At 37.0% G+C, this 131,444-nt stretch overlaps 8 protein-coding genes across 11 annotated transcripts; 5 read left to right on the top strand and 3 right to left on the bottom strand.

Moving 5' to 3' along the window:
* Positions 1–11,588: 11,588 nt before the first annotated feature.
* Positions 11,589–13,683, top strand: ccl25a (chemokine (C-C motif) ligand 25a). Its single transcript, XM_044133363.1, has 5 exons — positions 11,589–11,644; positions 12,165–12,248; positions 12,614–12,731; positions 12,820–12,916; positions 13,008–13,683. Exons 2-5 carry the CDS (start codon positions 12,185–12,187, stop codon positions 13,032–13,034), a joined length of 306 nt encoding a protein of 101 aa, XP_043989298.1. The 5' UTR covers positions 11,589–11,644; positions 12,165–12,184; the 3' UTR covers positions 13,035–13,683.
* Positions 13,684–20,376: 6,693 nt separating this feature from the next.
* Positions 20,377–26,499, bottom strand: LOC122841390 (serine/threonine-protein kinase NIM1-like). Its single transcript, XM_044134664.1, has 4 exons — positions 26,010–26,499; positions 24,257–24,532; positions 22,705–22,973; positions 20,377–21,132 (listed from the first exon to the last, which is right to left on the bottom strand). Exons 1-4 carry the CDS (start codon positions 26,497–26,499, stop codon positions 20,377–20,379), a joined length of 1,791 nt encoding a protein of 596 aa, XP_043990599.1.
* A 2,041-nt stretch (positions 26,500–28,540) lies between these two features.
* Positions 28,541–38,018, top strand: pnhd (pinhead). The gene is made up of 7 exons (XM_044134663.1): positions 28,541–28,691; positions 31,567–31,650; positions 31,743–31,882; positions 32,661–32,937; positions 35,220–35,401; positions 36,831–36,889; positions 37,756–38,018. Exons 1-7 carry the CDS (start codon positions 28,541–28,543, stop codon positions 37,904–37,906), a joined length of 1,044 nt encoding a protein of 347 aa, XP_043990598.1. The 3' UTR covers positions 37,907–38,018.
* Positions 38,019–41,385: 3,367 nt separating this feature from the next.
* LOC122841088 (anti-dorsalizing morphogenic protein) lies at positions 41,386–46,216 on the top strand. Its single transcript, XM_044134088.1, has 5 exons — positions 41,386–42,210; positions 42,299–42,435; positions 43,460–43,582; positions 43,670–43,859; positions 45,547–46,216. The coding sequence occupies exons 1-5, from the start codon at positions 41,916–41,918 to the stop codon at positions 45,969–45,971; spliced, it is 1,170 nt and encodes a 389-aa protein (XP_043990023.1). The 5' UTR covers positions 41,386–41,915; the 3' UTR covers positions 45,972–46,216.
* Positions 46,217–48,599: 2,383 nt separating this feature from the next.
* Positions 48,600–54,078, top strand: cib3 (calcium and integrin binding family member 3). The gene is made up of 6 exons (XM_044133140.1): positions 48,600–48,650; positions 50,027–50,061; positions 51,271–51,382; positions 52,638–52,785; positions 53,394–53,589; positions 53,804–54,078. Exons 1-6 carry the CDS (start codon positions 48,600–48,602, stop codon positions 53,823–53,825), a joined length of 564 nt encoding a protein of 187 aa, XP_043989075.1. The 3' UTR covers positions 53,826–54,078.
* Positions 54,079–56,719: 2,641 nt separating this feature from the next.
* Positions 56,720–63,706, bottom strand: LOC122840615 (ras-related protein Rab-8A). The gene is made up of 8 exons (XM_044133139.1): positions 63,501–63,706; positions 62,937–62,997; positions 60,790–60,850; positions 60,608–60,685; positions 60,437–60,526; positions 60,260–60,325; positions 59,329–59,379; positions 56,720–58,035 (listed from the first exon to the last, which is right to left on the bottom strand). Exons 1-8 carry the CDS (start codon positions 63,622–63,624, stop codon positions 57,946–57,948), a joined length of 621 nt encoding a protein of 206 aa, XP_043989074.1. The 5' UTR covers positions 63,625–63,706; the 3' UTR covers positions 56,720–57,945.
* A 2,557-nt stretch (positions 63,707–66,263) lies between these two features.
* tpm4b (tropomyosin 4b) lies at positions 66,264–82,524 on the bottom strand. 4 transcript variants are annotated; one of them, XM_044133135.1, is made up of 9 exons: positions 82,334–82,523; positions 78,885–79,010; positions 70,841–70,974; positions 68,395–68,512; positions 68,223–68,293; positions 68,052–68,127; positions 67,470–67,532; positions 67,312–67,381; positions 66,264–66,840 (listed from the first exon to the last, which is right to left on the bottom strand). In XM_044133135.1, the coding sequence occupies exons 1-9, from the start codon at positions 82,445–82,447 to the stop codon at positions 66,758–66,760; spliced, it is 855 nt and encodes a 284-aa protein (XP_043989070.1). In that variant the 5' UTR covers positions 82,448–82,523; the 3' UTR covers positions 66,264–66,757. The 4 variants fall into 4 exon arrangements, with proteins under 4 accessions (XP_043989070.1, XP_043989072.1, XP_043989071.1 ...); XM_044133136.1 differs by lacking the exon at positions 66,264–66,840 and adding an exon at positions 66,941–67,137 and having other exon boundaries at positions 82,334–82,524; XM_044133137.1 differs by lacking the exons at positions 78,885–79,010; positions 82,334–82,523 and adding an exon at positions 75,259–75,723.
* A 3,643-nt stretch (positions 82,525–86,167) lies between these two features.
* On the top strand, positions 86,168–102,349 carry ap1m1 (adaptor related protein complex 1 subunit mu 1). The gene is made up of 12 exons (XM_044134229.1): positions 86,168–86,382; positions 87,524–87,680; positions 87,816–87,883; positions 87,974–88,104; positions 90,508–90,655; positions 90,839–90,965; positions 91,319–91,461; positions 93,337–93,408; positions 93,686–93,844; positions 94,101–94,226; positions 101,110–101,185; positions 101,588–102,349. Exons 1-12 carry the CDS (start codon positions 86,341–86,343, stop codon positions 101,608–101,610), a joined length of 1,272 nt encoding a protein of 423 aa, XP_043990164.1. The 5' UTR covers positions 86,168–86,340; the 3' UTR covers positions 101,611–102,349.
* The last annotated feature ends 29,095 nt before the right edge of the window (positions 102,350–131,444 follow it).

Below are 131,444 nucleotides of genomic sequence, written 5' to 3'. Positions count from 1 at the left end.
AGTCACAATTCTGAACAAGGCAATAAAGAAACACCACAATACACCCCCCCTCCCCCTCCCACACACACACACACACACGCATGCACACCCCCGCACACATATACACTCATAACTAGGGGCAACATTTGGGGAGGAAAGAAATCATTAATATAGAAATAAATAAGATAATACTTTTTGCAAGCCATGTAAATCATATGCTTAATGTAAAATAATAGAGGGCTGTGTGATTATGATTACCTCTCATCTGGAGGTCATAACCTTTTCTATCCGCAGTTATCATAGTTCTTGTTTCTATAAAGCAAAAATATTTCAATTACCAAAAACTATTAGACCTCTAGAAGAAAAGGAGAAAGTCTTTTGAATATGTCCTGTTTTATTCAATAAAAATTTCATTATTATTATTTTAAAAAATATATAGATTTTCTTTTACAAGATAAAATATAATCTATTTTGCATTTTTACGAATTAAAACAAAGAAAAAATATCAAGCTTTTACAGGGAGAAGGATTATTTTTAGTAGTAAGTCCTTTGGAATATTGAATTTAAAAAAATGTTTAAAAAAAAGTACGCAATTTGCTGCTAAATGACATAAAAGAGCTAAAAATAATTCTTCTATCTTTAGAATCATTCTTCTGTAGAAAGTCTTGGATAACGTATTGGTTTTTGTCTGCCTTAATGAATATATCCCTTATGTGGCATACGTTTGTTGATGTGTTTTATTTAAATTGAAATGACAAACTTCATTTACTTTTCCAGCATTTCCAGTTTTACACAGCAGTTGGCTTAGCAGTGACAGTTTTAAAGCATTTTCTGAAGCACAGCAGGTTTATAAAATACATTAATCATTTTAACCCAAAGAGCTATTGAAAAAGCAAACGAATTATAATTTTCTGTTTGTTTTTTGTCAGTCTTCTGTTTGTTTGTTTTTTTTTTGTAGTTTTTTTTTTTTTTTCTTTTTGTAGCGATGCAATTCAAATTTTCTGCCAGTAGAGGGGGAACTGTCCTCACCTTCTGTGGAACCTTAAACAGACTTCACTGTGAAACTTTGATCGAGAAACATAATTAAAGTGATGCATCAAACTAAATATTTCATTAATACATTTTACGTAACATAATATGTAAGCTTCAGAAATTTCTTTGATGTAATTTATCATCTTTGTAGAATTGGATTAAAATGGTAATCAAGGGGTTTTTTGTGTCTGAATCCTGGACATTTTCCCAACTTGCATTTCAAACAAAATGAACCAAAGCAAACACTTTAACTCAGCATGTATTAAATATTAATTTTAAAAAGTTTATATCATGCTAACTCAATCAAGATGCAGAAAGTTAGATTATCTGGATTAGTGAAAAAGAAAATTAAAACCTCCAGGGGAAAAGAAAACATTGACATGTTTTGTGCGGGCCCATTGGGCTATGGTTGAGAAATGTTGAATGCTGCACGTTTCATGAGAATTTGCACCGAACAATGTCAAGCAAGAGTTTGGAGAATCAAGCTCCAGATATCCTCAGGTTAAACTCAAACAGGCCACTGCATGCATTGGAACTGTCTGTTACTGATGGGCTTCACTTGTCAAAAAAGCTTGGCTTCAGCTTTGGGACTAAAACAGTTTCGGTTCTTCTTTTATGCTTCAGTGTAGCTAATATGTCCTGCTGGTTATAGTGAACACACTGAACTTGATTAGGCATTATACAGCCCTTGTGAAGCAGCGAATGAAAAATGGTTCTTGCAAACTTGCATGTTTAATTCAAGAGTAGTTCTTCAACATTTTACAAAAATCACAACAAGCAATAATTAGCGCAAAACAGTTTTATGAAAAGAAATTCATCTGACAGGCCAATTTGATTCACTTCATTTCAAAAATATTTTAAAGTCTGAGGATTGGAAAGATCTCCAATAGCAGTCAGTCTTGCAACGAATGTGAAGAAGCCTCTGACTGAAGAGTATTGGAGTATGACAGTATTATGACTGTCATGACTGTCACGACTGTCATGACATGCTAACAGGTCAATTTCTGGATTAGCAAAGATCATATTCCATAGAAATCTCCTGGAGGACACCATTAGCTGTTGGCAAGCACTGATAATCCACCTCATTTGATTATGCCACTCCTCTTTGAATATCTGACTGGCCTTATGAGCAGAAAAAAGGGCAGAGAGACATTTAGAAAGTTTAGTCCAAAAACTATTGTTCCCACCCATAAGAACTTTAAAAAAATGTATATTAATGCATGTATCCTCATTATTATTTTATCATGTTCACAACGATAGGCCAGGTTCCCTCTTATGATCTCATTGCAAACACCCTAAACATTATTATCATGTGTATATATATTTTTTTATATTATATTTCTAAAGTATTTTTTGGCTCTAGTGGCAAATAAATCCTGTTAAGAGTTAGCCTAACACATTAGTTAGAAAATCCAAACATGAATCAGACCAGTTAAGTTGAGTTTGGTGTAATTTGCAGACCAGAGTCCAGATTACAAATGTAACAAAACCCAGTAAGCACCAGTAATATCATGTATGAGAGTTTCGGATGAAGCAAAAATCAATATGTGTCAATAAATCATCTTCTTCTTGCTGTCAGTTGTTATTAGTGCTAGATCGCCCTTCAAAACTGAACCAAAACTGCTTTTGATATTACATTCACTGCAGCCTAAGTACTACTGGTGCTTGAACCACAAAGTGAAAACATTGGTAGAAAAAAAGAAGAAAAAAAAGATATTTATATATAAACACTGCCCTCTTGTTTGGTCTACTACTGGTGAAAGCTTTGTGCTGCTTTTATGACAATCTTACATAAGAAGCTTGTTGTTTTTCACATTCTTGTAATTAATATCCCAAAAACTTGAGAATGGGGATTTCACAAAGTATGTATGATTATGAAATCAAAAACTTCAAACATAGATTTGTTTCATTATGAAACAAGACAAGTTCTGTCTTATCTCTTGAAGCCAGAAGCTGAATAACTATATAAAGGAAAGATGCTGTATTAAGTGGTGCATTCATGGTACTTCAACAGAAAGGCTTTAAGCAATGTCAGTCTTTGATACAAAATGTGTAAAATGTGGTTACTAACACACTAATTTATGTTGTGATTTATATCCTTTGTGTCCTGCAGGTTGAATCCCATACAAACTGGAACATTTCACAGAGCTCATAAATTATGGTCTAAATGGCTAAATAAAATTGACTATGCATATCAGTCGTTTTTACAAGTCTGTGCAGAATTTGTAAAATAATTTTAGGACTGTTTTCAGCTCTGGAAGAATTTGGAAATGCTTTTATGCGGGGTATTACCTTGATACAGTTATCAGACGTCACACCGACATGAGGAGTGATATATAACCTTATTAATTTAATAGGAGCTTAATATGTTTTTAATTGTGTCTGGTAGTAGAACCTGCAGCTTGAAGCCCCAATAAATCATCTATATGGTTATTCATAAGATTGTAATTTTCCAACTCTAGCATAATATTTCTGATTTGTATTCTTTTAATCTTACCCTTTCGCATGAAATAAAGAAATTAAATATGTAAAATTTTAAATTTATAAGCATATTTTCAGGGTTGTAGCAACACTCATGGTTGAGTTAGTCCAGAACATCAAAGGTCAAACATTGAAGGTAAGGTAATGTTATTTATATAGCACATTTTAAGTAGAACAGCAGTTCAAAGAGCTATACATGAATTAGAAGGAGTCACAAACAAGACAACAAAACCAAAAGAAAGAGAAAAATGCACAACAAAAGAAAATGACTTAAAAATGTTCAATTTGATCTGGGTTGATAAGTAGCTAAATGTTGGTTCTCCATGTTTGATTCTTGTTCTGGGTTGATAAGTACTCCACAATTTATAAACTAACAAGAGTTTCTCTAAGTCTTGCTCCGATATCAAAAGTATAACGTATAAAGCTACATGTTGCTCTAAAGTAATAAGTACTCCATAATTCATTAAGTTTCTCTTGAAAGTAGGAAATGTAAATAAATCAAGGTTGGTCTTTCGAATGATTTACAAAGTATACAAGTACTATAGCACACTCCCATCCCCACAAAAAAGGGCTTTCTCAAACAGAAAAGCATTATCAGTTCATGCTACAGTAGAGAAAGTCAAAGAGCTTCTCCGATGTTAGCAGCTAGACCAATGAGGTATTGTGTGTGAGCATAAAGTTTTCCAGGTGAGAAAATGTGGTCTTTTACCATGGTTTTTGTGTTTTAGGTGTTCTATATTGTGTTACCTTCAGTAGAAACCACCCATCTATACGTTATTTGATCACACTAACTCTTCATGATGGGGGCTGGTGCCTTTGACCAATAATCATCAGCTGAGAGGCGGGGCACGCCCTGGACATGTCGCCAGTTTATCGCAGGCTGGAGTGACCAATTTTGTTTATTGTGTCTGAGCCAAATGGACAAGAGAAAGTATTTGAATATCATAAAATTGGTTTAAGTGTAAAATAACTTATTGTGAGAAAACTAGCTCTGCATGGTTTTCTAATTTAAGTGGCAAGACAGAAAGTGTCTTTGAAACATCTTAGACATTACTGTTAAATAATTGAACCATCTCATGAGTGAAACAGAAGCAAACTATGTGTGGTGAAGAGGGATTTTCAGCTCCTGCTATGTTTTATGCATAAGCTGCACCCTAATTCTGGAAGAATTGGAGTGCATCAGACTAACAATACTGGTCAGAACTGGAGCATTTACCTGATCAACACATAATTTTTTTTATTACAATTCTGACCAAAAGAGGTCATTCATCCTTGTGACAAATGACAGGCAGACTAGACTTGTCTGTCACTGAGCCCTTCAAAATCCCTTGGTAGAGTGCCAGTTTGTTTGGTCTCCAAGCTATTGGTCTGGACAAAATATCTCCTTATTCTTTTTTCCTTACTGTTCATGTTCACATATAAATCTTTAAATCTTAGTTTATTTGCTCAACCCGAGCTGGAGATGTTGTTGTCTTTACTAACATCTTTGGTGGTCACTGTGTTATGCGTTGAAGTCAAGGTGACCATACGTAACACTGCCACTCTTTGGCAACTTTCAACTGTTTTCAAAAGGGCTTTTTCCTGGCTTTCTTTCTGTCATGCTGTTTTCTGACTGCTTCTGAACTTCTTGGGTGTTTGTAGATCAGGTTTTCTTTCCACACTAAGTTCCACACATCTTGTGGCACCTTTTTTTCTAGGACAAGCAGTTGCTTGAATCCACTTTCTTCCATTCTTCCAATGTTTGAATTTGGATGTTTGCAACTAAGTGAGAGATTAGCTTCTTCAAATACACAAGTCATACTGAACAGTATGTTAAGAGCAATGTTTTTGTTATTATTATTACCAAACATTAGTTTTTTCTGTTTGTCAGTAGGAATCTGTTTCATTGTGACAATTTTAAGAAGTAGAAGTTCCAACCATAAAAAATAAAAACCAGCAGAAAATTAATGTGAGAAAACTTAATCCCCTGATGTTTGTGTTTAGGCAACAGATAAATCAAACAACAAACCATTTTACTTTCTGTTTCTCAAATTATTCTTTTTAAGGCACACTCCAGTTTAAAAATGGATGGTTGCAACAGAAGTAAGTGTTCAATGTGTGTTATTATTCAGTCCGCAGCATTTGAAATGGTTCTGCTCTTGTCCATGTTGTAGCTTTTCTTATACTGTGTGCCAAGATAAAGAGTTTCACATCCTGATGAATGGCTTCTTGGAGACATCTTCCTTTCAAATGTATGTAAATGACAGCAGAGATGAAGGGATAAAGCAGCGTATCATGCTGTCTGAAAGGAACGCTGAAGACAACACGGTGAATCATAACCCGGACCGAGTCCAAGTCTCCTTGGCATCAGACCATCAGATCCTGACAAATAGGCCCATTAATCCTTCAGGATTTCTCAAACATGCAAGCCAAGATCAGAGATCAACAGTGCCATTTTTCTTTTCTCAATAACTTACAAGCTATTTTTCCAGTAAACAAAATATGAACGTGATCAAATGTACACAGACAGCAGGAAACATGTCAAGCCAAAATTGCACAACAAAGCCACGTAAATTGCCAGTAAATCATAGAAAATGTTATATAAAATGCTGTAAGAGTCTGGGTGGCATCTGGGTAGAAATATAAATTTTCTGACTCCATGAGCGTGTTTTTATTTTTATGACTAGGCAGCGGTACCCAGCAGGCAAGAGCAGTGAAAGGAACATAAAGATGCATCGCTTTGCAGGGTTTCAGCAGATAATGGCCGGATCAGGTGTCCACTCAGGCACTGAGGGCCTCATTAACTTCTGTCACTCGCAGTAATGCAGAAATTCCTTTGAAAGTGACATAAAGAGCTATTTTCAGGAGTGAAGTGGAAAAGTTTTGAGTGGAAATGTGATATAGGAGTGCTGACAAGGGATTTAATGAAATGTTTCTCCACAGCCGTTGGCTAAAAACAACAGAACATAACAGACTCGGCACCAGTGATGGTTCATAATGACCGATTCTTTTAAGAATAATAAGAAGAGCAAACATTAAATCACTATGGAAAAAATAAATTCTAATAGATGTAAGTAAATTCCCATAATTCAAAATGTGGAAGAAATACACAAAAGTTGCTCCTAAAATGAGTTGATGTGCACTATAAATTTGGTTGATTGGTAGAAAATAATCAGATTACACAAGAACACTTTACATAGTTAGATTAAATCTAATATCGAAGGGTTTTTGTCCATATTGAACCCTTATTTTGCTTGAAAATTATTCAACCTTCCTGAAGAAGATTCTTTATAAAAACACACCTTTGAAAATCAGGTGTGGTCTGAGGCACAGCTCAGGCATGCTAATACCTTAATGGCTGTATTATGCTTCCTTGAACACGTTCAACTTTTTGTATCGTGTATGGGCGTTACAAAACATATTCATTACATTTCTTTGCACAAAATCATTTTTAGGTGAAGAGATTTTAGTTTGCTCAATTCTCAGTTTTGGGTTCCTTTCAGAATGAGCTCTTTTAGGGCCTCTTATCATTTTAAATTATAAGCTGCTGCTGACACCCTTTCCCCAAACCCAGCGTCTTCAGTCACCCGTGAAACTGGCTGCAAACAGAAGCACAACTATACAACTGTGTGACTTTGAAAAGCAGAAGTGGAGCCTCCTGCACAACCAACAAGAATGCAACATGGGGTTTCTGGATGGTAAGTCAAAAACACAACACTTTTATTTTCCAGCAGCCATTATACAGCACACAACGGTAAAACCAGCTGACCAAATGTGCTGGAATGCAGCTTTAGTTTGCTAGGTAATGGGGTGGGCTTCGCTGGGGTTGCTAGGTAAAGGTGAAGTGCCTGTTGAATGTGACTTAACAATTGGTAGCTCATTTTCCAGACACCAAAAAACATTTGTTTGGGCTGATTTTAGAGGCAGAACTTCAATTTGCTCAATCTGACCAAACTGAAGTACAAAACCATGCAAAATGTGAATTTTGCATAATATTTTCCTTTTGACTGTGAAGTTTTGCTGCATGTTAGAAATAAGGTAAAATAGGGAAAATTTCCCATAAAGTTTAGAGATCATCAAAGTAGGGAAGGGAAGCTAAAAAATGACAAAGACAGCAAATGAGGAGAAACACCTGGAAGCTTAGTTCACAAATTTAAAGGTAAGTTGGGGGTGGCAGAAGCAGGAAACTATCAAGAGCTGCCACCAGGTTCCCTGAAGTTCCCTGAGGTGAAAAACCCTCAACTGACAGCAAAAGACCTGCAGCAAGACTTGTTGGCAGCAAATGCTGAGGTTTCAACTTTCAGTTCCTGAACAATGAAAGGCTTGATGCATCATCTCCAAATGACAAACCACTAACTCTACTGACCCAAAGGTGTGAGAAAATCAGCTCATGAATAAACAAGCCAAAAGTAAAAAGGCTTTAGGTTTCTAATCTATGACTCAAAATTGGAAGATTTCCTTCTTTGGACTGGCAATGTCTGAAAGAGGAAAGAAAGTATTTGCTAAAAAAGAAACCCAAGCCCACAAGAAAGCATGGTGGTGGCTCTGTGATGCTCTAGGGCTTCTTTGCCTCCTCTTGCTTTGGAAACCCGCAAGATGATCTCCATTAGATATCAGGAAATCCTGGGAGAAATCCCATTCTGTCTGTCATGAAGCTGAAATTTGGTTGTCATTGGACCTTCAAGGAAACTTTAGAAAATCTTGAGACGTTGATATTATTAAATGTTGCCATGACAACATCAGGTTCAAAACATGCTTATTTTTTTCCTTTTTCTCTTTCTGATCTGTGATTCCAACTCCATGTGACCTTTAGCATTTTTGGCACTGTCATTTGTGGCTGGTGTGAGCTTTTGCTGTCCTACTGGCTAAATATTTTATCAGCATAAAAAAATACAACCTTCAAAACTATGTTAGGCAACAATTGGTAAACTCAAAGCAATCTTTTGTGATCTAAATATTGTGCACACTGATATCGTGATGATATTTGATAACTCTCTTTTAAAGGACTCCAATGATCCCAGGCATAACTCAGGGTCCTGGAAGATACTAAAGTGTCCATCAGAGTCTTGTGATTCTTATAAAAGTTTCCAGTAGGATTTGAAAGAAAGGCAGCTGGAGCACGCAAATCCAAGAATATTAGTGAACCGGCTGCCAGAGTCTGTGTCTGGCTCTGAATCCCAGTTTCAGCAACTTATTACAACACAAGGGTGCTCTAACATGCTCGTCATGAAAGGCTTGAATAAGTTTGAGACTATAGAAGTCACTGAAAGTGATATTCTGCGTGGAATTTGGAAAACTCTTCTGAAAGTAGCTATTTCAATTGTTTAAATCTAGTTTATTTTATCCAAACGGCTGCTAGTTTATATATTTTGCCACTAAACCTGCTTTGCAGTGGTTGCTTGAATCATTTCAGATCCACACCAATAGCTTCTAACTAACAAAGGCAGGGCAAATGTGATGATAATCCAGTAAAATCTAGGTGTGAGGAAAGGTGGAAAACTAGGCCAGAAGAAACAAAACGAGCTTTTCAACACTAGAAATGGGACAGAGAAACACATTGCACCCAGTAACTTGTCAAAATGAAGCCGAGCTGTCAGAAAGGGTTTGTAAGGCTTAACAATATGAACAAAATGTCAAGTAGGAATGCTATGATCAAACAATAAAACAACACGCAAAATGAGTTTAAGATTAGCTGTCCTAGTTTTTTTTATTAGAACAGATAGAGGCTAGTAAATCTAAATCTGAACTGTTACTCATAATATTATGGTTCAAATTAAATTTTTGGTATCAGGAAGGAACTTCTTGTGTGCTAGTGATGAATAATTGATGGCTCTTATTATTAGGCCAATTGAACAATCAAATGATGAGATAGCCTGCAGCCTTTATGAACCCATAAAACATTTGCGCAACAACGTTTGGGAATTTCAAACCAATAAAAGTAAATAAGTAACAAACCAACTTTCACAAACCCTGTGCACTATTCTCTGTGCCTCGCTGTATGTTTGAAACTCTGGCCGATGGAACATGATGAGTCTCACTTCTGGGAATAAAATTTATAAAAATGAAAAGAAAACTAAAAACAAACAGCTGCAGGATCTCGTTAAAATAAAAGTAAAAACCCGGTGCTCATATTACCAGGGTAAAGTTAGAAATGATTGTGCTGCAAACTAAAAAAATGAAAGTGCGATTCATTCAGCTTTACATTCACTTTGATTTCTCTGGAAATCTTGAATTAGATCTTATGTGGGCATATGCATAATGCTGTGCTACATGTATATGGTATTTAAAATAATACCTTCAACAATAAATCATAAATTCTAGTGAAAAGTAGTTCAAATTTATCATTCCTGGTCAGTCATGAGAACTGGAGGATATTACCAAAATATGTCATTGGAAATGTAACACATACAGCTCTAAGAATACTTTAAAAGGAAGTTGTATCTGAAAATCTCAAGACAATAAACAATATGCCAATCAGCCAGAGGTGGGTAGATTACAACAGAAACTATTCTCGAGTAAGAGTAACACTACTTCAACAAATCTTTACTCAAGTAAAACCTTCATTCATAAATTTAACATTAACAGTGTTTTTATCTCTGGATAAAACTGCAAATGTTGCTATTTAGGGCCCCCAAAACACCAGGGGCCTCCCATAAATGTTTACATTTTTACACAGACCATAGATCTAAGATTTTTAGATTTGCCCGTGAGAATTTGATGATGTTAAATTTGCTTTGACTTTACCATAGACAATACAGTAAAAATATTTTAGATTCCCTAAAATGGAAACAAATCTTATTCTTCTTAAGGTCACATACAACCTTGAGCCAGTGCTGGGAATAAATAAAATACATTTTTAATAATCCAAAACAACCTTAAGTAATTTTATGCATACTGAGTTTAATGTTTAAAGACACAATTATTAATGGAAATGAATAGATCTACAGGTAATTATTAAATGTTCATGTTGTAGGTTAAATAATGTTAGGTGTGAGGTTAAGTAGTTGAAGTTTTGATTCCTAACCTAGAGCGAAGTTGTGACAGGTCAGGAATTATCTCAACGTTTACTGTAATTTATGAGATGTTTATCATCCAGATGTTGTTTTTAACTGGAGTAAAAAACATAGTTACCTCTGAGACAACCAAATAGAAAAAAAATTCTTTAAAGTTCTAATAAAATGAGTAGTTTAATTTTGGACCAAATTATTTCTTTATTTTTTATGTTGTACAAAATTAGTTTATGAAAAGTCAGACTGGTTTAAAAATGTTGTATGGAGAGTCCAAATGAGAATCAGTGGGAATTAAATAATAACTCTGATTCTGTCTGAATTTAAATGGGAAAACTTTGTGTTATAGCAATATGCATACACAAGGAAATTCAAATATTTAAAAAAGACAAAAACTACTTTAAAGACAAAAAAATGCTCAAATAAAAAAATTTAAATGTAAGCATTGCTGTAAATTGTTTAGAACTGGTAAAACAAATTAGTGAACATTGCTATTTATTTTACGTTTTCAAATTGCACAGTACCTTATTTATGACAAAACTTTGCCCTTGTTGTGCAGAATGTTACTTTTTATCCTGTTTTTATTTGTTTTATGTTCTTATCTTTGTGTAAATCTTCATGCTTTGATTGCCTGTCACTTTGATGCTTTTGCCCTGGAATTTCCCCTCTGTGGGACAATAAAAGATATTTTTCTGTCCGAATGAAAAAGGCTTTTGCCTTTATATAAATTTTATTTATTTTCCACTTTCTGTACTTTCTGTACAAATGTTTCGCTTTCTTTTCTTACCGCCCTAAAACTTTGTGAAAGTTTTCTTTCTCTTTATGCTGCCCTAAGATGACTTTTGGTTAATTTACTAATTAACTAAATTGAGCTGAATGCATTTATGAGTTTATGACTCTTTTAAGTCAATATTGCACATAATTGCAAAAAATCAAGCAATCTTTTTTATATTTCTCAGAGGTAACGTCTGAGAAAATGCATAAAAACACTAGGGACACTTTAAAACTCATAAGCCATCCTTTAGAAAGAAAAAAAAACCAGGTAAGTACAAAGGTGACTCTCTGCTGGCATTTTGCCAGCACAGATGTCTTATAAAGAGAAGTGCCTGCACAGGTTTGGTAGACACAAGAAGAGGGAGCTGCAACTGACACTGACAGCATCACAGGTGAGATATTTTAGTGTTAGAGTTAGTTCGTCTTTATTTTTCTAATCATATTCAATGTTTTTGCTTTGATTAGTTGATTGTTCATTTCACTATACTAAGAAGAAACAAGAATTGCCATCATTTGCAGGATGTAAATGTTTAGTAAAATCATTAGGTTAATTATCCAAATCCACGGGAGAGAATAGGAATTCTGGGTGAATGTTTGTGCATCCTAATTTGTTATGAAAAGTAACTGTAAAAAGTTATTTTTGACATAAATAGAATATCAAGAATGCATAATTATAAAAGAATAAAAAACAAATATACTTTCCTTTAGAGATATTTATATAACCGAATTTTTTTTTCCCATAATCCAAAATAAATTAGTTTGTTGATCCAAGGTGTGACTGGACAGGTGTTAGACAAAGACTGACATTACTGCATTTGTAAAAGTTCAAGGTTTATTTGGGAATGTGTGCGTGGAACGAAGCTGCAGTAATAAGACTGATAAGGCCGATTGCGTTGATTTTTTTCTTTTCAGATTTGCCTCCACTGATAACCATGCGGTTCAACACGCTGTTCTTCCTGCTGATTCTTTCTTGTTTCTGCTTCACTTTGGCTCAAGGTAAAGAGTTTATCAAACAAACAGCTGGTTTCTGGAAATAGTGTTGCATTTCTAGCATGCAATAAAGATGTAATCAGGGTTAATAAGTTTGCCATCACTACTGTGATGTGTAGATATGACTTCCTGTATCTTTACTGCTTACTTTACAACCTTATTAAAACCTTATTTTATAGATAGCATTGACTGTCTATCAAATGTAGATTTTATACATAACCAAGTTAAACTTGGTTAACTAAGATTAACTAAATTAATCTTAGTTGATTAACTAAGATTAATCAACTATAATGTTTCTACAAATTTGCTATAAAAGTTGTGATGTTTTTGTAATTTGTAATCTGAATTGAAGCTGATTTATGATATTTTAGTGTCCTACGAGGACTGCTGCCTGAAGTATGTGAAGAATCTCACCAACAACGTTCAAAAGCACGCAGTGAGCTACAGACGCCAGAAGACAGATGGCGGCTGCAACATCCCTGCCGTAATGTCAGTTTTCCAAACACAAAACTGTTATTTTGAGTCAGATTTAATCACTTGAACCTGAACCTCACCTGAACGCTTCACCTTCCTTTAGCTTCATCATGAGGAGGGGACGCAAGTTTTGCACAGACCCCAATGAGAAATGGGTCAAGGAGCTTGTGCTGAAGATTGATGAGAAGAATGAGAAAAAGGTAAATATAGGAACTATTCTTCTACTTAATCTGCAAAGAGGTAACTCATAAAAAAACATTTCTAAAAGTTCTGATTTTTTTGTCTTTGCAGCACTTGAGGCATCCGAGAAGAGGCTGAAGAGGGCTGCTCCCCACAGCAACACCACCTTTAATCTTCCTGCTGTTTGCAGTTTTATTACCGAGCAAAGAGCGGCTTTTACGGCAATTTTATGGAGTCTGACAGGAGGACAAAGTCAGGAGGCTGGCCAAGAAAATGTTGCAGCTCTGCTTTTGCTTTCGCTCAGCATTAACAAAACAGGTCAAAAGCTACTCTAGAGTTGCAGCTGCACTTTGCTGTTAACAAATGGACTTGTTAAGCTGAAAGGTGACCGCAGAATATATTCACAAACCACATATTTCAATGCATGGCTGCTTCAGCAACCGTTTTCATTTCATCAAACATGAAATAAGCTGTTTGATTATAGAAATAGTGATGGAGAGTAAATTATAAGTGTTCATACAATATTTAATACATCTGCAGTGTCTACATATTTGATTTAAGTAATTATATGACTGGAACTGTAATTGCTTTTTTAAAGTTTGAGCCATAGAAAATGAGAAGCTTTGTCATAACCTTAATTTAGATTTTTCTTTTTTAAGTGTCTTTCATTTCATACCTTTGTGTACAAGTTTTATAGCAAATTATGTGTTCTAATAAAAAAATGTAATTATAGTGTTTCACGTGGTGGTGTTTATGTGTCAAAAATGATTAAAGATACTCACACATAGACTGGTGTGTTTTGGTGCAAATTTTGCAAATAAACTACAGTTTAGAGTAAACATACGTTTTTTCCTTCAAAAAGGAAAAAACTATACTGGAGAATACCATCCCATTGTGAAGTACAGAGGTGGCAGTATTATGTAGTGTGGGTTTTTCCTGCAGGAAAGGCTGGTAACTTAAACTTAAACATTATGCAGAAATATCAAAGCAATATCTCAAGACTTGAACCAGGAAGTTAAAGCTTGGACCAAATAGACAACAAGTAACCCGGCAAATTGGTTACTAAGTGCTGGCTATAAATTTGACCCAGTTACACCAGTTCTGTCAGGAGGAGTGGGGCAAAACTCCTGAAAACTTCTGTGAGTTATTTTGGTAGGCTGTTTGACCCAATTCATAAAGTGATTTCTACCAAATACTAAAGAAACATAAATTTATTTTGAAGAAAGTTTATAAAATAATCTTGTTCATTATTTTGGCATTTAACAAATTTTTAAAAATGTCAGACAATCTGAAAGTGTGTGCAAATATTTCAGAGTGACATTTGAGTTGAATACGAAACATTTCTTAAACTGTTTGATTCATTGTCTTGAAACTTTTCATTTCTTGATATGAATGTTTGATTTAAATCAACTTTACAGAACACAAGATGCTTCAGGTCATTATCCATTAATATGTAACTAGTCGAGTCATAAAAGTGTTTTGAAACACAATAATGTAGGGAATTACAGTGATAAAATAATACAATAAAGCTCTTAAGTTTGAGTTTAGGTAACATATTTACTCTATTACTGCAACAGGCAGAGATTTTGTTCATTGTGTATTCAGCATTTCCAGTACGTTGCATAAGGATTCATAGAACCTTGAACCTCTATAACTGCAAACCTCATTGTACTTTATTTGAATTTTATATGATAGAACAACACAAATTATAATTTAAATATTTACAAATACAGTTCTGGAAAAAATAAGAAATAAGAGACTATTGCACAGAACCCCATTGAAAACCTCCTGGTTTTTCCACCAAATGTAGATTTCTGAACTATTCCTGAGTTAAAACATTAGTATTGTTGTTTATAAATTAACATGAACTTGTTTTCTTTATGTTATTTGATGTCTGAAATCACTGCATCTTTTTTGTAATTTTCTGATAATAAATACTCATTTTTTGCTTGTCATTTCAGAGACATGTTGTCAGTAGTTCAAAGAATAAAAGAACAATGTTCATTTTACTCAAACATATAGCTATAAAACTAAAATAAGTTTTATTTAGAGGCTGTCACAAGCCAGATGTCACAGCTAACATCTGGAAAAAGCAGCTCTGGCCATTTGGGATCAAGCTTTCTTTTATTAGTTAACACATAAAACAGGTGACCGACCCATCGCTACTGTGAAACATGGCGGTGGTAGGATCATGCTGTGGGGATGTTTTTCTTCGGCAGGGTCAAAGGAAGATGGATGGAGCCAAATAAAGGTCAGTTAGAGGTGACACAAAACGTGAACTACATACAACCAGAGCTACAGTGGGATGGTTTAATTCAATGGTGTTCAAACTTTTTGCAATTAAAAGCAGTTGTGGTCTACAAAAATGTAATTTTTTTTCATCCATTCATTTTCTGTTCATCCTTGTCCCTAATGGGGTCAGGAGGGTTGCTGGTATCTATCTCCAGCTACGTTCCGGGCAAGAGGCGGGGTTCACCCTGGACAGGTCGCCAGTCTGTCGCAAGGCAACACAGAGACACAAGACACACAACCATTCACACACAAACTCACACCTAGGGAGAATTTAGAGAGACCAATTAACCTGACAGTCATGTTTTTGGACTGTGGGAGGAACCCAGAGAGAACCCACCATGCACAGGGAGAACATGCAAACTCCACGCAGAAAGACCCTGGGCCGGGAATCGAACCCAGGACCTTCTTGCTGCAAGGTAACAGTGCTACCAACTGCCCCACTGTGCAGCCTAATTTATTTTATTATGAAAAATACAAAACATATTTTTTTGGAGAAATGTTTATAGAAAAATACAAATCTGTAAATCATTTTAGATGTATTCTGCCACAAGAAAATTATATGATTCTCACTTTTTATTGTTTCCTTTCATTAAAAAAAAAATGTTTTAGCATAATTTAATAAATTATAAAAAATTACTGGATGTTAATGGTGACAAATACTCTAAAATTCAAATTAAATGTAAAAATGTGGCTATTGGGATGTGCTGTGGTGGCGCAGGGGTTAAGCACAACCCACATAAGGAGGCCTTACTCCTCAACGCGGCCGTCGCAGGTTCGATTCCCAGCCTGGCGACCTTTGCCGCATGTCTTCCCCCTTCTCTCATTACCCAATTAACTATCAAATAAAGGCCACTAGAGCCAATAAAACCTTTAAAAAAATGTGGCTGTTAAAAATTAATGGTTTATGTTTTAGGATTATTTTAATTTGTCTGTAATCTAATTTGTTCTTTCAATTCAATTTGTTCGAATTGAATTTAAAAATCCACATTTTTAGAGTCACTTTTGAACCATATTAAATTATACATTGACCAACATTTTGATGTTATTATACTTGACAAATAATAATGTTTACTCAGTTGTTTACTCTAGTGTATTTTCTGTATTTTTGTGTTTTTATGATGTAAAGCACTTTGAACTGCCTAGTTGCTGAAATTTGCTGTATAAATAAAGTGTGAAAATTTCACTTTAGCTTGTTTTAATTGTGTCACAGTCTGGTGAAATAAATCTGTGCTATTCTTGACTTGTGGACAAGTGATGCAAATGCCTCCTCTGTGTTTGGACACAGCTGGTTTAGATCAGAGCATGTTCAAGTTTGTCATTTGGAAAAGAAGTTGAAAATCATTTTTACATCAATTACAAATGAAAACATTTAAGTTGGTGGTTTTAATGTGATAAAGCATGAAATTGATCCTCTTATCTTAGATCACTTCTTTCATTTTGTCGAGTTATCAGGGCTTTGACTATATTTATGCAGGTTTAGTTGGAATTTGGATCAAAATTTCCCATTCCAAGTGCAGCTCAAGCAAGAAAGCTTGCACAGGACTTGTGTATCAGCGCATTATTAGAAGTACTATCTGATTAGCCGTGGAGCTTGAATTACTAACTTTTTATTTGTATCTTGCTCCTTCATCTCCATGGGCACTGCTGGGGCTTGCTGCAGATAAGATCTTACCATGCCTGACGCAGTGTGTGTTTGACTTTGCTGCCATCAGAGATTGATAACTTCCACACAGGTGCCTTGCAGAGGCTTCATCTTGCAGAGAGCAAGATGAAGCGCAGATAGTGAGTGTCTCAATAGAAAAATTATTAGCCCACACAGGCCCACTTTAAAAATGTGATGTATGTTGATTAAAGAAAGAGTAGGTACACCTTTCAGCTTGTCATTGTCTCTGCTTAAAACACCGGTGAGAGAAAAGTTACTGTTTAGGCAGTTTTAATGTAGTGCGACTGAGATTTAAAAGCCAGGAGGCCTCACAGACTTCAAGTATCTGTTTGAAAGTGGTGCCAACTTAGCTCACAGGCAGAAGGAGTGATGAATAGCTTGACAAATGCAAGATAATTACCAAAACAGTTATTGCATATCGAATATTGGTGGACATCCAATAGTTCTTTGAGAATGACTAATAGGAGTACCACCCTCATAGGTCAAAAACACTGTGTTGCAACTTGAAAGGGATTTTGGGGCTTTCGTTTCTTCTTGTCTATATCTCAACAATGCTCAGAGCAGAGCTAAATTTTTTTAAAAACGCAAGCTGGGGCAAAGCCTGCAGCCTCTTTTGTGAAGAATGAAAAAACATGAAAGAAAAGTCAGAAAATGAACACAGGAAAGAAACGTTTACACTAAAACAAACGTCATAAAATCTGAGTTGTTATGGCATATGCTAGAAAGGTGTGAAAATTATAGTTATAAATTATTAAAGCAGGCTTGGTAAACAGAAATAATGACCTCATCTGACACACTGTGACTTATTTATTAATGAAATGGCTGTGCAAGTTGGATGTCAGACACTAATAACAGTGCCGTGGCTGTAAATTATGGTTCCCATAAAAGTTAAAACGAATAAAATGAAAGATGAAAGCCGCTGTAAAACGTTTCAGAAAGCAACATTGTTTAGAAATGACACCTTTTTCCTTCGAATTACATATTCCACTAGCATCAACATGTCGCAACAGATATTTTATGTCACATAAGACCGAACAGAAGACAGCAAATCAAATTTACTGTGTCATTATAAGAGAAAATTATGTTTCTTCTTCAGTAATAGTAGGGTGAGTTGATCTGTACAAAGCAAAAGTAGAAAAAATGTATTGCTTTTAAAAGGCTCTTTAGTCTACTTAATATTCTCATAAGTAATATTTACTGGTAGTTATACATACAAATAAAGCAAGGTTGTATATTTAAGAATAACTTAGTAAAATATTTGACCTTTTGGTAAGAGGAGTGTGATGAAGAGTTGCCTCCTTTCTGTCGGATCAGCTGAGCTACAACTGGATAAAAAATTATTTAATTAAAAAACAACAAATTAATGATATTTGCACTTTTATTGACACAATTTGTAATTGGTGTTATACATTTTTACAATATTTTCTGTCTATTGACTTTATGGCCAATTTTTTGGTCAAAGTGTGAATGTTGAACAAGTTAGCACTAGCTTGTGAAAGCTACTTGATAGCTAGAAGGCTAATGTTCTCTAAAGTGACTAAACTTGTTATGTATTGATAACTAAAGTTATTAACACAATCCATAGACGTTAGCATTATTTTACAGCATAAACGTACATTTTTTAATTTTAAAATAGTGGCCTGAAAGAATTATGGAGCTTCTTCTTTTGTCTCTTACCAAATAAACACAGTCACTAATTCTCTAAAGCAGAATTTAAGAAAACAAAACAAAAAAAAAAAAAACAGGATAAAAAATTTTTTTACATGAAGCCATACAGAGTAAAAATATGTATGCTCTCCCTGAAAATATTTGCTGTAAACTACAAACAATTGGACAACGGTCCAGATCATTTCCCTCAATCATTGTTAAATCATTGATTATTTGTGATCATGTTTCAGTTTCTCTAACAACATTATGTCCATCAAGAATCACTTAAAGCAGAAGTATGAACCTTTTGTAAAAATATATGTTTCTTACCTATTTTGTTAAAACCATTACTTTGTTGTGACAGCTCTGTGGTGGTTCCTCACATCACATCCAGCTATGAAAGCTAAGACTAGTTAGCATAGCTTTTTTTCTGGGATTAAAAGTTGTTTCCTTGCCATTAGCACATTTTGCAGCGCGTTCACTAGGTGGATTGGCAGCGCTAAGACCTTCCTCCTGGCTCTGATTGGTTGTTTTTTTGGTCAGGAGAGGAGTATTTCTTCAGAAGGCAATAGTAGTTCAGAGAGAAGGTGGAATCTTTTCATAAATGGTGGCAGTAACAAAATGGTGACAGTTTTAACAAATATGTATAAAAAAACAAACAAACAAACAAACAAACATATTTTTATAAAAGTTGCAGGCTGTTGCTTTAATTGGAATCTAACAATCTGCAATCGGCTAAAAGATGCCCAGAATTAAAAGAAAATTAAGAACAGATAAGAAACAGTCAATAATTTTCACCAGTAAGAAAATGGCCTCAGAGCAGTTTTTTAGACCTTGGGACATACAGAGAGCCACACTGATCACCTTTGTCCATAAAGAAACAATATGGAAAATCCTATGACTCTTCCCAGTAGTGGCTGACCTCCAGGAGAGAATCAAGGATTCATACGGGAGAATACATGAGAACCCAAAAATCACATCTGAAACTCTACAGCCTGCCTCACTTAACGTCGGGTTAATTAAATCATTCATAGACATGATGTTCAGGAGACCAGAGCTGGAAAAAGAAAAACATCCATGGCATTCTTGGTAGAGCAAAACTCACTGGCCCAGTCAAAGCCTGGACTTAAATCCAACTGACATGCTGTAACATGATTTTAAACAGGCCACTTACATGTAAAAAAAATCATTCAACTTTTCTGCAAAGAAAAATTTTGATAATCTTTTGGATAATCAGGTTTTGATGTCAAATGCAAATGTTTGCTGTCAACATTTAAAGACATTTTCTTTACCATTTCAATGCTTTTGGAGGAGGGAGCATTTTCTTAAACTGAGTTCTGAGATTTGCAAAAGGACTCCAAATTTGACTCATGCAACCCGGAACAGTGTGATGCAGGCATGGAAAATGCACGGCTGGTTGCATTCACTAATCTACAAATAAAAAAACCCTTCTGATTTGTTTATATATTTCTAAATTCCTGTAACCTTACAGAAGGAGGGTCACTGACAACCTTCAACAAATTTCCTTCACGCTCAGCTGATTTAAGTGCAGCTCCAGTTGCAACAACTCTGGCTGTTATTTTAGTGGACAAGAAGGAAGCTAAGTATGTTCATGGAGCATGCTACTATGTACATTCTCAGAAACCTTCAAAATACATGAACTCATGCTCTGTCCCTTCAGAAACCTCATGCTATTGCCAAAATACTTGCACTTACATCAAAGTGTGTGGACATAAAAAAAAAAAAAAAAAAAAACAGGAGGATCAAGTTACAGTGAGTGTGACTGAGAAAGTTTTTCACAATTGCAAAAAATATGCAAGTTGGGGCCATACCCTAAAGCTCAGAGTGGAAGCACATCTTAAAAAGTTAAAGATGGAGCTACATGATGGCGCAGACCACAGAGTGGCGCTTGTAGAGATGGCCCTCTGACCCGGCTTTCCACCTCAGTCGGTCTAGAGACTCACTCATACGTGTCCGACTGTAACCCGCAGCCTCTGTCGATCTTCTCTTCTGGATCCGATGAAGCACGATCCGATAAGTCCCGGTGATAGGGCTTCTCAAGTCGAGACTGTTGTTGAGCAGATGAACCGCACTGATGCCAAGATCCTCCAGCGCCACTTTCACGCTCAGATCATCTGAGGTGAGGACGTGGTTCTGGTCGGCCAGGTGTGACGGAGCAGGTCTGGAGGCTGGGTAGGCCTGAGGGTACTCGATGCCTGTCATCCAGTCACTCATCATGATCTGTGCCAAGGTGAGGCGGTCTACGGGAACTGGCCTCAGGAGGCCCTTTATGATCTCCTGACAGGACCGGGAAACGTATGAGGGAATGGCATAAGAACCCTGCAGGATGCAAATCTTCAGCCGGGTTGTGGTGGCTGCCTTAAAGGGCATTGTGGCGGTCACCATGAAGTAAAGCAAAATACCCAGAGCCCAAGTATCCGCATAGCGTCCAATGTAGCCTTTCTCTTTAAAAATCTCAGGTGCTGCATAAGGTGGAGAGCCACAGAATGTGTGGAGTATATCACTGGAGCAGCAACACGTGCTAAAACCAAAATCCCCAACTTTAATGCAGTAGGTGTGGGTGTAGAACACATTCTCAGCCTTCAGGTCCCTGTGGACAATGTTATTATCATGCTGGAAAAGAAGAAGACAAACACATGTTATTGAAGCAAATAGAGCTGATAATAAAAGTTAAAAAATTGAATTTTTAAAGCTGCAGTACGTAACTTTCATTTAAAATATATATCTTTAAATTTGTCAGTATGGGACGGTATGATATGAGACAGATAATCTGTGAGAAAAATCAATCTCTTCCACCTCCTCACTATGCTGCTATTGTTGTCTGAAGAAATGGACCGCTCCCGGTCAGAAACAGCCAATCAGAGTCAGGAAGAGGGCCTTAGCGCTGTAAATCAATCATATGTACTCTGTTAAATGTGCTAATGGTGGAGAAACACCTTATTGTTACTGCCAACAATGATGGCCATGCTAACTAGCCTTACCATTCACAACAAGCTCTAGAACTGAACTAGAAGATGTTATATAGTAGCACGATTGACAGAGCTAAGACCCACCTCCTGGCTCTGATTGGTTGTTTCTGGTTAGAACTAGGAGCACTGGGAGAAAGCAGAGGAGCTTGATATTTTCACAGATTATCTATCTTATACTATACTGTCACAACATCGTGACAGTTTCAACAAATATGTCAAAAATACATTTATCTACTGCAGCTTTAACCCCTCTAGCAGCGAAGTTGCTGATTGTCTCTAAAGTCATCTTCCCCTGAGTGGTATGGTACAGGTTGGTGCAGTTCGTTATGCTATTCGTCTTTGCCCTTGTATGTTTTAGATATTTTCCTGCTTTAACACACAGGAACTCAATTGAAGATGCATTAAAGAAGGGAAACAGCTAAGAGATGCAGGGCAGTGTGCCTTGAGGATCAGAGTTGCGGAACACTGACTCATGCTGTACCAATCAGTGGAAACGTGGTGTAAGTGAAAAACTCTTCACCTCTCTCTCACGTTGGGTGTGCAAAACAACAAAAATCAAATCAGTCCATTATGAGCTACATTAATTTGACAAAACTCAAGGTGGGGGACATAAACAGATTTGGCCTTCACTGTATAGTGGGGTATAGTTGTATAGTATATGCAACTATACATCTTTGAAAAGCAGAAGTGGAGCTCCTGCACAACCAACAAGAATTCAGTAAGTGCTTTCTGATTGGTAACTCAATAAAACAGTTGACTTTTCCAGTAGTTATTGTGCAGCGGATATATCAATAAAACCAGCTTAACAAACGTTCTGGAGCTCCGCTTGAGTTGCTAGGTGATGGGCTGGGCTTTGCTGGGGTTGCTAGGTAATGACAAAGCGTGACTCAACAATTGGGAGGTTTTTGAAACGGCTCATTTTCCAAACACCAAAAAAACCCCATTATTGCTTATAAATTATTGCTTAAGCACTTGAATTGTTTATAGAAGCTGTTAATTTCCGAAATTGAAGGGCACAAATGTGAATTTTGCATAATGTTTTAGGCAAAAATTATTCAGCCTTTTTGCCTAAACATCCAACACATTCTCAGTTTCTGGAACTGTCAGTGTTTGACCCGGTTTGACGCTTTCCTCTGAAGCTTTTTGCTTTCGTTTTCCTGGTAAACCCAACGCCCACTCCGTTTGCCAGAGAGCTGCCTCCGTCTCACTAACTCACCATGTGCTTGACTGCCGAGAGAACCTGCGAAAACACCAGCTTGCTTTCAAGGTCCGACAGGCGCCCCCTGGTGGTGATTCTAGTGAACAGCTCCCCTCCGCTGGCATACTCCATCACCAGGTAAAGCCGCTTGAAGGTTTCCACCACCTCGTACAGGCGCACTATGTTGGGATGGGAAAGCCTCTCCATGCAGGTGATCTCAGAGGCAAAGAGAGCTTGGGTGTGTTTGCTCAGACGCTCCTTATCCAGGATTTTCACTGCTACTCTCTCTATATCACACGGTGACACACAGAGAAAGGTGATCAAAAACACAATTTTCTCTTAAGCTTCATAGTCTCCTCATTTAATTTTCTCTTAAAATGCCGCGTTAGACCTGTCTTGTCCCCTCTAGCCCTTCACAACATAGCTGCCATGTGACTCAACAGCAGACGAGGATGAAAACATTATGGATTAGTTAGGGTGATGAGATTAGTTATGTTTCTGACATGTGGAATGACCCAGACTGATGGAAGTATGTCTCCTTAAGCTCAGCTGGATGTGTGTGCATTCATCCGAAAGCTGAAAGACGTAACAGAAAACACGTGACTAAGACAGAGTGGAAAAATGTCTCAAAAAACAAGTCACAGTCAAGAGGAAATGGAAGATTAAAATTTGTCTCTGTACAAACCGCACAGGCACTGTGTTGTACTTAGATGTAAAACATCTTAAAGTCTGTTCATCATTAACAGTGGCGGCCCAAAAAAAGGGGTGAGGGGGGCCATGAGCCCCTCTTGAAAAATGCTGGCAACCCCAGAGAATCATGTTCTACACATACACAAATGTACTTTAACTAAATAAATAACAAAACATATAAAGAAACATATTTAATGCATTTGTGACTTCTTGCTTCCCAGTGCTGTAAGACAGTGTGGTGCATTTCTCTTAGCCTCTCTTTCAAAATGGGAAAGACAAGAGAGCATGGCACTTATGTAAGCAAGAGCATGAAAATAGACGCTTGACTACAGGAGGAATAATAATTTAAAAGTTTAGAATAACTGGAGCAGTGACAAATGAGGCTGGATGGTTGGACATTTCCATAACAACTCTTTTTATCTTTCACACAATGCAAAGACACAAAATCTTACCAAGGATTTTTGGTCTATTTTATAGTGCAAATACCTTAATACACTTGAAATAAAACAAAACTAAATTAACTTTTCAGCAATATATAGGAGCTTGTTTTAGGTCAATAATTCCTTAATATTTATGAAAAAGCGTTTACTCCACTGGCAGATTATTTCACTTATATGAAAAATGTCCTGTTATGAGTCAAAAAATCTGCAGGTTTAATGAGGATTTTTTAAATAAATCTTTAGAAATTATTTACTTAAACCGAGCTCCTATATCATGACGAAGAGTTACTTGTAAGTAAGTTGTGTCTTATTTAAAGTGTTAGGATATTTGCACTGAAAACTAAACAAAAAATACTGTATATTTGTAGTGCACATATTATTCTCCATAAATGTGAAAGATTTTGTATGTTGTATTAAATTCAAAGCATCCAAAATCTCACCTTTAGTCAAGTCATGTATTCCCAGTCTAACCTGCGAAAAGTTACCAGAACCGATTTCTCCCTTCAGCTCGTAAAATCCCACCCGCCGTCCAAACGTCAGGTCGTCCATCACTCTCTCCGAATGGGTCATGTTGTACTCGGCCTTCCCGAAAGCCGTCCTCTGCAGCAACTCTTCATCCTCTGTCACCTTTCTGTTTCTCTCCATTTTGTTGTTCTCCTTTGGTGATGTCAAAGTCAGGATTTCTTCTTGATGGGTGCCTGACCGTAGATAAGAACCTGACATTGAGAAAAACGAGGTGAGGTAATGTCATGAAAACTTTCTGCAGTTTATATCACACTTGCTGGAGTGGGAATTAAACTGCGTGTCTTTACTTACATGTTTTCCCTTTTATGTTCTTCTTGCTCCTCTCTGTGTTGATTGCATTATTTCTATTCTTCAAAGACATGATTTCAAGCCAGATGGGCGCACACTCCTTTCCTCAATTTCAATATATACAGAGATTTTGAAGTAAAATGAAATATATTTTTTAGTAACCAAACACTCAAATTGAAAGGTCGACTGGAAAAATGTGGAGCATGCATCAGCAGAAAAAAAATCTTTAAAAAGGCTTTCCTGAAAAGTTTTCCCGTCCAGACTACACAATAGTATGCACCGGCACCTTTGCTGGTCTGTATGCAGCAGTGTTGTCTCATGGTTTATAATCCAGAACTACTACATAATGTCCTATAATCCCCTCCAGTGTTGGCCTCCTCCCATGCAGACAGACAACATGTAGCCTCTGGAGGCCTTGGAGATGAGCAAACCACCTGACCAACACTCAGTCTTGGAAATACATGTGGATCTATATCTGTACAATCATTGTATGAATGCTATAAATTATTCGTCCTCTTGCCTCTACAATATTTTTGCTATTTCAAAAATGTGTTACTTTGGACATGATAGCCATTAAGAACTTTCATTTCTATAATACTTTTTTAAACAATTATTCCTTATTCCTTTATATACATTTAACACAGCATCATCACAAAAGTCACAGATTTTGTTGCCCGTCAGAAAAATTATGCAGCTCTCGTGAATATATTGCTACAGAATTTGCACAACTCCTGTTAAAATATCTCAGCAATGATCCAATAACAGTGCAATTATATCTCATGAAATATTATGCAAACACTCTGTCTGCACTGATGAAGATTCATTAACCTCGGAATGCTGGGATCCTTGAATCAGAGAGGAAAACTGATCAGATGGCCACATTTCTGATTAATTTGAGAATTTATTGTCTGTGGGCATTCATGAAATTTTATTTATAAAAGATCAGTCCTAAAATATTTTTAAAAAGTCATACAAAACCATATGAGACGGTAACATAAAGTATCTGGTTCTGATGAATTTGAAGAGACTTCTTCTAAAAATATTGGTCTTTATAAAAATAACTTCAAAAATAAATTCATATTATATCAGTGGAGAAAATGCTAATTTTTCTAGTTACGGATTTGGTTTGATTGAATTGATACTGAAAAAATTTGCCATGAAATTTAAATAAATAAATTGCTTGGTGAAGTCATCAATGTGCCAAATACAATATCCAAAAGTGAAAAATAGGAACTTTTTAAAGAACTTGTATGATTATAAAGAGGGACATAAATTAACATTTCTTTAACATCACAAGACATGACACCTTCTCTGGTGTCTCCTTCAGTACAGAGATCGATTCCTGTCTGATAACCAGTGAAACCTCTTCCATTTCAGTACTTTCAGCTGAAATCTTTAGATCAGCAGGAGCGTGTTTCTCCAACCAGATATGAAATGGGATCATTTTCTTCTTTTTGCCCCTTGTCGTTGGTGGCTGTTCCTTAGACTTTGAGGGCTGTTTCTTCTCTGAAATATCAATAGTCTCCTGCACTCCAGCGGTTGACTCTTCTTCCCTGACCAGTGAATCATTCTGCTTTGCAATAATTCCTGCAGAAATCTCTTGATCGACGGGGACGTGTTCCTCCGACCAGGTCTTAAATGGTACCTTGTTCATCTCTTTGGACTCACTCTCAGGTGTCGGTCTGTCCCCTTTTTGATCCACTGATTCCTGTGCTTCGGCGAGTGATTCATTTTCAGTCATTGATGAAGCGTCCTGCTGTTCGATATTTTCAGCAGACGTTTTTTGCTCCTCAGTTGTGCACAGCTCCCACCAGACTGCAAACGACACCTTCTTCTTCTTGCACTTGGGTGTCGGGGGCAGTGATGGCATAGTTACTTTGAAAAAGTAACTTTAATCGGACTACTGATTACTCCTTGAAAAAGTAACTTAGTTAGATTACTGATTACTTGTTTTGGAAAGTAACTAAGTTACATTAAAAGTAACTTTTTAGTTACTTTCAGCAGCTGCTAACAACAACGCTCCACCTCCTGTGAAAATATCATTGATCTTTGCCAATACTTAATTGTAAGTTATTTTATAATGGTAACATCAACAATGTGTCTCCACTGATAAGGTTGAACTGAAGAGGAGATTGTACAAAAAAAACAAAACGTCAATAATTTGTGTGGTCCATTGTTGTCTGGAAAACTCTGAGAATGATTTTAAAGCGCCCTCTGCCCCCTCCCTCCAGGTTCTGCGTTACGGCCCTGAGTTTGGTGTCACAGCGCACAGAGCTCCTCCTGCTGCTCCACAGCTCAGATGGCTGCACAGATTTGTGACACTTATCTTAATATTAATAATTATAGTGGCGTTAAGTTGCCATTGTAATTATTGGCAACTACGGACACGTTTATTCGTGGCTGTTCATATTAGTCTCTATGTTTGTAGTTTTCTGGAGCGCAACGCGAAGCTCGACGTCATTCAGAAGTAATACATTAACTTGACATTAACAAAGACACAGCGGGACGGATCATCCGGGAAATGATGGACAGGGAGAGACTGAGTAAAACTACCTTAATGACGGACAAATTCTGGGATTTATTGTGAGTCTCTGCTTATTTCCAAGCCCAAATGAGCAACTTCACGTTCAAAAACGAGCCCAAAAAGGCGCAACCCGCCACTCATTAAATTTGCAAGCAACTTAAAAAAAAAATGAAGCCCAAAGCCGTTTATAATAATCGGACTTGGCGACAGTTTTTCCACCATCAAAATGCGCATCTATGCACATTTCTGTCGAGACGTCGGTCACTCGACAAGACGCGAAGAGGAAATACGATTAAATTACAAAAGAAGATAGTAACGCACAGTAACGCAAAAATGATTTTGATAAGTAACTGTAGTCTGACTACTGGATTTGAAATAGCAACGCGTTAGATTACTCGTTACTGAAAAAAGTGGTCCGACGTCAGTAACGCGTTAATTTGTAACGCGTTACTGACGTCGGACCACGTCACTGGTCGCGGGCGCCTGTAATTCTCTTTCGACAATGTGTCGGATGCAACCTCTTCGATTCTTGGCTGGTTGGACTGCATTGTAAACAAAGTTGAAAATCTTACTTTGAACTGCTAAATCAATTCTCAAGAGCTGCTAAACAACTGTGATGAAAGTAGACCGATGTGACGAGCTTATATAATCACTGGTGATGTCAGAATTCTGCCTTTGGAGTTATATCGTGAAGTCACATTGTGATGTCACAGTTTCGTTTGATATTCAGAGCGGGCTTGTCTGGTGGATTTTTTAGTTAACACGACGGATGCGCGCGCAGCCTGACTACAGAAAGAGTCAGTGAGCCTTCAAACTGTTACTGGTTGCCATAGTTACCAGTGACGCGCGGTCAGGGGAGGCAAGTGAAGCAGAGCCTCACCTGTCATAATGAAACAATATAATGACAAAATAATTTAGATTGCTTTTTTTCACCTTGTGGTTTGTACTGTAAAGTATTTTTTTATTTTTTATTTAGCTTCACCAATTTTGATTCTTTTTTCTTCAAAATCGCTGAATTTTCGCCATTTCCCATTTAAATCCTCAGAAGTGCAGCTGGTGAGGCAACAGCGAGTTGAGCCTCACCTGGGATTGTGCAACTTCTAGCTAACTGCCATGCTATAGGAGCCTGCTTCTTTTGGATATAATATTTGCTACCTCATTACTTCATCAATTTATATTTATATTTTTATTGCCAATTTTAGCAGGACCAATTCTCCATACTTGGGAAGCATTGAGGTCCACTTAAAAGTATATAAAAATGTTGAAAATTTCAACCCAGCCCAGCTAAATCTTACTTGTTATTGAATTCAACATGTTCCAAATGACATGAAGAATTCATAAACTTTAAGCTAAGCTAACTTTAGCTTAGCGAAAACCTCTAGAGGAGATGAGCTCAGGCCTCTCTGTGACTGACCCGGTGACCCAGACAGACACTGACCGTGACAGCAGACAGATGTCTGCTCACCGTCATCCTCTGCAGCACCAAGACTGGACACCCGGGATTATCGTTGCATATAAACTGCTTGCTCATGCCACAGGTGACTCATTATAAGCCGTGCTCATTAAAGCTCTTTGGACATGCGATGCTGAAGGAAAGGTTCTTATGAGAGGATCGTCTGGATGGAAAATACATGGAGGTGGATTTGAATAGAAAATTACTCCACAACTTTTTATATTTGACACACATGCAGTAGGATAATCTCATGCTGAAAACCCACCTTTATATTAGCGCACATGTATCAAACTCGAGGCATGGGGGCCAAATCTGGCCATAGCTTTTCATGTGGCCCTCTGGACCCCAAATTACATCAATAATTCCCTCCAGTTTTTCACAAATCTGCAGAATTTATGCAAAATTCACATAAAATCAACAGATCATCATAATTTTTTCTGATTTTACTGAAATTGTTTTTCTCAAAATTCGCCAACAATATTGGGACAAAGTGACTGCTGCTTCAGCCTTACTTGATGTCAAATAATAGTCTGGGACAGATACAACGGTTAATAAAAAGTCACATTAGTGCAAATATGGAAATTAATATTTCTAAATTAACACCACAAAATCTCTAATTTTGATTTTAAAAAAAATACACAAAAACAATCGAAAAATCAGAAAATTCTGGATGAACTAATCTGTGTGAATAGATGTTCAATATTAATTTCAAAAAACACAGCTATTTATTGATATTTTAGCTATTTCATGGATTTTATCAATACATCAAGAAATGTTTAAGAACATTCAAGTTTTTTTATATGACCCGGATTGAGTAAAGATAACATGCCAGATTTAAAGTTAACAATTAATGTTGACATTTTTGTCAATGTTTATAACAGTTTTGCACATGCAGAAATAAATCTTTGTCCAAAGTGTTGACCGGGTGAAGCAGTGGACACTTTTCCATCTTTGTTATTTGAATATTGTCATGTTTGTTGAATAATAATATTACTCAATATTTCTTTATTCTTATTATTTTTCTGGTATCATTATGACCTGAGATGTGTCAATTACTGGCAGCAACACTCACTTTCATGCGTGTTCATTATTATGACTTAAGTTAATTATAACAAATTTACTACTAAATTTACTAATTGAGCCTAAAATATCATATTATGGAAATTTAAAATAATAGCTTCATCCATCCATCCATCCATCCATTTTCTGGTCACCTTTGTCCCTAATGGGGTCGGGAGGGTTGCTGGTACCCATCTCCAGCTGCGTTCCGGGTGAGAGGCGGGGTTCACCCTGGACAGGTCGCCAGTCTGTCGCAGGGCATAATAGCTTCAGTGTTTGTTTAATGTTTTTTTGTAACCATGTAAAAAACATAAAAATGTAATTACATAAAAGACATTAATCACACACATAGACACTTATAACACAATACCCAACTATGTCTACCGATCATTTCAGTCTCCTGCATGTTGTAAAACGAGGTAAATGATTACCGCCATCTGGTGGTCATATATAAGATTTAACAAAAAGAATAACTGCTCATCCAAAATAAATCTTAATATAAAAGAATAGATTTTTTTTTTTGTTAAATAAACGTGGGATCAAAAATGGTTGCCTCAATAATTTTTCAAAGAGTATTTTTTTTGTCATCTGGATTTGTTTTAGTGACGCTTAGCCACTGTTGGCTAATTTAAGAACCTAATATGTAATTTCTGAAATAATAATAATAATAATAATAATAATAATAATAATAATAATAATAATAATAATAATAATAATAATAATAATAATAATAATAATAATAATAAATAAATAAATAAATAAATAAATAAATAAATAAATAAATAATTAATAATAAATCAATAGTCCAGATTTGAAACATGCATATTTATTCAACAGCCAAAATAATTTTGAAATAAAAAGGACAAATAGCACAAAATGACCTTGGAATCTGTTTAGGGTTAAGCTCTGACCCATTTAATTTATAAGATTGGTGTTTGTTGTGCCCATTCTCTAAATGTGCTAGCTTAACTTTCCACATTGTCTTAAATATATGCACAACATGTACAGTTTTAGTCAGAATTCTAAATGATTTAGAGAAAAGTAAAGAGTTGAGATTTGTGAAAGGTTTAAAAGTGTCTGACCATTTGGTATCATGTTGAATAAACACAAAGGTGCTGGAGTTTTCTGAAGGTGAGGATCACGCTCCCCCCTGCTGCTCCCGTTTATGTGTTTAGACCCGGTTTTGTTTTAAGTCAGAGGTGCTAAACACCTTCCCCCGAGATAAAAGATGATTGATGCCTTTGAGGGTGACTCTTTGAATGGTTCAGGGCCATTTTAAGCCCCTTCATTAGTAGGAGCTGAGATCTGGTCAGTGTATTTGGGTCTCTGCAGCAAAAAAAAAACAACAACAACAAACAAACAAAAGAACAGAGATCCCCCTGTGAAGTGATCCCTGCATTGTAAGGCATTCATCATGGAAATTTGATTAGCTCTCTCTTCTTCGACCTCTGAAGATTCACTTTTGGGTATAAATATCTGAGGCAGAAGTGAGCAGGACAGCACTAAGGAGCACATTCAGATGAGTCATGGATGTTCGCCAACTTTTCCTTCTGTTCCTGTTTGTGCTTCACATGACATGTAAGTACTGCTGGCCAATCCTTTGTTCCAGAGCAACTGTCTGATTTATCTCACAGACTGTAAACAACAGGAAACAAACATGCTAACCTGTCAAAACGTTAAATAATCGTAAAATATTATAATCTCATAATCTGGAAAGGGGAATTGCAGTTTTTGTGCTAACTACATTTTCTTTCAAAATACAAATAACGAGTGCTTGAAGAAGAGTATGATCTTTATTTTCCTGCTGCTTTAGACTAGTATCTCATGTTGCAACAACTTCAATAAATGCTATCCATCAGCAAATGACAGGACAGATACATGCCTGTCTTGTGTTTTTGTAGTGAGCAAACACATCGTTCACAGAAACCTGTTTACAGAACGAGTGTGCTGCAAGAGGCAGAGTCACTTTGTGTACATTGGGCAAGGTAACGAAGCCAACATACAATAAATAGATTATTTATATTTATTTATTGATATTTGCTGTCTATTTTCATTGCAACTCTCTCTGGGTATTTAGACATTTCAGGGAGTCCTGTCAGCGTAGATGTGGGAATATGCAGGTCACGTTGTGGGGTGGCCATAAGATCATCGCATGAAGCAAGACAGCAAGAATACTCAAAATATTCCTCCATGTTGGAATTTCTAAGGAGCAAGAAGGTATGCTGCAGTTCCACCTCCTGCCACAATACGGCAGTGTGCATTTGTTGTAATTTATAAGTTTGTTTTCTTTATGCCAAAATACGACGGAGTGATAGGGCCACGTTGAGGGGACGGGGAAGACGAGAGTAAAGTCAAAAATAATAAGAGAATAAAGTCGTAACATTACAATTTTATGATGGAAATATTACGAATTTATTTTCAGATTATTTTGATTTTATCCTCGCAATATTAGGATTTTATCCTCATAATATTATGACTATTTTAGTAATATTATGGCTGTATTTTTGTATTATTTTGACTTTATTTTTGCAATATTATGACTTTATTATTTTAATATTGTGATTTCTTCTCAAATTATTTTGATTCTTTTCTCGAAATATTACTTTATTCTCGTATTCTTTCTACCCTATTCTCATAGAGAATAGAGAAATAGAGATTCTCATAGAGAAAATTACGAACATAAAAATTACGGCTTTATGCTCGTAATTTTCTGACTTTATTCTCGTATTTTTTTATTTATTAGTATGGCCGTAATACTCCGTCGTATAGGCTATGTATAAAACGTTATGATGAAAAAGTAAAAATACATTTTTGTAGACAAAATTTGATAATTACACCGCATGTCACCAATCTTTTTTGTTTTGTTTTGTTTGTTTGTTTGCTTTCTCCCGTTTGTATAACATTGGCTATTAATCGCCTAAAATCAACTTATACCTTGACGCTGGCAAGGACAGAAACATGTTCTGACATGTTCACCCCAATGATCTCCTTAAAGATGCGGACGCACGGCCCGGCTGCCCCAGGGATCTCAGAGCCGCTGACTCGGCTGCCCTCCTGCGGGGCGAACCAGATGTGCGAGCCGACGGGGATGCGAGTGGAGCGGCTGCTGCTGTTTGAGGGGCCCCGGGAGGTGGAGGTCATCGAGGAGTGCCACTGTGAGGTCAAGCTGACCCAGTGCATCCGAGTTCCAGCTCTGAGGACTTACTACTTAGAAACACCGTACGAAACGGTAATAGATGTGGGAGGATGTTCCCGCTCTAAAGGAACCCCAGGTATTCAGTCATTTGGTCTTTTCACATTTTGTTTCGTTAAAACAACAAAGTTCAGTGTGGGTTTGTTTGTTTGTTTATTTATTTGTTTGTTTGTTTGTTTTATGTAATAAACTTACACTACAGATATCGTGTAAATAGCATGGCCATTCAGTTCGATTCTCATCTCTTCAGTTCTCCCTCTGGGCTTCCTCCCATTGAAGTGGATTTCTTTGGTAAAATTCCAACCTGGCCAACCAGCAAACAGCAGGAGAGATTGTGGAAGGGGCTTGATTTTTTGGGCTGTTTTAAAATTATAGTGTGTTCGTAGTTTTAGCAATGACCGTGGAGGAAGGGAAGAAGCTATTCAATCAGTGTTGGCCACACTTCCAAATATTGAATTAATATTAACAACCATCCTGTTCAGCTCAACTCTTCTCAATTTAATTCAATTTCTGTTTCACAGCCTGGCACTGGTGGATTCATGGCCAAAAATTAGCAACTGTGTAAAATTTTAAACTTCAACAGAGTTCACGCTGCCAGCTAGAAAGCAAGGTGTAGAACAAGAGGTTGGTTTTTATCAGGGTAGGGCTTAATAATAAAATGGAATAACAATTATACCTATTTTTTCAATTAAATTTACTTTTGAACTTTTTCTACATCTTTCGTGTCTACCCACAAAGTTTGCTCTTCCATAAAGGTCGTAGTTGCGAACTGCACCATTAAAGATAAGGGATCTTCTGTGTCCTTTGGTCTGTTTGGTGATTATTCACTAACAAACCTTTGAATTCTTCACACAAGAGTTGGATTTATACTGGGAATAAATTACAAACAGCCAAATGCAAATTGAGATGGTTGTAATTATTAGACCAAAGTGTTCAGATTTTTATTTCTAAAAAAATTGTGTTAAGTTGCGTCAATCTACGACATTAAGCCCTTGTAAAAACCACTAAAGTTTGTGGTTAAAACACAACAAAATTTAAGGTCAAAGGGGATAAAAACCATTTAAAAGGCACAGGAACTGTCTACAACTACAGCAATACAAATAAAACAGCCACTTTTCATTTGTAAACTAAATTATGTTGCATAACTAGTTAACAAAGCTGCCTTGTGGTCCTCATTTTTTATGAATATATAAATATATTATTATTTATAATAAAAAAATTACCCAGTTAAACTAAGGAGTTGCTGTTGGGCCCCCACACCAGCAGAGGGCCCTCAAGAGCTCTAGAATAACTGAAGTCAGGTGTAATGATAACTTGTTTCTCTGCTTTGCCAATTTTTTCTTTGGAGATTTATAAGCTTAGTTGGGGAAAATGTTAAACATTAAAAAAAACTCTCTACTCAACTAGCACAGATTGCTTGAATTTTAATAATATAATATTTAGCAGAGATGCAGAGATGTAGAAACTGATCACTATATTAGTACTATGACAACTTTTGTTTTTCCGATTTGGACTGATTACAATGTTTTTCCACACTCCAAAGAGGAAAACTTGTGCATGTTCTTACATAGAGGTAGTAGCTTTGAATTCAGCAGAATTACAAGATGTGCATCAAATAACATGTTCTTATTCTTTGTCTGGCATTTTTAACAAACAAAAATGTGTTGATCCATTTATTATGCTGGTAGTTTTCAGTTTTGGTGTATTTAATATTAACAATAAGAAAACGATCAGATTGTTGAGTATTTAAACTGATTTCTTCCAATTAATTATTAATTAGTGAATCTTGATTTAATGCTTCTGTACTGTAATATCTACCATGTTAAATAGATTGTACACAAATGTTTTAATATCGATATAATGTTGATATAAAAACCAATTGAAATTAAATCTCAAATTCTATTTAGCGGCTAAGCTAAGCTAGGTTGTTGACATTCACTAACTCACTCGCTCTTTGGTTACCTAGCAATTCACTCACTCTTTGGTTACCTAGCAATTCACTCACTCTTTGGTTACCTAGCAACAACCTGTTGAGTAACTCTGTAGCCATATGTGGTTTTGCAACAGTGCCTCATAACTGCTTAAAAACAAAAAACAAGGGCCTGGCGTGAAATGAGAAAATGAATTCAACAACTTGATCGGAAACTGTGGATAAAAGAGGAAAGGTCACACCACAGGCTTGGCAGTATTTCAGATATCTAAAACAAAAAACTAATTAATGACTTATATCACCCAGCCTTTCTAGTTAGAATTATTCAAGTCAGATATGTTTTTGTAGTGTTTCCATATGAAAACCCAGACTTGTTTTAGTTTTTCTGCTTTTCTTTCCTGTTAACATTTTCCTTCATGGTTTGTTTCCAGAGGGTTTTTTCTGTGTCCCCACAAAGTTTGACTCAGCGCTGCTGGAAACTCCTAACAAAGTGGATGTGGTCCAGACCGTGTCGGCCTGCGAGCTGAAGGAAAGCTGCTACAGGGTCCCCCATGTAGAGTACTACTATGAAACAGTCCAGCATGCAGATGGACTCAAAGAAGAGAGGCTCAAAGTAAGTAAAAAAAAAAAATCTTTCTTCACGCCATTAATTTCTCTGAATAGCATGGTGTATTCAACTGATTCCTTTAAGATGCTTGCTTCAGACTCCTTTGTGATCGGGAGCAGAGGAAACGGGGCCTTAGCTGGGTGCCAGACAATAATGAAGGGCCTTTATGCACCAGACTCAGAAGTGGAAGTCGGTGTTTAGTCAGGCCAATTCGGAGAGCTGGCACCGCACATCCGGGTGTGAAAACCACCACAGAGTACAACCACAGCGTGTTGTACTCTGCAGACCCAAAGAATTTAAGTGCAAATAACATTTAGTAGCGATTTGGATTTGCAAAAGAGACATTATATAGCAACAATTCAGAACAGAGACACTTTACAAAAAACAAAATATATACATTCCAACTGATCCTGGTTATCAAACAATACAGTAATCTAAATCGATTATTCAAAGTGGTTTAAAAAGTTTCTATCTAAGGAAACCCAGCAGACGTCATTGAGTTTCCATTACAAACCTGCACAAAACTTTGGAAATATTACACTAATGTAAAAAAAAAACAAAAAAAAAACAATTTTGCAAATGTGGTATCTCAATTAAATAAGAAATGCAATTAGTCACACATGAACGAGTTTATTCACATAACATGTCATTAAAAAGATCATCCTACACTTCCTGCCGTCTTCTTCTTTGTGTTTTTATGTGAATAGTTTGATGCATAAACTGTTTTTTTATTGCAGTGTTGGGAAATAAACCAGTTTTTAATTTTTTTTAATTTTTATTGTCTTGTTTCTATTAAGCAAATTTAGTTTTGAAATGTAAAATTGTGCAATAATATGGTCAATGAACTTTACTATAGAATGCATATTTTTATTCTTTTTTAAATTATTAGATGTATTTTAGCAAAACATAGAAATATATACATATTAGTTTGTTTTTTTTATTATTATTTTAGAGAGTCATTTGGTTGGGGTCTGATTTTACACTGATGTTACATGAAAGGTGCTGCATCAATTGAGATTGGTTTGTTGATTGATTAATACTTCCTAAGTTTATCTTACCAAACATTGATCTGCTCTCCTTCCTGGAGAAACAGGGTTGAAAACAAAAGTTATACATTAAAATACAAATCAAAAAAGGAATTATTTTATGAAGTAAGCTACAAAAACAACTACATTTAGCTGAAAGAGAAAGCAATAATTTATTAAGTTTTCTGTTTTCTTCAGTTTCGGATTTGGTTTTCTGATGATTCTCTGCACCAAATGTAAGATTGGAGCTAGCAAACACAAATGGCGGCTGCAGGTGTTGAATGAAAGCACCTTTAACTCTCCAAGCGGCAGCTGCCCCTGGGCTCAAAGTGGGTCAATATTTGCAGCCAGCTGTGTGCTGACTTCCCCTCTCTGTCTCTCTCTCTCTTTGTGTTGCTAATTTTCTGCAGGAAGTAGATGTGGGCAGATGTTCCGGAGGTTGCACAACAGGAAGCCGGTGCCTTCTCAGGTCAGTATGAACACCCACACCTCCTCTGCCACCCCCAGTTGTAACAACAGCCTGTAAGTTTTGACACCTTCTGTAAGTACGATGCATTTTGATTCTAACAGCAAATGCTCTTTTTACCTCTCCAGTCTTGTTATAAGATTACAGACATCAAATATTTCCCTGATGGTTGAATCTTATTTAGTATCTGCATAAGAGGAAATGCAGTTTATTTGCAAAACGTGCTTAATTTCACAAATATATGAGGTATTTTAAACATTAATTGTGAATTTTTTGAAATTTTATTTTAAAGATACTTTGCACCTACATAAAGGAAAACAATTAATAAAACAAAAACAATTTGTGACATTGCTCTTATAAAGTAATTTATATTATGATCACTTATGGGTTGCTGTTGCCGATGACTGTTACTGCACTGCAAATACACAAAGTCTTGCTAAGTGTTCTTTATCTTTAGACAAAGAAAAGATACATTGGGAAATTGTCTTATTTCTAGCATACTAGAAATAAGACAAAAACGAATTCACAAGTTACTTTCCAGCAAAATAGGGGGAGCTTGTTTTTAGTAAATAATTCCTTAATACTGATCAAAAAGTACTAGTTGCACTGGTAGATTATTTCACTGCAAATGTAACAAGCACATTTTCATAATATTAAGGAATTATTTACTAAAAACAAGCTCCTGTCTCTTGCTGGAAAGTTACTTGTATGTTAGTCTTGTCTTATTTCAAATGTACTGTTATATTTACACTAGAAACCAGATAAAAAAAAAAATACTTGGTAAGATGTTGTGTTTTGTCTTTATTTCCACTTTACATGTTCACTTTGATCTTTTCATTAATGTTTTCTCTTTTTTTCTGCTGCTGCAGGAATCCATTTGATCTGGGAAAGTGCCTGTTGTGGTCAGATAGAGAGTCTAGTTCCTGCGTTCCTCAGGGATATGAGAGCCACAGCTTCATCAACCAGCATGAGCAGCTTCGTACTCTCCTCTCCATCACCTCCTGCCGCTGCCAAAACTGAGCACAACGCCCTCTGCTGGAAAGCAGTTCCCACAGCCTCCAGTGACTTTTGGAGATTGACCAAACTCTTGTCAAAACTTTAAGGTTTTGTTGTTTTATAGGTAATATATGTATATGTGATAATTTTGTAAATAAAATTAACAAAACAAAATGATAACTTGTAAAAGGTTGTATAAGTTTGCATTTGTTGTTATATTATTTCATTTTTTCATGTGAAGAATTCAAACTATGGTAACTAAATAAAAATCATTCTGATTTAGAGATGCAGCAGCCAGGCATTTTCTGACTGAAAAATCAGCTTCTGGTTTTGTTTGAGCTCTGACTTGCCTGGCCATGTTTTAGCTAATTAGGATTTTTTTATTTATTTATTCAAAGGATTATATAGCACAAAAGAGAAAAATGTGCTGCAGCTTCTTTAGTAGAGGCAGTAGGTTTTACAACAAAAAGAAAGAATTACAGGCTTCAGACCTTTCACTCAATTTTTTCTACAATAAGAGCATTCATGTGGCTGATGTGTTTGTAGGCTGAAGATGGAGTTGTTCATGTCCATGCATTTAATTAAAAGGAAACAAATCTGTTATTTTAGTATCTAAACCGCAACTGTTCAAGGTGTAGCTCTTTTTCCTGACTATATTTAAGGATTTTATAAAATATAGAGCTTAAATATTAGTGAAAGTCCAGTTGTGACCACCAGGTTTGGCCAAAAAACAACAATTAAATCATTTTCACTAAACTAAATCTTCAATATATGATTTCTAATAAATATTCATTGTGTTACTGAGAAAAAACAAAGACTAAACTGTAAGTATTTCTCTGGAAAAACACATGCAAATCATTACTTCCTCCTCATTTTGATACAGACTTGTGAAACAACACCTCTGTCATAGTTTTCTGCCTCTACCACAGTAAGAGGTTTTATGACTTGTCTGCAAGGTGTCATGCAGTGAACAAAAGCTTTGATCTCTTAAATGTTTGTTACAGGGACAGAGGCAGTTTACCAACCTTGGTGTATCTTTGATGGATTAAAATCTTAAGAGTCGACTTTAATCTAAACCCGTTAAGAGCAAATCTCATTTTGTAGGTTGTATAGTCCTACTCACTAAATTAGAATATTATTGAAAAGTTCCTTTCTGTTCCTCAGTTCATTAAGTCAAATGACATGTTCTGCTTACAGCTAAAGAAAACATGACATTTAAGAATAGAATATTACAGTATACCAATAAAAACATTTTAAACACAGAAATCTAGGCTTAACTAAAAATGCATGTTTGTTACCTACTTAAAGGTTTTCTTTTGAAAAGGTATTTTTAATGTGACTGTAACCCATTTTCTAGTTAGCTAGTCTAAATGTATAGGAGATTTTCTGAATTTGTTACATTTTGGGGTCTCAGGTTACTTAAAAATATACCACAAAAAAATTTGTTTTTGAACACACTGCATCTATTGAAGGACTCTTTGAACCTCCACAAATATGTTCCCCATTTTATGCATGAAATCCCAAACATTGTTACGAATTTCTTTGTTAATTAGGTTGCTTTAAATCCAACCGCGTAACGGGATAATTTCATTCCTCTATCAGTACGACTCAATAACATAATGAAACTACTTCTTCCAGTTCCTTTGAGAACACCTGTCCATTGATTAAAATAACTAATTGTAAGTATATTTTATTTGTTTCTGAATCCTAATAATTACACCGATAAGTAGAATATGGTAACTTTTCATAAATCATGAAAATACACTTTAAAATAAACATTAAGTCAGGCTTTGTTATGCTTTTGACTCATTCTAACAGTCATCTTTTTGGACTGTGGGAGGAAGCTGGAGAACCCGCACATGCACAGGGAGAACATGCAAACTCCATACAGAAAGACCCCGGGCTGGGAATTGAACCCAGGACCTTCTTGCTGCAAGGCAACAGCTCTACCAACTGCGCCACTGTGAAGCCCGTTGTTCTTGTATGTTTCTCATATTTTTCAAATTTAGGTTAAAGTATTCTAAAAATGTTTTATATTAGTAGAAATAACTTGCAGCCACTGGCTGTTTTTATTTATTTTATATTCAGTGAAAAATTAACACTGGTCAGTGGGGATATGCTCATTAGGCTGACTTCCACGCTTCAACAACTCAGAAAATTTTTCTAAACATAATTTTTAAAATATATTTGCATGTTACATTTCCAAGACACATGGTAATTTCCATTTCTTGATTTTTCTAAAAAAAACGTTTGCGTTATATGAAAGTCTTTGAGATAAACTTGTGGAAGACAAAATGCACTGAATTCAGAGAACGACCCAAGTCTCAGTTTTTAAGAATCTTTAATGATTTCATAGAACATATATTGATTTTTTTAGTTTGTCCAATTTAACCTGATTCTACACTAAAATGCTCCCACTTTTTATTTCAACTAATAGAAAAGGATTTTGGTTTGAAAAATGGGGCAAGTATGAAACTTTTTTATGAGGCACATGATGGCACTTTGTTAAATGTGTATGTAGGTTTGGTTCAGGAGAGGTAAAAAGGTAAAAACTGGGAACTGTATAATCTCCCTAAATGTGTTAAACCATTCAGGACAGCGTGTGGATCCACACAGGGTGCCCAACTGGTTTCTAAGATATGGGTTGTACTCAGTCACTTTAAATGAAGACCCTGTAAGAAACCCTTTGTGAGCCCAGGATTTAAGATTCAGCAGGTGACTAAACTGCAAATGTGGCTGCATTTGATTACTAACATGGCTAGAAAGATCAAAATTGAATTGAAACAAGAACATTAGATGTGGTCCAGCTTGCAAACTGTCATACCCAGACAGAATGATTCTGCTCTGATGATGATTTTTGCAGAAAAACACTATAATTATTGGTGTTTTGAAAAAATAAAGATTTCACAATCTGCATCTGACCAATTTGACATAACTCCATCCATGTTGTGCAATTGTCAAACTGGACTCCATAAGGTGACCCCAAGCCAATAAGACATGTAATCTGCCCTTTTTGACTTTTCATAAACTGAATAATTGCTTTTACAATTTGCAAACTGCATTATAATCTGACATTAGTGTAGATTAATAATGTCCTGGATTGACCTCTCTAAGATGTATAGTTTTTTTTCTCCATCCCATCAAATGTGACAAAGAAGTTGAAAAATATCCATAAAAGTAAACTTTTTAAGTTTTTACACAGCAAAGAAAGGGTTTAAAAACTACAAACTGTTATTTCTAGAAAATATCACAAGTCAATTTTATTTGTTGTCTAATTTGACATGTTTCAGTATTTTCGAGTTCTCACTTAACCCCATCTAAAGCACTGAATTAAAGACCTGAGAATATTTTTAAAAACTTTTTTCCCAGTATTTTATTAATGTAGGATAATTTTGTCCATCTGAACATTTCGAGTATTCACTAGTTGTGAAATGCAGCGGAATATCCCTTTAATCCTGTGTTGAAACGAATCAAGTGCCAACTTCAGCCTGGTGATTGTCCAGCTGTAGCTCAGTGGGCAGTCATGTAAATCTTTCCAAGTGTCACTAGTGACACCAGTAGATTTATACAGGTAATTGGTTTCCACCTAAAACAATGCGGCTTTTATTCTAACGTAATGGATTCAGTTAGGCGCAATTGGCCACCCACAGATTGCACGTCCGCACCTATGTCTCATATTATACTTAAACTTCGATTAGTTTGCTCTTTCGTGAGGTAAAAAAAACACCATATTTTTCATCAGCGACTGCAAGAACAAGTCCCCCGTTTTGCAAAAGCAGGCTATAGTTTATGTGGGCTTTCATCGCCACGCAATGGGCTTGAATAAAACCTCCAATCGGGGTTCGCACTTTGTTAGCACCGCCATTAGTCTCCCTTTACATTCGCTGATTGGTGATTTACATTTGCGGCCAAATAACATCTTTACTGCTGTTTGCCGAGGCTGCAGAGGGGAACTGGGTCGTTTGATATAAAAGCCTCAGAGTTTTCAGAGTCACTCCAGCTCCAAGTTGCGAAATCTACTCAGGTTCCTACGATGTTCGTGTTTGCGCTCAGTTTTGCCGCTCTGCTGTGCGTCACCTCAGCGTGGCCTGCGATCAGCGGCCGGGAGAATGATTACCCCTCTGAGGACGAGTCAGAGGAGGTCCGCTCTGCCGCCATCAAGAGACTTTTGGAGGTTTTTGGGATGGAGGATCCTCCTGCTGTCCACGTTCACAAACAGCCTCCGCAGTACATGCTCGATCTGTACAACACGGTGGCTGACGTGGACGGCGTGACCAAGGATCCCTACCTGCTGGAGGGTAACATTGTGCGCAGCTTCTTTGACAAATGTAAGATGTTTTTAAATTATATGTGCAGACCAGAGGAGATTAAATAGAAGGTGTTGTCTCTAATGGTGATTTATGTTTTGAATTGAAGTGGGCAGTGAACAGGTGGAGTTCAAGTTCAATTTGTCAACAGTGGCAAGGAGTGAGAAGGTCCTCGCTGCAGAGCTGCATCTTTTCAAGCTGCGTCCTCAGGGATCCCTCACATTCAGCAGACAACATTTCTGCCAGGTATGTTCAGCCTTTTAAATAATAACTGCTTGCAGAGTTGACCCACCTCTGAATGATGCCATCTAGACTTACTTTTCCTTGTAAAGAAGCATCTGTAAAGATCAACTTTCAATTTATGGCACAGATGTTCAATTGGACCTATGTCTGGACTTTGACTAGGTCAGGGGTGTCCAAACGTTCTGCCACAGTTGTCAGCTCAATAGTACTTACTGGTCAAAAAATATATAATTTTTAAAACTAAAATCCAAAAAATGCTGTGATATTTTTAACCTGAAACTAAACATGAACTATCTTAATTAAACTAGTTTAATGAAAATATAAATTATAATAAGCAACAAGTCTAGTTTTTATTTAGAAGAAACTGCAGAGTGGTGTTTAAATGTGCCATATTACTGTAATTATCAGCTGATAAATACTAAATTTACAGTAAACAAGATAACAAGTTTGATATTATATCAAACTTGTTATGGCAGCAGCCATCAACAGGAAACAGATCAGGTATCAGTTATGTAAAAAACTAACCTTAATAAATAATATCTGCACATTTATGCCATTTATGTGATGCATAGCCTGTGTTATCCAAATGAAAACAAGCCTTAAATCGTCAAATTAGTAAAGTTGCATCAACCAAGCTTCACAATTTTATGCATTTTGTCTTCTTGGGAAAGAGAATCTGACAGTTCAGCTGCTCCTTTTTGGATTTTCTGCACCTCTGCATCTTTAGTTAATGTCATAGTTTGCAGAGAAGTTTAAAAAATATTAAAATTGTGCAAAGGTATCAATCAGGAAAAGGGAATAAGAAGAAATTATGTAGATAACTATTAAAAGAGTAAATACAGTCATCAATATGTCAGTAAAATATGTAACAGTAACATTACAAGAACTGGATGCTTCTTCTTCATGGATAAAATAGAACAAAACAGAAATTGTTAGGATTGCTGCTTACAGCCCTTCAGCAACTTAAGTACATGTCTCTCCTCAGTTAATTTCTAATAGTGGCTACTTTTAATTCTGTATTACTCAGGTCAGTGTTTATCAGCTGTTGGATATCAGAAAAACTAACAGCACGCAGACAAAGAAGTTGCTGTCTTCTCGACTCATCCCTGTGCACTCAGCTGGTTGGGAAGTGTTCACGGTCACACAAGCTGTAAGTATCTCCCAATCGCTAAATAATCCGAGTCCCAGCAAAAGCAGGACGATGTATAAAAACCATGTTGTAACTGATGTCCTGAAGGTCCGCTCCTGGATGGCAGATGAAGACAGCAACCTGGGGCTCCATGTGGTGGTTAGGACGCTGGAAGGAAGCCAGACGGACTTGAAACTGATGCGCTTTGCTTCAGGGCGCCACCACCACCAGAGCAAACAACCCATGCTCGTGCTTTTCACCGATGATGGCCGCCGCTCTGCGGCACTCGGGAGCACAAGTGAGATTTGCCTCAGTTTTAATGTCATTTATCAAATCGAAATACGCCCAGTGACAGTAAAATATAATCCTGGATGCTTAGTGGTGGCCTAAACTGATAAAACAAACTTAGATTTTCATTGAGAAAACTGAAGTAGCAATTTGAAAACATTTTATTTTGTGGAATTATAATCAAAATCTCTGAAAATTATTTGCTTGTTAGGCAGTTAAGACACTTAAATTTGTTAGTTACTATTGAACATTAAATATAAGTAGCTAACATTAGACTAGACTTAGACTTATTTTTATTGCCATTGCACAAAGAAACCTAAGTAAACTTGGCAATAAAATGTCCTTGCTTGGCTACCGGAGGACACACAAAAGCACAACTGTGCCTATAATTAAATAATATACAAACAATAATTACTATTTTCAAACAGTCTCAGACAGTCGTCATTATGGGATTGTTGAGCAATCTGATGGCCAGTTGGAGACAACTTTTTCTGAGTCTGGCTGTTCTGCAGCAGATGCTACGGACTCTCCTCCCAGACGGCAAGCAGATGAACAGACCATGAAATGGAATCAAAGAGGATCTGATTTGCTCTGGCTAAGCAGCGTCTGTGTGCCATGCTTTGGATAGGGGGCAGTGGAGCCCCAACGATCCTCTCTGCTGTCTTTGCCACTCTTTGTAGAGACTTCCAGTCCGACAAGTTGCAGATTCCAGAGCAGATGAAGATACTGCTGGTCAGCAGGTTCTCAATGTTTCCTCTGTAGAAGGTGGAGAGGATGGCGGGGGAGCGAAGCTCTTCTCATTTGTCTCAGAAAGTGCAGGCGCTGCTGTGCCTTTTTCACCGGTGAAGTGATGTGAGTTGTCCAGCTGAGGTTGTCTGTAATGTGAACCACAAGGAACGACCTCCACTGCTTTGTTGTTGATGAGGAGTGGTGTGTGGTTGGATCGAGACCTCCTGAAGTCGACAATAATCTTTTGTATTGTCGAGGTTCAGGAGCAAATTGTTTATTCTGCACCAGTCCACAAGATGTACCTCTTTTCTGTAGTTCACTTCATTGTTGTCCTGAATGAGTCCCATAATTGTTGTGTAATCTGCACAACATGTGGTTGGTGTTAAACCTGGAACGACAGTCGTGGGTCATCAGGGTAAACAGCAGGGGGCTTAGGACACAGCCCTGTGGGAAGCCAGTGTTTCAAGAAATGACGTAGGTGTTATTACCCACCCGGACAGACTGAGTTCTGTCTGTGAGGAAGTCCAGCAGCCAGTTGCACAGTGGAGTATTGAAGCCCAGGGGGACCAGTTTGCACATCAAGTTCTGGGGGATGACTGAAGCTGAAGTCCAAAAGTAGCATCCGTACGTGGGTGTTTCTTTTCTCCAAGCTCAGATGAAAAGCAGTGGAGATGGCATCGTCAGTCGAGCGGTTAGATTTATATGCAAATTGGAAAGGGTCAAATGATGGAGGTGGTATTGAGGTTATATGACCTTTATCACTCTCTCGAAGCACTTCATGAGGATAGATGTTAATGCAACGGGTTGAAAGTCATTAAGGCATGTGATGGTTTGTTTCTTGGGCACTGGAATTACTTTCTGAAATTCCTTTTTAAATTGTATTTGGTTCTCTGAAATGTTTATTGTCACTATTTTACAATTAACTGATCCTGTTTACTAATCTAAGCAACCATTTATTTCTCTTCCAGATCCCCACGAGGCCATCTCCACCTCCTTCCTTTCCCAAATCCCAGTGTTAGACAAATCCTCCCGCAGTGCTCGCTCCATCGACTACAGCGAGGAGGAAGTCCGGTCCAAGCCCTGCCAGCGCCTGCCTCTGTATGTAGACTTCGAGGAGATTGGCTGGTCGGGCTGGATCGTGTCTCCTCGTGGCTACAACGCTTATCACTGCAAAGGGTCCTGCTCCTTCCCCCTGGGTCAGAACATGAGGCCGACCAACCACGCCACCGTCCAGTCCATCATCAACGCCCTGAAGCTGATCCGAGGCATCGAGACGCCGTGCTGCGTGCCCGACAAGCTGTTTTCCATCAACCTGCTGTACTTTGATGATGATGAGAATGTTGTGTTGAAGCAGTACAACGACATGGTGGCTGGAAGCTGCGGTTGTCACTGACGTCATCAAGTCTCTGGTGCGCAGATTTAATTTTCACTTTCACCAATCTTGTTGCCCTTTCAGTGTTCACTTGTGAGTAAATGTTCTGAGATCTACAAATAACACTGTAATATATGTAAATAGACACATAAATTATAATATATGACTGTTGGAAGAGATAACCACAAATATGTATAAATATTAATATGTTATGTTTTTCTGTTTCTTATTTTTATGTAGAATAAATTGTCAGCTTTTTTAAATCATTTCACTTTAAGCTTACTTGAACTTTTCTACTTTAAAATGACTGATCAAGATGATTTCAGAACGTTAAGGTTTCAAATATATATCAAAATTCATTCAGCATTTCTATATTAAAAAATGAAAAATTTCCTCTGCAAGTGAGTTCTCCATTAGCAATGATGTTTTTAATCAATTTAGAAACAATTTATTCAAAGAAATAAGAACTTGCTGCTGAAATCATTCAGTGAAACATCTCAGAATAGTAAATTATTATAACAAGACACTTAACCCTGTAAGCCTTATATTTTTAAAATTATCTTGTATTATTTACTCCACGTTTTGTCTAATTATTCTGCAGAAACGTATTTCACGTTAACAAAAGCTGAACCATTTTAAGTGTTTTAAATCCAAAGTCTTAAACTGATCAATTGTCCTTCAGTTTTAAAGTAGCAAAACTTATTTGCTACTTGATGATGCAAATAAGCTATTACTAAAACTGTAACAGCTTTACAGTTATTAGTAAAGCTGTGTAAAAAGCCCTAAAATGCCAGGTATCTTTAAAGCATGAGAGAGGAAAGTGACCAACTACGCAGAGAGGTCCAGAGTCTTACAGATAGTAATCTCCTGGACAGGCCTCAAAGCCTCACTCACAGTCCAAGCGCAGAGAAGAGGACACAGCTACTACTAGCTACTCCAGCACCTGCAAGTAAGCCGACGCCATCTAGTGGCCATACAGGTCCACGTCACGCACTAAGTGTCCCATCGGTGATTAATGATGTTCCTCCACCTCCACAAAGCCACCGACGTGACCCCATTGAGGATCTTGACCGCTGTTTGCAGGAAGTGGGATTAATCAGCAAAGATAACATTTGTTCTCTTTCTTAAAAATTATTATTATTTTAGTTTATTTTCCATCGTCAACAGCCTGTGAACTGTTTCCCAGTAGAGAACACATGGACAAATACTGTAGATATGGCTCATAATCTGTTGGTGGTATAGCTCCAGGAGCTACAAATAAAACTGACTCGTGGAAATCTGCCTTCAGGAAAATGCTTAGAAAGAAACAGTAGCATGAAACAGTGTTTATATGTCAGTAAAGCAGTCACTGCAGCTTTAGTTTTAATGCTCCCATAGAGCTACTGTTGGATTCGTACACATAAAATCCAGCATAACTATCTTCACTTATTGATCTGGAAATGATTAGATGTTTAGCATTGCTATTTTAATCTAACTGTGTGGTGTCTATTTGACGTTAAGCCGTCAACCGTTAACGCAGAACTTTGAGCCAATAGCACGGAGCCCTTAAGCCCTTAAATCCACAGGTGTCAAACTCCAGTCCTCAAGGGACAGTATCGTGCAACCTTTAGATGTGCCTCTGCTGCACCACACCTGAATAGAATAATTAGGTTATTAAGGCTCTGGAGAACTGATCTACACAAGGAGGAGGTAATTAAGCCATTTCATTCCAGTGTTTTGTATTTGTGGCACATCTGAAAACTGCAGGATGCTGGCCCTTGAGGACTGGAGTTTGACACCCCTGCTTTAAACCATTAGCCAGATTACTTCTAGGGCCGGGCCGGGAATCGAAACCAGGACCTTCTTGCTGCAAGGCAATTGTGCTACCAACTGTGCAGCCCCAATACTAACATATATGGTTAAAACAGCATTCATGACAAAGTGGATACCCAAGTATAGTTTTTCTTTATTCACTATAAAAAAGTGAATAGTTATTTGCCTAACTAACCACTACAGGGCTTGATTTGACTATCAGTAAGTATCGTTATGACAAAAAAATGGGACGTTTACTACCGGTTAGGAAGAATTAAGAAATCAATATTTGGTGGAATAACTATGAGGTTTTCTATGGGTTTCAGTGCAGTGAGCTCTTCAGTTTCTCCAGAGCTGTATATGTAATCTGTCCCACTTTGCATGATCTAAAATTGCAGTAAAATACATAAAAACTTGAGGCTGCAGTGTGATGAAATGTGAAAAGGTTCAAGGTGAGTTTGCAGCTGAAACAAAACATCAACTATTCTGTCGTCAGCCATCAAAGTTTCTTTCAGTGCATTACAAAACCTTGTCTGTAAAGAACGTAACCCGATCAGCGAGAGAGGCGTTGGCCATAGAGTGGCACTAAAGGGGGTTGAAACCACTTGGCATGATGCTGGACGACAGCCCTCATTCATTATCACAGGGGCTGCTATTCACAATGGAGCAAACGCTGAAATGCTGCCATTATGGTGGCAAGCAAAGGGCCCGGCTGCGGCCCGACACCCGATCTCCTCTTTGGCTCTGGCCTCCTTTTGTCCCGGTATTTCATATCTGACTGGGCCACCATAATAAAAACCATTCGCTCGGTGTTGGAGCCGCGATGGATCTGTGCTTTCGGAGCTTGAAAGCTCAGACATGGGGAATAAACAAACCATCTTCACAGCGCAGCAGCTTGACGCATACCAGGTCGGTATCAATCCCGTTTTCTGTACAAACTGGAGCACCAACTGGATGTTTGCAACTTTAGTGGTAAAAGAGATTAAATTTGCTCTTGATTTATTCTTTATTAGGAAAATAAGTACCAGCCATGTCCACAGAATGCAGCGCAAATGTACCCTGAGGGTGTTTGTTGATTTGATTTATTCTAATCCACTGAAACAAAATACAAAACAGCAAAAAAACAACAATAGCATCAAGATACATGGATGTAGCTACATTTTAAAAATAGTTTTAAATTCAGTCAAAAAATATTGATGATAAAAAATGTATATTTTATTTATTAATTATAATAATGATAAAAATAATAGTAATAATAATAATTGCTATTAAGATTATATATTTTTGTACAATGTTTTTCAGAATTCTTCTTAAATGTTTCAGATTATCAAACTGATTTTAAAATAATAACAACTGGCATGCGGATGTTTGATTCTTCTAATAATCGTTCTAAACCAGCTGCATTGGAGAGTTTTTGATCATAAAGTGCGTCATGCATGACAGAGCAGATCAACTATTTTGGTTTTGTTTTGTTTGGTTGAACATTTTCCTTATGAGAATATATTGTTAGAGAGCAAAATTCATTGATCCTGAAACAGGAAATCATCCCCAGACTGTCACACTTCCTAAATGCTGTGTTAGTTTTATAACGTTCCTCTTTTTGTCATCAATCCACAAATTTGGGGTATTTTTCCAAATCTCTTCAAATTTAAAAAAAAAAACCTGATGTTTTTGTTTTTTTAGAAAATGTAATTTTTATGGACAGAAGTTTTCCTAGATGCCTATTTTTCACCCAACATGCTTTCTGACCTTAACTTAAAAAAATTACTGATTAGTAATTTTTGATTTGGTGGCCACATTTGGGAAGGTTCATTACTATTCTCCCCCTTTAGTGAATAATGGCTCTCACCAGAACTGGCTTTGTAACCTTTTCCAAAGCTTTTCTGTTCTTCTCTTTTCTTACATTTATTCACATAAAATGGTTTTTGCATTTTAACCAGCTTCATGCTGCCAGACAAGTTCAGTTCAGGTGATTTTCTGATTTTGCAGGGCATGCAATATTGAGGGATATCATTGGTGAAACTGGGCCAAAAATATGGTTTTATCTCAATTTATTCACAATTTAAGAAGATAAAGTTGGATAACTTTTTCCCCCTAATAAATGGAATCACAATTTGAAATCTGAGTTTGTAATTACTCAGGTTCTGTTTTTTGATATTAAAATTGTTTAGAGAATCTGAAACGTTTAAAGGGGACAAAAAAAGCATTTTAATAAAACACAGTTGCATTATGTGAAAACAGTGATTTACTTTCTGCAAGGTCAATGTTATTTCTTGTATTTGCAGGACTGTACATATTTCACCAGAAAAGAAATTCTCAGGTGAGCATAGAGCATAAGATATATACAGCACCTTTGTCTTTTATTATTTATCTCTATTTATTCGGGCTGCACAGTGGCGCAGTTGATAGAGTTGTTGCCTTGCAGCAAGCAGGTCCTGGGTTCGATTCCCTTGGAATCGAACCCAGGACTGAAGACTTCTTTCTGCATGGAGTTTGCATGTTCTCCCTGTGCATGCGTGGGTTCTCTCCGGGTTCTCCGGCTTCCTCCCACAGTCCAAAAACATGACTGTCAGGTTAATTGGTCTCTCTAAATTCTCCCTAGGTGTGTGTGTGTGTGTGTGAATGGTTGTGTGTCCTGTATGTTTCTGTGTTGCCCTGCGACAGACTGGCGACCTCTCCAGGGTGACCCCGCCTCTCGCCCGGAACGTTAGCTGGGGATAGGAACCAGCAACCCTCCCGACCCCATTAGGGACAAGGGTGAACAGAAGATGGATCTCTATTTATTCATCTTTTTAATTAACTTTGATAAAAGTTAAGTAATCCAATATTACACTAAGTAGCACACTAGTTTGAGAAAAGCTCTTGATCGGGAGGGAAAAATCCCAGATTAAGAAATATTTTGGAGCAACTGAGATGATTTCTCTAAAATTAATGAAGAATTTTCCTCCTGCATACTTCATTATATATTTATTGCACCTATCAGAAAGTTGGCAAACCTCTAATTAGAAATCTGACACCCCAGCTATTAATACAATATCATGAGAACATTTGCCATTCAAGAAAGAATCAGGAAATACTTACTACAAAATAACTATTTACCTAAATTTGAACAAAGCTGCAGTCAGGAATACTTGAGACATTTAAAAGAAACGTGACTGTGACGAATAAGACTGGAAAAGCTGAACTGCAGTAAATGTTTCATTGAGATTTTATACCACTGCAATAAATGCAAATGTATTTAACATGAAGGTTTTCTGCCAAAATCCTTTGTTTTCTACCGATTCCTTTACAGTAAATCTAAACTCTCATCGATCTGAGCTGTCATGCTGTGGGTCAGACTCTCAAATCAGATTAAGTTGAAGTTTGGCTTTCGGATTTTCAAATGCTTTTACATGAATGTTCTTGATGCTTTATGTTTGTTAAGAAGCCTTTGCTATTATTAGCAACCACTGTTTAACAATGTATGCCATCTAATTTAAAAGATGAGTTGTAATCCAACACTGAAAGTGAATGTTTTGCACCTTCCTAGACTGTTCTACCGCTATCGGGATTTGGCACCGCAGCTCGTTCCTCTTGACTACACCAACCACCCAGATGTTAAGTTACCATACGAGCTGATTGGCAGCATGCCGGAGCTGAAGGTAGACCCACTGGTCCGCAAAAAACCCCGCAGACCCGCTCTTCCCCTCTACTCCCCATTCATAATTAATGACCAACTAATCGACAGAATTCATTGAAAGGTTATATGTTACCCGACTCCTTTAAACTTGAAGAATGCTGCTGGGTCCCTGAGGTCTCACTTGTTAGTAATAGGTCAATTATATGTTCCTTTAGGCAGAGCCAAGCAATGTAAAGATATATTTACTGCTAACTGGCAGGCGCTGAGAAAAGGAAAGACCTGGACAACGTCTTTCCTTGGTCCGAATAAGGACCTTTCCAACTTTTTAAAAAATTTAAAGCAATATCTCTCAGAAAAGCTTTGCTCTAAAGTTTGTAGCCAGTGGTGCTTCTAGCATAAATGCGGAATTCTCCTTTTGTTCGCCTGTCCCCACGTTTACCCAGAAACCCAACCATCCCCCCAGGAAAAGACATTCTGTGAAAAACTGCAACTATTTATGTAAAATATGAGACAGTAGTAAACATAAAAATATTAATCTGTTCGATATTTGTCTTTAATCTGCAGTATTTAACATTTACAAAGATATTATATGATCATGTCTTCTGTATTTATTGAAAGAGTCAGATTGGAAAGTGGGTTGAGATTAGGGTTGGGATCAAGATTAAAGGTAGGGTTAGGTTTAGGGTTGGAAGTAGGGCTAGTAATAGAGTTGGAAGGAGTGTTGGGATTATGGTTGGAAGTAGGGTTGGGATTAGATTGGGATTAGGGTTGGGATTAGAGTCCGAAGGAGGTTTAGGGTTTCTGACTCAATGGTCTATTTATGCTGTTAGTACAGAGAGCTCTGGGAGAAGGCATAAAGTCTTGATTTTTTTCACAGATTATCTGTCTGAGATTATTCTATCATGATACAGAGATAATTTCAAGAAATATGTTAAAAGGATATTTTGTATATTAAAGTTACATACTTCAGCTTTAATTATTAATATATAAACCCAATCTATAGTGGCAGGAATTCCAAATATTTAACAGAGTTAAATATTAGGTTTTTTAAAGACACTGAAATTGATCTTTAGTTTACCGATTATGCAATTAAGGAAAATAAAACTTGTTTGGAATCCAGCCGATCTAATATTTATTGTTTTTGAATGACAATTGGGTCCTTCGGGTTATGCCACCCTGTGCAGACAGCCATTTTCTCCATAAGAAATAAGTTTGTGTTAAAGTTTTGGCATTTTCCGGTTTGTCACTCAAGCAGTTTTGGTGGTCTTTGTGCTCAGGACAACCCATTTCGTCAAAGGATTGCTGAGGTTTTCTCTGAGGATGGAGAGGGAAACATGACGTTGGACAACTTCTTGGACATGTTCTCAGTGCTCAGTGAGATGGCGCCTCGTGACCTAAAGGCCTACTATGCCTTCAAAATATACGGTAAATCTTCACAGGGTGAATTTTATGTTAAAATATGTGGTGTGTTTTCTCCTTTAACCTGTGTTAATTTACATAAGTATAGCAGCATTGATGTAAATACATAAATAAATTACTGTGGTTTTTATTTATCCAATATAATACTAAATAGGCGTAGATTAATCACAAGGGTTGATTGATCACATTATTCAAAAAAGTCTTTCTTTATGTGGGAGAGACAATGAGACAATAAATTATGGTTTTTGGTCAGCCCAGCACCAACAAGAAAACAACAACTGGTTTCTGAATCGTAAGTCAAAACACTTGTATGGGACATACAGTGGTGAAACCAACTGACCTAAAATGTCGGGGCTCAGCTTGGGTTGCTAGGTGACGGGCTGGGCATGGCTGGAGTTGCTAGGTAACTGCGAAGTGCCCGTGGAATTTTTGAAACGGCTCAATTTCCAGAACCCAAAAGAGAAAAAAAGATGGCGGAGCGTTTTTTATTTTTTTTATTTTTAAATAAGCCCTTGGGAATAGAAAGCCAAAGACATTGAAATGTACTGATCACATTTAATACACAGAACTAAATATTAGATAAGATCTTTTATGTATTTTTGTTTTTCCAACAGATTTCAACAACGATGACTTCATCTGCAAGTCGGACCTGGAGAAGACACTGAACAAGCTGACCCGAAACGAGCTAACAGAGGACGAGGTGAAGATGGTGTGCGAGAAAGTGATCGATGAGGTAGATCTGGACAATGACGGACGTCTGTCGCTTGAGGATTTCCAGCACATGATTAACAGAGCTCCAGATTTCCTCAGGTAAGTAAAGCCTGGTGACCCGCCAGGCTTATAATACACTGAAGATATTTACACTAGAAACAAGACAGGAATTACTTGGTGAAATTTGTGTTTTTTGCACACGCAAAGTTGTGTTGGACAAATACAATCCCAGTAAAATGTGTGAACTTTTTGATTGTTGCATGATAAAACATGAACATTACATCTAAAAATCCGCTTTTATTTTGCTCCACAGCACCTTTCACATACGGATCTGAGGAAACCGGCGGCTAATTTCTTGCCTGTAAAAGCCCAAAAGGATGGGCTGAAAATACTACAGAGCTTCACAAATCAATCTTCAGAAAACCACTCCTACTTTTTGTTTTCATTTCATCTGAGATAAATTTTATCTGAAGTAAAACTGAACCCATACAGTGGAAGCCCAGCTAACCCATCAGGAAAGGCATCATTAATTATAACCATCAACTGTAGATTTGTTTTGTATCTAAAGGGGTTTTGGTTACACTGGATATAAAAGAGCAGAATATTCCAGTGGCTCCCAGTGGGCCAGTAGAGACGGAGGGAGCCATTTGTCTGAAAGCAGCTCCAGCACGGGGTCAACTCCTGGTCGCCTCAGCCAATGAAAACACTGGAAGAAGTCAAACCATTTTTAGATCCTTTTTTATTCAATCAAAAGTACACATATCTACATTTGGTAGATACATTTCATATGGGTTTAGAAAGTACAGTACAGTTTATATAGATTTATTTTTCAATGTTTAATGATATTTATATATATCCCCCTCCCACCCATCTAAACTTCTCCCTGTGAATTTCCCAACAGACAGAATGAAAACATGGCTGCTAAAAATGTGTTTGCTTTATTACATGTGATGGGATTTTAAGAAAATGTAAAATAAAATAAAAAAATAAAAAAATAATCTGTCAAAAATAATTGCTGCTAAAGTTTAGGTTAACATGCAGTTTTTAAATAAACCTGACCTGTTTCTGGCTCAGTGAATGACAAAAAACACATTAAATGTAACAAAGCAAATAAATTCATCTGTAAAGGTTTATGATGTACAAAGGTCCAAGATTCACAATGCATAGCTCAGCTATGAGATCTGACAGTTAAGACAAATGGTCCTAGTAATCATGAGGTCCCAAATCTTTCATTGATACTTAAAAAAAAAAAAAAAAAAAAAAAAAATGAAGTTACAACCACACCATAAAAATGCCTTTCTGAATGCTGTGGAGTTTCCAGAAAACAACTAACATAAGAATGCCAACATGAGGTAAGCAGGAGAAATGAATTTCAATTAACTCTGGCCTTTTTTTCCTGAATTTATGTAAATACTGAATCAAATTTGTGTTTAGGTGATTTAGCTAAAAGAAGCATACTGGTTCTACAGCGCCACCTAGCGATCAAACATCAAAACTAAATATGGAAAACAGCTGAAAAGAGCTAAATTCAAGCCTGCTTTGACGTGAGCAGAGCACAAACTTTTAAAGAACAAAGTGGCAGGCCTTAGCTTGAAACTTCTCTATTCTATGCCTACATACTGGATTTACATCAGTTTACAGAAATTACAAGGAAGCAAACGCTTCAAGGTGACAGATTACAGTAGGAGGATGCCGGATCACTTGGTGCTGTTAGATTTTGGTATCACAGATGCAACAGATCAACACTGAGTTGTTATAAAACGAAGCTATCACTTGGCACGGTCAAACACACGACATAATGGTAAAGTGCTGGGAGAGCTCAAAGGGAACCTGCAGTTTATGACCAGAGGCATCATTTGAGCTTGAATTTTATCTATAAACGATTTTCTTGGTGAGAGATGGGGCGTATTTTGTTCACCATCTCTATGGTAACCATTAAAAACTAAGCCGCCAAATAAGCAACATAAGTACCTGCATCTCAATTGGGAAGATATAAAGTTTGTTGAGTTTGTTTATTCAAGGCAGAACCAATTTTCTAATTTAATTTTCTTCCTTTTCTAAAAAAAAAAACTCTCAAATCATTTTGACTCCATTGTCGTACTATGTTATTCTTGTGATATTATGATTTTATTCACTGCCTGGCCCTAATACTTTGACGTAGAGTTGACCTGAATTCAACGTCAAAACAAACAGAAGCTGTAAAACATGTCAAACAAGATGGCGGCCTTGGGAATGATGATATCACTCTGAACTATGGAAACACAAGGACTTAAATGGTGTGCAAAAAAAATAACATTTTCAAAAACCAAGAATTGGGTTAAATAATAAATAGATTGATCACCCAGCTCAACTCTACACTTTAGCTGGAACTGTGTTTCAATTGGACTGATTAGACTTTCCACATTTTTCATGCCAAAAATCCCCAATTTCCCAGACTTATTCGTCAGTTTATTCCTCCATTTTTGTTCACTGTGAATTAGGAGCAGCCATGGCTACTGCAGTCATGTTTAAAATATGGACGAAGTGACTGCATGGGCAACCAGCTGAATGGACAGCAGTTTTAGACCATGTGGTAGGGATTAAAGCTTCCCTTATTATCTATATCTGGAAAATACTAAAATTGTTCCTGTGTGAAAAAAGAATACATTGAAAAGCACCTGATGCTCACTGTTAAGCACGGTGGAGGATGTGTGATGCTCTACGTCCGTTTCAAAAACTTTGGGAAAATTGCTGAAAAACTAATGCAAATGTTCAATACATCTCCAGATTTTTTTGTAGAATATAATGAGAGTTTTGACATCTGAGGACAAAGGAAGCACAAACATCTGATTCCAAACAGGAAGTAAATAAAGCGTTAATATCTATCCCTCTCCTAGAAAACCTAATGAATAAATACTCTATTTCTATTATTTGTTTTTAAAAAACTAAGGGTATTTCTACAAATTTAAATACTTAATTTTTCCATGTATGTTCACAGCTATCCATCCTTCAACCAGCTACTGCCATACACCCAAACCACTATGGAGAAACATTTTAATATAGGCAAATTTAACTTGTGAAGGTAAAAAGGAAATCTGGTTTCTAAATTTTGGGCCTCAGAATCAGTCAGTTCTGATTTATAACATTTTAGGGCTTAATCTTAAAGGGTTTCTGAAAATACTTGGTTTTGGGTAAACCCCAGGTCCCCATGCCTGTGTGGCTTTCAAACACAGATGATAAAGCAACATAATCTGAAAAACTGAATGTTTATTTATCATGTAATAGTTTAATACTCTTGGCCTCTTCGGTTATTTCCAAACATGTAACAATATATAAACACAACAAACAATCTGACAAGACTTGGAATAAGCCAATATTTCTTTCATTAGTCAAATAACTAAAAATTGTATTTTTTTTATTGATTAAATGTGTTATAAAATGTGAAATCTCACTGTTTTCCGTGTATAAATGCATCAACCAATAGCATATGCTTCAATACAATTCATTTTCAGTTTAACAAAACTCAACAGAGGGTTTGTGGCTTATGCTTTGATGGGGATAATCTCGCAATTCCTTCATTTTCTGTTAGAATTAAAACTGCAACATCTATCAAGGAGCCATTTCACCTTTTTAAATTAGCATAAAGAAAAGGTCCTTTTAACCAGGAAAAGCCTCATAGTCCATCTCTACCACTAATACAAGTTGCCACTTTAAAGACCCTTTTACAAAAATATGCCACCTCTTTTTTCTTTTCAGCTAAATTTGGACAGCAGGACTAAGAAAACAAAGGATTATATTTTACCTACACTTGAATGCTACTGCAAAAATAGTTTGGAGGCAGTGATCAGGACATTTTCAGTCTCATCGGATGATTGTCAAGAACAACAAACAACAAATAAAAAAAACTTTCTGAATAATTTTGAATGGACTTTATATGTCTTGATATGACTTCAGCTGCTGATATAAAAAAAGTGCAACTCTGTTTCACTGAAGTTCAGAACCATCAGTCTCTGCTCGGCACCATGTAACACAAACACCTAAAGAGTGCCATTAAAAGTAGACCAAAATACCACATTTGATTTCCAACTCAAAAATATTATAATGAGGCAAGTATCTTCTGTCACTGACTGTGCTACTGACTGAGAGAAATACAAGAAGCCCCCAATTTTGTAACAGAAAACACATCAGTGATGAGTCCTTTGACAGTTAAAAACTCTTGAAAAGTAAAGACAAGTTTTCCTCTAATAATGGAAGCGACGCACCTCTGGAAGCCTTCAGAAAAGGAAGAGTGGAGGGGAAGTCCTCCGCTTACAGACAATAGTGGTTTTTGCAGACCGGGAGAGGCCATGGCTGGGTAGAATAAGCAAAAGAAAAAAAAAGAAAAAAGAAAGAAAAAAAGAGAGGAGGAAGTGCTGAGAGCAAGCACAGTCAAGTTGTGTCCGGCCGGCGTGTAGCCAGCATGGAAGGCTTCGGTTCTCAGAGCAAGCTGCAGCGGAAGAAACTGGTCTTTTTCTGTGGCTCGGAGATCTTGACTCCATGACTGCTGCCTTGAGGGGCATTACCTTCCTGCAGCAAATCACAAAAACATCAATTAAAAAAAAACCAGTTGAGCAAGTAGTTCTGTCACAATAACAAATTTTGCTGGACAATCAATAGTCCAAGAATTTATTGCGATAAATGAGGAAAATGGTTACAAAACAATGTTTAGGAATAATGGTAATGGCACAGTAATGCAAGAACACATTCTCAAAGTTGATCAACTTTGAACATTCTATTCTATTGAACATTTAAAACTGGAATTGGAAGACATATTAAATATCCAAAAATAAACAAACAAAAACAACAGAAATAGCAGATAAAATGAATTATGAAATGTCTGCAACCATTGAACCCGACTGAAGACTTCTGTCAACCAGTTTGTGATAAAAAGAGAAAAACGCTAAATCATGCAAAAGGAAATTATTGGGTTCGTTTCCAGTTCACGCAAAAGTATCATTTCATGACTTTACAAACACAAACTTCAATTATTTTCTCCTTCCTAAAATAATGCAATATGTAATTTTCTGCCAAAAGTGATTTATTTTTATTAAATCATCTTTTGGAAACAAGTAATTCAAGCCATTATTTTAGGAAGGTGACAATGGGCTTTATTGGATTTTCCGATGATAGAGCAACCAACAACAGCACAGAATTGTGGGGTGAAAGAAAACTGTTTAAGGTTTTTACAAACAGAAATCTGAAAAGTGTGGCGTGCACATTTATTCACCCCTCACCAAAATTTGACCTTTTTCAGTCAAGACAAAATGCTACATGAAGGGAAACTAAGATTGCAAATAAAATGAAGTTATGTGTTATCTAATAACACATGTTGATGGGCATATGTTTGTCTTCCGCAGCACAGGGTAGATGTCAGAGTTGATGGGAAGATGGGCGGAGCTTAATACCGGCCAATCCTGGAGGAAAAACTTTTAGAGGCTGAAAAACACTTGATATTGCAGCAGAGGATCATTCTACAGTAGAAAAGCAACTACAAACATAAAACCAGAGCTCCAACTAAATGGTTTAGGCCAAAGTGCATCACTGATCATAGGGGCCTAGTCAAAGACCAGACCCAAATGCAATTGAAAATCTGTGATTAGAATGTGAAACTGTTGTTTATGGATGGTTTCTATAAAATTTGAGGCAGGGAGACTTTAAACTATCCAAAAATATTGACTGAAGAAAGAACTGTAAAAATGCTACCATAATAGCAGCACACACTGTGAAGTTTGTGATTGTAATTTGACAAAATATGAAATGATATAAAGACAAAAAAAAAAAATACTTTTTCATGAATGTATTAATGAAATGGCTTCTTACCATTTTTGTGTCCATCTTTGATTTGATGTCTCTGGCAAGAGTCAAAAACGCCTGTGAATCCAAACAAATGTGAAGGTAAGTAAATAATGCAGTAGTTATTAGCCCAACGTGTATGAAATGATAATGGGAAATTTCAGGACTTTACCACTAAAGTCCAGAAACATTAGAAAATAGTCATAATAAAGAGAAAATCAAGAAATATCAAATTAATGTAAAACAATAAAAAGTATTTAAATGTTTTACATGTTTTAACCGGTGCTTTTATCAATATTGGGTCAATTTTAAATAATCCTTTTATTGACATTTTATGTCAAATAATAAGATTAAGGTTATATGTTGGGGCTGATCATCAGTCATCCATGACGTGACAATACTACAACGTTCAACTCCAACCACTGATCAGAAGTGTCCCATTGCCTTCTATTAAAGCACTTTGGTTTAGTGCAGTGCTTCTCAATTCCAGTCCTCAGGCCCCCCTGCTCTGCATGTTTAAGATGTGTCTCTATTTCAGAACGGCTGATCGCAATGATTGCATAACCTCTTCTGCAGTCATCAAGTACTGCAGAAGCCTGTTAATCACCCACAGATTCAGTCCAGGTGTGTGGCAGAAGGGGAACACCTAAAACATGCAGGGCAGGGGGGCCCGGAACTGAGAAACACTGATTGCATCTTATATTTGTTTCATTACACACATTAAAAGTTTAAAGGAATAACAAGAGCAACTTTGTTATAACACATACAGTCTTCCTGTTATTAGTTGTAGTCTTGCTTTCTCTCACTTTCTCACAGCCTGAATGAACTCCGCATTTTGTGTATTTCTGACACATTTGGAATTTTTCGTAAGGTAATCATACAGACATGTAGCCAGATTGTTAAAAAGTAAACGAAACAAGTACATATGTGAATAAATTTTTAGATAATAGCAGTTTACATTTTCCACATTGATGTTGGCCTTTGCACTGGTCTCCATGAACTTGATCCCATACTCTAGTGCAAGCTGAAAGAAAAAATACATTTTCCCATATTACATTTTGTTGAACTTGCTATCATATGTGTTACTATATTATTAATAAATAACCCTCCATCTATATTTGACTGAGATTCTCACCTTCTCTCCCCTATCTTTGGAAACCTGCCTCTTGTCATTGATGTCGCATTTATTGCCAAGAACCATTTTCTCGACATCAGATGACGCATGCTACATTAACAGAGGAAAAGGAAACATTTTAAAATGGAGCCGCAAACGTGTTAGCGAGGATAAATTTGAAGCGGTACGTACTTCCTCTATGTTCCTTATCCAGTTCTTGATATTGTCAAATGATTTCTCATTTGTGATGTCATAGACAAGCATGATCCCCTGCAAAGAGCAGTACATGAAAAACGTTGATATAAATACAGCTGAAGAACCTTTTAATGCTTAAGAAACAGAAACTAGTAGCATGTTATGTGCAGGCTACCCACCATTGCTCCTCTGTAGTAGGCTGTTGTGATTGTTCTGAAACGTTCCTGACCAGCTGTGTCCCTGCAGGAGTCAAATACATCAATTTAAATAAAAAGAAGGACATTTCTATCTTTAGGATCAGATTAAAAAGTTTTATTTTGTTTTTAGCAGCAGCAAGTCATAGCCAACACAGTTTTAGTTTTTAAAAAAAATCCACTACATGGTTGAACATATATCACCCATGAAATTTCCTCTTCCTGGTTTACTATAAATATAAACAGGGTTTGATAGACCTGAATAATTCTCTCATATTGTGTTTTTTCTATATTGCAAGGGTGGTATTTATTTTTTACTAGAGTTTACAGAAATACAACATACAGTAAACACAAAATGAGCTGTGACTTGCAAAATATTGATACCACTTAAACATTATACAACCAGAAGCTTCAATATTATTACACCAGCCGGTGTTGCACTGCTTGTATGATAACTGCTGCTTCCATGGATTCACAAAAAATAATCTATATTTATGTTGAGATTAAATTATTCTCAGATGGAATCTATTTACAAATTTTGAAGGTAATAAGTTGCTATGTGTTTTATTTAGGAGTAGCAGTGTGAAGAAGACTAACAGAAAAACACACAAAACCTTAGAGATTTTTATTATTTAAAGAATTTTGAAACCATCTCTAATTTTCACTCAACTTCACCGTCAAACACTACTTACTGTATTTCTTTTTCAATCACATAAAACATGATACAATACTTGTGTTTTGTCAGAACAAGTCTGAAATGTGTCCTGCATCACAGCACCGTTATTTACAGACATTCATATAAAAACAGAATGAAGAAGTATAGATTGTAAGATGATAGCATTCCACGTTTGTTAAGCTTCCATGTTTTGCTTCAGGATTTGTGTGCAGAAGCATTTCTCAGTTGAGCCTTATGAAACTGTGGAGCCTTTTATCTTCTACCTGATTATAACAGTCTGCATTCCTGACTGTCAGGGTCAGAAACAAAGTTTTTGCTAACTTCACATTATTATAGTAAGATGTTTCATGCAGCTTTTGGACTGGGGTAGCCTACAATCTTCAAGCAAATTTTCACTTGATGAAGCAGTTTAGATTTATCAGGAATACTTCGACTTATACTAAAACGTTTTATAGTATAGTTTTATACTACAAAACATTGAACAACACTGAACTATAAACAGTGATGTCAGTAAAGTGTTACTGACGGTGGAACACTATTTTCAGTAATGAGTAATGGAGGGCTCTATTTAGAGTTTTCCAGACAACAGTCAAACTACTAAATTTGTTTTTGTACTGTTGTAACCATTAAACAATTTCCCCTTCAGTTCAACCTTATAAGGGGAGACACATTACCATTATAAAATAACTTGCAATTAAGTTTTGGCCAAGCTCAATGTAATTTTCACAGGTGGCGGAGCATTGTTTTTAGCAGCTGATGAATGTAACTAAAAAAGTTACTTTTAATGTAACTTAGTTACTTTCCAAATCAAGTAATCACAATCTAACTAAGTTACTTTTTCAAGGAGTACTTGGTAATCCAATTAAAGTTACTTTTTTAAAAGTAACTATGCCATCACTGAGTATAAAACAGAAGAACGTTTTTACTTGCTCTATAGACTTCAGGTGTCAAAGAAAATATATTCTTTGTTTTATCTTTTAACAGATCAGTTCACTGTGAATTTTTCCTAGACAACAGATGTCAAATCATGACTACTAACTATCCAAAGAAGAGAACCTAATACATTTTTTTTCATTATGGATGATAATGGGGAATTTATGACAACCAGATGATTGTCTGAAAAATATTTCATCAGTTTTTATTTATTTTATGAGCATTTTCACCTGTCCATTGAACATCTTCATCAATAGCCTTTGGGTGGAGCCCTGGGTGGTCCCAGGTGCCAAGATAATTAAGTAAAACTGTACTATAAGAGTATTTTTTAAGAGTAAACAAAACAGTCAAACTCACATTCCGGGGAGCTTCAACATTGGATATGACAGCAGATGAAAATCCCAACAAAATAAACGGAAGCTTTTATTTGGAAAAGTGATCAAATGTAGAAGGATTCAAGGGGCGTGAATACTTTTGTAGTGTCGCAACAAAACATTGCACACGGTTTTTTAAGTGCTCTTACCATATCTGTAACTTTATCTTCTTGCCATCAAGCTCTATTGTCCTAATCTTGAAATCAATACCTGCAGGAAGATAAACGGAAACTAGCATTCCAATCATAACGATAACTTTTAAGATGCAGTAACCCCCCGCAAAAAAAATTAAGCAAACTATTTACACAACCAAAGACGGCCGCGCCCATATAAAAGGGAATAGCGCTTATTTAAAAAAATAAAATAAAATAAAAAGAGCATTTAACGTGCAACACATCAGGTTTTCCGGTGTCTTTCCAGGACTTAGTCGGGTCTAACGGTTGACACTTGAGCTTGCACAGAATAAACGTAGTATCAAATTAGTTCTAAATAAGCTATACATGAAATATTTACAGCTTTTCTGTACCGAGATTTATTCAAGCGATTATGTCACCTAAAATCGGCACAAAAATTTACATTTACTGACAAAGACAATGTCTCATCCCCATATATAGCATTGCAAGCATTCCAGCAAATAGACGTATCCGCAGAGCCAGTCCCTCTACGTAGGGTAAACACACAGAACACACCAAAATACCCCCCGCAAGACGCACCTATTGTTGAGATAAACGTTGAGTTGAAGGCGTCTTCTGAAAATCTGAAGAGGACACAGGTCTTCCCGACACCAGAGTCCCCGATTAGCAGTAATTTAAACAAATAGTCGTATGTTTTCGCCATACTTGATATTATTGCGGAAATCCCGCCCGGCGAAGATGCAAAGCAAAAAAAAAAAAGAAAAAAAATTGACACGACGCCCCCTGCTGGTCTGGAATTCATTTACAGGTGTTTTTAGCGCCAGTAGACGGGAAGTTACCCGGAAATGCGGGACGTGTTATTCGCCACGTATTTTGTTTCCACAAAATTTTAAGTCTTATTTTATTCCTCTTACATACATGCATACTTCCTACTAATTTACACACAAAATAATCTAAATTAAATCAATATTTTGTGAAGCTGAAACAAAAGAAAATGCATTGATAAATTGATCGTTTTCACATGTTGTCTTTTTTAATGATTATTGAAAGCCACATACCTTGACTTCGAAGTCCTCAGCATAACCAGTCCTGCTGTGGAGAGAGTTTGTTTAAAATAAGGTATCGTCAGTGTTTTTATATCTTGGAATTGTTTGAAATTATAACATTCATTAATATTTACATCTTGAATTCTTAAATTTCTCTACTGTAACGTTAATGCCTACAATTGAACAATTCTTTCTGAAGTAGATCACTTATGTATCTATTTTTAATATTTCTTAGCTGAATTAATAAAAGACAGTTGTGTCAAACTCTTAAGTTTATGTTATTTAGTATTTGGAACTTAACAGAGGAAATAATTTGAATTGTGATTTAACTGTAATCTACAGGAAGGAGGATGCAGCTTCAGTTCTGATCCCAGGGAGTCTGCACATACCTGCATAGATGTTGTATCTTGTTTGTTTTTGCAGCACTTCATTTTACATGTGGAGACCTGTCTTTGGAAAATATCCCTCATTTACAGCATCTTTATTAATGCATGCACTTTAAAAATCAACAGGATCAACAAAATCAAAGTAGTTATATTTAAATTATGCTGCTCTGTGTCACAAAACCCTACATTAAATCAGTATTTAGAAAGTCATGAGATTCCTTTCCCTCAACAATACTAAGTGAGATTGTCTTTTGTGTAATCTGAGTAATTTAAAAAGGTCGAACTGCCAGTGACATGGTTTTTTTTCCCCCATGATAAGATCAGAGTTTACTGATTCTATGGATACGGAAATGTTTGGGAAAACAAATTCACTGATTTCATGCAGCAAAATGAAACCAAAGCATGTTTGCGCTTGCCCCTTTTCTACGAATCTTTAAAAGGGAGTGCTGAAATTGCCTCCAGGAAACCAACACTTCCAGCAACCTCCACACCCAAGCTGTTAATTTATTGCACAAGGCTCTTTTGCAATCATGACTGCTCTTATCCCTATAATGTTTCACTTGGTTGGAGCAAAAAGAGAAATATATTTGACCACTTCTCTCTGCATATTCATCCAGACTCCTGTATCATCTCTTTTACTCTCTGCTCATTTTATGTTGATTTTTGCAAAAGTTGTGGATTGCTATCCCCTAGAACAGGGGTAGGGAACTCCAGGCCTCGAGAGCCGGTCTTCTGCGACTTTTAGATGTATCTCAGCTTCAACACACCTGAGTAAAATAATGAGGTAATTAGCAGGACTCTGGAGAACCTGGCTGCACTTAGGAGGTCATTCAGCTATTGGATTCAGGTGTGTTGAAGCTGAGATGCATCTAAAAGTCGCAGGAGACTGGCTCTCGAAGCCTGGAGTTCCCTACCCCTGCCCTAGAAAGAGCCAATGACAAGCTATTTTCAAGTTTCTAGTAGACCCAAACAATTTTTATTTAAAAACATCCTGTGGTGAGAAAATAGGCTCTTAACATCTCTGAAGGAGTAACATCTCTGCAGCATCCTCCAACATACCTTAGAATAACAATGTATTTTTCCCAAATATTCATCCTCGGTTAATGACAGCAACCCCAGTAGAGCTCGAACCAGACGATGGTTGCTACGGAGACGAAATAGCTGACGTAGTAGCTGGAGCTAAAATTAAACTTTTGAGATTTAAACCCCATGTCAAAATTTCTGATTTTAGATACATTGGACAGTAGTATTTCCTTGAGCGCCCCTCTTAAAAACACGTAAACTGCCTATTTTTAACAATATCGAATAATACGTACTGGGGAAACAGTTTTAGCGCTACCACACAAGTTAACGGCTACGGTCTTGCGGAATTAGCCAATCACTATCAAGGAAAATAAAAGGCACTCCTGGATTGGCTGCTTTGCGCCCGCTAGCCAATAGCGTATCAAGTGGCATTACGCCTTCTTAATGCTTCAGAAGCTCCGCCATGAAATGAAACAGCTGCGCCAGAAAAATCCGACAATTAGCAAATAGGCGGGCGTCTACTTTGTAAGCAAGTTTAGGTAAGTACTCATCATCTCTGACCCGCTTCCATATTTCTGCGATAGAGACGCATCCCCACATGACGCTTCTACTTCCATATTTCACAGTGGGGATGGTGTCATCCGGATGAATAACTTGCTATATTCCTAGGATGTTATGATGTGCTGTGTTCACTAATGGTCTCTCACATATGGGCAGTCTTAAGCCTCCTGTAGCATAAAAGTCAATTTATATAATCACCAGAATAGCATGTGAGTTTCTCTTTCCCATGTTGAAGAGTGCCAAATATAATTTTTACGTCTATAACCCAGGGAAAGTCATGGATTACTAGACAATGATCAACAAAAAGAAGTAAAGTATGAATCATATATGTTTTCAGTTGTATTTATTTCATAAGAATTCTTATGGCTGCCAATAATATGGGGTATTTTTTCCAAAGCAAATAAATGTTCTAAAATTAAAGGGTTTTTTTATTCTTTTTTTTTTTTTTTTACGTTTTACAGAGTGAAATTAATCAGCAGCAATAGAAAATTGATGTAATTTTACAATTTTCTTTAACATGGGTGCCATAAAGAGCAGAAGGCCAATCAGAAGCTGCATGGAAACTGACATAACAGGCTTTATTTTGATCTAGAACACAATTTCCAGCACCAATACTGAGATCGTTTGGACCCAAAACCATTAATTAAAAAAGTAAAAGAAACAAAGAGACCATAAATACATAAATTGGCTACATGTGTTAAAAAGTTATTGACAATGAGACGTGGAATGACAAGGATGGATGGCATGTAGAAAATATTCTTTTACAAAAAAAGGTATTTTTGTTTTCCATTGGTGTTTGTTCTTGTTTTTTTTTTTTTTTTTACAAGCTGTTGAGCTCATGCAGTGTTTGGTCCAGAACCTGGTGCATTCCTAGGTTTTCCTCCTTTGCCTTCGACAGGTTCTCTGCAATAGAAAATGTAGCAGCATGATGACATAAGCATCCTGGCTTTCGGGAACATAATTATCTTGTCTGGAAAACAGAAATTATGAGTAAAGAAGGGAGTAGGAGAAACAAATGTCTTTATTGTTTTTCAGTTTGATGCAAGTTGTGAAAGGAGCAGTCAGAGAAAAGAAAAAGTGCAAAACATGAGGAAACAACAGAAGCAAAGTGGCAGCTTCACAAGGTGTTCATATCATTGAGGGCATGATCCAGCTCCTCGCTGATAGCCTTGTATTTCAGTTTCTGAGTGTACAACTCATCTGCAAGTGGGAATGGCAGAGAAGAAAGCAGGGTGAGGGGGTTCAGAGCCAAATGCAGGCCAGGGCGGAGGAAAAGGAGAGAAATGAAAGAGAGCAGATTAATTATTAACTAAAGATTTATAAGAGCGCTCAGTAAAGAAGGAAAGCAAAGAGTGGGAGAGAAACAAGGTGTACCTTCTAGGTTGTCTATGGTCTTTTCAAGCTTTGACACCGTCCTTTCTGCAAATTCTGCACGGGTTTCCGCCTTTTTAAAACAAAACCCAGCATAAAAATTAGTTATCCTCACGCAGCCTGCAAATATACAGGCAGTTGAAAGAAAGACGTGAATATACCTCCTTGAGTCTGTCATTCAGAATTTTAATCTCCTCTTCATATTTGTCTTCTTTCACAGAGTACTGCACAGAGAAGGATGAAATTAACCAGTTAGCTTCTAAAACATAGCTGTATTTGTTACATCAGTTTTGGTTTGCAAAAGCATTAACTTTTTCAAATTTTATTGGGATTTGAAGTGATATTTGTGAAATAAATATCATAAATATTAGTAAATAGTTATGTTTTATTGAGTAACTGAGTAACTTTTTTGAGGAAAAAAGTCTACTTTCAGGAATACTTGTATTGAAAGACGTTTTATTGAAAGAAATTGATTTGGAAATTTTTTCTTTGGCTTATTTTGTTATTATGTTATTTGTATGATGTATTTTCTTTAAGTAAAATATCAAAATTTTCACGTTATATTTTACCACGTCTGACGACGTAATTTTTAAATATCAAATGATTGATGTTTTGAACAGCTACTAGCCTTCTTTCAGCAATCTGCCTTTTTTGAGTCTGTATATTCCTGTTGCTAAATTAGCTTGTTGTTAAATATGCTTATTTTCTCAAAGTGTCTAGCAGCAGCATGTGTATGCTGTTACCTTATCAGACTGAGCCTCTAGAGACTTGAGGTTGTTGGTGACGTTTTTAAGCTCTTCCTCCAAATCACTACACTTTCTGCAGGAGCAGAGTAAAACATTTAGGTTATTTTGTTTTGCAAAAGCACTTTAGCAACTACATGTGAACATTTTATACGCTCCACTTGAGCTTACAGTTCAGCAAGTTCTGCCCTCTCTTCTGCCCTCTCCAGGTCACCCTCGAGGATCACCAGTTTGCGAGCAACCTGTTATTAAAAAGAAAAAAGACAAGAAAAAGGCATGAGGATAAATCAGATCTCATCTGCTTGTTAAAACTTCGGGGAACAGCTCATGTTTGAGCACGCACCTCCTCATATTTGCGGTCAGCCTCCTCTGCGATGTGTTTGGCCTCTTTGAGCTGCAGCTCCTGGATCTCCATCTTCTCCTCGTCTTTCATGGCTCTGTTCTCAATCACCTTCATGCCTCTGAAGGTGAGAAAGATTCAGCGTGTTAAAAGAGAGTCAGATCACTAAAGTGTTGCGTAACACTTGATTGATGTAAATCAAGTGTTTCTTTACATTCAAATGTAAAGAAAACAATTTCCAATACACAGCTGAGACCAAAATTCTCTATACCCCAAGCAGATTGAAAAAAAATGTTGAAAATGTATACCCTTTCAAACTTAATAATATAGTAACCAATACAGCAATCAGACCTTTTATGTCTCAGCCATTTTTTGCAGGTTCCCACTTTTATTCCAGTTTTTTGTGATGAACTTCACACCTAGCTTTTTACTTAAAATTTAAAGACTGCCAGGGATTTGAATAATTTTGAATTTAAATGAAAGCCAGAGTTACTTATTGTAACTGTATCAAAAGTGTCTTTGTATTGAATATAATTAATAAATATGTCAAGGTTACTCAACAAAATGTTCATGATGCGCTTACAGTTAGAATAAGAAAATACTGATTCTGGCTGAACCTTTATTAGAACAAAAATATTTCCTCTGTGTGCTGTTTGTTTTAGTTCTTAATATTCTCTCGTCATAAAGAATAAAGTTGACAAAATAAATAGCAAGGAGGATGATCAGTCAATAACCTTGGCTTGTTTTTTTTTTTTCCAAGGTCTTACAAAGGATGTAATGTTGTGTCTTAACCTCCGATAACTAGTATTGGTTTAAATCTAAACATGGTGCAGATATTTGTATGTTTACCTTAAAGAAGATGTTTGATTTATTTGTAAAACAGATTTTTATGTCTTTTATTAATGCCTCTAACTTGCAATTGATCAAGTTATAAAAACTAGAATCTTGTCGTTTGCTTGAGTCTATAGAATATAAGGGCTTAACTGTGTCTGCACCTTTTATTGTTTATAAATGCGCTAGAAAAGAATGCTTCTTTTCAAAATTAAATGATTGTACGACAATTAATGCACGCAGATGACGTTTTCTCCATATGTAATAAAAATAATTCTCATTGTTCCTCAGTCAGCGAATGAAGGTGCAAAATGCAGGTGGAAGCATGTGTATTCACACAAAGATTAAAATTAAAATAAAACTGTACAGTAATGGGAAATTTACAGCATAAAAAAACTACAGTTATTTAAAAACACAAACTCAGATTAAAAGAAATGCACAGTTGAATAGGGTCATTCATAAGTGGCATGTGCATGTATATTTCTGCTTATAAAAAAACTGACTATAAGAAATAATAAAAGCGTGCAAATAATAGTAGGCATGTAAACACTTATTTAGTTTGTTAGGAGCAGTGATATTTATAGAGTCTATTAGCTGCTGAGAGGAAGGAACTGTGAAAACGTTCTTGTGTGCTCTTTGGATTTCCATAGTCTGTCACTAAGGGTGGATTCACACCAGCAGCTATATTTAATCCACTTTTATTGGACTCTGGTGTTTTTGTCTAGAAAGTCTGGTTCATTTGGAGAGGTGTGAATGTGCACTTAAACTCTGACCAAACTTTGGTCCGCCTAAAACCTTCGTCTCAGTTCGGTTGACATGAACTCTGGCGCTGTTCAAATGTATATGTGAATCCCAACTGGACCAGAGAAAAAAACAGAAAGTGGACTGGGCATTCTGGGTAAATACAACCAAAACAAACGTGCATGTCCAAGGCTAGTGGGAGAAATGGCTTGTGATCTTTCACTAGACACAAAAGAGAAATCCTCTAAGCACATTATCTGACACTACAAAATTTTTGTTTACATTTTGTGAAAAAGAAAGATGTCTTCTTCTGAGGTTTTCATGTTGTTTCCTTCAGTGGTTCTTGGTGCAGCGCCACCTCAGGGGAGAAGGGGAACAGGTTTTTCCATTACTTTGGTTTGTTTATCACATTGCAGTGTGAAAATGAACTGCACCATCTAAAAATGTAACAAATTTTAAAATTTTGGTCCTCAATCGAATCGAGTCTACTGGACGATACCTTGTAAAAACACCCTTTAGGAGTTCTCCAGTTTAGCAACAGTTTCATGTGTGTGGTGGGATTCATTGTCTGAGTGATGTTATTTTATCCAGAGTTTGTCTCGCACCACCTGCACTGGGTCGAGGGGCATCCCAGGACAGAGCTGCCCTTCCTGGTGAGCTTAAACACTTCCTCTCAGCTTATCTGCAGTCAAATATTATGAAAGTCTGCTCCCAAAATGGGATAGAATTTGACATTAATTAAGTTTGATTAACTTAAATTAACTTGTGAAAGCTACATTTTATCTTCATACTTTTGTATCTTTTCATATTTTGCTCTCTCACAACCTTCCTGCTAATAAAGACTTCTAAATAGTCCAAGATGTGAGTCGGTTGTCACCTTTCGCTCTCGTCTGCAGCCTTCTCGGCCTCCTCCAGCTTCAGCAGGGCTGTGGACAGCCTCTCTTGAGCTCGGTCCAGCTCCTCCTCCACCAGCTGGATGCGTCGGTTCAGAGAGGCCACTTCGCCCTCGGCCTGCAGCCACACAGAGACAGATTGACAGAGAAAACTTAATGGTTTGAGGTCAGACAGGAAACACGGTGCTGACACACTGAAAGGATGTCTGGGATCAACATCCAGTGCAGGGTATTTACGATGCAGCTGCAGTGACATGATGTATTTGGTAATTGTTAGGGTCTTATTAAACTGATTTATGTGTTTTGCAACAAAACATTTTAGATGAATTTAAGGAGCTAAACAGGCTACAAAAACATAAAATGAGGGAAAACCTGTTCCTTCAAAGCTGCACATTGTCATATTTTAAATACTAAGAACAAAATGATATATAGCACAAGATCCACTGTTCACATGGAACCTTAAGAGGTTTTTACTTTTTCAGCAAAATATTCTATTTTAGAAATTCATAAGATCTGAATCCCATTAGATTTGTCAAATTGTTTTCCACAAAACTTTAGGGCTTTGATTTTCAATCAGAAGCACATTTTGGTGTTTTGCAATAAACCCGAGGCTGTTTTGACTTAAGCGATCAAACTTCACATTCCAGAGTCTAAACCTGAAGACATCCACAAATCCACAAATCAATATTGAGTCATTCTCTCAGTGTCAATTAACGATAGCAGAAATTTGGTCACAAATGGCCAACGTCCACATGTAAAAAGCTCAGGCTGGGTTTTAGAATATGTACAGAAATGTTACAATTTATCTGAATTTCCCTCTAATGCCACATTTTGTACTGGAAAAGTGACACTCAGCTTTATTTGTGCTGATAGGATTTCAGGCATGAAGACTTTTCCATTCCAGCAAATACAAGCCTGACTGCGGTCTGTCTTGACTTGCATCGAGGTGCGAGAGGCCTGAACTCCTCCGCTTTAAGATTACATCACATGCATTCAGCAGAAATCCAAAATGAGGAACATGATTAGGCTGGCTACCAGTATCAAAGCATACCAAGGTTTTAAAAGTTACAGTTTCAAAACTGTTTTTGTCATATTGTTCCTGTCAGTGACGGTCTTGGGGCCATGTGGCTCTCTGCCCAGGGTGCCATGATGTGAGACAAGTTTTCTTTTGCCTAACTGTGTGTCTAGTAAAGGGTGTGGAGGAGTTTGATCATCCCTACTTTAAAATACAAAATAGTAACAGATATAATTGCACCATGTATGCTGGTTGATCTACTTTCTCCTTCTCTTACAAGATACATATCACTCAGATATTATGGTATTTTTAACTAATGGTTATTGTACCTTGACAATCTCATGATGTCTCGTAACGTTCCAAGTTAGCTGCTCTATTTTTTATAATGAATTATGTCTGTTCTGCTTTTCTTATGAGCAATCAGTTTCACCTTTAGCAGCTGTAACAGCTGTGGACTTTGCCGCCTGAGCAGACACTTTAAAAAAGAAGTGATGACGCTGGCAAACAGAGACAATTTAACCCTAACAAATGTGAAATGCTTCAGCTGGTTCTGCTGCTTCTTTACAGGCTATTTCCTGTCCATCTGATATCCCAGATAACCGTGTCTGTCCCCTCTTTCCTGTGCAAAGGCTAAAGAGGAGGAGGAAGGATTACAAGCTCGTCATTTCCAGAGAGGCTTTGTGTCAAATGGTATTTAGTCAAAAAAAAAAAGATTCAAAGGAAACGAGGGGAACAAAAGACTTGTTAGATGTCTAACAAAGCTGGGGTAAAACTTTTGCCTGATGTCCTTAACTACTGATTTATTCTTTATATATCACATCACTAAATACAATGTTTTCCATATACTGTGAAGAAATTTTACAACAGTACTACTTGAGATTGGAGGTTTTCTAATATATCATAAAACACAAAATATACGTAAACTAAATATTTTTTGTTAATTATATTGCAGGATTAAAGAAAAAATCTCCATGCGAAAGATGGTTGTTTCTTCCCAATCCAACTTCAAAATCCAACATGGCTGCTGAATTAAAAAATGTTTCACAATTTGTAGCGTTTGAACATGTTGAATTGTATTACAAAAAGTTATTATGGTGCGTTCGCTTTGTATTGTAAAGTCGGACTTTCTAGATCTGTAACATAATTTTAATCGAAAGTTGGATTTCTAAATGGGAACGCCTCGTTTCAACTGAGCAGTAAGGCTCTATTTTATGGTCCGGCCATATCAGAGTCCTGTGGATGTACAATTTTTTTGGACCACTTTTCCAATGAAAACAGACAAAATGACATACCAAACCACACCAACTGATGCCATGCTGCTCAGCAGAATTGTGGCATTAGCTTCCTCCGTGTTTAGCACCCCATATGGCTGCTGTGCATTTTAAACATAGATAAATTTCCAGTTATAAATGTTTAATTGCATGTCTAGCATACTTATTTTACACACAATTGCATGTAAAATTCCTGTTTGTCCTTTAGTGTAACATATATACAGAAATACACATGTTGCTGTACTTGCGTTGATAGTAGCAGTGTTGTGTTTTCCTAATGCACTGAAGTCAGGTTTCCCGAGTTCTTCAGTGCTTTTTGGTGCAACAAGAACACTCTCTGAAGTTGAAATTCCAGCCTGAAAAGTCAGAAGTCTCCAAACAAACCTGACTTCAGCAACTAATATAGCTACTGAGCTTAAAGGAAGCAATGAAAGTTGTTAGTATAAACTATTTATGTTTTTTTAATTATTATTAAGCTTATGGCCCATTGTATTTGTGAAAACATTCTCATAATTTAGCGATATACACAATCAATGTCTTGCTTCACAAATGCTACTCACTGCAATAATTTGCTATCCTATTGTGCTAGACTGGTGGTGAAGTCATTGACAGCTGTCACTGAAGAGACAAATCAAACATGTCATTAGTCTGATAACTGAGAACAAAATAAATCCTACTCGTTACCAGAACATGGTTAAATTTATGTTATTCCCCCATCCAGTTACTTTAGAGGTGAATTACTGGAACAGAAATAGTCTGTGGCACTTCTCAGTTCCCTGTGGACTGCTCCAGTTCTGTCTTTTGGAAATATTCTACACTGCATTTTCAATTTGAGTGATATTTGCTTGAAGCAATGATGAATATGCTTGAACTTCTTATGAAACTTTAGGGTTGGATTGAGAGTTTTCTACATTAAAATGCTAAGCTATTATTACAGACCCTGGTTATGAAGGTAAGTGCTTTAGGCTTGACACCTTTTATGTTTGAGCTGCTGCCCTGTTGTTTTAACACAACTGACTATTAAAAGACATTCCTAGGTTTAGTTTGTTACTGTGAAAAAATATTTTGTATAGCGTTGGATTGCATTCGAGTATTTAAATGAATATTGTTGGTAAATTGTCATAAAATGCTCAAATCTAATGTATAATTGAGGTTGATTGAGCATAATCTGATTGAATGAGTTGCTGTTTGGTTACAAACAGGGCAGAAATGCCATGGTTGATACAAAACACCCCACAGTTGGTCAGTGAACTGGCCCAGTTGGTACCTGAGAAGTAGGGCATGAACAAAAAAAAAAGAGAAAAGAAAACGAACCAATATAGGTATGAAAAGGAGAAAGTGGAAAATGACCAGTATCCCTTTTCTGGTTTTAAATTGTTGTTTAGTTTGTGTCAGAGTATTTTGTAAGCTTTGTCAGAATACTACAACAGTTTAACTAAACTTTCCTTTGTAAAAACAACACAACAAAACAAATTGGCTAGTCAATGGGCCAGAGATCTGAATTAGCCAATTTTCCTTTTATCTCGACAGGTCACATTCTGGACCATTTCATTTCCTAAATGACATGAATGATGACAAAGAATACTGTAAATACATTATCTAACAACATGTACTTTGTTTCACTGTTGTGAGTCTATTAAGTCAGATAGGGGTTAGGATATGATACATAAATGATATGTTGTAATTTATTTACAGTTTCAAACCTACTGTCTCTATCAGACAACCTGCAGCACATTTTCTTCATTACAGTCCTTAAAATTAAAGTTGATCAAAACTGAAATCAAGCAGACCTCCAGGACAATTAAAAATCGGTATTGGCAGGAAAACTCCGATTGGGCGGTTGGGAAGTTAGGTAACACACCCTTACAAAGAAAGTTTCTGCAAAGAAAGTTCCTGACTAAAGACTAATCTGAATTCAAACACTACAAAACAGAGTGAAAAGGAAACAAATGTGCATCTGGACAGCTTTTTTAAGGATTCTTTATGTGTTTTGAGTATCATTACCGCTTCTGTCTGACGGAGTATACTTCTTTGAAAAAATACATTTTACAGAACTTTAAGTTAAAAATAACAAGACAATACGGCTTAATCTGGTGAAAATGATAAATTATCTCACTTTTTCGCGTAGTTCCCGTTCTGTATCCAACTCCCTTTGTACTGCGAGTGCGCGTTCTTCTGCCTCATCAACTTGCTGCTGCAGAGCCTGGATTTTCTTCTTTACCATCTCCATGATTGCGATTATTTGCTGTTATCTCAAACTCCAAAAAGAACTTTTAAAAAAAGACGGGCTAAAAGATAGATGGCAAAGCGAAGTTTGCAGCTTTTTTCTCGGGCAGGAAGTCAGGGACGATGGGATGGGTGAGAAAAAAATGGGCCGGGAGTTTTCAGGAAATTTATGACGAGATCCTCCAATCCCGGTGAAGAAGCCTGTCTTGGATGACATCAGAGCTTTCAGGAGGGGAAGGGACTGAGCTTTTTCCTCACCAAAAAAAAAAAAAAAAAGGAGTGGAAGTTTGGCTTTTCTATTATGGACTTATATGGCAAACAAGGTGCATTTTCCTGCTCAGATCACAGGAAGAGTGAGATAAGAACTAGCAGGCCTGATTTAAGGTGTGGTTGAACGTGGTTGCCTCATAGTGAAACTGACTGAAGTAAAAAGCGAGAACAATACCTGAGGACTTTCTTGAAATCAAAAATCTACCGACAGAAAGTGGAGGATGGAGGGTCGAGAGAGGGGTGGGGCTGCGATAATCCCATTCAACTGGGGTTGTTGACCTGTGACTTGGAATGTAAATTGATTTGTTTGCAGACATGACCCGCAGCCATGTTGAGGGGGAGGGGGGCAAAACATTCCTTCAGCGTCCTCGTCAGCCTCCTTCCGCAATGGTGGACCCGAACTGCCCAAATCAACAATGACTACAGACCTTATAAAACGCTGAAATATACTAAGATATAACAATTTAGAAAATTAAGACCATAGAACAAAAAGAGAAGAATTCTGACTTTAACTTCAGAAAATATTAAATTCATTTATTAGCTCATAAATTGAATATGATTAACAAACTTATAGCCACTCAGAAACAGAACCTGCCTGACAACATGAAGTAGACTAAAATATCTCAAAGTTCAACACATTATTCACTCATTCGTAGAAATTTCCAAACGGACAGAAACAAAGTCAGTCAGGGCAGCATGTGGTTTAAATATACATCATGTTCAACCTCTGCATGAAGGTTGTTGGTCCTCTATACAGCCATCTGTCTGCTTGTTTCCTATCCAAAACCACAAATAAAAGCGACTAGTGCCATTCAAACCTTTAAAAAAGCAAAATTAAGCACATCTATCAGTACGGAAATAGTTACTGAGCTGTTTCTAAAGCTGTGGGACTCCATGGAACAGTAATGAACGTTTCCAGAAGTGAACAGCCTTTCAAAATTTTTATGTACTTTAAGACAGCACAGAGAAATAACCCAGAGCCCTGCAGGTCTCACGTTCCTCAGTTAAGATCATAATTCAACAATAAGAAAGAAAACTGGAATCCAGAGAAGAGCGCTAATGTGAAAACACTGAATACTTTAGTTGGGGAGTAACTACATTTACTTGGTAAAAATGTACTTCTAGGAGTATTTTAACCATGTTGCACTTTTTACTTTTACTTGAGTAACTTTATTATGAAGTATTGCTATTCTTACTCAAGGGATATTTCTGGACACTCATTGTGTAATTTCTCTGAATGAAGAACAAACTTCAATTCACCACCTGCAGTTTTAGTTTCAGAATGGTTATAGTGAAAAAAACTGATTTGGAAAACTTTTTATTTTTGCCTGATTTTGTAATTATGTTTTTATATAAATTATTTCCATTTTGATGTTTAAAATACTAAAAGGTTATCTGAGGTCTGTCTGTGAGGTTAGTCTGAGCTTTAGTCTGCTTGAGATTCTGCAGCATAACCTTAAAGGGGTCGCTAAAGCTTGTGTGGCTGAATTAAAACTATCCTGCATAGTTTCACTATCCTGTGGGCCAAAATTCCTCCACAGTGATGTAACATTGATTTAGCTTTTCTAGATTTTAGTATTTTAAACATCAAAATGGAAATAATCAATGTTACAGATATTTTTAGAGTGGCTTAGTCGCAGTCTGAGCTTTAGTCTGCTTGAGATTCTGCAGCATAACCTTAAAGGGGTCGCTAAAGCTTGTGTGGCTGAATTAAAACTATCCTGCATAGTTTCACTATCCTGTGGGCCAAAATTCCTCCACAGTGATGTAAAACACTGACTGCCAGATACTGCAACTCCTGCTTTCAGCAGCTGCTGCCAGTGGTGACACAACCAGTTAATAGATTTTGTTGGCAACTATTTGTTCACATTGTGCCAGATGGACTTGGACGATTTTCTTTTTTTTTCTTGAAGAAAAGAAATAAGTATTTGACATCTATTTATAGCATGTATTCTTGCTATATTTGTCTATTATTAAACGTTAGTTTGATAATCTAGAAACTTAAGTGTTACATTTACTTTTTTCACATTTTTTCACAATTTTTGCCTTCATTCCTGATGGTTAAAATGTTTACTTCAGTTCCCTCTTTGATTTGGGCAATTACAGAAAGTTTGCCTGTAATTATTGGGCAGCTAACCAAAACAAAAGGTTGTCAAAAGGTTGTCACTGTACCTTATTAATTTTAGCTGTAGTAATAAAGCTCACTTTCCCTTTCTGAGAGTTTTCATGCTTCAGGTCCCAGTAAAACTATTAACAGAATGTATCTGATGCTGTCTGCCTGATCTTGATTATTTTTGACTTTTGAGACCTTCCCTTTTGAGCGTTAGAAGCTGCTGTTATTCTTCAATTTCCAAGTTGGAAACATTGGGCTATAACTAGAAATATCCCAACGATATTATTATTAAGTGTGTGGATTTTGGATCATGTGCAGTCTTAGAAAATACATCCAGGTTGATGGGGGCTTATTGGGATTGTCCTCATATTTATTCTTCTACAGTTTTTGTTTTTTTTTACTCTTCGGTTTTTCTTGATTAAATTTCATTTTCTTATACACGACAACAAATAGAAGAGAAAAACAATGTTGCTCTTTAAAATCCGGCCTCCATTAAGCGGTGCACAGTGTAAGGCTGGACCCAGGTTTAAATCCCACCCCTAAAAGGCCAAAGCATTGATTTCATTAGACACTGCAGTATGAGGTTCTCTGTTTGCTTAAGCTGCATTCCTGACATTCCTGCTTGGCTACAGGCCGGCCAAGTTTTGTCTGTGCTTGAGAAACAGCTCATTTAGCGTCCTCGACGAGCTACGAGTAACTTCTCAGAAATGTCTGCGTTCGAAGTTACGTTTTTGCCATTTGATGATTACTCAAAATATGAGATTAAAGTGTCACAAAATAAAGAGTTTTAGATTGTAGTAGTCATTTTTTTGGCAATAATTTAGCATAATTCTTCTTCTTTCTTTCTTTTTTGACCTCATTACTTTTTGTTTTGTAACTGAATGTCATTAGTTTAAATGTATTATTATTTGCTTTGTCACTCTAACAAAATAATCTTCACGGGTTTTCAGAAAGACAAGAACTTCTGTGTTTTCTGCTCCTTTGTTTTGAAGCAATCAATGGCTGTTGTTTAGTTAAGTCCATCTGTGAGAGTGGATATTGATACTGTACGGGGAAGGAAACCCAGAGGCTGCGGTGGTAGTGTTATGTGATTAATGTGTTTCAGATGGCGAGCGCCGCTGTGGTTGACTCACATCTGCAGCTTTCTTCTCAGACAGTTCCAGCTTCTCCTGAGCGTCCTTCAGCGCCTCGGAGAACTTGTCCAGCTCGTCCTCTGTTCCTTTCAGCTTCTTCTGCAGGGCGAGCAGCTCGTCCTCCAGCTGAGGTACAAGAAATGTTTTCTAAAGTTACTGAGAAAACTAGACTGAAATAAATGTGGCACAACCACAACAATTTTTATTTTCTTCAGTGGTTTTTGATTATGTACTGGCAGTAATCATGTATTACAATGACACACATTTTTTTTATTTTATTGAGATTTCATATTATAGAATGAACCAACACAAAGTAGCATATAACTGAAAAAATAGACCAAAAACTATTGTGACTTATATGATTTTAATCTGAAAAGTGTTACTGAATGAAATTATGAAATTATGTGCAGCCAATTGAAAAGTTCAGGACATACAAGCTGTAGATGGAAGGAAATAGAGGTGGGCGACATAGACTTAAAATTTTGACACCATATCATTAATAATAAAAGTAACGATGAAAACTGTTACTCCTTTTTTGGTAAACTTGTAGCTGTATCTGAATGGCACAGCAATCATAGTGGCACAAACACAAATACTGCTCTTGAAAAGCATTTCCATCTGAAATAAGATTCTTCAGGACTCCACTTATTTAAAGATGGGTGATTAATATCACTAATTTTTAATCATATTTTCACTTTTTCTGACATTTATTGATGCTCTCATGGAACAGTTTTGAGAGCAAAACTCTCAAAAGTGAGAGAGTTTTGAGCGAATATATAGTGCTGTTTTTTATATAACATCATTAATCAAATGTTTGAAGACAACAACAAATCAAAATTCTTATTATGATAAGAAGTTTTTAAACCATAAATGATAAAAGATAAACAATGTGATTTGATAAATACCCACTCAAAGATGGAATTGCAATTAGAAATCCCTGAAGATTTACCCTTCAGCAGAATAATGACTCTAAACATGCATCCAGAGCTACTCTTAACTGTGTTTCCATCAAGGTTTTTTTATGCGCATTTTGAAGTTATCACATTAGAAAAGGCTGAAATAGCTAAATGTGAAATAGCTTATTAAATAAAAAGGTTTTGGCTTTTCTGAAAAAGAGCAAATGCACTAAAAGCGAGAATGGAAACATATTTGCCAAATAAATTAACCTCAATTAAATTAAATTTCAAGAAGAATTACACTTGTCCAATAAAAACACATTCCTGAAAACCTCTCTCCATTTTTCTGAGATGTGTGGTCCATCTCTGACTTCTACTTCTTGCTTATTACAGCCATCCATTTGTCAACATCTGACTAATTTATGCTTTGCGTGGCCTCGTTGTTTTACTCAAAAGCAGAAGATGGAAACATGTCTAACTCATTCTTTTAAAATATTTTTTGTAACATTTTAAAAGTTTGCTCCAAATAAATGACAATTGGATTGAAACAAAACTAATGGAATGGTTTAGATTGAAGCATGTTCAGGACTTAATGGCCAAGAATATGTTGCAAATCATAAAAAATGCTTTTTAAAGATGCCATACAATTCTTTATATAGGTTCACCTGACTATTGGGAGGTGAATGCAAATGTATGCCACATTTTTTAGATTTTTATTTGCAAAACAATTTTGAAAACTGTAATTTTAAATCTACTTTACAATTTGAATCAGTTTTTTCACATAAAATCTTGGGAAGACTTTTTTTAATGCTTTTTGGAGTCACGCGATTAACTTTTGTTGTAATTTTATTCTTGATGCTTACAGCAGAACCCTCTGAACAAACCTCCAGTTGGATCTAAACATGCAATGCTAGCCCATCATTATGATGCATCCCCTAATAAAACAAACAAAGAATGCCTGCAAACTTTCATGTGGGATTCTCATCCAGCTGCAGTTCATATATTGCAAGAGTAAAAATCAAAGCGATTCCGCTGCTGCTGCTAATTTACCATGTTGTCAACAGTTCTTCATCATGTCTCTGGATTATAAGCAGAAACTGGGGCATTTCCATTGAAGACACTCAGAGCCCCTGAAATTTTCCAAATTCCTCTGTAATTTGGGTGACCCGCTCCTCTAATTACCGCCAGAGACGGAGCCTGATCCTCTGTGTGGTGGATATTGACATTGCATGTTGGACTCTGTATATTTTCAGTGCTTTCCGTCAGTCAGACGGCACCCTGGTGTTCAACATATCCTGCCAAGAATAGCAAAGAAAGTGTCTCTTTGCTCCACTCGCTATGTTAAACAAACCCAAGAGCTCTGTGTGATCTTCTTGGATTTCATGCTGACTGCTCACTAATGTCTCAGACATGATGAGAGTCCATATGTGCAGTGCCAGTGATAACTGTCATGCCTGGAGCTAGTTGAGGGTATGAAGAGGGGAAGTAGCCTCCAGAGGGATGGAGGATTCTTTCCACTTGCTTTAATGCTTTGCAAACCTCTACTCTGCAGCATTCCTCCCCTTGAACCACAGAGACAACACCGTCTCCAACTGTGCAATAATTGCCTCTATTTAGAAACCTCAAATGCCCCATTACATGTCCAGATTCTGCTTTGTTTATGAGAGCGCTGTCATTAAGTTAGAAGCTTAGAAACGATGAGCTCTCCAAGGCTCGTGTGCGGCAGCACCAAATAAGGATATTTGGGATCTGTGATGTTTTCTCTTCTGACCTCAGTTCAGATAAGGGTGCTGAAGTGAAGTTTGAAGAAAAAGGAGAACGGACTCACTCCCGAAGAGGGAGCAGCACATTTAGGGATATCATTTGCATCTGCACATTAAACGTGCCAAAAGGAGATCAGCTACTCGCTATGGTACCCACCCTATTAATATAATAATAATAATAATAATAATAATAATAATAATAATAATAATAATAATAATAATAATAAATAATTTACTTTCAGATCTTTATAATATTTCTCTCAAACTTTTTTGTTTCATAACCCAAAGAAAATAGTAGTCATATTTATATGTTTAAATTAAGCTTTAATTTGTCAGTAGAACTTAAAATTCAAATAAATCAACTATTTTTTTCATCTTTTTTAAATCTATTTTATCAGAGCAAAAACACAAAATCTTACTATGTAAAGTGCTAAGAGCTTAGTGAACTTTAAAATTAACTTACAAATAATATTTCAGGAGTTTGTCTTAAGTAAATAATTCCTTAATATTAATAAAGAACGAGTTTGTGGCAGATTATTTAATCTACGACAAGGGAAAATGTTTTTTTCATATGTGAACTAAAACCATACCTCTTTAATTTCAACCGGTTCAAAATACCACAAATTTGTACAAAAACCCACGATTATAAATTTTTTTCCAGTTTTTTATTAACTAAAATATTGAAAACACTCTGTTTCCATTCTGTTTTTTTATTATTTCGAGATCTAATGAGACAAAATTAAATAATCTCTTTATTTTGGTTCATAAAGAAAGGAGATGACCACCTCACCTGCTTAGATTTATCTTCTGCCTCCTTCTTGTCGGACTCGGCCTGCTCTGCCCTGTCGATGGCGTTCTCTTTGTCCAACTTCAGCATCTGCATCTTCTTCTTGATGGCCTCCATGTTGGCTGTCGGCTCTCTGTGTCCTGCAGGGCTCAGAAAAAGGGAAACTTATTACTGTTTTCTCCTCCAGAGGAAGATGCCTCACAGGAACCCGTGCAAAGTTGATGGCAGAGAGCGGCTTGCAGATGGAGAGGAGAGAGACGGGGAGGATGCAAAGCGAGAGTCGGTGGAGCTCTGTGTGATTTAATCTTGACTGGAGGTTTGGAGGCAGCCCCAGTCCCCAGTGACGGCCCTTTCCTACCCGTTCACCCCTTCTGCCACTCCCCGACTTGACTCCTGCAGAATTTACTGTGCACCCCCACCCCCACTCACTCCCTAATCTAAACTTTACCTCTCAAGAAGTCTTTGGAGGAAAAAAAGACGAAGTAAATGTTTAATCAATGCCCTTGCTTGGAGTGGAGCAACAGATAAGAAATGCGCATCAAGAAAGTTATTCACATTAGTAATGAACTGCTTTCTTTCCTCTCCCTTTCTCTTTCGAGCATCTATACGCCTGTGCTCCAACTCAGGAATGTTCAAATTGATGTTAATACCAGAGTTGGTTAGAAAACGACATAGTTTTCATTCTACTGTTGAATGAAAAAGAGCTGGATGGAAAATGGAGCCAGCCAAAGAAAATCTGGGGGCGAACGCAGTCTGAATGTGATCCAGAGCAGACACTGTTACAGCCGGGCTGCAGAGACACAAACCATCGATTCTCTGCAATTAGGATTCTGCAAATTACCAGCAGGATGACAGGCTTTCATTTAGATTTATGTTCTGTGATATCAAATGCAGAAAACATGGAAAGTTTAGCATGCTTGCACATAGTCTGACATTTATAGGTGTTATGTTTTTTAAACTAAACTGACTGTATTTTTCTGCAGATTAATATCAGACCAGAAGAGAAACTGGAAATAAAAACAAAAGTAAAAACTACATTATCTTATTCACACCTCTTGAGCTGTTTTTTTATATGGAACATTATAAAAACAAACCTCCACTTATTGGGAATCAGAGGCGGTCCTAGCCTGTTTGGAAAAATGTCTGCTCTAGCTGAATGTAAAAATTACAAGGAAACAAAGCTAAGGAAGAGAGATTCTGACATATCTCGTTAGCCTGGCCCTTTTTATTCCTCAAGAGGAGTTGGTCTTGACTCTGGATTGATGCAGGAGATGCTGTTCAAAATACGCTGCTTCAACATCTAAATCAGGGTTTGCCATTCATTAAAAACCCACTTTTCAATTTTTAAATAATTAAGAAAACCCCATTTAAATAAATCTTTTAACTATTAATTTAGTTCTCACTCAGTGATGATAAGATCCAACGCGAACCTGGAAGACTAAGCCGGTATAGACAACAGGAGGATGGTTAGATGATTCATTTAGGAATAATACTGTGGCTCTTTTAGACCACATTTGTCAAACTCAAGGCCCAGGGGCCAAATGTGGCCTGCCGTAGCTTTTTATATGGCCCCTAGACTCCGAATTACATCAATAAGTCCTTTGTGTTTTTCACAAATCTGAAAAATTTACACAAAATCAACAAATCTCCACATTTCTTTCTGATTTTACTGCAAATTTTCTCAAAATTGGTCAAAAACATTAAGTGTAAGAGACTGCTGCCTCAGCCTTACTTGACGTCAAGCTGCAGTCCATAATTGACAGGGCGAGTACCGTAATAAAAAGTCACATTTTAGATCAAACATTAGCACAAATGTAAAAATTCCTGACAAAAATTTCTGAATTGGCGGCACAACTGTTTTAAAAAACACTAAAGCAATCACAAAATCCTGAAGGAAGAGCTATTTATTTATATATTAACAATTTAATTGGTTTTATTAATGTATTGTGGCACAACCGGCCCTTTAAGAACATTCAGATTTTTGATATGCCCCAAAATGAAAATGAGTTTGACACCCCTGTTTTAGACCTTCATTGCCATCAAATGAAAGATTATATGAAATGTTTTATTGGCAAAAGAAAGAAAATGTTTTCACTTTTTCTGATAGATGTGATCACTCATACAATGAGTTTGATGGCCTTTAAAAATTAAAACACACGTGGCAAACAAACAACATACACTGCAGCAAATACTTTTTTCAGTCTTTTACACTAATACATAAAGTGTCTTGCAGTGTAACCAGAAGGGAAGAGCATAGAGAGAGGAACAAATAGAGACAGAGTGAATCAGAAGAGGAGTGAGAGAAATCAGAACCCTCCCACAGGAAATCATTGCTGAGTCCCTCTTCTCCTTCTATGGTAAAAACTCCCCCAAACGCCACAGCATCGCCTTGGGAGCAGACTCACAGTCCTGCTAAGTACAAATCACAAAGCATCGGGGATGTTGGAACAGAGTTCCTATATGAAGAGCACAAGCTGCTGCAGTTTGTTTTCAATGGCAGCAACATCCGCACATCCAGTTCTGCTCACATGAACAGTTGAACTCTGTCCATGTCAGGAGACAGATCATGCTCGACTAATTTTCACAGGGTGCTGTGGCTAAGCCAGTGTAACACCTGTGTGATATCACAAGACTAGCATATTTCTCAATCAAAGTTAGCATGCCAACTTTTTTCAGCTCTGCATAAACACGTCCATGAAGAATCTACTAGCAGACAAATGAGGTGTAACTTTAGCCATGACTCATTTCCCGTGTTTTATTTACTACAGCAATAGTGACTCTTGTCGTTTTTAGATCTGCAATACTAGAATATGATGCTTACTGTTATATTTTGAGATCCATTAGCTTCTACTTGAGTTTCAGAAATCATTTTTATCCTACGTCTCATGATGTGAGAACTTGCTGCTAAGCTGCAACTTTAGCTTTTCACTTTAAATGTGACAGCTAGAAGATAAACTGCTTTGGGTTCAACAGATGCTTAATAAAAGCAGAATTTATGAGGAGCAAAATTGCAAGTTTTACTCATTTGTTTTAATCAAGTTCAACTTTAATGAAGTTCATATGAGTATTTGTTACATGGTGGGTTCATATGGCGCCTTGCAAAAAGTATTGATAAACTTCTCCACATTTTATCAACCACAAAGATTAAACATTTCATTGGAGTTTATGTGATAAAATAACACAAAAAGTAGCATATAATTGGTTTCAATATTTCCTATGTACAAATATTTGAAGTGTAGCATGTTTTTTACCTGTCACCCCCTTCACTCTGATACCACTAAATAATGAAAACGTCAAGAAATTAACCAGTAAACACAGTCCAGCTCCGTTTACTTTCATTTCAGTTCACTTTCCTGTGAAGGCTTTGGATGTTTGTTGGAGAACATTAGAGAAGAAGGAAGTTCAAAGGACTAGTTTAAAGCAGAGTTAGGTAAATAATAATAATAATAATAATAATAATAATAATAATAATAATAATAATAATAATAATAATAATAATAATAATAATAATAATAATAATAATAATAATGTATTTGTTTAACTATGATACACCATAGCAAGTTTATGGGAAATTAATTTTAACTAGTTTTATGGTGCTATCTTCTGGTAATCATTATGTGATTCAAGCAGCAATCCGGGGATTTTTTTAACTATAGATTTGAGCTTTTAAGGCTTCACTGAAAGGATCTAGATAACAAAAATAAAAGCAAAAATCACCAAAAAACAAAAATTAATGTGTTATTGCTCTCAAAATTCACTAACTTACTGACTAATTTATGAGTCGTTTGTATGTTTGGTGATTGTTCTTCTTGTTCTATAGGGGGCGCTCCCTCGTAAGCTGTACTGCGGATGTCCAAAAAACGGGAAGGATCGTCTTCTTCTCAGTATTATGAATGAAAAGACAGATTTTTTAATGTTTTATGTAAACGAGTAATATCACTTATCGATCAGTGAGGATCATATAACGAGCTGAGCTGAGCTGAGCTGAGCTCGTGTAAAACAGGTTCAGGATGTCGGCCAGTGCGGTGTACGTGTTGGACTTAAAAGGGAAGGTAAGGTGTAACCGAGCACTGTTGCTAAGCTAGCTAGCCTAGCTAGCAGGCTGCATTTTTCCGTTGATAGATTATAATGTGGCTCATACCAGGGGGGATAACTCTCAGTGTGTGCCTCTTTTTTGACTTAATGTGTTTTAACCCCAATTAAAAGGTCTAAATTTCTAAATTATGATTATGAAGTAATTCGGTTATGACGAAAAACGGTTTTAATTCTGTCTGACAATGAATCAGGTGACCAGCTGTTAGCCGCAGTGAGGATACGACACAGATGTTTCTTCTCTGTGTCCAGCGGTTCAGATGAAGCTTTAGTGACTAATGTACACATTAATTTTTCCACTCATGCTCCGCTTTTTTAAAGTGATGTTGAAGATCTAATTTAGAGGACACGTTTAATACTGGTGAAAACTTGTGTTTTTTGCACAACAATGGCTAAATGAAAAATAAAGCTTACTCTAAAGAAGAAGAATATTCTCCTCTGATAAAACATATTATGCATGATTATGCGTCGTAGGTCAACGTGTTGCTTTCTAATTTTTTTTGAAAGAGGCTTCTGATTTAACCTGAAACAACCTCACTAACTTAATTGTGCAGAGATGGAAAAAATTGGACCATTATTAATATTGTGTTATGGCCGATATGTATAGATCTTATTTATGTCTGTATATCCCTACACTTTGAACACTATTTAAAAAAAACACTTCACAACTGATATTGTTTTTCTGCTTCAATTAAACACCCCATCACTATTTGACCAACCTCCTTTTTCTTTTATAAAACACAAATGTCAACAGGACAGAAATAAAACAAAAACATTGATCCATTAGAGAAGCACCGGTCAATAAGCTGAGGTTTAAAATATATCTGTTTTACTTTTGATTGAATCTGTTCAAAATCTGACAGGTCAGACCTGGAAGAAAACTAGAAATTGGTATCAGTCAGGAAAAGCTTGATGATGCATCTTTGATGCATTTGTGTGTTGTACAAAGATGGTTAAAAGCCTCCTAGTTGCAGCAACAAAAGAGCAGACTAAATATAGATAAAAATGTACAAAGCAAAGCTCAGTAAGTAGATAGTATTATTCAGTTCTCATCATTGTGGTAGTCATAGACTGAATACTTCATCTGATGGTTTCTTTCAGGTCCTGGTGTGCCGTAATTACCGAGGAGATGTGGACATGTCTGAGATCGAGCACTTCATGACCCTCCTGATGGACAAAGAGGAGGAGGGGACACTCTCTCCCATCTTGGCTCACGGAGGCGTCCGTTTCATGTGGATAAAACACAATAACCTTTACTGTATCCTAAAGAATAATTTACTGCTCTGTTTGTGTCCAAACCTTTAGATTTAAATATTTGATTTTGCACAAGGACATTGTTGACACTGATTGTATTTCCTGAGTTTTATCAAGTCTTTAACTCGCTTGTCATCAGTGGTTGCCACATCCAAGAAAAACGCCAGTGTTTCTCTGGTTTTCTCCTTCTTGTATAAAATTATCCAGGTACGAGAGTGTATACCAGCATTTTCATACAAATTTCAATATAAAGGTGAATGTTTTGCAGCATTGTAAGGCTATATTTCTGTTTTTCAGGTGTTTTCAGAGTATTTCAAAGAGTTGGAGGAAGAGAGCATTAGAGATAACTTTGTCATCATTTATGAGTTGATGGATGAGCTGATGGACTTTGGTTATCCCCAGACCACTGACAGCAAGATTCTGCAAGAGTAAGTTTTAATTTCTTTCATTCCCCCTAAAGTAGGTAACTAGTGATTCACTGATTAAAAGTAGAGTTATTGCTTTCAGTATTCAGTTAAATCATTGCTCATGATGCCCCCATAAAGATATTTTTTTATCCTCGTTATCCATCTTTACACATTTGCTAATACTGAGTCCTGGCCTCATGATACATTTAAGTTAAATTCAGCAGCATTCAGTTTCTATGTACCACAAATCTGGAACAAACTTCTAGAAGATTGTAAAACAGCTGAAACAGTTTCTTTAAATCTAGACTAAAAACTCACCTGTTTAGAGTTGCTTTTGTACCATAATAAATGAAACATTGGCCAACATTTTGATGTGTAATGATGGCACTTGGCAAAATATAATGTTTAAATTGTTAACTTTGTGTTTTATGACTGTGTATTTTGTGTTTTTATGTGTCTTCACACCCCACAAATTTGCCTGGTTGAAAATTGCACACAAAAAAAACATTGAAAGGTGGAAGAGTTTTATTTTTAAGCAAACAAAAATGATCTGGACATCTTGATGGCTTCTAATGTTCTCTTATGTGGCGCAGTTGCAGGAGCTTTCTTGATGCTCTTGGAAGGATTTTAATATAATTAAACAATAGATTCTGGCTTCAGTTTGTATGGGAGTATCAAATTATGGATGACTATATTGCGTTGTTGCAGCAGGGATCTCTTTTCACTGAGGGACTTTCTCTATGCAGTGATGACTGGGTCTTTCAACAGGCCACTGCTGCATTTCACAACGCTCATTTTGCAGAACGAAGGATTGCTGCAAAGTCAGCGACACCAAGCAGGTGCCTGTGTGTCACTACATGTTCATCCAGGAGGAGTGAATGCTGCAAAGTCAGCAACTCGATACAATCATCTGGGTGTCCTTAGATGGAAAATTTTGACTTGATGGATGTCCTTGACTTGAAATCTATTTGATTTGGTTTAATTGATTCTCATGTTTTGTTTTTGTTGTGATTTGGAGGTAAATAAATGAATTAAAGTGAAGTTCTTCCAGGAGAACAACATCCCTCTTCTCAACCGTTTTACATCTTCTAATCTAAATTGATTTGTAAAATCTTTTAGGTTTCTGAATCAGTTTCTGAAAATGGATGTCCTTTATGATTCAATCTTCACAACAAAGGGAAAAGGTCTCAAAATCCTCCTGGAAACACTTCCAGTCACTTTGGCTACTTGATACAGAGGAGTTGTTTCAGTTCTATTTTGTTGTTTGTTTTACCTTTATGTTTGAACAGCTGGAGTATAAATGCCATTTAAAATAAATTGCCTGCTGTGTTTGTTTTTTCTCTTGCTTCTGTTTCTTAATTTTGTTTAACTCACCACTTAATTACATTCCAGCTGTGCAAAAGGTGGATGTCAACAAATTAAACATAGCAAAAAATAATAGATATAATAGAGTTAAACAGCAAGAGGAACTAATTAAATAGATTTTGGTTCATCATTGCTCAGAGTGCATTGAATAAAATAATTTTGAACTTATAAAATGTTTCTGTTTTGGGTGATTTTTATTATTTATGAGAAACACAAATATTGTCATTTATGTAATATTTGAATGCATTTCATGCCTTCCTTCTTTCATAAAAATGTTCAATGCAAGTTAAAAAACCTAAAACCATGAAGGATGTGCCATCAATAAAACCTAAGATAACAATTAATGTTGTTTAAATAACTGAAACTAAAATAAGCTAGAAATAAATTACTTTAAAATACAAATGCATCATTAATACTTCTTAATGCGTCATTAACTTCACCTAAAAGTTAAACTTCTTATATTCTTGTTTTGAACAATATTAAATATTAACACTTAACTGTTTTTACCAAACATGATTTAAATAGTAGAAATGTCTTTTTATAGTCCTGGTTATAAACTTAATTTGATTCAGTCTTCTTTTTGTGAATCAGTGCCACATATAACTCAAAATGTGTTTCTTTTAAATAGGTTAATTTGTTTGTACATATTCAGAAATATAAATATGCGACTATAAATATGTGTTCTGTTTTTACAGTAAATACAGATGAGTAAGCAGATCTGTCCAAATGTGCAGATTGGCCCCAAGATGTCACTAAAATCACACTGATATCTTTACCTTCTTTCTGTTTCCTGTAATCTTCCTTGCACAGCAAAGTTTACTGTCTGCATCATGATGAGATTGCAAACTTTAGCCTAACAGGATTGTGAATGAAGCAAATATGTAGTAAACTAACTCTGGATTTTCTGCCTCTGTTCAGGCTGAGTACAGTAATAAGTCACACAGTCCTTCTTTAAATGCCAGGGGAGTCTGTTCTCATTTGACTGCTGGGAACATGGCAAAACAGAAAGCTAATTTTCCTTTTCCAGTTTGTGTTGACATTGTTTTTTTAACCTCTCAGATACATAACTCAAGAGGGACACAAGCTAGACACCGGCGCACCGCGACCCCCAGCCACTGTTACTAACGCTGTCTCCTGGAGGTCAGAGGGCATCAAGTACAGGAAGAATGAAGTCTTCCTGGACGTCATTGAGTCAGTGAACCTCCTGGTAGGAACTCCTTGTTTAAAAGGCCAGAGTTGCTTAAGGAACTTCAGTAACACTGATTGTGTATTTCCTCCTTGTGTGCGTCACAACACTGAATGCCAGCTGAGTTGATCTTTGGTTTTCATGATTTAATGTAATTTATTTTTCTTTCTGACTCATTGAAGTTCTAAATCTTCTTATTTTCAGGTTAGTGCCAATGGGAATGTTTTGCGTAGTGAGATTGTTGGTTCTATTAAGATGCGTGTTTTCCTGTCTGGGATGCCTGAGCTGCGGCTGGGTCTGAACGACAAGGTCCTGTTTGAAAACACCGGACGTAAGTCCTTTACTGCAACAACTCAATAAATTAAAATCTCATCAAAATGTACATTTATGTCACTAATTCAAGTCTAAAAGGCACTGAATCATATGTTTTAATAGTTTTATTTCTCTTTAACTTTGAGGGTGATTTATAGCTAATGGAAAAACCAAAGTTCTCCTTCAATGCATGAGAAACAGAAATAAACTTTTTGATTTCAACTTATCAAGATGCATCCATACAAATTATACAAATCTGCTTTTAGTTTATCTCAGATGAGCATTTTTCTGGCTACTGTGAAGTACCATAAAAGTTTCAAAGTACAGTTCAATGTAGACATAATTGTTCTTTATCAATATTCTTTTGTCCAGGAGGGAAGAGTAAATCTGTAGAGCTGGAGGACGTCAAGTTTCACCAGTGTGTCCGTCTTTCTCGCTTTGAGAATGACCGCACCATTTCCTTCATTCCTCCAGATGGAGAGTTTGAGCTCATGTCTTACCGCTTGAACACTCATGTAAGTAATTCCTCAAAAGTGTTTGTTTGTGAAATTTTACCAAAGTCAAACAAGAAAGCATTGTCTCCAAATTTTTCAGGATTTTATCTGTTGACCACTGGTCTGATTTTTTATTTTTATTTATTTATTTTGTAACTTCTGGTGTTTTGATTGCAGTACATTTAGATATTTTATTTCTGACTTTTTCATTACACATCTAAAAGTGTCACTAGGGACGATACTGAAATCATCAGTGTGCTATAATTTACTTGAGATAAACATGTTTTCTAGATAAGCATATGAAGGCATATTCCAGGAGGCTCCTCCTGTTAAAAGTTTATTGTGTTGAGAATCTGTAGTGCAACTCCTCGGAAAAAATTACTGCACGGGAAACTCAGAGATTTCTTGAATGTCGCAATTCAAGGGATTTCTTGGAAAAAGAGATGACAAAAGCAAATTAAAACTCACCCCTACATGCCCTTCAAATTGATTGCAAGTGATTCAGACTTTTATGTTGCAAAAGGTCTTTCTTAAATATTAACAAGTTAACATGTTGTCCTCATTCTCTTTTTCTCACGTTTGTTTGAATAATCTTCATTTCCCTGAATAAAGGCGCCAGAGAGAATCAGAAATATTTAATTACTGTTTCTAAATCATAAAACAATTAGCGGTTATCATCCAACTCGGGTAGTTGAAGCGATGATCCAGATGTTCTGCATAAGATTTGAGTTGGATTATTTGGTGTTAAACTTAGATTGGCATAAAATAATGAGTAGAGGACTGATTGGAAATAAAGATATTAATATTTGTATCAATCCTGATATTGAAAAGAATTCTAGATTGTATATTTATGACAATGTGCCAGATCCACCAAATTAAAGTTGTTTTGTATTTACATATTCGACCAAGCTTGTGAAGCTATCAGTGTAGAGTTATCAAATAAATTTGTAATTCTGTATATTTATGTCTGTGTTTTTAAAAAGTAACGCTTTAAGTCAATTTAGTAATATTTTTTGTATCAGATTGTGTCTGTCAATTCTATAGGAAGTGAAAAAAGTGGACTGTTGGGTCACTGATTGGGAAAACCCTTTAAGACAACCAAGATTACATCCAATATGCCAGTTTTATGGGCTTCTAGCTGTAATATTTGGTTGAAAATTTTCATATTAACCTTTGTTAAAATAAATTTTTTCATGATACTTTCATTTTCTAAAACTTAGAAATAAGAAACTCATTTTCATTTTGGACTATCTCAAAAATCTGAATGTTCTTAAAGGGCTGATTGTGCTAGAATGTATAAATAAAACCCATTAATTTGTTAAAATTTTAATAAATAGCTATTTCAGCATTCAATAAGTGTTTCTTAAAATTAAATAATATTTAACATCTTTTCACCTTTTTTTGCTATATAAAAAAAAGATTTTGTGATGCTAATTTAGAAATATTTGTAAGGAATGTTTCTGATATTTGCACTAATATATGATGTTAAATGTGACTTTTTATTATTGTTGTATCGAACACAGACTATAACTTGACATCAAGTAAGGCTGATGCAGCTGTCACTTAAACCCAATATTTTGGGCCATTTTTGAGAGCAATTTTCTGTAAAAATCAGAAAAAATCTGGGAATCTGTCGATTTTGTGTGAATTTTACAGGTTTGTGAAAATCTGGAGGGATTTATTGATGTAATTTGGAGACCAGAGGGCCACAAGTTGAAAATGCAACTTGAGTTTGACACGTGTGCTGTAACAAATTTCTGAATATTTTCTAGCGTAGTAATGGGAAACATCCACTAGATGGCGACTGCGACTCACTATTTAAACTATCAAGCCCTTGAGATAAGCTCTGAAACCATCTGTTTATAAATATTTAATCCTGATTACATCGTCTGGCAGGTGAAGCCCCTGATCTGGATCGAGTCTGTCATCGAGAAGCACTCTCACAGCCGGATCGAGTACATGATAAAGGTACGATGCTTTCTCAGCACATGGATTAACTGCTGTCATCCACACTGCTGCTGCACCCTGATCTCATGGTTCCTGTAAAAACACAAACAATAACAAGAAAAGGTTTGGTTGGAAAGCCGGTCTAAAGTGCGTTCACGTGCATTGCGAGCTGTACTGACTCATGAATCTTGAAAGAAAGAAAGTCCTGACTGCATAATTCTTATGTCAAGCTACATTTAAGTCCCAGCACAGGCAGCACGTTGCTTTAAACTTGCCCTGCCTGTTCTTCCTCTCTCAGGCAAAGAGCCAGTTCAAGAGGCGCTCCACCGCCAACAACGTGGAGATTCACATTCCTGTGCCAACGGACGCTGACTCACCCAAGTTCAAGACCACAGTGGGCAGCGTGAAGTGGGTGCCTGAGAACAGTGAGATCGTCTGGTCAATCAAGTCTTTTCCTGTGAGCACAAAACGTGACTGTAGTTTCATAGTGACGGTTTACAAACAACTAAATGCTGCTTTTGTTAAATTCAGCTCCTAATCCAGCTTTTGTTATATAATATCATTGTTTTTTTTCATGGATTTATTTGTAGCTTTGTTGTTACTGACAACAAATATGTGTTAGTTTTATTCAGTGAAAAGTAACATTAAAAATAATCCAGTTATAATCGCTCATCATTACGTTGTGCTAAAAAGCTTGTCGCACCCTGTGGCAGGGAGGAAAGGAGTACTTGATGCGGGCGCACTTCGGGTTGCCGAGCGTTGAGGCTGAGGACAAAGAGGGGAAACCACCAATCAGTGTCAAGTTTGAAATCCCGTACTTCACCACCTCAGGGATCCAGGTAGGCTTAGCATACATGTGACCCTTGTCGAGCAGTAATCCCACAAACATTTGTTTGAAATCTGAGCAGAAAAGTTTAAAACATTCTCTAAATCTGCTCAGTCAACCTTACAGAGTTTATTGTTCATGTTGTTGCTGATTCAAACTTAGTGGATGGTCTGATCCGGCAGCGTCATTCTAGTTTTAGACCAGAGGGGGCAGTGCAGGAGCACTTTTAAACCTTCTCTGTGCTAAAGTAAAAACTTGTAGAGAAGTCAAGTGCTCATCAGCTTGAACTTGGCCCTCTGGTTTGATCATAATGACAGCACTATAAACCGTCATTTCTAGAATCAGGTTGGTAGATTAATAGGATTTTGATTGTAATTTTCATGCAACAGCGAGAAGTTAATGTTTATATTTCAGGTTTCCCCTCATGCTGACCACAGACTAACACACATGTTGCGTTTACTGTATGATTACAGTTGTCCTGTGATTATACGTGTGGCACCACAACACCAAATTACGCTTTCCCATGTCCTGGTCAGGGGAGGAAAAGATACTTGGCGTCATTTGAGAATATTATATCGTATGTGATCCTCTGGGTAATTACATTCTCAGTTTTATGTTTGTCGGATGCATTTCTTTTAGTCTGGAATGCTTCATGCCTTATAAAAGGCTTTAAAACTTTTTATTATTGTTGTTTAAAACTGTTCTCCCAGTCTAGTAAATCACATAATTTCATACATGAACAGAATAAAAAGCTAAAAATCCTAATTTATAAATTGGATCAATTTCCAGAATTCTGTAAAAAGCAGTAAAATAAGTAGCAGTGGCATAATCTATACTGAAATGTGACAATACAACAAACACAAAATCACATTATTGAGATATTGTATAACTTTATTAATCCCCTTTGGAGAAAATGATAGTTGAAGTAGCAGCCTAAGAAATAACAAAATAAATAAATTTTTATTTTTTTACTAGCTCTACACCTGTTACAACCTCTTACAACTCGTTTTCTTCACGTTGATCAGCTTAACAGGAAACTTTTACTTAATAATGTTTGACTTCCTTCTTCCTTGATGTTTTAGACAGAGATGGCTGCTCTTCAAAATAGGAAGGACAACAGTAGGTACCATTAGCCTGAAGCCGATTTGTGTTAATCTTTAAAACTTATCTAAACGTACCCACATCTACAGTCAGAGCAGTAACTAATTAAAGATAAACTCTGTAACTGTGACAAGCAAGTTTAGACAAAGACTTGAGTTTATCTCGCCAACTTACACAGCATAGAGGATCTGTACAGTCTGTAATATTTAAAAAATGCTCTTTGTCTGCTTGTAAATGTTTAATTCTGTTTGTTAAAAGCAGATATGAATGAACTGAAAGCACTCCGACTCCAGATCAGCTGCATGTATGTCAGTAACCAACCAACTCTGGTTATTTTGGTTTGAGGGCTGAGTGGTCCAGTAACAAAGCAAGCTTTCACATTATATGTAAACATTCAGTTTCTAAACTCGCCTCAATAACAAGCTGCATATTTTTGGCAATGAGTTCTAGAATAAACCTGCAGTTAATCCCTCGAGGCTGATGTTGGACCTTCATCATGCTCACAGAGTCGCGTTTATGCCCCAACTTTAAGTGCTGTTTTCTGTATGAATCATTAAATGAGCCAAAAGGTCACATTTTCCAGCTTCCCCACATTTCCCATCTTCATCTGTAAAATGTTATTAAGTTGCTCGGTTATTATGCAGCCCACTCGGAAACAAGACGCTCAATCCAAAGATAATTGATATGCATGATAACTTCTAATGTGAATTGTTGTAATTTTTTATAGTTAGCTGAATGAGCTTCAATGATTTACCAATAATTCTCTATTCGTCTTGTAAATACTTGCATAAACAGAGCAACCATAAAGACAAGTTTTCACTTGTTTTGCTTTAATTCTGCAATAAATGAACTAAATCCTTTCAAGTCTTTATTAAATTAAAAATAATGCAGAAGACAATAAGATGCTTATGTTGTAGAAGCAAATCGTTTTTCTCAATTTGATTCAAAACGCTTAAGAATGCAAAGTCATACATTGCAATGGCCAGTGCGATCTCTACTCTGATGAACTTCTGACTTGCTCATCTGCACTGTTGTGGTGGATCCTCTTTTGTGGTTTTCTACAAACCTTGATGACTTGTATTCAAACACATGAGGGTTTCCTGTTCGCTTCAATCTGGACACACCCTACAAGTGTTATTGCCGCGGTTTAAGAACAAGGCACCCTTTAACCGTAAGTTGGTTTGAATTTTCTCAGATCAACAGTTTTTTTTTTCCAGTGTTTACTACATGAGCGTCTTCATGACCTTAACGTTACCTGAAGAAACAAACAAATAGTGGAAAAAGTCGTACATTTTCCGTTCTCATCTACAGGTAGAAAATTGGTTTGGCTATGAATTTTTTTTTTTTTTAACAGCTGGAAAATAAAAAGACCATCTTGCTTCTGTAAACTATCAAACTTCCTGAAAGGAAGCCACCTGTAAAGGTCGGTTTTTGAATGCAACACAACACCCAAACGATTTTTTCTAACGTGTTTCAACCACCAACCTCTTTTTTTTTCTTCAAATACCCCTTGAACGTTTTTGCATTTTGTCACATTACACCCACAAACTTAAGTGCATTTTAATGCAGTTTAATATAATAAACACAAATCCCAGAATATTGCGTCTTTTATGATGGGAGCATTTGAACTTTCTATATTAGTTATTTTGCTGATTAGCATCTCAAATACTCAAGTCAAGGTTTCCCCCAGAAAACTTGCTACGCTCGGTGGTTGGAGTGCTCGGGCAGTCATTCATCCAGCGGTTTGTCATGTTTTGAGTTAAAAAATGTTTAAAGTTTACAGGAAATTTGAAAATATAATTTGACAATTATGTGTTATTGAAAGATTGGAAAATTAATATCTAAACACCAACTACAAAGTCTTAAAAAATGCAAAAATTTTTAAAAATTTTATAAATAAGCAGCGCTTAGCCTGGTGGGGGCACAAGTAAAGCTTGGTGGCCCGCCAGGTTTATAAAACACTGAGGGAAACCCTGCTCAAATAATACCTGAACTATGACCCCAAAGAGGCTTCATGGATGAAGAGTAAGTTCAAATAGTCTCTATTTGAGACTAAAAAAGCTGTTTTTCAGGAGCAGAAAAAGCAAATGCTTGCCTAGAGCTTGCCAACAACTGATAATGTCATCCAGTACATGTTAGTGTAGCATATTGTCTCTGCTGCTTTGATATTTAACAGTTTGCCTGTCACAGCAGTCAAACTGTCAGACAGTCTTCAGTCAGAGGTCTCTTTAGATTCACTGCAAGACAATGACTTTTCGAAGATGTTTTAATAATAGGAGTTGCAAAAGTATTGCTTTTTTATTACTAAATTTAATTGAAATTGGTGCTTAATTAAGAAGGCAAATAAAAAAATAATAAATGTTTTCCAAAAACACGATCGATTTGTATTGAGCCCCTCTTTTCTAAATAGGAGCTCTATTCTTTTCACACCCAGAGACTGAAATTTTTGCACATTCTCTGCAGCACAGCTAAAGCTGAATCTGATTTGATCAATAATGTTAACGTCTGAACTTTGACTGGGCCATTCTAACACAAACATGCATGGATGTAAACCATTTAGCTACATGTTTGCATGATATGTCCTGTTTAACAAAAGAGAAAAAAATCTATTAAAATCAGATTTGGTGTGAAAAAATAAGATATTTTATTTTGAAACTATATTGTCCAGCTCCTAAAAGAGCTATATCCTTTTCTGTCCACTTCAGGCATAACATATACTAATAAAATAAAACAAAGGTTGTGATTGATTCATAATATATGACAAATGTTGAGAAGTATTTTTTCCTAATTGATTTGAGAGTTTTTCCTGTTGAATTGGTTAGTTAAGATAAGAGACGTAAATAAGCAGCTTTATCCTTCACTGTTCCACTCTGCTTTTTGCAACCAAAATCAATTTTTTTTTTCCCTATGCCAGAACCGATGGCTCATCATCCATTTTCAAAAACAACCTACCAAGATCCCAGTTCCCATCAGACTCCTGTGTGAAGCATGCAACCGTCTCCTTATTACAGGGCAACTGCAAACTGGGTCACAGGCTCTAATGCAGCCAAGTGACACCACTCTCTACGAGTGAGAAGAGGCCGTGAAGTTTAATTAGATGCATGTAAATATCAAAGCATGAGAAAGTTTCTCTTAACTCCACCACTAAGTGTAGGGGAGCGCACATGTGAAGCATGTATGATGCAAGCAGCTCCACCTTATACGTTTAACTGGAAAACCATGTAACCCCACACGTTGGGCTGGTGGAAATAAGAGCGTGTTTTTGAATGTAGGTGAGAGAACTCAAACAAGTTGGCAGATGTGTTTTTTTTCCCTCCTCTCTTTCCTTTCTGGCCATGCCATCTACAAGCAGTCTGATAAATCCAGACCACACATGCAGTCTGTACTTACCAAACGATATACTACAAACATCCTCCTGTTCCCTTCTCATCTTACCAAGCCATAATGATATTTTATGGAGGTTTTGCTGACTGCGTGCCCTCGGCCAGGCCGGGACGAGCGTTTGGCTGCGGGATGCGAGGAAGAACTGCTGCGCCGGCAGACTCGGCAATCCCGCGTCTGCGTGTTTTGTCGTCATGTCTTTGGTGACCACGGCGCTTGCTCTGACCTAACAGAGAGCAGAGGAAAGTAATAACAAGGCGGCCGGTGCCGTGGCCTTCCCAGGGCTCTGATTCACAAATTCCTGCGCCGTCTGTCCCAGTTTCAGCTGGGAACAGCCAAGACGACGGGGAGGTTGTCACATCAGATTGCAACTTTCTACTTTCTTTTAATTTTTTCTCCTGCTGAATGTTAAGTGTGAGAACATTTTGACAGCAGGAGCTCATTGAAGCATGAACGATATCTTGGGTATGGGCGTTGTAGGCCTGCTTTGCATAAAAACACACAAAATCAGTAAAGCGTTTCATTGAGTCAACTAAAGCAATACTTCACTAAAACTACAGAATCTTTAAATTTCCTTTACGGTTTTATTTCCCCATCTAATGGGGAAAAAACGTTCTGCAATCCAGTTCAATAGCACTAAGACTGCAAGGGTATTTTTAGCATTTATTCTCGACATTCAGCTCTGTGGTAACACCAGGCAGCAGAAATATCGGTTATCTTGTGAAAGTTGTAGCTTATTTGTGCTGATGTGCATTTTTTTTCCTCACAGGCATCACACAAAAAAACTACAGTTATGTAAATTAACATAGTGTGTCCCTTGAAAGCTGCTTCCTTCTTTTTGTGACTCACTACTTCTTCCTCATCAACACAACTTTTACAACAGCCTGCTCCTCGGCACAAGCTTAGAGGTGCAGACAGTGTTTAATGTGAGACACTTACAGCTTCAGGTGGAATAATCTCAGATCAGCATCAGTTTGATTCGACCAATGGGAATTTAACAAATGTTTTGAAAAAGTACCCTTGAACTTTCATTATGTCAATTTATACCACAACATTCAATGTGTTTCATTGGGATTTTATATGCAAAGTAGTGCATGATTGCAAATTAAAAAGAAAATTAAATGTGAATTTCTCAAATTCTGAAAAGTGTGGTATGTTATTTGTTCACCTCTCTTTACTGTGATCCTTTTAAATAAGATCTGGTAATCAAAACTATGGTTCATTTCTGATGCGAACCACAAAAAGGAAACTCTGGTTCACTTAAAAACTCCGGTGAAATCTGGTGCGGTTAGAATTCAGATGTGAGCGCTAAGCGGACCAAAGACCGCTCCAAAAGCAGAAAGCGGACTACAGCGGAGGGCATTCTGGGTAAATGCAACCAAAACAAACGAGAGAGTCTACTGCTAGCAGGTGAAAAGACTGGTGGTCTTTACCAAAAAGAGAGAAATTATATAGTTTTTAACTTCTATATTTTTGCTAACATTTTGCAAAGGTGTGTGAGGGCAGGAGGTTTTGGTGTCGTTTACTTCAGTGGTTCCTGTTTGTAGCGCCACCACAGGCAAGGGCAGGAACAGGTTTTTCAAAGGGTTTGGTTTGTTTGACACAGTGCAGTGTGAAAGCAAACCGCACCAGCTGATAATGTAAGAAATGTTACAAGTTTAGTCCCTGATAAAACTGAATCTACCGAACTATCAGGTGTTGAAACACCCAAGGATGTAATTTCAGTAGGAAAGAGAATCCATCCGTGTGTAATTTATTCCCAGCAGTAATTAATGTATTGGTTATTTAAATTAGTTATCTATTTTTGGTTGATAAAATAGATAACTGTTTTAAATATTTAAAATATCTTCTAGTTCCAGGTTTAAAACCTGTTGGTCTTTGAGATGGCGAACTTGCAGTAACATGACATTAACAATACATTGGTAGGAAATGGTCTCAAAACAACAATATTATTATATGTGGGACAATTTATCGTCCAACAAAATAAGTTATTATGACAGGCCCATTGCTGTTCAAGTCAAAGTGCATCATAGTTAGATGATAAAATAATAAATAAAATTTTATTTGATTTAAAACATAAAAAAAGAATTGGCAGTAAAATACCAAGAAAATAATAAGACGAATAAAAGCCAAGACATACTCAATTTCAGTTGCAGCAATTTCTCCAAAACTATTGCACTACTTTGAGTCTTGGAGCACAGCAGGTAGGAAAACTTCACCAGACATTAATGCTGATGTCAAATCTAACAGGCGTTGTCTAAAAAAATGTTAGTTTACTTTGGTTGATCAGTAATCAAACCAGGAGATCAGCAAAACAAACAAAAAGTTATAAATGTGTCTGAAATGTTGCTTTCAGCTGCTCTAGTTTGACTTTTTCTTCAGATATATATTTTTTTCTCTCTGTGGCCCTGCAGGTGCGTTACCTGAAGATCATAGAGAAGAGCGGCTACCAGGCGCTGCCGTGGGTGCGCTACATCACCCAGAACGGAGGTAGGTCACGGGTTTATCTACAACTGTGCAAAGTGCCCATATGTGCAGGTATTAGGCAACTGTTGCCCAATGCTGTGCAATGTGGTGGGAACTAACCTTGCAGAGAAGCGGTTCTATGAAAAGGGGATACAGAGAAGAACATGAGGCAATGTGGCAACGCCCTGCCAAATGTGAGAAAGAGAGCTTTATTTTCTCGATCTTCCCCTGCTCATCATCGTGAGATTACCAGAGTTGCACATGTTGGGCTTGTGGCTAATATCGCTACTAATTGCCAAACATCCTCCTCTCATTTCCTTTGTATTTCATCCAATCCAGGGTGGAAAGCATCAGCTGCTGATTTTCTCTCAGATTCCCTACTTTTCATTTGCACATTTGATTAAGTCTCCTCAATTTCCTCCACAGATTACCAGCTCCGGACCCAGTAGGCACGTGGGCAGGTGGAAGTCAAGACGGGGTGGAGTCAAAGCGCTAATGTGCTGAGGAAGGCAGGTGGCAGTCAGGAGATAAGAGGACTGTCAGTATTTACTTTAGTTGTATAGCTCTCAATTCGTTAAACCTCTATCTATTCACGATCAATGAAATTATTAGAAGGAGGCTTGGGTTAGGCAAGCTTCAGAAACTTAATTATGTTACGGTTGATTGGATCCGGAAAGGATGGAGATCGAGGAAAGCAGGAAGAATGTTTACATCCACTTACATGCCGCAGATCTACAATCTGTCGCAGTGGGTCAGACAGTTTAAAATGTTACAATTCCCATGTAAAGTTACTGTAATCACCTGCACAACGGCCACTCAGTTACTGTATGTGTTCTTTGTATGAAGCTGCTTTGTTCTGCCACAATTCCTTGTCATTTTGTTCATTATTTGTATATATTTGTTACATGTTAATGAACTCAGTGTTATTAGTTACATAACTGTAAATTTAAAGCAAAACATTTTGTATTATGACTTGCATGGGATGCCATAGATACATGCCAAAACATCGCCTGCACATGTTTTATTTTTGTTCATTCACTTTGACTCCACAGATTTATTTCAGCTTTGCAAAAGATGCTAGAAATGTTGAGTATAGGCTGCACAGGAAGCACCCTGGCACCTGCTTTCCTTTTCTCTGTCTGTACCCACGCTGTTTTCGGTCATTAAATGTATATTTAGAGAAAACTGTTCCATCATCTGCTTGCGTCGTTTCTTGTGTGACATCACTGCAGTGGATGGTTTAATGGAGGGAAAAACTCTGTTTAGAAAAACAGCGAAGTGGGGGCACCATGGATGGTTTTTTCCATCTAATCCAGGTGGAAAAAAACCACCCAACAGTGCAACTTTTAATACTCAGAGCCGCGTAATATTGTTAGCAGGTAAGTGCGATTCCTCCGTAAACACACAGGAAACTGGAAAGGATGTGAGTCAAGCTGCGGGCAACGGTCAGAGACGTGTTGGAGTGAGAAACGCAGGACGGATGAGCACAGACTAGTTATTGTTTGCAGTCGGAGAGCGTGAGGTCATTGCTTTAAGTTTGTCCTGGATGAGGATGCAGACATTTTTTTAATTCATGTGAGTCAGAATGAGCTGGTGCTGAAGATTGTGTCTGTCACAGAGATTTAACTATAATAAGCTATATTAATCTTTATAAATGAGTATTACGATCTAAAAATTTATCATTTTCTAAATGCTCTAGCAATATTTACCACATAAATGTAGATTTTTGCATATCAATCAGGATTACTCTTCAGGTAATTAACACATTGAGTATTAGAAATATCAGTATTACATTTATTATTAGTCTGATATCCATTTATTAACAAACACTAAAGATATTAGGCAAATTACCTAAGTTTTAGAATAATTAATGTTTAAATTGTAATATAAACCTGGGTTGTTTTAATATTTCTCTCTCTATATATATGAAACTATAGAAATCGTTTCAGATTACATGGGGGGAAAACGTTTTTTTGGAAACAAACTGGAATTTCGTTTGTTTCCAAACCAGGAAAATTAAACAGTTCTCTAAGAAGACTCTTACGTGGGAAACAAAGGCTGCTGACTTCAAAATAAAAGCACAAAATTGTGAAAAGAATTAACAGACTTTAGAGGGCTTTCATACCTGATAGTCCAGTGGACTCGGTCCATCTGGAGACAAAAAGTTGCAACATTTGTTACATTTTCAGCTGGTGCGGTTTGCTTTCACACTACACTGTGAAAAACCTGTTCCCCTCCTCGCCTGTGGTGGCGCAACACCAAGACCCACTGAAGCAAGTGACACAAAAAGCTCTGAAGAAAACACGAGCGCAACTTCCTTCTTCACAAAATGTAAACAAAAATAGAGTATTGTGGTTGTAGGATTTTGTCTTTGGCAAAACAACATGATCCATTTCTCCTGCTAGTGCTAGATTCTCACATTTGTTTTGGTTGTATATACCCAGAATGCCCTGCGCTATTGCTAACTTGCTTCTTTCACGGCGTGCACATGTGCATTTAAAACAATCCAGAGTTCATTTCACCAAAGCAGAGACTAGATTTGAAGGCAGAATTGCGGATACCTAACAGAGGATAGATTCACATGTTGCTCTGCCATCCCCAGTCTTTCTCATCAAAAACTATTTTATTCTCATGCAATCATAGCAGAAGTGAAATATATGATCTTGGTACATTGGAAACACGATTCTATCAAATCAGAATGTTTTATTTATCTTTCAGGGTTTTTGTTTTTTTTTATTCTCATGTAGCTGGTTTGGCAAGTCTGGAAGCAAACTTTCTAAAGCAATAACTTTCATTGTTTTAGAAATCAAGATAAAGGTTAACTTGAAAACATCAAAAATATGTACAGCGCGTAGGATGTCTTGTTATCTAAAACTATAATTATCTGTTCCTTTTGGAAGTCACAAGACTTTAGGGCACAGGTGTCAAACTCAAGGCCCGTGGGCCAAATCTGGCCCGCCATAGCTTTTTATGTGGCCCTCTAGATTCTAGACTAAACACTAAGTGTGCTTAAATGTTATGTTATCAATCAAATCAATGCAGTTTTTATCTGTTTCCTGCCAAATTATATCAATCAGTCCCTGCGGTTTCTTGAGAATTATCGTGGAAATTCACACAAAAAAGACAAATCCCCGCAATGATTTGCGCTAATAATTGGGAGTTTATTGCAGATTTTACTTACTTGTACTAAGCAGCTGCCTCAGCCTTAACTGGTGTCAGATTATAGTCCATAGTATAGTATAGTTGCATTTACTGTCACCAATAAGCGCAAATATCACAAATATTTCCAAATTAGTACAACAAACACTTTGATTTTTATTGCAAAAAAAAAAAAATGATCAAAAGAATCACAAAATCCTGGAGGAACTGAAAAGATGTTCCATAGTATTTTTTTACTTTTAAGAATTCTTTGATATTTTATCAATACATTCGACACAACTGGCCCTTTAGGAGCATGGCCCTTGATTTGGCCCAAAACAAAAATGAGTTGGACACCCCTGCTTTAGGGTAACATTGTAGCCATGGTTGGGTATGAAAAGACAAATTTCTTCCTGACTAATGTTCTTTCTGTAAGTGAGGAAAAAGTAGAAACCCTCCTTCAGCCAGCTGGTTGACAGTTCACAGCAACCGGTGTTGCCTTATACAGAAAACTTTGGCAAACAATTCATTATGTTGGAATGTGTTTTTGGCTTTTATAATAAGGATATAACATGAAATACTGCAGATCTGAAGCAGGAGGTTAGTCATATGGAAGACGTTTTCTCCAGTTCGAGGTTTTGTTTGTGTTACGTCTGGTTCACAGCCTTAATCTTCACATCTTGCCCTGTGTGGGTGTCGTGGGGTTTTTTTCTGCCTGGGAGCGCTGATGTGAATGACAGGTATGAGGCTGGTGAACAACTCCTACTCAGACTAGATTAGGTTTATCTTGTTTGAATCAGGCTTTCAAACGGTCTCTAGGAAAGACAACTTGAGGAAAACCTTGTAGAAAATACTTACCTGGCACGAATGGATGCCAATCAACGTATGCTCCCTCCCTCTTACTGAGGTGAGCTTCTGTGAAACTTGGCAGAAGGTGTGACTACATACTATTTGGTGCATGATAAGAAGGACACATTCACAGAGAAAATTCAACCTGCGGAAACCTGACACACCTCGTGTTTCAGGATTTCTGACAAACACGTTGGTCACAGATAAACACAAATTAATGCTTAAATATTAAAGACAAACACATACCTTCTTTGAGTTAAGCCAAAGCGTCATTACAACATGTTGCTTTTTTATTTCATAATGTGCTGAGCATAATGTTTTTGTACCTCTATTTCTCTACTGCTTCCACAAACAGTCCAACACCCAGCCATTTTTTAAAGCGTTGTACTGTTAATGCTTAAAAAAACATTAAGTTGGCAGCAAGTTAATGTTTTTTTAGTGTATGGAAAATGAGCCACTTCAAAACCCTGCCGATTGTTGAGTCACACTGAGTCAGATGGGCACTGCTACATTATCTAGCAACCCCAACTGAGTGCAGCCATCACCTAGCAACTTCAAGGAACATTCCAGCACATTTGGTCCAATGGTACAATGGCTGCTGGGAAAGACGAGTGTTTTGTTGTCGACTTACCATTTGGAAACCATTTGCAGCATTTGTGCTGGTTGTACAGCAGGCTCCACTTCTGCTTATCAAAGATGTACGGTTGTATAATTGCGCTTCTGTTTCCAGTTATCTCAATGTTTACACTCACATGTGAATGTAAACTTTATGTCGGGATGTATGAAGGGCAAATTTGTGTCATTCTTGAATTAACTTCAAGGTTAAGTGGCTACTTTAGCTATTTACTTAAAATATTGAATGTTTTATTTCTTGTATATAAATAAATTAATTGTGAGTAATTATTTTGATTGGTACAATTAATTATACTTGTCAAAACAAATACAATTGTTTTGATTGGTACTTTTGATTTGACCATTTTGGCCCAAGTAGCAAAACCTTTGGACACCACTGGTATACAGGATCAATAGCAGGGACTCCAATAATTATCACAATTATTATTTATTAACATCGAGCTATTTCCTTATTAAATAAATGATAGGTAGAACTTGCATTAAGGCTTTTCATGCAGTACCAACAGAGGGAAAATGTAAAATGCATTTTCAGCCACGACTTGCTGATAGATACAGTAAATGAACCTTATCCTATTTACAGTATAACTGCACAGTCAGATGAGCAACATAAATGCTTCACCATTTCCCCCTTTACTAACTATTACTTGGTTATCATGCCAACGCAGCACTATTGACACACATTTTATAGCGAATTCCTCGCAATGGAAAATAACTATGGTTACTCAACAGCCAAGGAACAACAGATAGACGTCTGACAGCGTGGCAGTGTCAACTTCAAACACAGGTGTGCCACGAGGAACCCCGTTGTTTATCCACAACCGGAAACTCGTCTCTTAGCAACCGGAGGGAATCCTCTCGTGTCATGTCAGGACTCTGATCTGTGCATGACGTCAAAACCAGGTCGTTCCCCTCTCTGGCATGCAAAGTGTCCTTGTAAACCTTGCGTGAAGCGTCGAACCCTCCGCTTGTGAAACGCAAAGAGAAGCCGGTGAGTCACTCTGAGAAAGGATCTGTAGTAAAGGTATTTCACTGAAGGTGATGGTCGGGGAGCGTCCGCCCACGTAAACCTGAAATAGTTGCTACACTGGTTGGAAAGCCTCAGCACTGCAGCTCGGTGTGTGGTCCAGCCAGCAGGCCTCCAGTACAGGAAAATTTCCATCCTCCTGTGTAGACTTTAGAACAATATTAGTCTAAAGACCATATAGCTGAGCGTTTCAGTCTTTGAAAGCCTGCAACACAAATCACCCGGCGCACTATATGACACCGAGCCTGGTGGCTGCGCTCACATTAGGTCAGTTACTCATGCTGTCACTGGGTCAAAGTGCACATCAGGGTAAGCATTTTGGCACCACGGCTGTATTTACTTCCTTCTGCAGACCTTATTTAACAAGTGTTTTCGGTGCGTCCTTTGCCTTGGAAACTGACTCATCAACTCTGGAGTCCAAAGTCTGAAAGATCAGCAAACTGCAGCCGAGCACGTACCAACCCTTCTCATTTCGCAGTCCCACACCGTGTTATTACGGAGGAGTAATGATTACCGAGCTGCGAGTGTGACCCCCCAAGAGCCTCCATCATATATCAGAGGGGTCAGCGGGGAAATTAAAGGGATATAAAAGAAAAAGCTTTCACATGTCTTTTATTTTGCCTTCTTTAAAACACTGCTTTTTGTCTCCTCGGCCATCGAGACAGGAGAAGAAACACACACTGCTCTGTCATATTCAGTCCCGATAAAATGCTTTTACAGCATCCTCCACAATTACAGAAACATAAAAAAAATAATAAAAAATTTAAATAAATAGATCTTTTACTAACACTACATAATCTACCTTTAAAAAAAATAGAAAAAATCCTTCCTTTAATTATTCATAGGGAAAAAAATTAAGAGATATTTTCCTTACACAATCACTGGCGCCATGAATATTGGCATTCCAGTGACTCCTGTTAAACAAATGTGCCTGAAACTTAAGAAAATACTTTCAGTTGATCAGAGTGTCAGGTAACTTTAATTAGTAATCCATCATTTTCTGTTTCCTTCCAGCATACTTACAATGTCAAATAAAGGCCAATTTCTCTCAGAGAAGAAAGAACCAGTCAAAGGTTTCTCTATTTATCTGTTACCTACCTAAAATAACAGGATAAGTTCATTTTGACAAGTGATTGTGGCAAACAAATACAAATAAAGAAATCACAACCTCTTTCTTTCCAAATTAGGCAAGAAAAACCCAAATCACTTCAAAAGAAGTGCAGGTAGTATGTAAGATATAGAATTTTATTTGAATATTTTGTAGTTCTAACGTGACAAATTAGTGACAAAAACGACTTATTGCTTATTTTTTCAGTAAATATGTCTGTGACTGTATATATCACCAAAAACACAAATATTCTCATCTTCTTTGCTGTGATTTGTTTTGCTAAGCTGCACACAGTAAGAAATTTTCCAATTTACTGATATTTATTGATGCTCTCGTGGGACAAACATATTTCCAAACATACTTGTACGACTATTTTTAAAAATACAATGAAAAAATAAAATTAATCAAATTCATATCATGATAAAAAAATAAATTCACGATGAGTAATAAACAATACATGTAAAAACACTTTTTCTCTCTTAGGCTTTTAACCCAGAAAGTGAGCTATTTGTGTCTTAATGTTGCACTTATTTCTTGTTTTATTTTTGTGCAGCTTAATTGTATTTAGAAATAAAGTTGTATGGTATAAATGCTGACCTGTGGATGTGTGATATCCATCTTTACTGTAATTACAGCAGACTCTGCTGATAATTTCCCAGCTGTAATCGCACGGTTTAATTGAGAGAGGCGTCGATCAGCGGTGTTGTCTAACCACTCCACTTGGCTCGCCTTAAATTTCTCATAACTCATGTCAGCAGCGAGGAGTTGTAACAGTAAGACCTTACTTTATTTCACCCTGCATGTGGAGAAAGGTTGAGTCCTGCTGTCACATTCATATTTCATCCTGCCGTTCTTTGTTGCTCTTATTAACCGCAGCTTCAGATTTTTCTCACGTATTTAGAAGCTGAAATTTTAGACCTCTAAATAAAAGTCTGACTTCATTACGCACTCTTTTTTTGATTCCTGTTATTCCTGGGAAACTACTTGGAAGCTATTGAGGGAGTCAAGGGAATACCAGCAGTAACAACTTACTGTCAGCTCAGCGTTTGTTTAGTCAGTCGCTAAATGTGTCCTCCTTCAAACTCAGCGTTAAAAACAAGCTGTTTCTAAATGCGTTTAAACTCTACAGTCATATATTTGTCTTTCTGAAGGCTTCAGTGCCAGGACTTGTCCCACACACAGCTGAGGGATTATGTGAAAATAACACATCTATAATAATGGCACTTTCAACCTTACACGGGTATGAATAATGTTCTCACAACTGTCTTCTTATAGCACCGGAAACCTTGAAAAGTAAACAAAACCCTCCTAAACAAATATAGATGTGTCCGGTTTGAATGAAAAGGAAGCTGCGTCTTAGGAGAAACTTTTAAAAAAAGTAAAGAGATGCCCTTCGTATAAATAGCACGGTGCGTAATTTATGTTTTATTACAGCAGAGAAAAGGCTTTCATTCTTTTCTGTCGCTGAATGAGACCATCAAAATAAATGTGGCTTGAGGCTGCGTGGTAATCGAGAGGCCTTTTCTTCTAGCACAATAGAGGTTAAAGCCTTTTGTCTGTCGTCTGAGAAATGCAGGACACCTGGCTCTCTCACAGAGGTTCAAAGACACGTGAGAACTTTCTGTCTCAACACATAAATAAATAACACTGCTGCATATTCTTTAGCCTTTTAATTTTATTTCCTGACTGGCCATGATGTCTTGTAACTTTTAATTAGGAGTCCATGACTTCCTGTTTCCTTGGAGTAAAGAGATTACTTTAGAGCAGCGCTATAACTTTTATTAAAAACATTTATGTTGAAGCTGTCACTATGTTAGAACAGTTTAATATGAGACAGATAAAATGCAAAAAAATCCAGCTCCTCTGTTTTCCCAGAAACAACCAATGAGAGCCTGGAGGAGGGTCTTAGTGCTGTCAATCACCCTCCAACATGTGCTGCTCCAACTTATTCACCGATGACGGTGAATAAGTTGTTTGTCCGTCATTAGAACATTTAGCAGCGCTTACATGAGGTTGATTGACAGTGCTTAGACTTTCCTCTTGGCTCTGATTGGTGATATTTTCACAGATTTTAACAAACTGTCACAACATGGGGAGAATTTTAATAAATATTTTTTTAAAAACATTTTCTTATAAAAGTTATACTTCAGTTTTAAATTGACAGCCATTTCTCTTAGGCCCTTTTAAAATGGGAAAACATGAGAATATGCCTCACATCTTAGGCAGATGTGTGGACAGTGGCTATGGTGTTTCCATTAAATAAGAAACAATTAAAATCACAATTGAATAAGTTTGTTTACGCAATAAATCATTAATCATGCTGCACATTAATCACATTCTCCAAAGAAATAGTAGTAGGAGGATGACGTAGTAACATCTGGATGCTGATCATGTGACTCATATGATGTGGGAGAAAAAATGTTTCCATGCAGTTTTGCAAAATATACTAATTTCAATACATCTGAAAGGATGACGTGGTTTTTTTTTGTTTTTTTATTTCCTTCTTTCCTTCTTTCAATTAAGCAAATTTATTTTCACATTCGCATTTCCAATTTTCTCAATTATATGGCCAATAGAAACGCAGTTAATAAGACGTCAACGTCTCTTCTGTTTACATCGGTTGCCACCATGACCTTTAATAACTTACCACTTACAGTTTTAATTGTACTTCTTATTAAATGGAAACTGTGAAATTGTGGTTTTTCGACTTTAGCAGACTATCAAAAAGGTTTTGTCCACCTTTGTAATGGAAAAGATGCTTCCGCTGATCAAGTCTTCAATCAAAGAAATTGTTTAAACCTTTAGAAAAACTGGAACGGTGACAGATTTTAACAAAAGTCTAAATATTTCAAAAGCTAAATATGAAAATAATCATTCCCAGCCCAGAGGGTCGATGCTGCTATAAAAATTCATTTTCACCTAAATTTGCTTGCAGTATATCTAAAATCAGAACAACAAATAGAAAGTATTACTCTAAATAAATGAGAGAAATCCAACCCAGGACACCTGGCTCTTAAATTGAAAGTTCATTAACTTCCTGTTCTTGTTTGCTATTTGAATAAAGAGAGACAAGTGCACAGCAGGAGCAAAGACACCTTGCACTCTGATGATGACTGCAGATGTTCAGCAGCACCACTGGACAAACCTCCTCTCGCCGTCCTTCAAACTGCTATTTTAACATGTCTGCCAGGTCCACATCTGGATATTATCTGGACACTAACAGCTGTAATGAACCCTGACACACTCATCAGAAAGACCCTTATTCACCCTGAGTGTCCACCAGAACGCCTCTTGGTTTCCCTCCTTGCTACTGAAAATATTTGTGTTTCGCCTCCTCTGGACATTCGATAGGACTTGGACGCCGTCCGACATACTTTCTGCTGTCTTAATGGCGGCCCTTTGCACCAAATGGTATTTTAGCACAAGTGCATGGCAACAGCAAAACAAAGAGGCACAAGATGAATTCCTCGGCCGACCACTTTTTGAATTACTGATCATGTAAAAACCCGCTGTGGCTCCCAGATTGCAAACATCAGTTCTTGGAGCCTGCATGCAAACCAACCCTCTAAATAGGGTTGTCTATTTCTGTTCGGCTGCGGGGGAAAACATGTGTTTGACATCAGTGTCACTCACAAGTCATTTTGCAGTGGGGCTTCGTCCCCCTCCTCCTGGCTTTTACTCCACTCAGATTAGCGGTCAACAATAGCCGTATTCAACGAACGCCGCTAATTATCATCCAATCAATGAACTCATGTTTGACGACAGGCCTGCCTGCTGAGGTTAGAGGATTTTTTAGGATCAAACGTTTTGTCTCGTTCTGAATGTGTCTGGGCTTCTGTTTATACTAGCTCTTTGCAAAGGGTTCTGGAAAGACAGAAGCAAAGTAAACACGCAGACAAAGCATCCCGCACCACAACAAACTCCTGAGTACTATCAAGAAATGAACATCAAAGGGAACAATTGAAAGTGAATTTACATCACAGTGTCACCCTGAAACCTGACGCATGGTGACAATTTGGGTTGGGAAAAAAAAGAAAAAAAAAAAAAAGAAACAAGAGCAGCTTCATCATTTCAAAGCAGCCACTGCAGAGGAGCTCACATATGCCAATGATCTGGAAAAAAACAATCAGTCAGTAGATCACAGGTGTAAGCTTGGAGGATCTCATACAATATACCACAGCAGCTCAAACAAAACATTCACTGAAAGAATGACAGTCAGATTCAGTCCTTGTAGGGAAGATTGGCTGTAGATTTAATACAAGTTGCTCATTTAAAGCTAAAACTCGACGTTTTCTGTGAAATCAGCAAATTTTCAACACACGTTATTAAAGTCCAATTTTATTTCTACAGAATAAACAAGAGTAGTTGATCTTGCATAACTTAAAGTGTTTCCCAATAGATTCAGTTGGATTAGGGATCAAATTGGCAACATTTCCTACATTTTCAGCTGGTGCGATTTGCTTTCAATCAAGGCATTCAATCAAGTTTATTTGTATAATTCATTTCACTATCAAGGCGGTTCAAGGTGCTTTACATAATAAAACAAGAAAATTACAAAACTTTAAAGAAAACACCAGTCAACTTTGAACAATCTGTTCCCCTCCTCGCCTGTGGTGGCGCTGCAACAAGAACAACTGAATGACATTTGTGACAATTTGTAGAACATTTTTAAAACAGAAGGACAACAGCAATTTTACAACAGCAATCATAAAGTGTCAATAATGGACAATGTCAACATCCATTATGTGTGTGTGTGTGGGTGTGGGTGTGTGTGTGGGCAAGGTGAGGGGGTGCGAAAGAGCACGTTTCTTGAAACAAGCTAGCTAACCAAGCTAGCTAACATTACTATTATTCTATGTATGTCACGCATGTGAGTGTATGTATGTGTGTGCATTTATTTATCCATCCATCCATCTTTTTCCGCTTATCCAGGGTCGGGTCATGGGGTCAGCAGCCTAAGTAGGGAGGCCCAGACTTTGCTCTTCCCAGCCACTTGTTCCAGCTCCTCCATGGGAATCTCAAGGCGTTTCCAGGCCACCTGGGAAACATAGTCCCTCCAGCGTGTCCTGGGTCTTCCCCGGGGTCTCCTCCTGGTGGGACGTGTCCGGAACACCTCACCAGGGAGGCGTCCAGGAGGCATCCTGACCAGATGCCCGAGCCACCTCAACTGGCCCCTCTCGACGTGAAGGAGCAGCAGCTCTACTCTGAGTCCCTCCTGGATAGCTGAGCTTCTCACTCTATCTCTAAGGGAGAGCCCAGACACCCTACAGGGAAAACTAATTTCGGCCGCTTGTATCCGTGATCTTGTTCTTTCGGACATGACCCAAAGCTCATGAAACATAGATGAGGGTAGGAACCTAGATCGACCTGTAAATCAAGAGCTTTGCTCTTTGACTCAGTTCTCTTTTCACCCCGACAGACTGGTACAGCACCCGCTTTACTGCAGACGCTGCATCAATCCGCCTGTCAATCTCCCGCTCCATGTGTGAATCACACATGTGATTTTCATGTGATCACATGTGATCACATGTGGAAATGTGTGAATCACATGTGGAAATGTGTGATTCACATGTGAATCACATGTGATTTTACCACGAAATGTTCCAAAATCACACGCATTCATGTGCTTTCACTTGTGATTCACATCATTCACATGTAAAATTTGTGTGAACCACATGTGATTTTCATGGGATTTTTTTTGTAAGGGTTGAGATAATAAAAGAAAGAACCTTGAACACATTGATCAACAGGTTTTGCATGTCATTCAACAACACATTTTCTCTTTTGGTTTTCTCAGCCAGGGTGTCAGACACACACAGAAACACCCCCCGCCCCCCCTCACACACAGAGACACACACAAATAATACACATATTATATACGTAGGATAGGCTGTAGTGTTAGCTAGTTGGTTAGATAACCAGAGATGGCTAACTTTGGAAAAGGCTAATATATTGATTTGTGACAATAACACTGTCACAGTACTCATGATTGACACACACATTTGTGGGGTAAAAATAAAGATAATACTTATATGTAAGAGTTCTTGCTGTGTAAAATATTATGACTCAGGAGGGACACTTAAGACTGAGTGTGTATGGTTCACAAACAAATGTTTTCCTGACAGTCACAGTTGGTAAGAAACACAAATTCCTATTAAATTCCATAGGAAATGAATGCAGGTCATTTTTGACCCACTCAGAAGAATGGGGTAATAATACAAAACATGCTATTTGTTAAAATGTATAAAAGGTAAATTCAAATTTTGAATTGCATATCAGTAACATATTTTTTGAGGAATACCTGGAATATGAAGTGATGAAAACTTTTCATAACAAGGATATTGCAAAAAGATGATCTCACTGGGTCCAAAAAGACCCACTTACACATCAGAGGGTTAAAATGGAGTAAACAAAGATGGTGTTAATACATTTAGACATCTATCCAACTTCCTGCAGGCCGGGATTTGAACCCAGGCCCTTCTTACTTCAAGGTTCGTACTTTGTTTCAAAATAAATGCCATTATTGGCAAAAAAAAAATAAAAAAAATTGAGGTTCATGTTAGGACAGAAGACAAGTTGTTTCCGTCCCTGAAATTATGATGCTTAGAATCACAAATCTAAGTCTAAACTATGTTACGGAGAGTAAACACAATAAAAAAAACATGCTTTATCTGTAGCATTGTTCATTAAAATGGCACATTACTATTGTATTAAAATTAAATACGATAAGTATTCTTAATGATATTTTATTAGCGATTAGGTAATGCATTCAGCAAGTACTTTTACTTTTAATACTTAAGTATTTTTAAAAGACAGTACTTTTTTACTTTTACTCAAGTAAAAATGTTAATGTGGTACTTTTACTTTTACTAGAGTACATTTTTGTTGTGTATTTGTACTTTTATTTAAGTACATTGTTTGAGTAGTTTCTCCACCACTGCTGTTTGCTTATTACCTAGATTGTTTTGCTTCTTATGTTGTCATCAACCCAGTACAAACTAGAATAAGATGTTTTTCTTGTTGCAGTGGAACAAGTTATGTTTTTTCAGTCAGTGTTTATTTGTTTCTGGAAAGTCAAATGGCTTAATATCTGATGAGAGAAGTTCTTGCGGAGGCGTCTTCGCTTCTGTCAGGCTGCGACTTTTTCCTGGAATGGTAGTTTAAGTCCTTGAGCAAATTTGTCTTGTAAAGACAACATTCCCTTAAACAATGTGTAGAATCTGATTGAGAATGATGAAGTTACGTTGAAACAAATGTCTCTGGTGATACTTAAATGAGGTTGCAAGGTTCTCAGGGACGATGAAAACAGCAAAACAAAGCTGACTTTGGATATTTTGCTGTAGATTAAAATTATAAATGACTTTAAGCATAACATTTAGCCACTAACATGCCTCAGAGGACACCCAATTGTTGGAAGATTATTAATTTATAAAACTAATCTCAAAAGGGGTCAGTATTTTGATTATTCAGTTATTAAGTATTGAAATAAATGCTTGTGTTATGGTGTTTGGTCTTTGTCACTCATTTTATGCCCACCATCTTATTGTTTTCAGTCAAATACTCTGACCTGACAGGAACCAGTTCTGTGTGTATCTTAAGGCATTTTGCATTCAACAGTCTGTCAAAAGACAATTTGACAGGCAAGTCTTGAAAATATGCTTCCCTGAATTTACGTCTAAGCCGTTTTTCTGTTTGCTGAAGAAAGCATCATGCTGCCACCACCATGTTTCAGTGTGGAGATGTGTTCAGTGTTTTTCCTCATGTTTCACCTGAAAAGCTCATTTTCTGACTTTTTTAGTTTATTTTTTCACAGGTGTGCCATAGTCTTTCTGACTGATTGAACAGTGAGATGCATAAAGCTTGATATATTTCTTCATGACTGAACTTAATTTTAATCTTCTCTATAACTTCCTCCACGACCCGTTTGCTTTGTTCATGATGCTGTTGATCCACTAACATTATCTGACAAACATCTGAGGCCTTCAGAGAAAAAAACGGCACACAAACTGAATTTATTAACTAATTATTTGACTTTATTTACTTGCATCTTTGTGGTCTATTACAAAAAATACAAGTTTGGATGCAAAATAGGAAATGTTATGAATACCACCAGATGATTGAGTTTTAAAGTGGACTGGACTGTAAAATTGACTTATATTTGGTTGTTTTTATGATTGTATATCTCCAAGACACTTAACTTTTCATAAAAATAAATATGTAACATAAATGTAAATATATACAGTAATAAATATGTCAACATATTTTTACATAGATCACATGGGTAGTTGCCCAGGGCGGCAGACATGCAGAACCACATGAAGAAACATTACAACTTTTGCCCCTTTAACAAGTGTTTTTATTGTTTTTAATGTGTGTGTAGCAGCCCAATTTTTGAGTGGGGATCCCTGCTTTCTAAGTGAGAAAATATAGACTAGCATGGAGAGTTTGTGAGGAACTGTACTGCATTTTTTCCTGCCTCAGAGCCTCGTTTTCTTATTAATAGGTTGGGGAAGTGAAAGGAGAAGGGGCTCTTCCATTCCTGCAAAGGCGCCACTCTGTCTAGCTCTATTTAGCAAAAAACCTGATTGACTTGCAGCCATTTTAACTATTACTTGAAATAAATGAATTATGCTGCTGCTGGTGTTCTGACTAAAACCAGGAAGAGCACATCACTCCAGTTTTAAAGTCCTTTCACCTTAAAATAAATTTTTTCAAGAAAACTGCAAAATTCAAGACCCACCTGTGTGGAGTTATTTCATTCCTAATAATTGCAACATTGATTAACATATTTGATGTGTATTTACTTGGTGATTTTAACATTATTCATTGTTTCATAATTGGTGACTATATTCTTTTTTTATGATGTAAAGCACTATATTGTTTCTATGCACACAAACTTGATCAAACACTTAAAATCTGCAGAAAATGTTTAACCTTTACCTTTGTTTATGAAGCTTTTAACAACTAATCAGTCGAAGCTGTTTCTTTTTGATATATTGCTTTTTTTTACATTAATATAATATCAAAATAATTTTATGCAGATTTTGTAATGGAAACGTTGCTTCTGTATGTCAAGACTACAATCAGAGAAATTGTTTAAACCTTTAAAACAGCTAAAGGTGACGAATCTTTAACAAAAACCTGAATATTTTAAAAGATAAAAATGAAAATAATCACTCCCAGCCCACTGTTAACCTTCTGTTTTGTTAGTTGACCTTCATAAGACAGGAAATTTCTCCATGAACTGGAAATATTCCTTGACGTCTCTGATGTCTGGTAAGTGCTAGTTAGGGATGCATCGGTTTATCACAGTTGATTTCCTTAATTTTGTGAAATATGTAATCGGACAATTTTGACATGTAAAGCTGATCTTGTCGGCCTCAGCAAAGGTTTAAAGGTCAACCATTGTCCTCTTCTGCTCTCAGGTGAGAGAGGTTTGACTGACGGACCAACCCATCAGGTCATGTCTCCATGGTTACAGTTAACAATAGTTACCCCAGTTGCTGAGTTTGTGTCCAACTCAGCAACTTTCTTGTTATATTTAGCAACATTACAGACAAAAAAAATGGTATCAGCCAAAATCGGAATCGGCAGATTAAGCTTTTTTAATCGGCCAAAAACCTGCAAACAGTGCAGCCATAGTGTGCTATGTGTTTTAACAACTTATTGCACTAACAAGCTTATTCACGTGTGATTTTAATTGTGGTTTTTTGAACATTAGCAGAATATAGACAAAGATTTGCACACATTAGTAATGGAAACGCTTTTTAAAGAAAAATCCAAGCCCTGCTTAGAAAGTGCACAGCAACCATGAACAAATGCTGCCTTTTAAAATAAACAATATCCAGCTGTGAGGGCAGGTGAAGCATGCGACCAGTTTCCTCATGAACCAAACCAGCAACCTTTTCCCAGTTTCAGAGACGTTGTGTATTTACCCAATCAGCAATGAGAGGCCTGTGTGACACCAGCACTCTCATTCTCTGTAATTTCCGTCCCCATTTTCCACCAAGACCATTCAACCTCCACAGCCATATGGTTTGCTGCCATAACCATTTGCAGCTGAGCGAAAACAAACCATCAGGACGCGTCCCGGGGGACGGGGGGGCTCGAAGACGCACTCGCCACCGCTAGTCCTCGGCTTTGTGCTGGTTACGATAACCTACCGTGACTCATCCTATCTGCAGATGATTTTCCTCATATAAATTGCAAAGGCGGGGAGTCTGGTCAGGGGATACAATATCATTCAGTTAAAACTCAAGGGTGAGGCAAAAATAGCACATAAACCACATGAAGAAGCGGGGACCAGAAATAGCTTGTTTGATGGGTATATGTTTCAGTGGCGCAATGATGGGGTCTCTCCACAGAGCTCTAAAAGAACCCACCCCCCGTCTCGTATATGATTTTGGGTCGGGTGGTTGCACACGTGGTTGGTTCACTGTGTGCCTCTGCATACGACACAGACGCTTAAAAAAAAAAATCAAACAGCCCACAATCTTAAAACGCCAACATCTTGAAACGTGAATCACACATATCTGCATTCCCCAAAGTAAACACACATGTCAAGAATGGCACTTATTGGTAATCTTAGACATAATTAATGAGATTAACTGAAGCTCTGACTTCAGTCGTTCTGCAAACACGAATTGCCTGATGTAGTAAGAGTTGTATATTAGAAGGTGCGGCCGTCGTCTCCTGCCTCCCACGTTTCAAATGTGCAGACAGGCAGACACAACCTTCACCCACCTCAGAGCAATTAGAGATTACTGTCTATAATTATTCTGACTTATTTATGGCCTAAAATGTATTGTAACAGCTGCTATTTCTCAATGGGGGGAGAAAAAAAATCCCCACAAACACCTTCATGAGTGAGTCACTCTTCTTTTGTTTTTTTCTTTTACTTACATGCTCCACTTTGTCTTTTCAAACGGACTTTTTCACACGAATTACAGGCTTTCATTACAAGTTTTTTCCAATTTAGCAACTTCTTCTGATCAGTGATTGAGCAAGTTCACCCCTCCACCAAAGCGATAATTCAGTTTCCTGATGATGAAATGTACTTTAATTGAAAAGATTATGAAATTCTGCTGAAATTTCCTGTTCGAATTCATAGTTACTCCGTTTTCAAAATTGAAAACTGCTACTTGTGTGGCGCTGATCTTTCAAGCGAGTTTATCTGAAGCGAACAGAAACCAGTGAGGCTGAACTGCAAAGCAAAACCAAAAGGTCAATAAAAACCCAGCACACATCCTGCTGCCAACGACAGAATCTGTTTCAGAATAACACAACCATCAACAAATGACCACAAAACAGCCTGGTATTTTGTAAACACATAACTAACTGCCTGCTTAATTTTTTTTGAACAGCAATTTTGTGTTTAGCTCACTAGAGGTGCACAGAATGAATTTGTTCCTCAATAATCTTGCTTTATTTCTACAAAGAAAACAAAACATTGTTAATCTCAAATCAGTAGCTCCTTCTTTTGCACATTTTCAAGAACCTTTAATTCACTTTGGAGTCCATTATGACAGTACAGATTATGCTTAATAAGATTTTTTTTTTTTTTTGAAGCGTTTGAAGCTACAGCCGTACCACTTGAGAAGTTTTGGGTAGAATATATTTACAAAGTTTTTAATTTAAGAGACCACTTAAAATGACCAGTTTCTTTGATTTGACCTCTTATAGGTTTACGTTTGAGTAAACTGAATATTGTTCTATGAAACACTGACAACATGTTTCAGAAATTCCAAGCAAAAATTTTGTATTTATTTGCAGAAAATGAGAAATGGTCAAAATAAGGAAAAAGATGCTGTGCTGTTAGACATTAAATAATGCAAATAAAACACGTTCATATTAATTTAGAAACAACAAAATTAATGGTTTAACTCAGGAAAAGTTCAGAAATCAATAGTTGGTAGAATAACCAGGAGGTTTTCAATGGGGTCTGTGCAGTGGTCTGTATTTTTTGTAAATTTTTGGCTTAATTATTGCTCTGATTATCTTATTATTTCAGTAAATTGCCTTTTCTTGAGTCTGTATACTCCAGTTAGCTAATAATAAGTCACTACTAGTTCCACTGGCTGATTATTTTACATATAACATGGGAAAAATATCTTGTTGTAAGTTAACTTTGTGAACAAGCGTCTACATTTTACTGAAAAGTTATTTAAAAAGTTAGTTTTGCCTTCTTTCAAGATATTTTCATCAGAAACTAGCCGAAAATACAAAGACTCTGTATTTTTGCTCCGTCTGTTTCAGTTGTTGCTCCGGTGGCAGTGATTCAATGGCAGCCTTACGTCCATCAGGGCTACAAAGTAGCTCACCGCCTTCATTGAGTGAATGAATGGGTGGATAACTAGATGCACCGTAAAGCACTTTGGAGTCCTCTGACTTGATTAAAATGTTACAATGCAGGCCATTTACTATTTTCACCATTTGAGGAAGATATGTCTGTCTGTAAATGATTTGCCTAATTGAATTTCTTGAAAACGCCGATTATGTAAGTGAATGTATGTGGTTTGGTTTTGAAATACATGCTGTCCTAACTTGTACTCGTGTCTATCTTACCCAAAAAATAAAACTCCGGTAGAAGAGATTAATCTCAACTAATTGATTTTCTGAGCAAATAAAGGTATAATAACATGATTTGTGTATTTTAAAGCAAGAAACCAAATTTCCTGAAGATGAAACTGTGACCTTTCCAACAAGGTTAATTGACTTCTGACGCGTGTCTGAAAACTTCACACCGAGGCTGAGGTTGTAGCTCTGTGATCAGCTATCTCATTATCTACGTAGAGGGGTAATTTACTCTCATGCCCACAGGAGATCAGAAGGCAGCCATGCAATAAATTACAGGTCAGAATCTCAGACTGCAGCTCCATGTGTGCTAACAGGAAGCATTTGCTAAATAATGTTTCCCTGTTTGCGTTTCTGTCGTGGGGACATTTTTTCTCCGGATCTCATGTTGTGTTTGTCACTGTCACAATAGGATGCACTTCCTTGACACATAATGTTCAACTCACTGCTAGAAGAAAACATAATGAACTTTTCACCATTGCAGTGCTGGCAAAAATCACGTTTTGAAACATAAAAATAAACAAGACTGATAAGTTGGAGGTTGGCTGGTCGCCACGGTTCAACCACACAAAACACACAGTTGAGTCACAGGACAGCAACTCTTCCTTCAACTTGCAGAAACTCTTACTTAGTTTCATCACACTGCATGACTTCTGTACATTAAAACCAGAAAACCCATTTTGCTGGACATGACATGAACTGTAATTGGTTTTATATATATAGAAATCATGTTATTTTCAAAGAAACTCTAGAAATGATTTAAATATAAGTGCATAAAAACAGAGAGTGATTTATGAGGTAGCGGAACCAGCTTTGACTTTATCAGTCTGTCACAACAGTTCAGAGGAAGATTTTTGGCCCACTTTTTGTGCCAACAATGCTCCAGTACACTGGGGCAAATCAAGTTGAAGTCAAGACTTTAACTAGGCCATTCCAGCATCCTAATTATTTCTTTTTCAGCAGTTTGGTTAACTATTTGCTGCTAGGTTTGAGATTATGAGCCTGTAATAGTAGAGAGATGGCATTGCATTTGACTGTAGGATAACTTGGTGCACAAAGGAGATAATGGCTGAATGGCATCAAAGCAGACTGTGCTTCACAGCTGCTGATATAATGTTTGGTTTAACCCAAAGATGTGCAGCTGAATTAATGACCGAATTGCCTCCGTTGAACATCATCAAGTTCTGCAGAAGCCTCATTAAGTTTAAGTTCACACAGCAGGTGAATGCGACTGAAATCCGCTTTTTCTTTTTTGCCCATATCTGACTTTTTGTGATCTTTCCACCATCCAAAATTCTGATCTGCAACACTTCCAAATATGAAACTAATTCAGATTTGAATCTCCAGTCTTGAAAGGTCATGTTGCATTTTATTTGACTTTTTTGTCGTAATTCTGCACCAGAAGAAGCCACACCCGTTAAATCCAGACATAAATAATGGCTGAAAATTAAAATTATGAAATTAAGAAAGAAGTGAAGCACATCACATGACAATCCCACCACTTATATCTCCAAATACACAATCAGACAGACTTCTCCACAGAAAATTCAGTCTATATTCCCCAAAACTCCACTCCTGTTATTTCTGATTTCTTATCAGATTCTTTCATCTTGTTATGATCTTGTGACGAAGCTGTCGGCCCTCGTTGCTGAATAAACTTTAAAATTGATCCATAAACGTGACATCAACCTTCTTCTTCTTCGCGTGCTGGTCGCTTTGGGGTTGTAAATCGTTCACACAGTCAGGTTTAATTAGTAGCAGAACAATCACGCAAAAATAAATAATCAGATTTCAGCGTCAACACCTGCTTCTGCTTCAACAAGCTGAATTACCTCCTACATGTCAAGCCTTGTGCATTAACCAGTGATTTGATTCAGGTGTGTTGGAGCAGCGATGAATCCAAAAGCTGTTACCTGGTTTAGGTCAAAGCTTATTTGGGTCTCAATGCGGCCCAGTCAAAGTCCAGACCTAAATTCAACAGAGAAGCTGAATTTAGGTCTGTTCGTCACAGATGATCTACATTCATTTTGAACTGTTTTGCAAAGAAGAATTGACAGAAATGTTGGATTTTAGATGAACCAACTCAGAAAAGACGTGCAGTAATTTTAATTTGTAGAACTTTTTGGATCCTTTTCCTTCTAGATTGCAGATAAATGCGGCTTTGCTTATTTGTACCATCAGATCCCAGTGTGAACAAGTAAATTTGAAAAGGTGTGAATACCTTCCACTCATTTTAACTTTAACTTGTTTGACATTCAGGTAATTGGTTGTAGGTTTAAGAACATCCGTCTTTCTTTCTCCTCCAACCACAAAATACCTGGAATGTCTCTGGAGCTCTCTTCTGCACACCCAACAGGACAGGTGAGGCGAGGTGAGCAGCAACAAGAGGCAGCATCCCTCAGGGCGAAGGCTTTGATCCTCCGCTGCAGATGTAATCATTGATGGTACCTCAATGGCCTTCTCAACCCTTAAAAAGGCCTTTAAAGCCCCCTCCCTGAATTCAAGCTGCGCTAATCTCAGCCATCTTTATCTCCACACTTCAAAAAAAAAAGGACCAAAGGATTGAAAAGATCTGATTGCGTCTCAAAGTTCAACAAAATCTCTTGACCTGAACCCTAATGAGGAGTTTCACTACATGGGGGATGAAGCAGCTCTGCTCTCTGTTTGCACATGCTTTAAGCCAGGGGTGTACAAACTTTTCATCAAAATCGACAAGTGAAAAGTGACATAAAAATAATAATAATCACGCTATTGAAGTTTTATTTATTTATTTTTTTACATATTAAGACAAATTTCATTTAGTTTTCAAATTCTTTTGGGTTTGATTGAACAAATTTATCTTGTTATAAGAAAAAGATTTGAGTAACTTCCTTTCAAAACACTTTCTGAGCTTAATAAATTAAATAAAGGCTGATTTCAGCACTGCAAAGTCAGGCTTTCAGTAAAAGTATCTTAGAGTTTCTTAGATTGTGCAAAGTGTGGCGGAATTACGGTACCGGATCCCTGCCGCTACGTTTGGTCTAGAAGGTAATAATGCTACCCTGATTAAAAGGAAAAAGTTTGCACCTGTGATGGACGGGTCAAATTTGTATCATGTTTTAATTACAGTTTAGGGTAGCAAAAATTCACTCTGAGGGCCACAAATGGTCCCCGGGGCCGCATTTTGAGCACCCCTGCCTTCCTCTGTGGGGAGGGCGAGCCAGAGATCCCTGTTTGTGTCCAGCTTGTAGCTTTTAAACAGATGCTGGGTCGGCTCGCTGTGGGCCAAACCAGCCTCACTTCTGGTGTTGACCCATGTGGTCGTTCTATTTAGCTTCATGCAGACCCCATTAAACTCACCCGACTGACTCAGGCCAAATATATCAAGCAATTTAAGTTTATGTGGACTTGATTCTCGTGAGTCACTTTTAGTTTTTTATTTTTTATTTTTTAGTGGCCTGCACAGGTTGGTTGGAAGAAGTCCTGCAGATGTATTTTGAGGATGATTTAAAACTCAGGAGTTTAGGTTGCTCGGCTCCCTCTGGAGATGCGTTAAAGTGTTATAGTTAGACACTTGTGTGGGAAAAGACTCCTTCTCTCTGCCATGCAATGACAGAAGCTGAGGAAGGCTTGTGAATTAGTAGTAGGCGGGTAAAAGAGGAAGAAATTACTCTAATGTGTTGATTGTACATTGTCTAATTTGGTAAAACACCCCCATAAACTCATCTCCCATCCTTCCTAATAATCTACTTCCCTCCTACATGAACAACAACAGCACAAAAAAGCCCATTTCCCTCCACGGATGGTTTAACTTCAATGGTTTTGCGATTGCTTACATGTTGAAAACGTCCTCTCCAATTTTATAGGAAGAAGGAAAAATAATAACAGCAACATTCCTGAGGGGCTGTAATTTTCTTCCGGCGGGTAAAAGTTGTCCATTATGGTCAGGGTCAAGGAACACATGCTACCCAATCATCAGGGCTGCGTGGTCGGCCACATCAGAACCGCCCGTCACGACCAGTGGAAAGGCCCCGTCTCTTAGCACAATGCAGCAGCCAGAGGCCCCGGCTCCTCCGTGCGCTGGCCCCCCCTAACCGCGCCGCGCTCTAAATAAAGCACACATATCCCATTGAAATTACAGCGCTCATACCCACCCTTCCCTGCAATTTGCATGATTTGCACGCTGATGGATGATTCAGAGCACGCAGAGAAAGTTTTCTTTCTCTTTGTTCTGAACAGGTTGGAGGACTTCATCGGTTCTCCACACGCATTTTTAGAAAACATGCCAGAACAATGCTCAAATTGTTCTTTTCTTAAGGTTTCATTCATTCTGCGATAACATCTGGTGATGAAGTGCTTTCACGCTGCAATGCTTCACTGAACAGTAATAGTCACTCTGCCACGTAATTCATTTGCTCAGGTTAGATGTTAGGCAAGATAACATCTGGTTTAGTATCCTGCCAAATAAAATAAAAACAATTAATCCTTTCACTAAAGTGCTTTAGATCGATGTCTCAAACTTCAGTGTATTTTATGACAAAACAAACTAAAATAAAGCATAGTAATAAAATATTTTCTACAGACTAAGGCATGTTAACAAATTTTTTTAAAAACACATACATTTAATGCAAACTACAGCAACGGACGACAAAGTCACTTCTCTGTCCAACAAATCAATCAAATAGCTGCAGCTGATCCAGAATGCTGCTGCTCACATCCTCACTAAAACCAGGAAGATAGAGCACAAAACACCAGTTTTAAAGTCCCTCCACTGGCTCCCTATAGCTCAAAGAACAGACTTTAAAATGCTGGTGTTAGTTTATAAATCACTGAACAGCTTAGCACCACAATACATTAAAGATCTGCTGCTGTTGTATCAACCTTCCAGACGTCTCAGGTCTTCCGGTTCTGGTCTGCTCTGCATCCCCAGAACCAGAACCAAACAAAGAGAGAAAACTGTAAAACTGCTGAAACACTGACTTCCTTTAATTCTTGACTAAAACCCCACCTGTTTAGGATTGTATTTGAAACGTAACCAATTACAAATTTATTGATGAAACTTGACTTAATGCCATGTTTTGATTGTTGATTCTATGTTGCATTTTGTTTCTGTGTTTGATATGTTGTAAAGCACTTTGAAATGCCTTGCTGCTGAAATGTGCTATACAAATAAAATTTGATTGATTGATTGATTGATTGGTCCTCTGGAAGTTAATTTATCTTTAAACAACCTGATGAGACGCTGGAAAAGAAGATTGTTGTGTTCAACTTGTGCAAAGATGAGTTGGCTGCTCACCAAAGCTATTCAGGCCTGAAATTGCATCTCAATGCAAAAAATGTTGTAGGAAACAGAAACGTCCCTAAGGCTAATTTCTAAAAAAATATTTTTCCAAAGAATTTCCCTAAAACATCAGAACTTCCTGAAACACTTGACAGCACTTCAGATCAATCTGATGGTTGAATAATCGAAACGACACATTAAAGCAATAAATATGTTTGTTGTTGAGCTCATATGTCTTTATTCAATAACTTGAACTTTTCCATTTAAATGTGACAGAATTATTAGTTATTAACTCGATTAAAAATCTTCATGGCATCCCACCACCATTTGAATCGTATTCCTCTGTGTGCGTTGACGCCATACAACACTTCAGTTTGAATTTAAATACTGAAATAAAATATTCTTTATTATTTTATCAATCTTATCATAGTGGCGTCTGAAGCTAAAACCCACTCCTACTAAGATGAGCGACTAAAGAAGGTGTTTTTAAAAATAACATACATTTTCCTCCTTAAAAGGGACAGAAATATTTAATTCCTCCAAAGATGAAAGCTTTTCTAAACACAACACGCCCCGGCTGCTTTCACCTTGGAACAAACTGTCAATCAGAGGGAAAGGATTTCACTCATTGTTGGTTCTTATACATGCATGAGTACACCTCTTTTATGTGAAGTATGAGTGTGTCTGCGTTATTTGGCTGCAGGAGCTTTACAGTCAGAGGTGGAATTTTACAGGTGTGGGAACAAATGTCTCCTCGCTGCAAAATAACCCGTCTTCATACCTACTGTGTCAAACTTTCAACGTTGTTGTTGGACTCTGAGTTATTCTTCATAACAGCCCCCGAGGTGTTGAAAGGAGCGCACCATTAGGCTCTCTGAAGTGCTGTGGAGCAATGAAAGACATTACAGACAAGCAAATACACACACACCTCTCCTGGGAATGCTGAGAAAAACAGACACTGCTGTGCTGCATCCCAGGTTTGCAGGCCTGAAACCTGAAGACCTAAGAGACTTCTAGCATTTTAGTGCTTCAGTTATCGCATTATTACTTCTGATTGTGTCGTGTTTTATTTTCTTAAGCCCTGTTCTTTCTGTTTGATGCAGTAAAAAACTGTCAGCTTGTTGAAGTGGTTGGTCAGGTGTCTGATGTTGAGCTCAGGTCTCCATGGACACCTAATCTGTTGTCCTAAACGCATTTTATCGCTGACATTTTCTTGAAAAATGATCTGGGAATGCCTGTAAGTTACAATTCCGGTGTCAGAACTAATGAGACAGGAAAGGTTAAGGACAGGCGCCTACGGCGGATAGAAATCCCAGGTTTAGGATTAGAGAAAATCATTACATCTCTGCCAACTGACATAAATTGCACAGTTCAAAGCAACATCTAATGCTTCAAACCTTTTCCTTTGATTCTTCTGGATCATATCTGTTCCAGTCCTATGCAATCAGCTAATTTAGCTAGAACAGGTCCTACACACAAATCCGTAAAAGTACAAGAATAAAGTTGATAGTATTATGAGAATAAAGACCAACATAATATTATGACTTTTATTATTTTTATTTATTCATTGCTTGTTTGGCCTTCATACTCATGTCGTAGCATTTGATGAGTTCTTCTCAAATTTAAAGAATATTTATCATCTTTCTACATCAGTCACTTGAGGATTTCGTGACTGTTTCACAATCAAAACTTCTGATTTTGTGGAGCTAATTTTTGAATATTTGTAAGATATTTGCAGCATTTTTGCTTATGTATGGCAGGAAATGTGACTTTTTGTTTCTTTCCGGAATGATCACGGACAATAACTTCGAGTAACTCTACAGGTGGGAGTTAGCATCACTTAGAACCAATGTTTTTGACCATTTTTGCTGAAAATTTGCAACAAACTCATAATTATATGTTGGCATAGAAAAGCGCAAGTATATACTGAATTTACATGAACTTCCAAAATTGTGGAATCGCAAAAAAACTGGAGGGACTGATTGAGGTACGGTAATTTGGCAGTAAACAGATAAAAACTGCTTGATAAAATAATATTTAAGCACACAATTATTTTCTTGTGTCTTTCTGTTATTTATACTTCTGGAGTCTAGAGGGACACATATACTGTTGCCGTGCTAATTTAAATTATTTGACCCAGTTATTTGAAGCAGGACTTGAGTTTGAGTTTCCTTCCCTCTCAGACGCATGGAGTCATGAATTACTCCATTGTAGACCCTCACCTTTAAACCCGCCGTTTTCTCCTCAGAGGCAGCAACAAATCTGGTGATTTCAAGTGACAGTGAGCAGAAACACGTCTGTCAGCTTTGACTCCGGGGCGGAGACCTGGCAGCACCTGTGAGCTGCTCACACATGCCGAACACACGGCCTGGTAACTAAGCTGTCACGATAGCATGCACGGCATGACATAACAATAAGGATTAAGAAGCTGAGGACTGTGTGAGAAAATGTCGGTGAGATTCCTGAAGATGAAGTCAAGATGTTGCATTCTCAGAAGATTCGGTCCTGGAAAATGCAGCTGTCCATCTGCCTTCTGGCAATGAGATATAAACCAAAAACACAAAACCTTACTAAATATTTTTGGTAGATTCTTATCTTGGTACACTTGAATAAGACAAAACTAAATTACAAGTATCATTTCAGCACAATTGTTTTCAATCAATAATTCCTTAATATTGATGAAAAAATACTGGTTATAACTGAAATATATAATATTTCCCCATATTAATGGTAATATTTCATCAATATTAAAGCTGTTACTTTTATGTTTTGTATCTGTGGCTGTCTCTTGGCCTGGACTCCATTTAATCTTAATGTTTGTTTTTTTTAATCCTAGTCAAATAAAGGTTAAAAAAAGTATATAACCTTTATAGGAAATATGTTTTTTACATATTTGTTAAAGCTGCCTCCATGTCACGACAGCATGTTATGAGACAGATGATGAAAAGATGATCCAAAAACAACCTATCAGAGCCAGGAGGAGGGTCTTAATGCTGTCAATCAAGCTTGTGTACCCACTGCTAAATAGCTTTTCCACCAAATAAAACCGCCAAAAAGGGCATGATTGACAGCGCTAAAACCCGCCTCCTGGGTTGCACTGGGAGAACTGGGAAAAGACAGAGAACACTGATGTTTTTCACAGGTTACCTGTGTCATACAATACCGTTATGACAAATATGTAAAAAAAAAAAACCAAAAAAAAAACCCTAAACCTTTCATAAATGTTATATACTGCAGCTCCAAAGGAATTATTTACTTTAAACAAACTGTTACAGACAAAACTGTTATTCTTATCTTAAATGTAAAATGTATTCATTTTTTATATAGTGTTTACATAATTACTGGTCAAAATATATTCATATTTATATATTTTTTCTTTTTACAACAAACGGCCGCTTTAAAAAAAAATCTGAATTCTCCAGTAAACAATTAATCTGCCTTGTGACAGATTGACTGACAGACTTGTGACAACATTTATGCTTGTTTTTTATTATGTGCGAACCAAAACCAGATCCGATTGGGTCTGCACAGGGCTTGACTCTTTGAACACATCAAGACTTGTGTGTTTTTTATTTTTATGTTTTTATTTTGTGTTGTTTTCTTTTTCAATCATGATATTCCACTGGGATTTTTGTTTTACTGCTGCTACCATATGGCAACACTTGATTAACGAATGCCTAATTATTGACGTTATCACGTTTGACAGATTTTTGACATTTCAAAAATAATAATGAGCTAATAAAATAAGCTGTTCTTTCCAGCCCAAAGTGTTAAAAAGCAGCCCAATTGGGTGGAAACTCGCCCAATCTGGTAACACTGAATCCAAAATGATTCATACTTCTGGCAGACATGTGGTTAAAGTAATATTTTAATGTACTCTTTTAAAACCTGCGGTAGCTAGCTTGTGCTAACCGCAAGCAAGTGAGGGCTAACGTTATCTTTAGTAAACAAACTGGTTTGCTAACGACAGTGGAGTTATTAAAACAATAATGTTATTAGAAACTGTCTTCCTGTTTTATAATGTGGAAGAAGTTCAGCTAAAAGGGAACAAATGGGTCACAATTTCTGATTTAGCATCTGGTTAAAATTTCCTGACTTCTTGTCCCAGCAGCTTTGCACCAACATTTAACTTGTTTTAAAGTGTTGGTGTGTGTTTCAAACAAACTACGAAGAGTTGGTGTGTTTATCACGGTCAAAATAAACAGCCTACTGCTGAAGAGGCGGACAACACAGCTAAATAACTCGCTAACATGAGCTTGTCAGACTCCCTAATGAAAAATGGCACTTATCCTGTCAGAGTGTCCCACACACACGTACGTCACGTTTACAGTTCAAGGCCGGCTTTGTTCAGCACTGATGTGGTTCGGTCATTTGCTCAGGTGTGTTGACGCCGCCACAATGGTTACGCTATCGCACAGTAAGCGCTTTTGAATAGGAATTTGTTCATTGTCACATAAGATGGAGAGCCGAGGGGGTGCTGGCATTTGAAAAGGCCATATTTGTGGGCCTCCTCTCTGCGAGTGTTTACCTTCAAGGACAAATGAAGCCATTGAGTCCATGCGAGCTGTGAATGAGCTCCTTCTGCACACAGGCTTTTTGAATGCACATCAAAACAACCTCAGCAAACCCAGGGACGCATTCCTCAGGCGTTTAATGCGAGGGCAAATAGGCAACCACTTCAATAAAATGCCTCTCGGGTGGAATTGCATAAGTCAGAAAGGCAGGCTGTGGACAGTCTGGGGTGAAACCCGGGGAATGGGACCGGTTGGAGTTTTACCTGAGGTTTTTAAGGGCCTTTTTGTGCAAGCTGGATTTATCGCGCTGACAGTTTTACAGCGGATACACATGCAGCTACTATGTACAGGTACAGGAATTTGATAGAAACTATGCCAAAGGCCGGCATTTCACAAGACGTTGATCATCGCCGCCTCAAAGCCGAATCCATCCCTCAGATCGGTCAGAAGCATATGGAGGGAGAGAAAGAAAACAGGTCTATTTTTGCAGTTGAGGTTGAGAAGACAATAACATGTTGAGTTCTGCAAAGGCCATCGTATTTTAATTACATTGTAGCGAAGCTCCCCCGCCCCATCTGCCTCCCGTTTCCGCAACCCCTTCCCTCCACAAACACACACACTGGAGGCATCGCATTACATGCTAACATCTCCACTCCCCGCTCCGTGTAATTATACAATCTGCAGAAAACATTTTATTTTTAGGGTCAGTAAATGTTTGACTTCGGCTTGTGCGTATGAGGGTGAGGGAACAGGCAGGGGTATTTCACTATAAATTTTTAACAACTCCAGATTCATTGTCCAGTTTGGGTTTCTTTTACGAGCTGTAGGCGTTTTTCGTGTGTTGAAAGCGTTTCCAGCTCCAAGATTACTTAAGGAGAAAAAAAGAGAAAAAGATCCAGTGCTTACTTTTCTCTGCAGAGCAGGTGTAATTAAAGCTACTTGGATATTTTATGATGGATTTTAATTTCATTTATACTGCTGGAATTTCCCTGCAGGGATAAATAAGTCTCACTAATTCTGATTACTTAGGGATTAAAGAGATAGTCTACTACTGTACTCACAGTTTAAGTGACTTAATGAAGAGTCTGCACAAAGTGAAGTAATGCAGATCTCGGATTACTGTGGTTAAAACAAAGAGCAAGTTAGGCAATAATGAAATTACTTTTTTAAAGCTGACCTCCACT

The sequence above is a fragment of the Gambusia affinis genome, linkage group LG12, assembly GCF_019740435.1.
Source record: "Gambusia affinis linkage group LG12, SWU_Gaff_1.0, whole genome shotgun sequence".
Taxonomy (NCBI): Eukaryota; Metazoa; Chordata; class Actinopteri; order Cyprinodontiformes; family Poeciliidae; genus Gambusia; species Gambusia affinis.
Note: the sequence above shows the minus strand (reverse complement) of the source record. Positions and strands in the feature narration are given on the sequence as shown.

Bases quoted from the DNA above. Each gene is read 5' to 3' on its own strand.
- ccl25a (XM_044133363.1), top strand. From the start codon at position 12,185: ATGCGGTTCAACACGCTGTTCTTCCTGCTGATTCTTTCTTGTTTCTGC. The intron at 12,732-12,819 runs GTCAGTTTTCCA...ACCTTCCTTTAG, and splicing joins TGCAACATCCCTGCCGTAAT to CTTCATCATGAGGAGGGGAC. The intron at 12,917-13,007 runs GTAAATATAGGA...TTGTCTTTGCAG, and splicing joins ATGAGAAGAATGAGAAAAAG to CACTTGAGGCATCCGAGAAG.
- LOC122841390 (XM_044134664.1), bottom strand. From the start codon at position 26,499: ATGCCATCACTGCCCCCGACACCCAAGTGCAAGAAGAAGAAGGTGTCG. The intron at 24,533-26,009 runs GTACTGAAATGG...TCTCAATGTCAG, and splicing joins TCTAAAGATTTCAGCTGAAA to GTTCTTATCTACGGTCAGGC. The intron at 21,133-22,704 runs GTGAGTTAGTGA...CTTCTTTTCCAG, and splicing joins TCTCGGCAGTCAAGCACATG to CATGATAATAACATTGTCCA.
- pnhd (XM_044134663.1), top strand. From the start codon at position 28,541: ATGAGCTCAGGCCTCTCTGTGACTGACCCGGTGACCCAGACAGACACT. The intron at 31,883-32,660 runs GTATGCTGCAGT...ATCTCCTTAAAG, and splicing joins AATTTCTAAGGAGCAAGAAG to ATGCGGACGCACGGCCCGGC. The intron at 32,938-35,219 runs GTATTCAGTCAT...GTTTGTTTCCAG, and splicing joins CCGCTCTAAAGGAACCCCAG to AGGGTTTTTTCTGTGTCCCC.
- LOC122841088 (XM_044134088.1), top strand. From the start codon at position 41,916: ATGTTCGTGTTTGCGCTCAGTTTTGCCGCTCTGCTGTGCGTCACCTCA. The intron at 42,211-42,298 runs GTAAGATGTTTT...TTTGAATTGAAG, and splicing joins GCGCAGCTTCTTTGACAAAT to TGGGCAGTGAACAGGTGGAG. The intron at 42,436-43,459 runs GTATGTTCAGCC...TGTATTACTCAG, and splicing joins GCAGACAACATTTCTGCCAG to GTCAGTGTTTATCAGCTGTT.
- cib3 (XM_044133140.1), top strand. From the start codon at position 48,600: ATGGGGAATAAACAAACCATCTTCACAGCGCAGCAGCTTGACGCATAC. The intron at 51,383-52,637 runs GTAGACCCACTG...CTTTGTGCTCAG, and splicing joins GCAGCATGCCGGAGCTGAAG to GACAACCCATTTCGTCAAAG. The intron at 52,786-53,393 runs GTAAATCTTCAC...TTTTTCCAACAG, and splicing joins CTATGCCTTCAAAATATACG to ATTTCAACAACGATGACTTC.
- LOC122840615 (XM_044133139.1), bottom strand. From the start codon at position 63,624: ATGGCGAAAACATACGACTATTTGTTTAAATTACTGCTAATCGGGGAC. The intron at 60,527-60,607 runs GTACGTACCGCT...CTGTTAATGTAG, and splicing joins GGATAAGGAACATAGAGGAA to CATGCGTCATCTGATGTCGA. The intron at 59,380-60,259 runs GTAAACTGCTAT...TTGGATTCACAG, and splicing joins CCAACATCAATGTGGAAAAT to GCGTTTTTGACTCTTGCCAG.
- tpm4b (XM_044133136.1), bottom strand. From the start codon at position 82,447: ATGGAGGCCATCAAGAAGAAGATGCAGATGCTGAAGTTGGACAAAGAG. The intron at 79,011-82,333 runs GTGAGGTGGTCA...CTTGTACCTCAG, and splicing joins CAGAAGATAAATCTAAGCAG to CTGGAGGACGAGCTGCTCGC. The intron at 68,128-68,222 runs GTAAGCTCAAGT...CTGCTCCTGCAG, and splicing joins AGGGCAGAACTTGCTGAACT to AAAGTGTAGTGATTTGGAGG.
- ap1m1 (XM_044134229.1), top strand. From the start codon at position 86,341: ATGTCGGCCAGTGCGGTGTACGTGTTGGACTTAAAAGGGAAG. The intron at 87,884-87,973 runs GTACGAGAGTGT...TCTGTTTTTCAG, and splicing joins TCTTGTATAAAATTATCCAG to GTGTTTTCAGAGTATTTCAA. The intron at 93,409-93,685 runs GTACGATGCTTT...TTCCTCTCTCAG, and splicing joins GGATCGAGTACATGATAAAG to GCAAAGAGCCAGTTCAAGAG.